Source organism: Vombatus ursinus, unplaced genomic scaffold (genome assembly GCF_900497805.2).
Source record: "Vombatus ursinus unplaced genomic scaffold, bare-nosed wombat genome assembly UNPS02014808.1, whole genome shotgun sequence".
NCBI lineage: Eukaryota > Metazoa > Chordata > Mammalia > Diprotodontia > Vombatidae > Vombatus > Vombatus ursinus.
The window spans coordinates 5,230,418-5,369,489 of record NW_020954586.1 but is presented as its reverse complement, the minus strand read 5'-3'; the positions used below and the strand labels follow the sequence as shown (position 1 = coordinate 5,369,489).

Here is a 139,072-nt window from a genome sequence, read left to right as displayed (position 1 = left end):
GCGGGGCCGGGCCGGGCCTGGCCCGGCGGCGGCGGAGTCGGGCGGGCGGCCCCGGCCCGGATGGCGGCGGATGCCGGGGGGAGGGGGCCCGGCTCGGGCCCGGACATGGCGCCGTTACCTTCAGTCTCCTTCAGTCCGCGCGGCCGAGCCCCACGCAGCCGCACAGGCGCCGTCCACGACCATTTCCGGCTCCCGCACACCGCTCCGGCTCCGCCGCCGCCTCTTCCCCGAGGCGCAGGCGCAGGCGCAGGCGCAGGCGCGGCCCGGCCCGCCACGTGACTGCCGCGGCGCAGGGGGCTGGGTGGCGCCGGCCGGGGCTGGGGCCGCCTGCGGCGTGTGTCGTCATCGCCGTCACGCCGGCGTCCCCAGCTGCCGCAGCGGAAAGTCCTCCCCCGCCCGCATCCGCTGGGGGGTGGGGAGCCCCTTTACGATCACGTGGAGCCTGCCGGGCGCCTAGAACTTGCTCTGTCGCCGTCCCGCGTTCCCCAGGCCCGGCGGCGTTCTGAGCCCGCGAGCCCGGATCGAGCCTCTCCTGGGGTGCCGGGGGAAGACGATCCCGGGCCTCTCCGCCTAGGGGCTCCTGGGCCGGGACCGTGCTCTCCACCGCCCACCCCGGTAGAGCAAACCTGGAGCCGCTCTGGGCTTTCGTCCCCCATGCGTCCAAGGAGGGGGTTGGACCAGAAGACCCCGAGGGCCCTAGTGAGCCCCTCTGGGCGGCCCCTGGCCGGTGCTTTGGTGCATTAAGGCCCAGTTACAGGGGGAGGGTCTTGGGCACGGTGATTCCTCCCCCTCCCCCCAGGTCACGAGGTCAGGCGATCGTGTCTGGGAATGAGAACAAAGGGCTCGCGGGGAGACCTTTCACGGGGCTGGGGAGGTGAAGGAGGAGGGAGAGCACCCCTCTAAGAAGTCCTTGGGCCGCAGGACAGTCTTTCATCCATCGTGTAACAAACGCTGCTGCCGGCTGCGCGCTGAGCTGGGGGAGCTAGGTGATGTAAAGCGCGGCCCTCGCCCCCCGGAGGGCAGCAAACCGCGCGCAACTACAATAAGCCAAGTTTAGACGGCCCTTCCAGGTCTGCCGCGGTGCCCTGCAGAGATCCAGTGGGTAACGTGTTAGGGGCTTCGTCATCCAGTTTACAAGTGAGGGCACGGGGGTTCAGAGATTTGTTTCCAGGAGCAGTCGGTCCTCCTACTGCGCCCCCGCCTGCCTCTCAGAAGGTCGGTGCCTGTAGAGCGCAAACTTCTCGAGGGTTATTATTTCTGTCAGTTCTTACCGCTGAAATGCTCGGCGCTGTCAAAGGGCTGAACAGCAGAAGCTGGCCGGATTTTATCAGTGGAGATGACATGAAAGAGAAGGCGCTGTTCACCCGTCCTTTTGAAAGACGAGCAGTGTCAGCAGCGGGTGCTGCACCCTTTCCTTTCCGTCTGTTGGCAGCTGAGACTTTCCACTCGGGCGCACTCCACCATTAGAACGGAAACTTCTTGAGAACAGGGACTGCACTTAGCTCGGTGTTCTGTACACAGTAAGCACTAAATAAGTGCGTCTATTCATAGACTTATTCGTGTACTTTGCCTACAGTAGGTTGCTGATTGTTTGTTGGATAGGAAGGGTTGCAAATGAGTGCTAAGGTGGGAGGAGGGAGGATAATAGCAGAGATGAAGGGAAGGGATCAGGGAAGGGCAAGGGGCAGTGAACAGAGAAGCACCCAGCCCGGAGTTAGGAAGACGCTTGTCAGATGAGTACGAGCTGTGTGACCCTGAGCAAGTCACGTCACCCTGTTTGCCTCAGTTTCCTCATCTGTAAACTGAGCCGGAGAAGGAAATGGCAGACTGCTCCAGGATCTCTGCCAAGAAAATGGAAGAGCGGGCCACAGCTTAACAGACTCAACCACAAGGAAGACCAGCTTCTGGGAAAAGAGGCCGATAAGGTTGTCTAGGGCACAAACCCCAGAGGCTTACTTTTCTGGCGGTAGGCTTGGACTGAAATGGGGCTTTAAGGCCACACTGTCCAACAGTGATCAACAGAAATGAAAAAGGGGCCAACAAGCCAAGCTCGCTATCGGCCTGGTCTCACTCTCTTGTCATCCAGAAATAAAAGTCAGTATTAATGTTCCCATCACTTGACCTATACAGAACAGCAGGGAACCACAAACTCAGCAGAAAGGGCTTGGAGGTGGGGGACCATGGATATAGAATGTAGCATAGTGACAAATCCATGTGTCAGACGATTTCGCTGAGCTCACACCTAATCTGCTACAGGGCAAGGCCACCTTGCACCACCAGGAACAGAAGCGAAAGGCAGCAAGCAATCAAACTCTTCTTGGAGAGCTTTATAAAAACATGAAATTACAGTGAAGGAAAAGGCCTCTGTGCAGCCCCATCTGTCCTGATAGGCTAAGTGAGAGCTCCTAAGCACCAGTGGGCTTCTTACTCTCCAGCACACACTCCTGACAAATGTGGTTATCTAGCTTCTAAGCCTGCCGTATTAGGGAGAGCAGCTGCTCCAGACAGAGAGACACGCTGATGGGTGGCACCCCACTGGAGCTGAGCAACCCTGAGAGTGACCGGCTCACAAGAAACCTAAAGGTACAGACAGACTCTGGGCCATCAACGTGGACATCGGTGGCAACGGCCAGCCGGCCCAAGTCTTAAGAAAATAGGAAGTTCTGTTCGGCACATAAACTGCGTGAGCTTGGGATGTAGCCTCCATTTCCATCCAAAATGGTGAAAATAAAGGATCCCTGCTCCCCTGAGAGCTTGTGCACAGAAGCTGCATTTACTTCTACGCACACACATTGTTCCTGGTAGAAAGTAAGCTCTTTGGGGCGAGGTAGGAAGGTTTCATTTTTCTTTGTATGACCAGAGCTGACCAACACCTGGCACACAGTAAAGGAATAAACCCTGAACTGTAGAAAAACTCGGCGAGCCAGACAGGATACTCCTTCCAGCCTGTACCTAGATGCCCTCGCCCCCCGCTGGCACACCCCAGGAAAAAAGACATTAACGAAACAGAGGGCAAAAAGGGTCTTTAATTCAACAGTCATCTCATTCTGTAACAAAAAAAGCAAGGAAACAGCTTCCCCCAAAGGGCTGTTGGAGAGCCACCCCTGGAACAGGGGGTATTGCCCAGTCCCCCAAACTCAAGTCAAAGTTCAGGGCCCCTCAGAGATCATAGTTGGGGTTCTTCCTCAAGATTACGAAGCCCTCCAGGATGGGAGTGACAGGCAAAAACTCCTCGGTGGCGAGCTCTGCCCGTTCCCCATGAGCCAGCAACACGGGGGTGGTGTGTGTCTGGAACCCTGTGATGGTCTTGGGCTTCCCGGCCTGGCCCACCACATCCACTGCCTAAAGAGTGAAAAAGGAGAGATCAGGAGGGTGGTGAGTCCAGTAACCCTCCCGCCCCTAACAGTTCCAGAGCGATGGTTGCCGTGTGCCAGCCCCCAAAGGTCTCCTCTCACCTGGCCCACACGGACAGACACTGGCAATGGCCGGAGTTCCTCATCAAAGGTGACCAGCATTCGGGGCTGCATGGCAGCCACCAATCCATACAGCACATAGTGGGACTTGCCCAGAATGACTAAAAGAAAGCGAGCAGCACAGAGAGAGGCAGGTGACCAGCTTGTCCCCACTCCCTCCTGAGCCCCCCTCAGTGGCTCTAACTCATCACCCCCAGCTTTCCCCAACCCACCTCCTCAGTCTCGACGCTCCTCACTCCCCATACTGCCTTATGCTCCCCAGAGCTGCCATTCTTTCATTCTGCCCACACTCTGCTTGCTCCCCTAACCCTGGTGCCACTCTGCCTGATTCTCGAGAGGTGGGGAAAAGTTACCTAAAACACCAAATACAATGGAATTAATGGCCAGTCCCACTGTAGCCCAGCTAAAGGACGAGTCTGGCCTGGGCATAAAGGGTCCAAGAGCAGCCCTAGAAAAGCCCAGCTGTGGCCCACCTCCAACCCAACAGTCAGAACCTAGGGGCCTCCAGAAGAGCCCTGGCACTGACTCAGCCTTTCCAGCATTTCCGAGGCGGACTCACTGTTGCGGACATCCAGGAAGGAGACGAGCACGGTGAGTAGCCCGGCCACAGCAACCTGACTCATAAGCTGCCGATCACTGTGGTAGGGGCACAGGGTGAGAGTGCCCTTCCCCAAATGTGTCAAGCCCTGTGCAAAACACAGGGAGGGTCAGGACTGCAGAAGCGTGCTGCCCAAGCCCAGCCAGGTAAGAAAGCCTGATGCTCCAGGCCCAGCTCATACAGCTCCCCCACCCTACCCCGACCACCACCAATCTCCAGGCCTCTTAAGACAAGAACATCCCCCTCACCTGGGCCAAGCGCACCATGAAGAGGTTGTTTGGGTCTTTGGCATGGTACTGGGCTAGCTGGCGCAGCATGGCAGCCAGGCGAGCATTGTTGGTACCTGGGAAGATGAAGCAGCAGAGGGACTCCTGGGGGCAGGAATGCTGCACAGGGTCAGTCACTGCCCAAACCTGGCCCAGATGTCCCCTTGTGCCCGATACCTGCCTGTCTGATACTCACCACTGCCCACCATGCCCATGGCAAATATGGAGTTATAGGACACCTCTGGGTCAGCATCATGGGAGAATTTGCTCAAGGTGTCCAAGATGTTGAGCCTCGGGTTGGAGACTGAGATCAAAGCCAGTGCCAGAGGTACAGCCCGGCGCAAGGTGGGCTCCCCATACCTAAGCTGTCAGGGGAGGAGGGTGTCAAAAAAAAAAAAAAAAAAGGCCTCATAGAGAGAGCTCCCAACCCAGGCACAGCCACAGGCTCTACCAGTCTCTGATCCAATCTATGAGGGCCCCTGGGGGCCAATAGGGTGGAGTCAAAATCATTCAAGCCTGTGAAACCAAGTTCCCTCCTCTGTAAAATGAGGGAGTTGGAATGACTGGTACACAGTGCTAAGTGAATGGAATGGACATGAGTGAGATGAAAAGCTCAAGGAAAGGTGGGAAGAGGCAGGAAGTAATTTAGAAAGAGGATCTGAAAGCCTGTGCAAAAACCCAAACCATAGGGGCCCTGCTGAGCACAACCATGTAAGTAACAACACCAAAATCTGAAAATCGACTGGGGAGAGGAGGAGCTCAAAGCAATGAGGAACAACCCTTCAGGGTCCAACCACCAGGCCCACCAAAGAGGTCTGGGCTTCGATACAGCCTTGCACTCTGTTCCTGGCTGTGCATGTGAAAAAGGGTTGGCTGACTCACTAAGTTTACAAGATTTTATTATAAACCGAAGCTAAATCCCAAAGCAGTGGTCTAACTCAGGGCTTCTTAGACTTTTCACCTTTGCTTGGCACTGGTGGCCTGAGGGCGTGCACAATGCCAAGAGCACACGCTTTGTGTTCAGAACCAAGGCTGTGCTGAGGCTGCCCAGGAAACATGGGCAAGCGCTGCCACAAACACCTGGGATTCACTACTCGTTTGATTTTGATTTAATTTTTGGTCATTGCACTTTCAGAAACCTTTTACTGTTGCCTAACCCAGTTTAAAAAGCGGTGGTCTAAACGGCTGCTACAGGTCTCTTCCTGCCCTCTACCTCCTGGCCTGCAACTCACCAAGTGACCGAAGGTCCGCAGAGCCATCTCTGCCCCGATTTCCTCCCCCATGGCAATAAGGGCAATGCCCAAGACAGCCACTCCCTGCCAGAGAAAGGAAGGCACAAAACAGTGAGTCCCGGGGGGGCCAGCTCCGCCCCTGGCCCAGCGCCCTCCCCCCCAAGGCGCCTCTCCAAGTGCCACCTGGTGTGCCCCCATGTCGGCAGGGGCCTCTTTCTTGTCTTTGTCCTTCTTCTCCTTCTTGTCTTTGTCCTCCTCCTTGTCCTTGGTGTCAAAGTGCTCACTGCAGATGTGAAGCAGCTGCTGAACTTTCAGCACATTCCCCGAGCCTGGAGGACCCCAGAGAGAAAAGTGAGACAGAGGAGAGAGACAGTCCCAGCAGGGGAAGGCAATAGTGATCAGGCAATCAGGATGACTTTCCCCTAGGGACCGAAGGCTGGTGAAGCTCACCTGATCCTCACAAGTGCTAGCATCAGCCTCATTTTATAGATGAGGAAACTGAGGCAGGAAAAGGTTGAGTGACTTGCCCAGGGTCATACAGCTTGTGTGTATCTGACTCCAAGTACAGTACTCTATCCCCTCTGCCAGAGAGAGAAAGGATCCTCTCTGGGAGAAACTGGGAGAAACTCCCAAAGAAGGCACACTCCACTTACTGAGAAGTGACTGAGCCAGGCCTAAACCAGCACAGACCTGCATAAGCACACACGTCCACCAGGGTGTTGGCGAAACTCCGGAAGGGTTCAGACACAACCTCCAGAGCCGCGAGGATGGCTTCGATGGCCTCACCCTTGCCTAAGAGAAACAGGTGTTCAGGGCTCCCCACCTGCCCGGTCACCCCAGCCTCCACCCTCTCCACGTGACCCTTAGGACTGCTGGGCACACCACTGGGCAGCCCAGCTCACCAAGGTGGTTGAGGCCCAGTCCAAGGGGAAGCCAACGGGCATAAGTATCCTTGAGTTCAGTCTCGGACTTTTCCATGATGGTCTGCAAGATGGTGGACGTAACATCTCCATTGCAGGAACCCACAGCAATCATGCCACAGGCCAGAGCTGTGACACCTGCCACCTGGCAGAGAAGAGGGATGCTCAGGACGGGCTTCACAGTAAAATCCTCACTCACTATTTGGTGATTTGACTCAAGGAGCCAGATTTCTTTCTTCCACTTTGGGGGAAATCCTTCCTATCCAAACCAGGCAGCTTCTGACCTTTATAGAGCAGTCAAAAGGCACTTTCCTTCTCCTGGAGCCTCAGTGTCCTGCTCTCACCCTAGGATGAATTATGACTTCTTCCAAGGAACACTGAGGCTTCAGGCGTGTCAAAGCTGATCCAAGGGCGAGAAACTAGGAACATGCAAACCTGAACAAGGCCTGCAATCCAGCCAGGCTCTTATCTGCCTGTGCTTCCTTCCCACATCCCCGCCCCACCACCATTCCCGGGACAGTCCCAGGGCTCAAAGTCGATTCCACAAGGGAGCAACCCTCCACACACACCTCCATACTGGACTTGGAGTCTCCCATCACCGGCAACAGCAGAGTTAGGACATCCTCACGATTTGAGCCAGCATAGGCCAGGCCGAGCCTAAGAAAGCCAGAAGGGAGGCATCAACCAAGGACCGGGGAGAAAGGGCGGCCAGAGAGACAAGTGATCAGGCGCCAAGGAGCTTACCCAAAGATAGCGCCAAGCCGCATGGTATTGCTGTTATGTAGAACATAGTCCGAGAGCAGTGCTAAGGCTGGATCACACTCATTTCGGACTCCTGAGTTCACGATGCCACAGGCTAGAAGTGCTCCTGACTATGAAGAGAAGAGACTCCACTCTCTCACACATGATCCCCACCAAATCCCACACTCCCTTGGGTTGGGGGGAGGGGGGAAGAGTTCATAGAATGCACTAAGCCACGCAGGCCTCATCAGTCAGAGGCAGGAATGACACCCCCACATACAAAAGGGAAGGGACGTCTCACCTTGATGTAGTCCTCGGAGGAGTAGAGGTACTTGTCAATCTGGGTGAGGCCCCCATCCACATCCCAAAGGAGGACCATCCCCAGGGAGGCAGCCGCACTCAACATCCCTGTGGCAGGAAAAAAGTGTCACCCCACACCGGACCAGTGTCAGAGGCCCTGGAGCGATGACGAGAGGGCCCGAGGAGCCTGTGATCATACCGTGATCCTTGTTCTTGTACAGCCACTTGTTACCGTCGTCTGTGAGCAGTTTATCCTGGCCAAAGGCCGCGTTGACAAAGCCGTTCACAAAGGAGGCCGCCAGATTCATGCGAGCTGAGTCCACCTGGGAGCCGCTGCCCCCGAACCCTGTACCAAGGAGGGGAGAGAAGTGAGGACTGACTCCAGCTGCTGGGCCTTGGTCTGAGCCCGCCCGTGCCCTGGCGAGGACACGGCACAGAGCTGCATTACGCTAACAGGGCAGGTCACTCTAAGCTGCACTACTGTGAGGATGATGGTGGCGCGGTTCCATAACCAAGATGCCCTCTTCTAAAATCACCTCTCTGGCCAGACTATGACTCGATGCCCCCAAACGCTGCTGTGGCTACTCACGGTTGTTTTCGAGATGGGTTTTATAAATGTCATCAGGCACCTTGGGCTCCATGATGTCGAGCTGGAGAGCAAACATCCCAGAATTAAGTTAAAATCACACTCAAAACAAAGCAAAGAGCGCTTCCCTTTAGTTTTTCCACCAAAGGGTAACTGGGCCAAAAATAACTGGACAGGCAGGACTGAAGCTGCCGTCCCTGCCCAGAAGACAAGCAGGGAGCCTCACCTCCCTCGCCAAGGCCAAGAAGTTGCTATTGAGCTGCACGTTGGACATGATCTCAGTCAGATCCTCGTACTCCTCGACATCTTCACTCAGTTCCAGGAAAACCCCGTGCCGGCCCAGCATAAAGGCCATTTGCTTCTGAACCACGCTGGGGGAGAAAGCCATCGTATTCTACTCACTTCCCAAGAAGAAATGGTCCTGGAAGTCCCCACCCTCAGCCGCCCCCAACATACACGTCCTTGCAGGAGGTGAAAATGTCTTCCACCAGTTCCATGTCATTGAGCATCAGGGCGAGGCGAAGGGCCTCGGGGAAGCGGCTGAACTTTCGGAAGACCCCCAGCGCACAGCGTAGCAGGGCCGAGTTCTCAGGCTCTGGCACGTAACTCACACAGCTAGAAAAGAGAAAGCCTGTGGGCCTCCCTGAACCCAGAGCTCCCGGCTGGGGTGCCCCCCACGCTCCTCACAGCCCTTCCCCTCACCTACCTGGTGAGATAGAGACAGACTTTGGCATAGGCGTTGTCATCGATGTCCTTCTCCAGCATGTCCATCTGCTCGATCTCCATGAGCAGGTCGCAGGCCTCATGCTCTGCATTGTGGGCCATGTTGTAAGGGACAATTTCCTTCACCAGGGTAAGCAGGGGCTCCCGCTGAGACTTCTCGGCTTCATCGAGCTCCTGCCATTCCTTGGCGACTTCGCCTGCCAGATGCCTGGGGGAGGTCTGGGTGTCAGCGGGGGTGCGGGGCGAGGCCATCCCTCGGAGACTCCCCTCAGTGCTCACCAACCCCAGACTTGCTCTTACCGAACATATTCGTGGCCCCACGAGGCCAGCTCTTCCTGAGAACCTACTAGTCGGTACTTTAGACATTCACGCTCCCCACTCATGGTCATGGCCAGGACAGAGATGATGTCGGCTGCAAAGCGCTGCAAAAAGACCGAGCCGTGCTGAGCAGGGGAAGGCAGGTGAAACAAGGCCAGCACAAAGGGGGAAGAGCCTCAGTGATGCCACATCCATGCGGTGGCACACCGAGTGACAGACACGGTACCCAAAAAAGTAAACACTCATGCGCTGCCAACATGGACTCAGACAAGAGATCCCAACTCTGAACCGGGTAAAAACAATAGCAACAAGATGCAAAGTGAGCAGACAGAAGCCGGGGGAACATGGAACAAATGCCATTGTCTTTGTTCCAGCTCGTATGTGTTTATATGATCGTCCTTTCAGATCTGGGGTTCTTAACTTGGGATCTGTGAACCCCAAAGAGGTCCAAGGGGGAGAGATTTTAGGGCATCTGTGAACCATTTTTATTTTCACCACCCTCCAGAGGAAATTCAGCATTTCCTTCAATTATCTGAAAATACGATTCTGAAAAGGACTGGTCTGTCTCTTGGCTTTCCCAGACATTGCCCAAGGTGGCCAACAACACAGACAGAGCAAGAATTCCAGTTTTACATGGACAGATCTAAGAATTTATTTCCTGCCATTATGATGACCATGTGCCCTCCCTGCCAGCCCCGTGAGCAGGAGGTCTCACCTTATTCTCCCCAGGCTTCATGTTCTCATAGATCTCCTTCAGCTTGCCATAGTGTGGGCGCAAAAATTTAAGAGGCTTCGGCACTGAGGTCATGGAGGTCGTCGAAGAGCGAATCTGCCGCCGCAGCTCCTCCAGGGCTGGTCTGTACAGGGATGTGTCCTTCTCCTGGTTGGAAAGAAGAGATATGCAGGAAAGGGTTTGGGTGAAAAGGAGCGACACTTCCTCCAAGATTTAACAAGAAATCAGAGGATAAAGAGACTTTCATGTAGCCCCACAGCCCTCTCCTCAGGAGAAATCAATAGTGACAAATTGAATAATGGAAATATGGGACTATTTATATGTGACAAAGCAAAAACAGTAGTGAAACCATGTGCAGTGACTACAAATATATTAAGAAGAACCACAGAAGAACCACAGCCACAAAAGCAGGTTGAAGTTTGTAGACAGAAAATCAATTGGAAGGGAACCCAGAAAAAAACTTTTAGTTCTGGGTAAAGCTCATATGTGTGTTTGTATTTTTTTCCTTCGTGTGGCCAGGTTTGACACTTGACGACTTTATTCCATATTTCATACAATTATCGCTTGCACCCAAACAGCAAAGGCAGCACAGCCACAGGCGGGGGAGGGGCAGGATCCCGCCTGACTCACCCCAAGTCGCTCCACCAGCATCTCCAGCTCATCCTGAAGCTGTTTGTCTTCCTCAGACTGTAGCGGGAGAGACGCTGTCAGCAAACTCCAACCCCTCAAGCCCCCCTGCCGGAGTGTGGCACCAACACTTGCACATGGGAGTGCAGGGGGCCCACCCCCGGCCCCCCACCAGCCTCTCACAACTCCAATCACTGAGTTCTTTAAACTAAGGGGGGAGGGGGCAGAGAAAGAAACTGAGGAGGGAAGGGAGAAGAGAAGGAAGAGGAAGGGATGGAGAGCAGGCATAGGACCTGAAATCAGGAAGACCTGAATTCAAATCCAACTCAAACACGACCAGCTGTGTGACTGGATCCTGCCCAAATCATTTAATTTATGTCTGCCTCAGTTTCTCCATCTGTAAAACGGGGACAATACCAGCACCTGTCTCCCAGGGTGGTTGTCCCCCAGCTCCTGACTCATGGGGGGGTGGGGTGGGTCCTCACCCGGCCAGGGCTGTTACCCCCCCCCATGCCTCAGTCTCTCTCTCACGCCCCAAGTCAACGACCCCAGCGCTATCCAGGTCGCCGGTGACTACTTAGGGGGTGGCCTGAAAAGTGACCAGCATGGGAGGGGCCCGGGTGCTCGCCTTTCCCCTGCACTCTTTCCTGGGAGACACAACAAAGGCCTGGGTTCCAATTCTGCTTGTCACCCAGTCCCTGGGGAACCTTGGCCCGGCTGCTTCTCTCTAGGCCTCAGTTTCCTCTTCTGTAAAAGGAGGAAGGCGGCCTGAGGAGGGCCCCCAAGATCCCCTCCAGGGCAAATAGGACCCTAGACACGGGGCTCTTCCCCGGGAGCCGAGGCAGGCACTGCGGGGCAAAGGCGCGGAGGCTGGGGATGGGCAAGCCGGCTCGTTTGCGGGCGGCCTGGGGAGAGAGCGGGGGAAGAAGGGTCTTAAACGCCGCGTGCAGCCGGGCTGGGCCGCGGGGCCTGGAGGCCGCTGGGCGCTGGCCGGGCCCGAGGCCTGCGCCGGCCATGACTCAGCCCCGAGGCCGGCCCAGGCCCGGCCCCGCGCTCACCAGCTCCTGCTCCTTCTCCTTGTCGCTGAGCTCCCGACGCTCCTTGCCGCCGGCCTTGTCGTCCGTGGCACCGGTGCCGCCCGCAGGGGGCTGCGACTGAGGCGGCGGCGGCGGCGGCGGCAACACTGCCTTGTTGCGGCCGCCCGGCTCCATGGCGCGCTCCGCTCCGCTCCAACCCCCCCCGCCGCCGCCGACCGCGCATGCGCACGCACGCGCCTACGCCGTCTCGTCAGTACGCACGCACACGCGCCGCGCACGGCCAGACTACAAGTCCCACAAGGCAGCGCGCCTACCACGCTCAGACTACGGGTCGCGATACGAATGGGCAGGCTGGAGTTCTTGCTTCAGTCACCTCGCTGCGCATGCGAAAGATATTTGGCTTGGAATGCATGCATGCATGCATTCATTCATGAAATCCGCAATTGTTAAGTGGCTCCCACGTGCTAGACACTCTGCTAACACGGGAGGTACTGAGACGGAAATTTAACAGATCCTGCCTTTAGGAAGCTTACATTCTACAGAGAGAATGCAGCAGGAACATGTAGAAAAGTGAATCTAAAAGATATCTGACTAATAGCTAGCATTTATATAGATAGCCCTTTAAGGTTTGCAAAGTGCTTGACAAGTGTTATCTCATTTGATTCTGGCAACAACCCTGAGAGGTAGGTGCAGTTATTATCCCCATTCTACAGATGAGGAAACTGACGAAAACAAAGGTTAAGTGACATGCACAGCTCATAAGTTACTGCTTGCTCTCTGTCTCTTCAAATAGTCCAGCACACCTTGTATCCATCTCTCCCCTCCCCCCTACCATAAAAATGAAAGCTCTGCAAAGGCATATCAGTTTAATTTTTCTGTCCCCCAAAATCGTTCATATCCTGTGTTTACTTACAGGTAAACAGGCCTTATCCTCCCAGTAGAATATAAACTCCTTGAGGGTAGGTATGGTCTCATTTTCCCCCCAGCACAGTGCAGGCATAGACTAGGCGCTTAATAAATTTGGGCTTTTATTAATTGACATGGGGACATTCTCCCTACCACCTAGCACCTAGCCCTGCACCTTCTACATATGATGTATTTAGCTGAAGAGGCAACTGGGCTGGACTTTTCATCTGGAAGCCTTGGGTTCCTTGTTCTACTTGTGACATCCTACCTGTGTGACTCTGGGCTGGGCCAGTCACTTGCACTCGGAACCTCAGTTCCCTCGTCTCTAAAATAGAAGAGTCCCTCTAGAAACTGTTAACTCATAATGTAGCTGAAGGGTCCAGTGAGATGATATCTGTGAAGTGGTTTGCAAACCATATTAAATGGAGGCAATTATTGTTCAATTCACTTCAATGACCTGGAATTTCAATGTGTCAAATGTTGAACAAATGAGTTTTTACTTTGGGCCTGGGAATATTTTCATCCTAAGCAAATCTTACAGTATCTTATGCAGTATTATTCAATCAGCCAATCAATGAGCATTTATCAAGCATGTCTTCTGTCCCCTTCATTGAACAGTCCCTCTCCTGAAGGATTTGACATTCTAATAGGAAAGACAATAGGTACAAGTGTGGGTATGTTAACCTTAAATAAAGCAATAGAAGTCAATGGCGTTTATTGGGTGAGAGGGTGATGTGATGTGATGAGCCTCATGCTTGAGGAAAATCACTGTGGTGATATATAAAGGCTGGAAGGGAAAGGGGAAGGGGCTGAGCACTTATTTCATGCCTGCTGCATGCCAGGCACTGTGCTGAGTGCTTTATAAATACATGCTCATCTGACAGGAGAGAGAAGAGGCTTGAAGCAGGAGCCAGCTCACAGGTAGTCACGGGAGTCCAAGAGAAAGGCGAGGGCAGCCTGAGCTGTAGTGTTAGAGGAGAGGAAGGTGCCTGTAAGAGGCCTGTTGTGAAGATCAAAAGCAGATTTGGCGACTGATTGGGTAAATGACGTGAGGGAAAGTGAGGAACTGAAGCTATCCTGGTGGTTATAAACAAGGGACACTGGCCCAGTCTGGTAGTGCTCCAGTGCATCATTATAGGAAAGTTCAGAAGACAGGAGTGGTGGCGGTGGGAGTGGGAGAACGGGAATGAATTTGAGATGCCGATGGCAATCAGGCTCAAAATTTCTAATAGGCAGTTGGTGATGCGGGAGAGGCCAAGGAGAGAGACGTTAGGGCTAGATACACAGATGTGGAAGTCATAGAATAGAGATGATCATTGAACTCATGGGAGATGATGAAATCACAAAGGGAGAGAGTAGACAGCAGGGGTTCTTAAGCTTTGGGGGGTGGGGTCATGGGTCCCCTTGGGCAGACTGCTGGACCCCTTCTTAGAATAATGTTTTTAAATAATAGAAGGGCGTGCAAATTGCAATGAGAGATCAGTGAAAATAAAGATATCATTTGTTTGTTTTTTTTCTTTCCAAGTTCCTTTAGGGGTCCATGGACCCTGGGTGAAAAAGATCCAGTACATAGAGAAAAAAAGAAAAGGACATATTGGTCAGAGTTGGCAAATCAGGTTAGTTTCCTACACATTATCGTGATCATCATGTAAGTTTATTTCTCCCTGTTCTGCTGATTTCATTGGCATCTGTTAGTGCCACGGTTTCAGATGCTACCAGGGCAAGGGCCTCTGGGATAGTATCCGAGCTGTTATGAGTTAGTGTTTTATGTGCTAAATATTAATACATATGTATATGTTAATATAAATATGAAAAACAAACAGATATATGAAGGGGCACTTGGTGGTCTTCTGAATTTTACCCATTTCTTTTGTGGGAGAGAAAATAAATAACTGTCCCAAACCTGATATCTACTTTGTACATTAAGTACCTCTTCAAAAAAGGATGCTGTTAGTCCTTTTTAGAGAAGTCTCTAGATATGACCAGTCTAAAAGATTTTTTTTCTAGTCCTTTAGGGTAGGGAAACAGAAAGGCAGAGAAAAGCCTGAAGCTCCTCCTGGGTGTCAGACTGGGCCCAAGACAAATCTGGGCTCTGAGTGAGGCCAAAGCCAGAGGCCCTTTTCTGCATCTCCACTCCTCCCACTGGTCATGGATCACAGACAAAAACAGAGCCCTTCTTTCCCTCAAGGGATTTACTGGTATTTAGAACCTTTACACAGATAATCAACAAAGGGTAATTGGGGGGAGGGAGTCCCAAGTAACTGGGAAGAGCAGGAAAGGCCTCCCATAACAGATATCATTTGAGTTACAGAACTTTCACAGAAGGAGGGCATCCATCCTAAGAGGTGAAGGTGAAAAGGGATGGCATTCCAGGCAGAGAGGACAGCCCAGGCAAAGGCCCAGAGGTGGGAGCTAGATTATTGGTCGGTCAACAAGCATTTATTAATCACCTACCATGTGTGAGGCACAATGCCAAGTACTGGGGCTACAGAGAAAGGCAAAAGATAGTCCTTGCTCTCAAGGAACTCAGTTAATAAAGGAAGACAACATAACTGTGTACAACCAAATGATAGACAGGATAAATTGGAGTTAATCAATAGTATTAAGAGGAATCAAGAAAGACTTCCTTGTAGAAGTTGGGATTTTAGATGGGACTTGAAGGAAGCCAGGAAGTGGAGAGGAGGAGTGAGAGAATTCCAGGCATGAGATGAAAGTGTCTGGAGCCAGGAGATGGAGTGTCTCGTGTGGGGAACAGGAAGGAGAAAGCCAGTGAAATAGAAAGCAGAGAGAATATGTGGGGCAGAGAGAGAAAGCTGTAAGAAGCCTGGAAAAGTAGGAAGGGGCTGGTCACGAAGGGCTTGAGTGCTAAGAGATTTTATGTTTGATTGGGTAGGTGATAGGGAGCCATTATAGTTTATGGAGGGTGGGAGGGAGGTGACATGGTCAGACTTGAATTTAAGGATGATCATTGATGACTGAGTGGAAGATGGACAGGAGTGAGGAGAGACATGAGGCAGGCAGACCATCAGCAATTATTGCAGTAATCCAGGTGTAAGGTGATGAGGGCCTGCTCCAGCAGAGGAGAGAAGAGGGAAACTCAACGCATTTGGTGACAGATTGGAAATAGGGAAGTGACAGTGTGAGGAGTTCAAGGATGACCCCTAGGTTGGGACTCACAACTGGGAGGGTGAGTGGTGACTGGACCGAGGAGGGGAACTTCAACAGTAATCAGAAAGTTTGGTAAAGGGGAAGGTTTGGGGGGTGAGTAGGAGGGATGAGTTGAGTCTTGGACATGTTGAGTCTAAGACATCTGCAGGACATCCAGTTTGAGATGTTCACCAGGCAGTTGGAGATGCAAGATTGGAGGATAAGAGAGAGGTTAGGGCTGGATAAGTAGACTTGAGAATCATTTGCATAACAATGATAATTTTATCCAAGTGAAATGGTATAGAGGGAGATGAGAAGAGGACCCAAGGCAGAGCCCTGTGGAACACCCAAGGTTATCAGACTTGGATGAAGATTTAGCAAAGGTGATAGAGGAGGAGTGGTCAGAGTGGGAGGAGGAGAACCAGAGAGATTGATGTCCTGAAGACCTAGAGGGAAGAGAGCATCACAGAGAAGAGGGTGATCGACAGTGTCAAAGGCTGCAAAGACGTCAGGAAGGATGAGGATTGAGAAAAGGCCATTGGATTTGGTAGTTAAGAGACCAGTGATAACTTTGAAAGGACAGTTTCAGTTGAATGATAAAGTCAGAAGCTAGACAGTAGAGAGTGAGAGGAGGGCACCTATCATAAATGGCCTTCTCAAAGACTTTGGCCACAAAAGAGAGGAAATGTGGGGTAATAGCCCAAAGAAAGATCCATCAAGGGATGGCTTTTGGAGGAGAGGGGAGATGGGAGTGTGTTTGTAGACAGTAGGGAAGTAGCCAGGGAGATACTGAAGGTCAGGAGAGAGTGGAGATCTGCTGGAAAACACAGGATGAATTGAACTCACTTGTGTAGGTAGAGAGCTTGCCTTGGCAAGGGAAGGTCCCCCTCAATGTGTGAGACAGGGCCAAAGGAGGAAATGGTGGCCAAAGGCATCTGAGGGAGATAAGACAGAGGGGAGAAAGGGGAGCTCTCTTTGAATGGCCTCCATTTTTTCAGTGAAATGTGAGGCCAGATTGTTGGTATAACCATTTTGGAAAGCAATTTGGAGTTATGTAAACAAAGTGATGAAAATGTCAGTACCCTTTGACTCAGAGACTCTATTCCTAGGCTTATACTCCAAGGAGGCCATTAATAAGAAGAAATATTTATAGCAGCACTTGTCATGTTGGAAACAGAGTAGATGCCCATCAACTGGGGAAAGATTAAACAAACTGTGGTCCATGGATGTAATGGAATATTACCTGTGCTATAAGAAATGATGTATGTGATGAATACAGAGAAGCATGGCAGAGCTACATGAACTGATCCAGAATGAGGTCAGCAGAGCCAAGAAAATAATATACTCAGTAACTACAACAGTGTGTAAATGGAAACAATCAGGCACACACACAAAATCATAAGTGAATGTGGCCAAATTATAAAGAATAAGCATGACTCTAATGAAGAAACAAGAGAGGTCACCCGCCACCTGCCACAAGAGCTGCACATTGTACATTTTTCTGACTTTTTCAATGTATTGATCAATTGTGCTGATTTTTTTTCTCTCTCTTTTTTTTTTTTTGCCTTTAAAAATGCTACTTGTATATGGTATGGTTCACTGGGAGGAGAGGGATGCTGGCAAAAAATATGGGAATGTAAAAAAAAAACCTACCAAAATACATCGATAAAGATTTATTTAAAAAGATTTTCAGCTGAGAGGGTGAGGAAAGGGGAAGTTACCAGAGGTTTGAAGAGGGATAAAAAAGGTCTGAAAGAACCATTGTGGAGAGGGGGAGAGTGAATCAATTAGGGCTTTACAGGGCAATATTGGAGATGGGATTAGGGGACAAGAGAGTGGAGAGAAGAAGACGCAATTCACTAAGGGGTCAAGACTGGGAAGGAAAGAGAGTGAGGCCAGTGTGTGATGATGGCCCAGGAAACAAAGGAGGGGATTGGAGGTCATGGTGAGATCCGAGAACAGGGTTTGGGATTACAAGGCAGAAGGAGAGGTGGAAAGACAAGCTGTGATCAGATGAGGGCATTTCAGAATTAATCAATGAAGAAGTGGTACATTTGTGGGTGATGACAAGATCAAGTGTACGACCATCTCTGTAGTGGGAGGAATAGGTCAAGGGAAGGAATTTAAATGTCTAGAGAAGGGCCTAGTCCAGGGGTGCAGAACCTGGGGCCTCAAGGCCACATGTGGCCCTCTAGGTCCTCAGGTATAGCCCTTTGACTGACTCCAAACCTCGAGGCCACAAGTTCCCCACCCCTGGCCTGGTCTATAGCAGGAGCTTGCTGCTGTTTGCTGCTGCTTGCTGGGCAGGGTGATGGGAAGGGACAGATGTCACTGGAGAAACCTGGGCTGATGACAGCAACAAAGAAGGAGGAAGCAGTCTGGCTGATTTATATCTGTTTATTGGCATAGCATCATTGTAGGACAGAGACCACCTTCTTCCCCTCCCACCATCTGTGTAAAAATAAACTCTGCCCCCAACCCCCCACCCCCTTATTCCCTGTCCTCCCTGATTTCCGGGGGACACCCCAAGCCTGGAGCCATAAGACACTGTGGTTGTCTACATTCCCTCCTATCCCCTTCCTCAGCACAGCTTGAATCGGGGTGCAGTGGGCAAAAGCTTCTGGGTGGAGGCTCCAACTGAAAGCTGACCCCAGGGGAGGGGGGTCTAGGTGGGGTCTAAGGACCTGAGACAGGGACTGAATGGGGACCCAGCCAAGGTTTGTCTGGGTTCCTGAGTAGGGGCAGTGCGTTTTCCAAGGATGCCAGAATGCCCAGGGACTACTTTTCTAGGTTTCTTCAAACCTCTGAAATGTCATTACCTTGTAGCTACCAATGCCCAGTCTCTGCTGGATCAGACTGGACCAGAAAATCAGTACCTCAGTGCCCAGCTAATCACTCAGACCACCAGGGCAAGGGTCCCTCCAGTGGGTTAATGTGGGAGGGAGGGGGCCTAGATCCTTTTCCAGACAGATCCCATCAATCCCTGTATTCTTTGCTGAGCTCCCCACTGGGTGGGCTTTGCACCCACCCTAGGATATCTGGTTAGCATCCAGGCCGGAAAAGAGCCCACCTCAGAAAGAGGGGGCTGTCACAGTGAATGACGGAGGGATTCAGCTCAAGTCAGAGGAGCCACCTCCAACCAGTGGCACATCATGGTGGTTGAGGACAATGGGGAAGGATGAGGGACCTCCAGATATGGCATCACAGTCAGCAGACAGAAGCAAGGCCTGGGGTCTCACTCGGCTTTAGCTGCATCCTAATCTCAGGGGAGAGGACAGCCCAGCACAGCCACCCCTAGCATCTGGCTCCCTGGCAGAAAGGTCCAGGGCCCCTGGGGAGGGGAAAGGTACTTGGGTGCAGGGAAGGGCTGTTCGAGGGCACCGTCTGCTCCGGGCTCCTACCACACTTCGCAGAGTTGCCCAGGATTCATGGGAGAGCCAACAGGACAGTTGAAGTGTTGAAGGAAATCCCGAGAATTGGAGAGGGTTCCCAGCACTCGGAAGCGGGCAGGGCTATGGGGGTCGGTCACCAAGCCCTCGTGTGAGCTCTCAGGGGTGCGCACCGAGCACCACACCTGCAGGTCAGGCCAGACAAAGGTGCCCATCTGAAACTCTTTTCTTCGTCTTCCACTCGATGACCCTACAAACGGTGTCCTCCCCTCTTCTCTCTGATCCTGTTCAGCTCCCATTCAAGACCCTTCCCCACTATTCCCCCCTTCTCAGTACTTGACCTTGAAATTCTTAAAATCTCAGCCTTGGTCTCCCCTGTGTGGCATAATGCAAAAAGAGCCAGATTTAGGGTTGGAGAACCCAAGTTCCAAACCTGCTTCTTCCACTTGCTCCCACTAAGGCTTCAGGCAAATCCCTTCATCTCTCTGGGCCTCAGTTTCCACTTTTATAAAATGAAGTGTTTAGATGTCTGTTCTGATTTCAAATCTGTGATCCTGTGACCCAGCCTAATCCCATTTCCTTCCCTCAGGGTGAGGCAGGCCGCTGCCCAGGTCAGAGCTGAGGAATTGCAGTCCCAGGTGTGGGAGGTAGTCCTGGGAGTTAAGATATTTGCAGGGTGCTGAAGGTACTGGGCTTGTAGAGAGAGAGGAGGGAGAGGAACCTGAAGGTCCGTCAGTGGCAGCTGCTGAGTGATTGGGGGATGGAGAAAGGTCTGAGAGGGACAGTGGACGGGCATGTATGAGGAGGGGTGAGTGGGGGGAATAAGCATGCATAGAGTGCCCACTCTGTGTGGGGCCCTGAACTAAGCACTTTACAAATATTATCTCATTTACTCCTCACAACCCTGAGAGGTGGGTGCTGTTATTATCTCCATTTTACAGAGGTGAAGTGACTTGCCCAGGGTCACACAGCTAATAAGTGTCTGAGGCCAGATTTGAACTCAGGTCTTCCTGACTCCAAGCCCAACCCTCTCTATTACTTTGCCGCCTAGCTGCCTCAGTGGGGCTAAAGGAGTAGGCTAGCTCCTACTCCTGGACCCACGGTCGGGGAGCATTGGAGGAGCAGCCAGCCCTGGAGAGGAGGCCAAGAGATAAAGTCCCTTCAGGAAGAAGCCATGGTCTATTGAGCACTAGAAGATGGGGAGTGAGATGAAAGAAAGAGAGCATGGATCCCAGATTTAGAGCCAAGAAGAACCTTAACGAGGTCATCTGGTTTATTCCCTTCATCTTACATGTGAGGAAACGGGCAGCTAGGTGCCGCAGTGAATAGAGCACCAGCCCTGGGGTCAGAGGACCTGAGTTCAAATCTGGCCTCACACACTTAGCTGTGTGACCCTGGGGAGGTCACTTAACTCCTATTGCCTCCAAAACAAACAAAACAAGTGAGGAAACTGAGGCCCAGAGTAAGAAAGTAAGTTGCTGAGGTCAGAGAGCTCAGTGGAAATGGAAACAGAGGAGAATGGGGACTTGGAGCACCTAGGTCAGAGGCTCCTGCTGCTTGGGAGACAAAGGAGCCAGGGCAAGGCAAGATACTGAGGAAGAAATTCTAGCTTTGGAGTCAGAAGACCTGGGTTCAAATCCTGCTTCTGTTACTTACGGCAAGGCACTTAACTCCGCTGCACTTCAGTTTCCTTATTTATAAAATGAGGTCAGACTAGATGACCTAAGCAACTGGGCTGATCAAAGTCAAGATCTCTGATCCCCCATCAGATCCCCATCCTCCAACGTCAGGCATCAAATGAGGGGGAGGGGAGTCTGCTCTACCCACCGAGGCCACCTGGGTCCGGGACTGTGGAGGCATGCACAATACCCGGGGAAGGGGATGGAAGGTCATTGTCCTGGTCTCTTCTTTCCTCTGAGACCCAGCTAGAAATCCATCAATGAGCATTTATGAAGCACTACTTTGGGTGAGGCATCCAGCATCATTATATAGTGCTTAGAGAGCCCCTGGAAGCCAAGAAGACGCGTTCCCTTCCCTAGATATCGCAGTGCTCTGGGCTGGGAGGGGCAGACCTGTTTGGAGTTTCACAAACAAGAAATTCCCAATGCCTGGCCATCACAGGTTCGGCCCCTGGCCCTTCTAGGTGTTAACAATCCGCTTCTTTCCAACCCTGATCCAGAGTAAGGGTAAGGTCTGTGGTTCTCCTCCCAGTAAAAACTAGTGGTCATTATAACCTAATCATATCTGTGTATTCTGGAGAACTAATGAATGATTGGCCCCACCCATGCCTTCACACACCCACCCCCGCCAACCCTGTCCATTAGGTTTAACTACAAAGGGACCTGGGAGGTGGCCCCACCCAAGCCTTCTCCCCAGCCCCTGCCCATTAGGTTTAACCACTTGACTCCTGCCCCCTAAATTTCAAAGATATGAGAATTCAGATCTTGACTTTTGCCTGAAATGCCATCCCAGGCTCAGCTTGGCTAGGTTAGAGCTCAGCTCCCCATTAGTGAGGGTTAGTCTGAGCACAGTGGGAGTAGTACTTGAAGAGTCAGCTGCCCTGTAGAGAGCTCTTTTCCAATCTCTTTATTTCTCTCAAAAACTCTGAGAGACAGGGAGAGAATTATCCCCGTTTGACAGATAAGGAAGCTAAAGAAAGGAGCTAGTCTAGCAGAGAAAATGTTTTTAGAAAGGTAGCATATTTGTGAGGAATAAACTTCTTCACAAGCTACCCTGTGAGTTAGCCTGGAAGAAATGTAAGCCCCTGGTAGTCGGGGACTTTTTGTCTTTGTATTTCCAGTCTCCAACACGGTACCTGTCTGGTAGGTACTTGTAAATGCTCATGGATTCATAGCTGCCATTGTCTCCGTTTCATAGATGAGGAAAATAATAGGAGAAATTACTTATTCAAGGTTGACACAGCTAACTAGTAAGTATCTAAGTGGGACTTAAACCCAGGACAGGGGATCATAAAGATAGATTTAGAGTGTAAAGAGACTTTCAGAAGTCATCCAGTTCAATCCTCTTATTTTTCAGATGAAGAAACTGAGGCCCAGAGATCATATCATTGCTCAGGGCCACAGTGCCTCGGTACCTTCACTATATCCACAATTCCCATGCTGTGTGTGTGTGGCAGCCCCGTGATGGTCACCACAGAATAGTCAAGCTTTCAATCTAACTACTTAATAAAGGAATCATTAGATATTTCTTTTGGCCTCAGGCATGAAAAGAATGACCGATTTACTAAGGACACCTTGAGCCAGGAGGGTTCGGGGACCTCTGCACAGGCCCTTGTTGACTCAGGTCTGGTTAAAGGAGGGGGAGGAATGGAAAGGGGGTTGGGGAGTGGAATGACCTGGATTCAAATCCTGACCTCGAGACAGTTATTTTTCTTCTCTGGGCCTGTTTCCTTATCTAGCAAATGACCAGGTTGGATATACTCATCTCTTCCCTAGACCTTGCTTGCTGCACTCCTGGGGCTGGTAGGAGAAGCCAAGAGAGCTGGTAGGAGAATAAAGGGGCTGGGGGCTGGGTTTGCTTTCCATTTCCAGGCCAAAGTTTGCATGATCTGGTGGAGCTCTGGCTCCCAACCCTCCCTGTCTCCTTTCCACCACACTCCCAGCACAGCAGGAGAGGACCTGGGGTGAAATGCAGCCGTACCTGGGCAAATCCCACAAAGAAGAGCTGGTGGTTGGTGAAACCCACTGCCGGGAGGTGCTGCTCCTCCCCGTGCTTCCTCAGCCACGTCTTGTACGCCTAGGACCAAGCACAGCACAACCCCTCCTGGCATGATGTTTACATCTCCGTCACCTGGGGGGGGATGTGCCTGGCTCCACAGGGGAGACCGCTCACTCACATTATAGGCAGCCTTGAGACCCCCGTTGTCAGCGATGTTCTCGCCTAGCGTCTGCCGTCCATTGAGCCGCTCGCCATTGACTTGGTACCGGCCATACTGCTCCTCCATACAAGCTGTGTGGTTCTGAAATGCGGCCAGGGATTCATTCTGCCACCAGGGTCGGAGGTTCCCCTCTTTGTCATACTCCCGTCCTGACCCAGGAGAAATAGATACATGTTCATTGTTGGTAGAATTGCAAATTTGCAGAGTCTTATGGAGAATGAGCTGGCTATACACAGTAAGAATCACAAAAATCATCATACCCCTTGACCAATAATTCCACTACTGGGAAATTAACATAAGAGGATTTTTTAAATAAAAAAAGAAGAGTTATCTGTTCAGATTTTCATAGAAACATCTTAGTAATTAAAAAAAAACAAACCCTAGAAGCAACTTTTAAATGCTCAACAATAGGAGAAAATTGTAACATATTAACTGAAAGTCACTAAGTCAGTTGCTATTTATCAGTTACTTACTATGTGCCAAGTACTATGCTGAACTAGTGGGTTGTATCGTGTTTAGCATTCTAAAGTTTCTAAGATTTTAAAATTGGATTTGAAACTCCTCCTACCAGTACAACTCAGCACTAGCTTTGCAGTTTAATAGTCTGAGAGGTGCTTGGGGCACATGAAGCGTTATACCTACTATGTGTTAGAGGGGGGATCAGAACCTATGTCTTTGCCCTACTCATTGTCATACCTACTGTGTGTTAGAGAGGGGATCAGAACCTATATCTTTGTCATACCTGCTGTGTGTTAGAGGGGAGATTAGAACCTATGCCTTTCTGACTCCCAATCCAACTCTCTGTCCATTATGGCAAGACATTTAATTCAAAAGAGAAGGAAAGGAACCTGACCCACAGGGTTGCTCTACTGTCAGATCCAGATCTCAACTGCCCTGGGAAATGAGAGATGCAAAGCAGGAGTGTCCACACTAGCCTTTGCCTCATGCCCATGAAAGCGGAGGGATGCTAGGCCAGCCAGTGACATGCTTGGGTCCCTACCTTGGTCATCAAAGGCATGCGTCAGCTCGTGACCCATCACCACACCGATGCCTCCAAAGTTCAAGGCCCTGAATAAGATCGATATGTGATCCGTGAGGACCCTTGGGTCCTGGGACTTCAGGGTGCCTTGCCCCAAGTCCTCCCCCCTGGGCCCAGAGGCCCGGCTTCTGAGCTCCTCTCCTCTGTGCCCCCCTCCCGTGTCTCCCTCTCATCCATCCTCTCCCATGTCATCATCCAGTGCACCCAGCACCACCCCCAGTCTCACTTAGGGTGGCTCCGGGCATAGAAGGGAGCCTGCAGGATGCCAGCTGGGAAGACAATCTCATTCTTGGTTGGAAGATAGTAGGCATTCACTGTCTGGGGAGTCATGCTCCATCTGGACGGGGAGGTATAGGAGGATATGTGTCATTTGGGCAGAACCGTAATGATCTGGGCCCACCAGGTCATTCCCACCCCCGGATTTGTAGGTTGATCCCCTCTGCCCTCAAACAGTCCCACTCCTAGCCCCACACCCAAGCCCTTCTCCATCTTCCCAGAGCCCAAAGGTTCACTCTCACTGGTCCCGATTGGGAGGCTTGCGAAGCTGGTCAGCCATCACCTTGGCAGAAAAGTTGTACAAATTCAACATATTCTGGAAGAAGGAATCTTCTGAAACTTCATACTAGGAGATAAGGAAGAAAAAGAGCCCTGGACTTGACCCACAATCTTCCACTTCCTTGCCCGTGCCATGCTGAGATGCCCTCCTCCTCCCCTACGCCTCTCAGAGTGCCCAGCTCCCTCCAAGGCTCCTACAGGAGGCCCTTCCTGAGCCTCACAAGGGCTGTTACTTTGTACTTTCTCATCTGTGCCCCCTTGGTTGACCATAAGCTTCTAGACGGCAGGCTTTTGAATCTCTCCAGCACTTCCACTTTTTATGCTTTGCCTTCCCTATTAGAATGTAAACTTCCGGATACTAGGGATTATCTTATTTTCTTGTCTTTGCATCTCCAGGGCCTAGCCTAGTACCTGGCATACAGCAGGTGCCTAATAAATACTCTATCTATGGTCTCCACGTCCTGGCCATGACAGATGTGGTGGGTCCCTTCCCCGGCTAATATGAAGCTTTTCCTCAGGGAATGGAGTGTGTGGAGGACCCCGACTCAGCCTCAGGGCAAGATGACTATTGGGCAGGGGGAGGCAAGGGGTACTCACACCATCATAAACATCATCCAGTTCTTTGGGGTCGAGGATGAAGTCAGGGAAGCCGATCATGTCGTAGATGGCATCAGCCTGGAGAGAAGAGAATTCTAAGGGCTCTGAATTCCTGAGACCATTCACTTAGTCATCCATGCACTCAACAAACATTTATTCATTAAGCACCCTACTATGTGTCAGGCCCTGTCATTTGTGCTGAGGACAAACAGACAAGATTGAAACTGTCCTGGCCTCACAGAGAATCTGTTCCACTGAGGAGGGATCCAATATGTTGAGAGAAATTTATTTAATAATGTCTCTCAAACTTTTTAAAATTACAATGTACACAAACACATAAAAATAAATACAAAGGTATAACTGGAGGCATCAACAAAGATCTTGAGTAAGAATTAGCATTGCCGTCCTGTCCTCTTGGGGTTCTAGCCTTGAGATCAGCCTGGAAGGGAGCCGAACATTCCAGGAGGGACGCTGAGGAGAGACAGTGTGCAAAAGGAACAGGAGGCAGGAGTAGAAGGTTTGCAAGTCAGTCAGGATGGAACAGAGAATTTTTGAAAAGCAACGTGTCCCAGCAGACAGAATAGATCAGCTGGAGAAAGACCCCGAAAGGGCTTTCGATGCCAGATGGAGGATTGTGTATTTTGGCCAAGGGGCCATTGGGAGCCACAGAAGCAACTTGAGGAGAGCGGCACAACCAGACAGAAGCGCAAATAGCAATGTGGTAGCTGTTGGGGAGTGGATGGGAGAGGGCAGTGATGGGAGATAGGGAGGCTGCTTAGGAGGCTACTGGAATCATCCCCAGGAATGAGGACTTAAAATAGGGGGGTAGAGAGGAGATGAATGAGGGATGTTTGTTTAGAAGGTAGAACTGATGAGAGTTGGAAGCTGACTGGATGTGGGCAGTGAGGGAGAAGGTAGGCTTTAAAATGACTGAATTTGGAACCTAGGCTCCTGGGAGTATGGGAGTGACCTCTACAGAAAGAGGGAAGTTTGGAGGAGGAGCTGATTTTGAGGAAAATAATGAGTAGTCTTTTGGACAGTTTGAGCTGCCTCAGCGATGTCCAATTAGACTGCGCTGAGCCCTGCTCCCTCCCCTCTCCAGAGGCTCCTCCACCTCGGGCTTCCTCCCCATCCCCAGCTGCCCCTTACTTTCTCCTTGGCCGCCTGCCTTGTCTTTTCATCCATCCAAACCAGGTGGCCCAGGGCCTCTTCAAAGGCTGACCTTATCTCACTGATCATCCCCTCTGCCTAGGGAGGGGAGGGAGAAAAGGAAACAAGCCTGAATCCAGGTCTCTGTGTTTCTATCCTTTCCCACCTTTACCCCAGCTAGGCTGACCGGAGCCCACTCCATTCCTGAGGAAGTGGATGGGCCAAAGGGCTGGACACTCACAATCTCTTTGCTCTCTCTGTCAAACATTGCTTTCACAAAAAGGGATCCCAAGGCAAAGCCGAGGGCATCATCAGTGTTGGAGATGCAGGTCTGCCACCGAGGTGTACAAGACTACAGGAAAAAAAAAACAACAGTCCTTCCCCAGCCTCATTCCTTCAGGCTGAAGACTTCCACCTCTATCTCTGGGGCAGAGTGCCTGCCTTCTATGGGCGACTTAGATAACTTCCGCTTCTCTGAATCTGGCACCCAGTGAGAAGACGTACTCCTAGACCCCTCCCCCAAGGCCATAGGATGGCAGAGCTGTTAAAAAAAACACAACCCAGAGACCATCTAGTCTGCCCCTTCACTTTACGGATGAGGAAATGGAGGCCCAGAGAAAGAAATTTACCTGGAAGTTTGAGTAAGTCAATGACAAATCCAGAAGTCCCAAAATGAGTCTGGGATTGTGTCACTAGATGGTGCCACGGAGAGCAATGGCATGAGGCCCACCACCCTGATCAGGCTTCAGGAAGTATCCTTAGCCTTATCCACAGACCTCTCCTGCTCAGACTTCCTGGGAGCCCACTGGCTCCCCAAATGTCTTTGCTTGGCCCCATATCAGGGAAGGAAGAGCCATGACCCTAGAGGTCAGGAGCAAGTAGGAGACCCAAACTATCACCTTCTTAGTGCCATAGAGAGTTTCCATCAGCTTCTCCTGAGCTGACTCAAAGCGCCGGTCCAGGCTGGAGGAGGTCTTCTGAACAAGGTTCCAAACCAAGTAATTGTTCAGAATGCTGGCAGACAAGAAAGGGGAGGGAGAGAAAAGGAGAGACAACAAGGGGCTGGACTGGGAGGCAGGAAGACCTGAGTTCAGATCCCCCATCAAAACCTACTAGATCGGTGACCCTGGGCAAGTCACTTAACCCTTGTCTGCCTCAGTTTCCTTGTCTGTGAAAAGGATTCCTCTGGTATCTCCAGAAAGGGTTGGGAGGGTCAAGTTAGATAGCCTATGTAAATCCCTCTATACAGGTCAGCTCTTAGGGTTAGCACATGACTCCAGCCTGCAGAGAGGAATGTGACTGCACCCGTGCACAATGATGCTGCAAAGTTCATCCATGAACAGATATAGGAGGACGAGTCCTCAAGGCTGGGGGTGGCTACCAGCACAGGAGAGTAACAGTCAGCACAAACGCCAGCTCTGTCTGACCTTGATTCTAGGCTGCCGGCATTGGGAGGAGGAAGGGGGAGGGAGCACTGTGTGCTGGGACAGCTCAGGCTGTGTTTACCTACATCATCTAGGGTTTCTCTGAATTCCAAATCGAGTAGCTTCTGCACTAAGCTCAGGGACTGCCCCCCCCAATACCCTGCAGAGAGAGAGAGACACAGAGACACACACACACACACACACACACACACACACACACACACACACACGCTGAATCCCTGCTCCTGGCAGTCTGCCCTCTGAGGGCCACCCCGTTCCCCCACCTTCTCTCTGTGCGATTGATGAGCTCGGACACCTGCTGCAAATAGTCGGTCCCATATACCACCACAGGCTCTCCATCTCCTAGCTCCAGGGGCGACAGGGCGAAAGACAGGAAATCCAGCCACTCCACTGAGGGCGCCAAGGCCTAGGAGCAAGGAGCCGTGGGAGAATGAGGTCAAGGAGCTTTTCCATCTGCCCTAAGCTCTGGCCAAGTCCTTCACCCAGGCCCTTCAGTTTCTGATGCAGGCCCTGAGAGCCAGTCTTGTTGCCATGACAACAGCATCTGGTTGCTTAGGAATTGCAGAAGGGGGGCAGGGGAGGGACGGGAACAGCTCGGACATCCTCCCCCTCCCCCATCGCTGCCTCAGGGCACAGCCACAGCTGCTCCTCCTCCCCCAGTGTCCCCTCTGAGCACTGACTAGGCCCAGACAGCAGCCAGGGCAGAAGGGACTGGTTTGATTTCCTTGGTGATGGTTGGGAAGGTAAGCAGCTGATGGGAGGAGAGACTGAGAAAATGAGGACAATGACCGAGGCCCTTAAATCTCGTGCCCCAGTTTCAGGGCAATGCCCGTTTTACTGGGCTCACCCAGAGCCCAGAGATTCTGTTGGTGTCTCTGGGAGAGCCCCACAGTGTGGTGTAGAAGCCTTGTCACGTCAGGGGGGGAGGATATAACTGGGGAGCCCCTCTGAGCCCTCTCCCAGGCCCTGCCTGCCTGCCCTTCCTCCTGGCTTGCCTACCTGCAGCTCAGCGATGCTCATCTTGTTATAGATCTTCTCCTCGTCCCGCCGCTGATCCTGGGGTACCGTGATGTTGGCCAGCTCGATTTCGAGCTCTATCACCTGCTGCATCTGCTCCCTTGTGGAGTCGGGGTGCCCACCCAGCAGAGTGCCTAGTTCCACCATGTAGTCCAGGTATGCATCGAGCACCTGCCATGGCCCCCCAAGCATGTGAGAGGAGGCCCTGGGGACACCCTCCTGGCCTCTTTCCTGCTGTGCGCGCCCCTAGATGCTGAAGCTGTTCCCAGTCCCCAGGTGGATAACAGCTTGTCTCAGCGGGAAGTGCTTTTTATTTGGAGTCAAAGGACCTAGGTTTGAACCTTAGCTCTTTGACTTTCTAGCCGTGTGACCTTAGGCAAGTCCCCTGACTTCTCTGGGGGAAAGAGCACAGGTTCCTGGGTCAGGTCCCTGCTCTACCTGTGTAACCTTGAGCAAAGTCAAAACTTCCCTGGGCCTTAGTGTCCTCAGCCACAAAATGAAGTGGGTAACAGAGGCGGCCCACAATTTCCTTACAGCTCTAGAGTTAGGCTCTGATGATCTCTAGATGTCTCTCCGCTCTTCTCACCTCTCAGTCCTCTTCTAATCGCCCAGGCTTCCTGAGCCAGCCCAAATCCACAGGGTCAGATAATTATTGCAACCTTGCCTTCTCTAGCACTTTCAAGTCCCCGGCTCACTTGATCTTTTAAAAATTTTTGTCCTTTAGAGGCGATCGAGGTTAAGTGACTTGTCCAGAGTCACACAGCTACTAAGTGTCTGAGTCCAGATTTGAACTCAGGTCCTCCTGACTGCAGGCCTAGTGCTCTACCCACTGCGCCACCCAGCTGCTCCAGGCTCACTTGATCTTTTGCCACATCTGCCTTGCCAGTCTCTGATCCTGGGGCAACTCAGCCTGGAGTCAACCTTACCATCTATCCATTTGATCCCTTCCTACGATTTTGAAGCCTTTATGAAGGCTCTCTGTTCCCCAGATCTGGAATGTTCTCTTTACTCATCCAGCTCCCTTTAAAAGCTAGCTCAGACACATGAGACCTACAGGAGACCATTTCTGAGTCTCTCAGTAGCTAATACCTCCATGGGAGTTACCTTATAGTCCCCTTTATGTGGGTGTGTGTGTGTGTGTGGTCTCTTTTCCTACCATAGAATGTAAGCTCATTTTGGGTAGGGACTTGTTTTTTCCTCTAGGTATCCCCAACGTAGGACCCAGTGCCTGGAACAAAGTGGGAACTTGAGAAATGCTCACTGATTGATTGATGGTTGGGTAAAGGGGAGCATTGAATTCAGGTGGGGGTACAATTTGGAGAAATGATCAGATTGTAAAAAATATAATAACATCAATAAAAAAATTTTAAGGGCACACTGATAACTACCTTATAAAGTACCTTTACAAGTCTTTAAGGGTCTGCAAAAGGATATAGACAGACAGGTAGATATATGGATGGATGGATGGATAGATAAGATAGACAGACAAACAGATACATATATACATACATAGATATGTTATGCTCACATCACAGACAACTATGTGTCCTCTAAGTATTAAATGACCCTGGCTTTTTGCTTTAGCTCCTGACACCAGTTGAAAGTTCTCCCCTATTTTTCCCAAGAATGACTGCATGAGTAAAGTGTCCACCTGGGCTCTGATGTCCTCTTAGAGACTAGCATCACAAAGATGCTCACATATGCCTCGTTAGCCAAAATTGAGTAAATAAAAACACATTCCATGCTTAGCAATCAAAGATCCCAAAGAGTCAATACGGGAGCAGTCAGCAGAGAACACCCTGCTCCCCAGCAATCACCATCCTGACACCCCTGAAAGGGAGGGAGTCTCTCAAACACATGCCAGAGATGGGACTTTTCCTAGACAGAAAAGGGAAAGATAGGAAGCCATCCTTTGACCTGCCACCACCCCCCATCTTGATTCCAACACCAACGAGGAGCTGTCAATATCCCATTCTCATCTCTAGCCCTGCTGAGGTCTCAGTGAGCTCTACAGAATATCCTTCAACAAATTTTGGGTTGGACATCTAGATCCTGTGGGTCTTCCTTTTCCTTCTCCCCTGAGAGACCATGTAATTATTCATTTGGAGAGGCCTTGGTGACCAAATGTAGAAGTTCACACAGCTGAAATTGCAAAGCCCTCATTTTCTAACAGTGCGACCATGGGTAGATCATGTCACCCGTCTGGGCCTCAGTTTCCTCATTTGTAAGACCATCGGGCCAGCTCAACGATTACAGCTGGAAGGAGCCTTGAGGCCTCCTCATTTTACAGATGAAGGAACTGAGGCCCACAAAGGCTAAATGGCTCCCAGGTCTTCCCAACCACAGGTCTGCCTAGATGACCTCCAGGATGAGCCCCAATGCCTCTTCAAGACCTACATCTTGTGATTTTCAGCAAACCTCTCATTCGCTGCACTCTGACTTTCCATGTCAACCACCTTCCTCAAGTTCTCCCGCCTATCTCTGCCCCCTCTTTGTTCATACAAGTCACTTAATTGAGAAGGTTGAGGCCATTCGTTAAGAGCTCTCTTCTTTCCTTTCTGAAAACATGTCTGTTGGCTCTCATCCCTTCACTGTACCCTTCCCCACGAACTCCTCTCCTGCCTCAAATCCTGCCACAAACACTTCTCTCCCTTCTTTGCCAAGACTGACTTGTCCATCCCATCCCCTCCTGAACCTTGCTGCACTGACCATCCACTGCCATGGAGCTACTCCTCTACTCCATAAAATTCAATGCCTCCCTATTGCCTTTGGGACCAAATATAAACTTCTATTTAGCATCTAAAGTCCTTCCCAACTTGGCCCCATTCCACCTTTCCAACCTCATCATACATCCCTCCTACCTGCACTCTATGGTCCAGTCAAACCAGCCTACCTTACACAGGGCATTCCACTTTCCATCACAGGACCTTTTTACTGGCTGTCCTCCATGCCTAGGACATGCCCCCATCTCACTTTTGCATCTTAGACTCCCTTGTTTCCTTCAAAACTCAGCTCAAGAACAAGCCTTCCTAGTGACTTGCCTAGGGTCACACAGCTATTAGTTGTCAGAAGCTGGATTTGAACTTGGGAAGATGAGTCTTTCTGGACTCCAGGTCACTGAGCCACCTAGCTGACCTACTTTGTATATGTTTTGCATATATTCACATACAGACCTGCTATCTCCCTCATAGAATGTAAGCTTCTTTAGGAAAGGAATGCTTTCTTTTGTTTTGGTTGGGCCTAGTATTTTGTTGTTGTTCAGTTGTGATCAACTCTTCAAGACCCTATTTGGAATTTTTTAGGCAAAGATCCTGGAATCATTTGCCATTTTCTTCTCCAGCTCATTTTACAGATAAGGAAATAGGCAAACAGGGTTAAGTGACTTGCCCAGGGTAGTACAGCTAGGAAGTGTCTGAAGCTGGATTTGAACTCTGGAAGAGGAGTGTTCCAGTGACTTCAGACTGGCACCACCTAACTGCCCCGGGGCCTAGTATTAGGGCTTAACAAATGCATATGAAGAATGATTGATTGATTGGATATTCATTATTCAATCCAACAAACATTTATTTAGCACTTTCTTGTGCTAAGGCTGTGCTAGGCTGGAGAAACAAAGGCCAAAATTCAATCAGGCCCTACCCTCCATGATGGGGAATCATATTAGGATAAACTTGTCTAGCTTGACCAGATTCTAAAGAACTTTTCCATAAACTCAGCTACCTCATCAAGCTACAAATCTGACCTCTCCCTTTCCTTTCATCACCATAAAGTGGACTGGCCTTCCCACTACTCCAATCCTCCTTAATCCCTTATTATCCCCTTATCTCTTTGCCTGTCAAAAACCCTTCTGTGTGTGGGGACCAAGTTTAGATGACCCGGAGAAGAGTTACCATGAATGGAGAAGAGAAATCAAGACACCCCAAGTTTACTGGAGAAAAACCGAAAGAAAGCAACCAGAAATAAAAGCCATTCCCTCCAACGTCTGGGCAACAAGCCAGAGATACCAGAGGCCCAAATACAAAGAAGCCAAAGTGATCTCCTAGGGGTCAGATGAAATCCAGGACTGGAATAAGGATGGTGCTACTTCATTCAACAGGATTAGGACAGGCAATTGTCGCATTGGCTATTAAAAAGATATAAGGATGTGAGGAAATTCAGAAACTTGGATGATTATCAAGGGAAGGAGATTTAGAAGAAATGTTGTTGTTAGAGACCACCTGGACAGAAGGAGAAAATGAATAAAGACTTGATCATAAACTTAGCACGTATGCTAAGCATACATAGGCATGAACATAATAGCTAACATTTATATAGTGCCTACTATATGTGAGACACTGTGCCTTTCAAATGTTGTCTCATTTGACCAACACAGCAACCCTGCAAGGTAGATGCTACTATGATCCTCATTTTACAGTTAAGGAAACAGTCAAACAAGGGTTAAGAGACCTTTTCCAAGGTCATACAACTAATATGTGTCTGAAGCTGAATTTGAATTCAGGTCTTCCCGGACTCCAGGCCCAGCACTTTATCCACTGCTCCATCTAGTGATGAGGGCTTCAGTTATTCCGATAATGGAACTTTCAGCTTAAAGCAGAACAGTTAACTTCTTGACTTCAAAGAAGAATGAAACAATAATTTTATCCTTCAAAAGTGAAGGGACCAATGTGGGGGAGAAAATTCTATTTTATATCTGATTCTCAACAACAGAAAGTAACTATTTACTGGCCACTTTGCTGGGGTGAAAAATGGGAGAACTTTGGGTGGGGAAGGGGGAGAAATGAATGCTAACCCCTTGGAAGTTTGTAATATAAAAGATGGTGAACCATCTCAGTATCTTTGCCTAGAAAATTCCAAATAGGGTCTTGAAGAGTTGATAACAACTGCAGAACAACTGAACAACAACACAATACTGGGCCCAACCAAAACAAAAAAAGCATTCCTTTCCTGAAGAAGCTCACATTCTATGAGGGAGTTGGGTATCACCTGACATGTGCCCAAGATTGGAGGAAACCAGGTTTCAAAGGGTTCAGGGGAAAGATAGGATCTCATGAACTAAAGTTCTCCAGAGTAAGTTAGCTTAGAAAGTCTAGAAACTCCCAACAATGAAATTCTAGAAACACATATGGAAATCATTCTGACAAAGAAGGGGATAAAAGGGTAGTTGTCCAAAGAGGTGGATACACAGGGAACTCTTCAAGCAATTTAGATTTTAAAAAATAAAGTTACATTGATACCTTTTATTTTTACATCACCTGCATTTTCCAAGGTGCTGTTTCCCCTTCCACTCCCAGAGAACCATCCTCCATGGGAAAGAATCAAAAGAAGGGAGAACAGTCCAGCAAAAATACCCAACATATAGAAAAAAGTCCAACATGGCACACAGTGTTCCCCCCCACACACACACACCATCCACCACCTTTTTAAAAGATCTGTACAGAAGGTAGAAGCAAGAACAGGAAAATGGGAATGAACACAAAAGCATGACTCAGTTCTGTAACTTGAGTTAGTTCTGTAGCTTGAGTCCTAATGCTCAGAATAAAGGAAGGCTGGCAAAGAAAGCTGAAGACAACGAAAGGGTATTTATTTGTTTTAAAACAATGTTTGGGGAAAGAAGAGGATGAAGGAAGAGGTAGGACCCCAGCCTGGGCTGGGGGGGATGATGGCAATTGACAACAGAAAGAATTCAGAGATGTTTTGCCTTTGTTTTCTCTGCTAAGAAGAATGGCTTTTGGATTAGATTTACATAGGATTAAGGAAATGAGAAAACAAAAATGGCTACTAGGGAATCAAGACCCAATATAATTGAGAGAGACTACCTACTGGTCATTAACGAATTCTTGCCCAGGTGAAATATATTGTGGTATTCTGAAAGGACTGTAGATATGATTACTGAGCCACCCTCAGTGACACTTGAAAAAAAAATTAGGTTGGTCATTTATTGGAGACCAAAATGTTAGGGTGAATATGGACCTACTTTGTTCCTTACCCTTTAAAAATGCCTATTATAGCACTCACTGTGCCCATCTTAGAATGTAATTTCCACGAAGATATGAATGGGTCTTTCATTTCATTAATTACTATAGCCAAGTAAAAAGGACAGTTCCATGTACCTGTTGAATATCTCAGTGATAGATAAAAGATCTGAGAGGTTCAGGGAAGCAATAATAGACTGAAGAAGTATAAATATTGTTTTCAGTTTTGAAGAAAGGAAAAAAGAATAGTCTTTAAACTCTAGATGAGTGAGTTAGACTTCGATTTCTGGCAAAATTCTAGCACATATTAAAGGGATGGTTGGTGAACATCTAGAAAGGGAAGCAGTGATCAGAAGGTACCAGCTTGGCTTCATCAAAAATAGGTTATGGCAGACTAATCTCATTTTTTTTTTTTGACAATGATGCTAAACTGCTAGAGATAAGAGTTTATTTAGGTTTTAGTAAAACATTCAATGAAGTATTTCTAGTTATTCTTGTGGAAGAGAGATAGAGAGATGATTGGATAATTAGATGGAATGGATGGATTCAGACCTGATTGAAAGAAGAGTCATTCATCATCCAATGTTAAGTGGGAAGGCACTCTAGTGGAGTGCCCCAAGGACCTGTGTTGTCCTGTGCTGCTTAACATTTTACCAGTGACTCAGATAAAGGCAAGGATGGACTGCTCATAAGATCTACAAGTGACACAAAGCTAAAGAATAGCTAAAGGGTCTATAGCTTAGGGTGGGGATAATGCTAATATCTAAAGGATCTCAGTAGGCTGGGACATTGGGCTGATTTTTACAAGATGAAATTCAACAGGGATAAATGTCAACTCTTACACTTGGGATCCAAAAATCAACATATTAAGTGTAGGATAAGGAGGCATGATGAGACAGAAGGCTTCCTGAAAAAGATCTGGATGTTTCTTTTTGTTTGTTTGTTTTTTGCTAGGCAATGGGGTTAAGTGACTTGCCCAGGATCACACAACTAGTAAGTGTCAAATGTCTGAAGCTGGATTTGAACTCAGGTCTTCCTTACTCCAGGGCCCGTGCTCTATTCTCTGCACCACTTAGCTGCCCCAAGATCTGGGCATTTCAATGAACTCCAAGCACCATATGAGTCAGTGGCCAAAAAAGTATGGTGATTACAGGCCACATTGAGAGGCATCATCTCCAAGAGTAAGGAGGTTATAGTCCTTGAGTGCTGGTTAGACCACTTCTGGGGGTGCTTTATTCAGTTCTGGGTGTCAGGGTTTAGGGAGGACATTGATAAGATAGAACGTTTGCAGAAGAAGGCAGTCAAGAGCATAAAGGGCCTTGAGTTCAAGTTATTTAAGGACTGATTGAAGGAACTTCATTTAGACTGGAGAAGAGGAGACTTGGGCTGGCAGATGGGGAGAAGGGCGATAGAGAGGGTAGACATGAAACAATAGCTGTCTTAGAGTAGTTGAAGGAATGTCTCATAGTAAATGGGTTGGATTCGGTCTCTTTGGCCCTAGAAAGAGAAATGCGTGGAAGTTTCAGAGGCAGAGTTAGGCTTGGTGTCATAAAAACCGTGCCATTAATCGGCACCATCCAGAAGTGGGATAAGCTGCTTTAGATTCTAATGCTCAATCAGGATTAGGCTTATCCGGGGTCTTTAGACAAAGGCTGCATGACCACTTCTCAGGTATGTAGTTGTGAGAATTTTTTTTCAGCTATGATACGGACAACAGCGGCTGGGTGGCCCATTGGATAGAGCACTGGGCTTGGAATCAGGAAGACTCATCTTCATGAGTTCAAATCTGGCCTCAGATGCTTGCTGGATTTGTGACCCTGGGCAAGTCACTTGACCCGGTTTGCCTCAGTTTCCTCATCTGCAAAAATAAACAAGATTGCGCATGCGGTCCCTTCTAACAGAGGGTCCTGCAAAAGAATGGAAGTTCCTTGACAGCAAAGACCATTTTTACTTGGTAACTCCAGCACCTGGCACACAGTAGATAATAAATGCTCATTGATGAACTCTCACTCACAGAATTCTATGGTTGTGTTAGCTCTGCTCCTTTTAAATTCCTACAGTACTAGACCATTTAAACTGCATTACTCAACCGCTCCTTTATATCTTTTCCTCCCTTCTCCCAACTAGACTGTAAACTCATTAAGATAGAGGATAGTGGACTTCATATTAGGAAAAGCTGGGTTCAAATCTTGCCTCAGATACTTACCAGGTATGTGACTTTGGGCAAGTCACCGCCCCTTTCAAAGCCTCTCTGTAAAATGAGGGGGTTAGGCTCACTGGCCTTCATGGTCCCTTCAAGCTCTCTATATATAATATTACACATCTTGGCACCACTCAGAGTACCTAGGCTAGTGTCCTAAACAAAGTGGGGGCTCAGCAAATGTTAGTTGATTGAATGAATGACAATAACCTAAGGTACTGCTAGGTGGGATTGCCCAGGTCACCCAAGAACAGAGGAAACAAGAGGACAGGGAAGGCTGCAGGGAGGCTCCTTACTTTCTCATTGGCTGTCCTGTTCAGGTAGTAATCCCTGGAAGGCAGAAAGAGACCAGACTGATCCACCTATAGTAGAAGGAAAAAGGGTCATCTTGGATGCCGGGGAGGTGGGGAGGAGTTTTCCTCCAACAACTCATTGATCCAGGAATCCAAGGGCATGCTTTGTACAAGGAGGGCTCCTCCCAGCCCATCTCTGGTACCTGGCCAGCCTCTCACCTGAATAACATTGCTGTTGGAGCTTTTGGCATCAGCGCCGACATAGACCGTGAAGAATGGGCTGGCCCGGTAGGTCCCAGACACCATCTTTAAAACGTCCATGAAGTTGTCCTGAGCCCAGGGTCCTGTGATGTTCCAGCCACCAATCTAAAAGAGAGAAAACCCAAGAGGGTCTCTGGCTCCTGAACTCTCTTTTTCCTCTGGCCCTGGGTAGGAGGAAGGCCCTGCCAGGAAGGTCCTTCTGACCCCCTCTTTCTCCTCCATTTCTCCCATGAGCAATCCCCATGTCCTCATTCCTGAACTGGGTCCAGTCCCACCTTGTCAATGAGGTCTCGGAGGGGCTGGGCCCCCAGCTCTTCAATTCGTTGCTCCCGGAGGCAGGAGAGATAGTAACGTTGGGTCTTGCGCTCTGCCTCGCTGGTGGAATTGAAGGTCTCATTCTCTGTGTGTGGGAGAGGGCACCAAGTCATGATTCCCAGCTTCAAATCATGCCTCAGGCACTGACTAGCCTTGTCACCCTGGGTCAGTTACTTACCCTCTCAGTTTTCTAGGGTCCCTTCTGGCTGTAGATCTGGGACCCCATGATCCCTTGTTTGCAAATATGTCAGGAGGGAGGGAGGGGGAGTAACCCTGCCAATAACCAGGTGTCTGGGTGAAGAAGCCTTGCTGCTGCTGCTCTTGGCCTCACCAGGCCATCAGCCACATGGAGCTCTGGAGGGAAGGCAAGCCCTGGCTTCTTAAGCTCCATCCATGGAAGCCCTACAGAGTACTTGGATCCTACAAGATCTCTGGATACCCACTTCTCCATGACTGCCCATTCTTTCATCCATTCAGCATTTACTAAGTCCCTGACTTGTGTAAGGCTGTTGAGGAAGCCAGTGAGGTGTAGAGAGAGGGGTTGGTGTCCAGAAGATCTGGGTTCAAATGCTGCCTGATACTAACTGGACAAGCCACTGTGGACCCTCCTCTATGTGTCTCAGATGACTTGAGCTCAAAAAGCTAAGTACCTACTATACACCAGGCATTCTGCTATTGCTGGACTCCCAAAGACAAAAGGCCTCAAACAGCTTAAGGTCAGTCTATCAGGAAGATAACATATATGGGCCACATGCTTGATCCATTAGCATGATAGATATATAGAAGGTGTGTGCGTATGTGTGTGTCTGTGTGCGCTCCTGCATGCACGTGGTACACACACACACACACACACACACAATTGGGGTTAAGTGACTTGCCCAGGGTCACACAGCTAGCAAGTGTCCGAGGTTGGATTTGAACTCAGGTCCTCCTGCCTCCAGGGTCAGTGTTCTATGGATAGAAAAGATTAAGGAAAGTAGTCCTCCAGGGGAAAATGAAGAGAGATATCTTCATCACGTCCCCCAACACACACCTAAGCTCAAGACTTCTTATTGGTGCAACCCTAGGCAAGTCACTGAATGTCTCTGGATCTCAGTTTCCCCATTTGCAAAAGAAGGGGTTGGACTAGCTTCCCTCTAAGGTCACATTTAACTCTAGCTCTATCTACAGAACAAGTGGAAAGAAGACACCCTTACAGCTGGGAGCACTGGGAAAGGCCTCAAGGTAGCCCTGGAGCCACGTTCTGCAGGCAGCAGAGGGTTCTAAGAGGAACACAGGATCAGAGACTCTAGAGCTGGAAGCTGAACCCCCTCATTTTACAGAGGAGGAAACCGAGGAAGAGGGAGGAGAAAGCAATTCACCTCAGGTCATCCAGAGCTGGGATTTGAACCCGGGACTTCTCACTCTTCCCACTACACCACATTTCACAGTATTTATCTACTAAGTGATGAATGGGTTGCAATCTGCACAGAAGGCACCACTCAGGGCTCTGGGAATACAAGGATAGAAGGGGCAAATTAGCCCTTGAACTCAAGGAGCTTAATTGTATCAGCATAGTTAAACAGGTAAATAAATACAATAAATAAAAATGAAACAGATAGATAAATGCAACAAGTATTTAGCCAGACAAATATACAGTATTATTTGAGGAGGAAGGAAGCCCAAATAGCCAGGAGATTGGGAAAGCCTTCCCATAGCAGGTGGCATCTGCATGGATCTTTAAGGATTCTGAGAAGAAGAGGTGAGAAGGAGCGGATTCCAGGCAAAGGGATGGAGATGGCACAGGAAATGCCAAGTCCAGAGAACAGTAAGTGGGCCAGTTTTCCTGGATGGTAGAACGTTGTGAAGGAAAACAATGAACAACAGAGGTGGAAAGATAGGCTAGAGAAAGCCTAGAAAAGACTTTACAGACAAAGAAAAGGACACTAGGGAACCACTGAGGGTTCTTTACCAGGTGAGTAACCTGGCAAAGACACAGGGTGTGTGGAACAACAAGAAGGCTAGTTTGGCTAAAATATAAAATAAACGGAGAAGAGTACTGTGATCGAAGTTTCAAAAAGTGTTAGGAACTCTTGCTGACCTCCAAAAGGAGAATCAATACAGACCTCTCCACCACCAGCATCCTGTCAATTTCATCCCCTTCCTAGAATCCTAGAGACAATGTGCTTTGGTGGAAAGAGCCTTGGATCTACAGTTGGGGAAAAAATAATAGCCAACATTTATATGACACTGTGTGGCAGGTGCTGTGCTAATCACTACAATTATTATCCCATTTAATCCTCACAACAACCCTGGGAGGCAGGTGCTATTATTCCCATTTTATAGATGAGGGAATTGAGGCAGACAGAGGTTAATTAACTTGCCCAGGGCCACATCCTAGTAAATGTCTGAAGCTGAATTTGAACTTAGGTCTTCCTGGCTCCAGGCCTAATGCTCTGTGCATTCTGGTGCCACCAACTGCCTCCATTCAAATCCTGGCTCCAATGTCTCTGAGCTGTATGACCTTGGACAAATTACTTTGCCTTTCTGAGCCTCAGTTTATTTTATCTGGAAAATGGACAACAATATAAGATGCAGTATGGCATAGTGGATAGAGAACCGGGCCTCAAAGTTAAGAAGACCTAGGTTCAAGTCCCACCTCTGGTATGTACTCATTGTGTGACCCTCTCAGTGCCCTTAAGTGGCTGGGTCTCTAAGACTATTTTGAATTGCAGAACAATTTGGTCCCAAATCTTTACTAGAGATGTCTTTCAGATATGAGGCCCATTGGATACATTTGGCCCACAACACTCCCAAGCACTGCCCAAACCAGAATCAAAGATAATTGGGAAATAGCTGATGAAATAAAAATACAGCAAAACATAGATAACGTTCATACGTTGTTTTCTAAATCAAAATGCACCTGCAGGGATCCAGTTTGAGACCGCTTGGCTACACTAAAGAAATCATAGTGAAATTAAAAAAAAAAATAGAGATGACAATCCTTGACCTGTACACTGCAGAGGATACTAATGAGGAAAGGGTTTTGTAATCCTTACAGCACTCTAGAGACAGAACAATTCGTTTTTATAATTATAGAATGTTAACTCATGTCAGTACCTTGGACAGTACTCAACCCACTCTCAAGTTGACAGCGAGAACAGGCCCAGAGAGGAAAGGAACTTGCCCCTTTAGTAAATTAAGAGCAGAGGCCTCTAGAGCTCCTCTCTCTTGCTTCCCAAGCCAAGGCTTTCTCCATTGCTCTGCCCAGCCACTCTGGGCAGCACACATCACAGATCTAGAATTGGAAGGGACCTTAGAAACCGTCTAGTCCAAGCCTTTTATTTTAGAGAGGAGGAAACTGAGGCTGGCTAAGATAAAGTGTCTTATCCAAAGCAGGTAGTAATTGTGAGGTGAGATTTGATAACATGCCGAAGTCTGTGCTGGCTACTGTGCCATTAGGCCTCCAGCTGTGGGTTTTCCCTGGTTGGGTGGCTCTCCCTGTGTCTCTGTCATCACTAGGGTCCCCACCTACCTTTCCCTCCTTGAGGAGACCCTGGCCTCTGGTATGACCCTCCCCCAGGAGTTCTCTAGAGTACCCAGGTGGCTTACCAAGCAAATGTTTCAACACAGCCTGATTCTGGTCCCAGAGACTGTTGAAGGTATTCCACCTGGAACGCCCATCAGGCAGTGGGTTTCGCCGCATCCAGCCACCACAGGAGAATTGGTAAAAGTCTTCACAGGGGCTCACCTCACGGTCCAGGGATTCCAGGATCTTGCCAGCCACTCGAATGCAGGCTTCTGTCAGGCAGGTATTATTTAACGAGACTGTGGCTGAGAAAAGGTAAGGGAGAAAGATCCTCCTTCAACAAAGAATCAAAGAAATCTCCTTTGATGCCCAAAGAAGAGATCAAGCAATCAATCAAGAAACATTTATTAAGTACCCACTTTGTGCTAGGATCTAGCCAAGGTCCTGGGAATACAAAGACTTAAGTGCTACACCTCCTGCCCTCAAAAAGCTCCTGTTCTTTCCATGATGTATGTATCATTCCACAATATGCACATGGAAAGGTCAACAGCAAATAGATAGTCACTTCTGGGGGAAGGCACTAATAACTGTGTGGGGTGGGATGGGGGGCGTACTCAGAATAGAATTCCTGCAGGAGGTGGCCCTTAAGCTGAGCTTGAAAGGAATCCAGGATTCTGTCAAACAAGCATTTATAAAGCACCCATATGTGCAAGATGCTGAGGAGAGAAAAAGGGACACTCAGGAGACACCCTCAGCTCTGTCCTTTCCCTGTTTCCAAGATCCTATATCCAATCAGTAGCCAAGCCTTGCTGATTCCACCTCCTTGTCATCTACACTCTCACCACAGCTAGGCAGGAAAGGCCCTCAGGCATCTCTCACCCTGACTCTCATTGGTCTCCCTGCTTCCAGTCTCTCTGCCCTGGCTCCCCCTCCCCTGCCCCAAACCATCCTGAACACAGCTGTCAAATTGATACTCCTTTTTTTTAAAAAAATCTAATTTTATTTTATTTTCAGTTCTGAATTCTCTCCCTCCCTCTACCCATCAAGAAGGCAAGAAATACAATACCCATTACACATATGAAGTCATGAAGAAAACATTTTTCTGTATTAGCAATGTTCAAAAAGAAAAAGAAAGAGAAAAATTCTTCAGTCTGCCCTCTGAGCCCATCAGTTATCCATCTATACATGGATAGCATGTTTCATCATGAGTCCTTTGGAATTGTGGCGGATCAATGTATTGATTAGAGTAGCTAGGTCTTTCATGGTTGATCATTGTTAAAATATTGCTGTTACTGTGTAGATTGTTATCTTGGCTCTGTTCACTTCACTTTGCATCAGTTTATATAGGTCTTCCCAAGTTTTTCTGAAATTATCTTCTTCATTATTTCTTACCGCACAACAGTATTCCTTCACATTAAGTACCATAGCTTGTTGAGTTTTCTTTTTGGAGATAATTAGGGTTAAGTGACTTGCCCAGGGTCACACAGCTAGTAAGTGTCTCAGTTTGGATTTGAACTCAGGTCTTTCTGACTCCAGGTCTGGTGCTCTATCCAGCTGCCCCAAATACCATACCTTGTTCAGTCATTCCCTAATTAATGGGCATCACCTCAGTTTTCAGTTCTCTGCCACCACAAAAAAAGAGCTGCTATAAATATTTTTGTACATATGGGTCTTTTTCCTTTTCCTTTGATCTCTTTGGGATATAGGCCTCATAACAGTATTGCTGAGTCAAAGGCTATTCACAATTTTATGGCTTTGGGGGCATTGTTCCAAATTGCTCCTCAGAATGGTTGGATTAGATTACAGTCCCACCACAGTGCATTAGGGAACCTATTTTTCCCCCATGCCTTCCAGCATTTGTCATTTTCCTTTTCTGTCTTCTTAGTCAATCTGATATATGTAAGGTGGTATCTCAGGGTTCTTTGCATTTCCCTAATTATTAGTGATTTAGAGCATTTTTTTCATGAGTTTGATTTCTTCCTCTGAAAACTGCCTGTTATTATCCCTTGTCTGTTTATCGATTGGGAAATGGCTCTTATTCTTATAAATTTGGCTCAGTTCCCTGTATATTTGAGAAATGAGACCTTTATCAGAAAAACTTGTTGCAAGGATTCTCCCCCTCTCTCCCCATCCCTGTTTCTCGCTTTTCTTCTAATTTTGGCTGTACTGGTTTTGTTTGTGCTAAAACTTTTTAATTTTATGTAATCAAAATTACCTCTCATGAGCCTTCCCCCCCCCCGCCACTAGTTATGAATTCTTTCCCTGTTCACAGATCTGACAGGTAATTTCTTTCATGCTTTGCTAATTGGCTTATGATATCACCCTTTGTGTCTAAATCAGGTACTCATTTTGAGCTTATCTTGGCAAAAGGTGTGAGATGTTGGTCTATGCCTACTTTCTGCCAGGCTATTTCCCAGTTTTCCCAGCAGTTTTGTCAAATAGTACTTGCCCCATTATTTGGGCTTATCAAACACTAGGTTACTTCTGTATATTGTGTGTGTACCTTATCTAGTCTATTGATCAACCACTCTATTTCTTAACCAGTACCAGATTGTTTTGATGATTGCCACTTTGTAGTATAGTTTGAGATCTGGTACTGCTACTCCCCCTTCCTTCACATTTTTTTTTAAATTGTTTCCCTTGATATGCTTGAACTTTTGCTCCTCTGGATGAATTTTGTTACTGTTTTTTCTAGCTCTATAAAGTAATTCTTTGGTAGTTTGATTAGTATGGCACTGAATAAGTAAATTAATTTGGGCAATATTGTCATTTTTATTACATTGGCTCAGCCTACCCATGAACAATTGATATTTCTCCAGTGATTTAGATCTGTATTTGTTTAAAGTTTTTTTGTAATTGTGTCCATATAGTTCCTATGTATGTCTTGGCAGGTAGATTCCCAAGTATTCTATATTGTCTGCAGTTACTTGGAATGGAATTTCTCTATCTCTTCTTGTTGGGTTCTCTTGGTAAGATATAGAAATGCTGATGATTTGTGCGGGTTTATTTTATATTCTGCAACTTTGCTGATGCTGTTAATTGTTTCAATTAGTTTTTTTAGTTGACTCTCTAGGTTTCTCTAAGAAAACCATCAAATCATCTGCAGAAAGTGATAGTTCTGTTTCCTCATTGCCTGCACGTATTCCTTCCATTTCTTTTTCTTATCTTATTGCTACAGCTAGCATTTCAAGTACAATATTGAATAACAATGGTGATAATGGATATTCTGCTTCACCTCTGATCTTATTGGGAATGCTTCTAGTTTATCCCCATTACAGATAATGCTGTACATATTACTTATCATTTTAAGGAAAGCTGCATTTATTACTATGCTTGCAAATTGATATGTCTAAAACTCAAATCTGAGAGAGAGAATTTTTTTTTTTTAGGTAATTGGGGTTAAGTGATGTGCCCAGGGTCACACAGCTAGTAAGTGTCAAGTGTTTGGTCTGAGGCCAGATTTGAACTCAGGTCCTCTTGACGTCAGGGCCGGTGTTCTATCCACTGTGCCACCCAGCTGCCGCTAAAACTCAGATCTGACTACATCACTGTAATGCTCAAGAATTTTTATTGGTTTTGTTTGGCTTCTAAAACCCCCATAATCTGTTTTTAGCCTATTTGTCCACAATGATTACACCTTAATTTCTCTCACTTACTTTAAGTACCAGACAAACTGGAGTATTTGAAGTTTTCATTTCATAACATTTCATCTCCTGCCTCCATGCCTTTGCCCAGGCAGTTTCCTATGCCTGGCATTTTCTCCCTCCTCACCTTTGGAACCCCAGGCTTGCTTCAAGGCTAAACTCAAGTGCTATCTCCTTCAAGAGGCCTTTCCTGAATCTCCCACTTATTAGTCTCACCTTTCAAAATCATTGCGAATTTATTTTGTATATATTCTCTATTCACCTCTAGAGGTAGCCCATTCCACATCGGAACATTTCTAATTATTCATTCATCCAACAAACATTTATAGAGTACCTACTGAATGACAGGTCCTGTTCTGGGCACTAGGCATTGCTACAAAGAGGAAGAATAAAACAATTGCTGCTGCCCTCAAGAACGCCCTTACCTTCTCCTCGGGAAGTTTTCCTTGGCACCAAAGCTGAAGATCATGAAGCTAGTAAGTACTGTACTGGGATTTGATGCAGGCCATTTTCTATGCTGGCCCCCAAAGGTGGGGGAGGAGCCTGGGACTCACCTACCTTGGCTGTACTGGACCCCCAGGGTAATAGAACAGCCCAGGAGCAAGATGCCCAGCAGCAGAGAGATGCCCATTAAACTCAGTTCTAGCTGTGTTCGGGAGCCCAAGAGATGTCCTGACCTTTTTCGGAAGCCCACCTAGGGGGACAAAGTGAAGAAAGAGAGGGAGGAGCTATAAACTAGAATAAGAAGAAGAAGAATAGCTAGTACTTATATAGCACCTACTATGTGTCAGGCACTATGCTAAGGACTTTATAAACAGGATATCGTTTTATCCTCACCACAACCCTGGGAGCTAGGTGCTATTGTTATCCTATTTTCCAGGGGTGGAAACTGAGGCAGACAGAGGCTGAGTGACTTGCCCAGGGTCACATTGCTAGTAAATGGCTAAGGCAGGATTTGAACTCAGGTCTCCGTGACTCCAGGCCCATTGCACAACCCAACTAAGTGACACTCTCAGAGTTGTGGTGCTCTAAGGGGAATGGAGAACATGAAATCACAGGATCATTGGACGAGAGCTAGAAGGCACTTCAGAGGTCATTTCATCTAACTCTTTCATTTTACATATGAGGAAACTGAGCCCAGGGAGGTAGATCTAAGGCTAGAAGGGATCCCAGAGGTCATTCAGTCCCCCCCCCCCATTTTACAGAGAAGGAAGCTGACGCTCAGGGAAGCTAAGTAGTGACTTGTTCAAGGTCATAAAAGTTGTGAGCATCAGACATGGGATTTGAACCCAGGCCCTCTAACTTTATAGTAATCACCCTTTCCTCTGAATAATGCTGATGGTAGCCTAGAAAGGAAAGGAAAGGAAAGTCAAGAGGCAGATACATCCAGTAATCGGAATTCTAACCCCTCTCATTTGTATAGTGCCTTGAGCTTTGCAAAGCCCTTTATATAATTGATCTCAATCTTTGAAGTGACTGCAGGAGGTGGGCTGGGGTTTTTTTTTGGTCCACACATGTGACTTCATGAGTGTAGAGTACTCCCAGTGTGGGAAACTTCCTTCACCGATGAAGCTCAGCCACTATTTTATAACTTTTAGTCTAATAGAATTGCTGGGGCCCAGAAAGGTGGCCGGGTGCTACACAGCCAAAATGTAGCAGGGGGCAGGATTAGAACTGAGGTCCCGATGCCAATGTTGTGCCACAGTGCCTCATGTGGGATGCACCAAAGGGAATATTACAAACTCTTATCTTACTATATACTGCTCTGTTTGCAAAACACTCCTTCTGTTCTGTGTGACTACAAACATGACAGCAAAAAGTCAGCACAGTATCTTGGGGACAGGGCCGGCCTCGGAGTCAGGAAGACCTGAGCTCAGCTCTAATCTAGACCAGGTGCGTGACCCTGGGCAGTTACATCATAGCAGAATGAAGCATTATAAGCCATATCCCCATTCTATAGAGAAGCAAACCAAGACCTAGAGAACTTCAGTGATTTGCCTAAGGTCATACCGCTCACATCAGAGAGGAGCTGCTGTGCTCTTCTCACCATACCCAGCTTCCCCTCTGAAAGAGGAATGTAAGCTGAATCTGTAATTCTTCCTTTTTTGTAGGTGGGGTGGAGGAAAGTCCTGATCTGGGATTTCACCCAAGTAGAAACTCCACCAATACGGATTTGTAGCTTCTCTGTATTTATCACTTAGCATAAATGACTGGCACATAGCAGGAGCTTAACCAACGTTGACTGATTAGAGTCTTAGAGCTTGCCTCAGGCACTGAGATGGCCAGTCACTTGCTCAGGGTGGCACAGCTGGTATGTATCAGAGTCCAGACTTGAACCCAGGACTTTCTAAATTCAAGGCTGGCCCTCTCCCCACTATACTTGAATATAGTCAAATGAGAAGGTGTGGAAAAGGCTTTGTAAACAGGGCTGTATGGGAACACCAACTCAATATTACCAATCAGTTGGGTTAACTCTGATCAGGGGGCTACAAATGACTCCTCCAGCCCATTTATGAATCCTCAGCCTGCTGGGTTCTCACCATGAGTCTCATGTTCAGGGACAGTAGACACCAACAAGGCAGGGAGGGGTCAGGCCAGCCTGGTAAGAAGGGTTAGGACATGTGGAATCGAAGGCACTTTGGAGGTCCTGGGGGTCAACACCCCTCATGTTACAGATGGGGAAACTGAGGCCCAAGAAGTCACAGAATAAAAGTTCTGGAGCTAGATCATCTGGTCCATCCCCCCTCATTTTACACACAAATAAACAGACCCAAGGAGTGAAAGTGTGTGCCAAAGGTCACATAGCTAGTAAATGTGTGAACTGGGATTCCAGTTCAGGTCCACTGCACCTTCTTGCTTCCCATAACTAAAAGGTGGTAAAGGGAGCAGACTGCAGGGAGGCCCCCTCTTCCCTACCCCCATCCCCCAATAGATCATGCAGACCTCCATGGTGTCTGGAGAAGCAATGCCATCTGGTGAAGGCTCGGGGGCCTCATCATCTCGAAGGGTAGCCCGCTTATACTCCAACATCTGCCGGGATGTAGGTAGAGAAACACAGGTGTCAGAGGGAGAGAGACTGTTTGCCTCCTCTAGGCCCCCCTCTCTCTCCCATCCCTTTCGTGTGGATCCCTAGAACGCCTGAGTCTGTAGCACTTTCTGGTCAACCAAAGTCATTCATTTATTATCTATGGGGAATGGGGGGGGGGGTCTGGAAAAGGATCCGCCCTCAGAGAACTTCTGGTATGGTAGTTCTCTAGACGAACAGGACAAGTGTACAGGGGAGGGGTCTACAATTCTGTCAGCCTTTTCTCCTCCCCCAGCTCTCCAACTCCTTCTCCTCAGATTCCCCGTTTCACAGTACAAGGAAAAGAGACCCCTCCATTTCTCTGCCCCTCCCTTCCATTTCAAGTGAAACAATCCCCCAGGACAGCTCTCTAGGGGACCTGGGCCAGGTCACGGACTAGGGGTGAGGCAAAGGTTCGGAGGTGGGAAAGGCAGGTCCCCTTCCTGCCCCCTCTCCCCCCCTCCCCCATTGCACAGCAATTTGTTTGTTTGTTTTTGCTAAGGCTGCAGCCAGCTCCCCTACTGGGCTCCCCTCGCATGACGCTCCCAAGACTGCCTACTGGTTGACCTGGAGCAGGGCACAGCCTACGGATGAGGTAAGGGTGTGGAAGTGGGATATACACTGTGTATTCACTGAAACTCCAGGCAGGAGGTGGTGAGGGCAGCTCCCCACCCCCAACCCATCGGTGTTTCTTTGCTTTTCCCTCCCAGGACATCGCTCCCTCAATTGTCTCTTCTGGACGCACTGGGGCTGGGGCCAGACTGGGGTGGAATAAGGGTGGAGGTGGAAAGGTAGAGAGTCGGGATCTGGAGCGCACCTCCTGCCCCCCACCCGCCCAGAGATGCTTCTCTACGTTCTGCTCTGCTCCCCTCGTCCCAAGCCTCTGGCCAACTCCCTCATCCCATACTACCCCAGAGCCAGGGGCTCAGCCTCCCGCCTCCCACCCTCCTGCCTCCGTGTTTCTGGCTCCCAGTCCCACACTCACGCCTCCGCCCAGATCCTGCAAGGCCAAGCTCATGATGGGCTGGGAATGGGCACCTCCCCGGGCTAGGCTAGGCTAGGTTTGGCGGCCCCCTTGCTGGAACTGCCCGGCCTGGGCCCCCAGCGCCTCCTCCTCCTCCACCCGCCATGGCCAAGGCCAACTCCAGGGGTGGTGGCGGCGGCGGCAGTGGCAGCAGCGGCGGCAGCAGCAGCAATAGCAGCAGCAGCAGTCGCCACAGCCCCCGCCCTCCCAGGTTCTCCCCCCTCCCTGAGCGCCGGACCTGGGGGAGGGGAGGGGACGTGGGAGGCGGAGCCCAGGCGGCTGGGGAGCACCCCAGGCGGGGGCGGGGGGATGATTTGGGGAAAAGAGGAGGGCCCTGGACGCAGACCGCTACTCCGGGGCTCGGCTAGTCCCACTCCTGTGCCCACCAATCCAGCAGAGCCCACCCCTGTCCGTGCCATCTGAACTCCACTTCTCTTCTCACCCCTTACATCCCCTAAGAAAGCCACCTCTTCGTTCTTCCCTCCCTTGAACCTCCGGACCCCTCTCCCCTTCTGGGTGCACCCACTCACCCTGAAGAATCGTCCCAGGAGCTCAAGGTCCGCTGGTCACCACCCCGCCTCCCCCACCCCCGCCCCCGCCCCCGAGTTCTATTGCCTGTTTACAGACGTCTGTCAGACTGGCAGATCCTCCCACCGCAGACCTCACAATGCCACCACCACCAAAACAAACAAACAAAACCACCGAGGTCTTCAGGCCAGTCCCAGAAGCGCCCACTCACCAAGCTGCCCCTCGTCTGCAGCACTGGGTGGCCCATTCTCGACCCACCGACCCAGCTTACACACAAGAGGCTTGCACTCGGCACGCTTGCCCAGTTCACCCATCCTTCTCTGCAGAAACAGCCCCGACAGCTTTTCGTTTCCGAGCCCCTCGAGAATGGCCACCGCCTTGGAAAAGGGTCTTGCAGGCGGTGTTAACACACAGACACATTGTCCCATCTTTTCATTTCAATCAGCTCGAACTTCTTAAGGACCTATTGTGTGCTAGGCACTACTTTTTGAAAATAGAGAACCATTGACATTTCTTTTGGGGGGAAAGCAAAGCATTTTATTTTTGCCTCCTGAAAGGTTTTTTTTTAACATTAAATTTAAACTCAGTATTCTGATATCTATATGAGCTCCATGGAAAGCTGGGACTTTCACTTTTTATTTGTATCCCCAGATCTCAGCACAGAGTATGGAATATATCATAAAGGCTTAATAAACGTTTTTCTTTCATTCATTCAATATTTTGAACACCTGAGAATACTTGAAGTAGATAAAACAATAAATAAACAGATCTTGCCCTCCTAAGAGAATCTATTGAGTCAGAAGGCACCAAGGAGGTCATCCTATGGAGGATGCCTGGCCATGAAGCCCCCTTCCCCCATCACTGGCACGTAGTTATCCAGTCCCTTCCTAACAACCTCCAGTAAGGGAGACACCATGAGCTCTTCAAGCAGTCCCTTTCATGTTGGACTCACTGTAATTATTAGGAATGTTCCCTTCCCATCAAATCTAAATCGACCCCCTCTGCAACGTCTCTGTTTGTTCCTGGTCCTAAGGGGCAAGCAAAACAAATCTAATCAGGGCAGCCTTGCACATACTTCAAGACAGTTGTCACAGCCCCTCTCTGTCCACTTCTCTTCTACAGCTAAACATTCCTGTTTCCATCACCTGATCCTTTCATTCAATGCATAATCTCCAGGGCACCTCCCCCCACATGGGATTCACACCGGTCTGTCATTCCTAAAATGCCATGCCCAGAACTAGAAACAACACTCCAGACGTGATTTGACCTAGCCCAAGAACAGGAGGACTAGGTTCTCCCTCACTCTGGATGTTATGCACCCTGAATACTGTTGCGGAAGACCTAGATCTGAGGTCAAATCCTGTTTCAGTAGGTATTAGCTATGTAACACTAGGCCAGTTATGTAATGGATAAGACAGTGGACTTGGGTTCAAATCCCTCCCTTAGACACTCACTAGAAGTGTGATTCTGAGTAAATCACTTCACCTCTGTCTCAGTTTTCTTATCTGTAAAATGAATGGGATTGGACTAGCTGAGTTCTAAGTTTCCTTTCATCTCTAAATCAATGATTTTATTACCCTAAATCACACAATCTCTTTCAAGCTCAGTCTTCCCATCTTTAAGATGGAGATAATAATCTACCTTCCAGGGCTGTTATGAGGCTCAATTGAGGTAATATCTGTAAAAAATTTTTGGTGTTGCAAACCTTACAGCCTTACATAATATTTGCCACGATTACTGCTCCTGACAGATGAACTTTGTGCCTTGGACAGTTCACCTAGTTTAGCTGTGCCCCAGACAACTAGAACTACAGAAGAATTGCAGATCCTTGTTGCTAGAAAGATCTGTCATGTTCCCCTCCATATGTTGAAGCCACAAGGTCTACACTGGAACTTCCCCACTCTAGTGAAATTTCTCTTCTGTCATTCCTTAAATAAGCTGATTTTGTTTTGTTCTAATGCATTAACTTCATCTTTTCTTTTCTTTTTTTTTTAACAAGGTACAATAATTTGGCAAGGGAAGTCCAGGAGTTTGAATAATGACCCAATTTATGTCCCCTTTCCCAGCTATTCTACTGTTCCCATCTTTTCACAAATTGTTCCTGGCACAGAACACTTAGATGACGAAGGAATGACAATGGTGGATTCAGTCTTTGTGGAAGAGAATGTTTTGTTTTTACTTCTCCTGGTCATTATTGACCATCTGGATGATTTCCAAATACTTAAATAGAATTACAGACTTAGAAATCGGCAAGGAATCCCCAGAGTTTCTCAGGTTTTCCCATAAGTCCAGATCAGCCCCCCAATACCTCATAGGCACATGATTTTCTGTGCTATTCATGAAGATCTCTGACAAAGACATGCACAAAAGGATGAAGAGCCCCTGTTCTGCAGGTAGGCAGAGCAGCAAAACGGGGAGAAATGATGGCTTTGGAATCAGAAGACCTGTGTTTGAATCCTGGTTCCACCATTTACTATCCCAGTGACCCTAGGCAAATCCCCAAACCTCTCTGGTCCTCACCTTCCTGATCTATAAAATGAGGGACCGCTGGCCTTTCTCTTCAGTCTTCTGACCAGCTTATATCAGCCATTCATCATCCACAACACTCCATCTCTTTCCCATGCTGTCCCTAGGAGGAAGGATGCTTTCTCTCCTTATCTCCACCTCTTAAAATCCCTGGTCCCCTTTGCACTTCTGCTCAATTGTTACTTCCTCCGGGAGGCTTTCCTCAACCCTCCAGCCTTCTCCTCTAAGGTTACCTTCCTATATGTGGTCTCCCCTATTAGAATGTAAGTTCCTTGAGGGCAAGAGATGCCTGCAGTTTTTCTTTGTGATTATTGCAATGTATAGTAAGCCATTAATAAATGCTTATTGATTGCCCCTACGAGAGCATCCCTAGAGCCTATAACAGTACCTAGCACTCGGAGGCACTTAATAATGTCTTTTAATTGAATGAAGCATGTGCTATTATCCCAGTTTTATAGATAAGGAAATTGAGACTCAGAGGTTCAATAACTTGTCTGGGGTTACACAGCTAGTAAGTCAGGATTCAACAATGTTTTCCTGGCTCAAAGTCCAGCCCACTAGCCGCTATGCCATGTTGACTGGTTGCTATTAGCAAACCCCTGGCAACACAAATTCTGACAGATCTCTTTTCAAAATCACCTTTTATTAATATCTTTTGCTTGTTCATTTCTTCCATTTCCCAATATTTCCCTCCCCATGTCCCCTCTCAAAGAGACATCCTTTATAACAAAGGATGAAAAAGAAAAAAGTTTGGCAAAACTAACCAGCATATCAACCAAGTCCAACATTATATGCCCAGTTCCCTCAGGTCCAGACCCTTTGAACCTCTTGACTCTTGGACCTTTCCCACCCTAACCTTCATCCCAACATTATTTCTACATCTGCCCTCTCCACTCATCTCAAGGGACCAGATGCTGCTGAAGGAAATTCCTGGCTGGGTCCTGGGCAAAATTTTGCCTTCGATTCCCTCAGATCAGCTGCAGGACAATCAATCTTTTCTTCCAGGTCTGACTTATTCTCTCTCACATTCTTCAGGGTAGCTCTTCTAAATCTTCTCTTCTGCCTTCAACCCAACAACCCTCAACAGACATCATTCTCTATCCTACAGAAAAGACTGAGGCCATCATCTGTCATGAGATCCCTTAGTCCCCTTGTCCATATGTTTAAGCTTCATTGACCTTCACTGACCTCACCCATATTCTACTTCTTCCATCCTCTCTCAAAATTGGTCTTTGGAGGCCTCCACCTCTTTTCATAATGAAAAATTACTCTCCCTTTTTGTTTTTAAAAAAAAGTTTTATTCATGCTTTGAGAGTTTCATCAATTATTCCTCAATACACTTTGCCCCCCATCCATAAACCTCTTACATAACAAAAACATAGTTCAAACAAGCCCACACCATGACTGTTTTTTAGTCATCACCCTCTCTGACCACTCCAAAGCCCATCTGCCCACTCTCTCCTCCTGGATACTATCTGCAGTTGGTTTTTTTCTGACACCAGTCTCCCTTGGTTTTCCTGCTAAACGTCTGACTGTTCTTCCTCAGGCAATTTTGCATGGTCATCATCCATGTCTACTAATGATCATTCACATTAACTTTAACTCAAGTATTGTTCCTTCTTTGGCTACTGCACCATAGATTTAGGGCAGGAAGTCATTTGGAGATCATTTCATCCAACCTCCCCCAACCCCTCTGAGATGAGCAAACACACCAATAAAGGATGTGTGACTCTCAGGGTCACATAGCAATGCAAATAGTAAAGTTGGACTGGTATTCTGGTGAAATACAGTCTGTCCCTGGGTCTGGACCTATATGTATTTAGATAGTTTATATATTCTCTATAGAAGGAATCCAGCACTGGTCATTCTGTAGCAGCAAAGGAATGCTGGGATGTTTCTTTTGAAGAGATACATGCTTTCCAAGAGCTCTGGCCACAAACGAAGGAACAGGCTCAGAAATTGGCCACAGGGACTGAAGGGGGTGGGGCAGGGCATGACCAAATGAATGATGAACTAAGCAGTGAATTGACAAGCATTTACAAGGTGCTTACTAAATGCTGGTGCTGTGCTAAATACTGCAAATGCAAAAGAAAATAAGGGGCCACAAAGCCTCTAGGGGATCGGTGGCTAGAGTAAAGAGTTTGGGTCTGAGAAGCCTCACGGGTGGTGAGCAGATTCACAGAGCAGTCAGTCTGCCCTGTCCCGAGTGATCAGGAAAATACGCTAAAGGCATTTGCATTCAACTATCTTCATGCCTTCATGTCTCCTGTTTTGGTAGAGAGGTGGTGACTACAGACACAGAATAAGGCATGCATTTTCAGACTTGCCTTGTACTTGTTACACAAAGGGGAGAGCCATGGGAAAATGAGATTGAGATTAGAAGAGAGAGAAGAATGACAATAAAAACTTTTTTTATAAAGACCTGGGTCAGTCTTCAGTAGACTCTTCATAAATGTCACTGCCTGACTTCAAGTCAGAGCCAGCCACCAGCAGAATCGTAATGTCCCAAAGTAACCAGCTTCCTTTACTCCAGCTGTGTCCTCTAGCTGATGGTGATGGCGAAGCCCTTTTCACCCTGACCCAGATTTCTAGAAGGGGGCTGAATTAGAGGCTGTGCTGGAGGACTTGGCCTCAGAGGGGCACCAGGCTCTAGAAAAGCCTTCCCTCTGTACCTGGGGGCATAAAGGGTGACCAGTGGTGGCCCAGAGGCTCCGTGGGAGGGGCAGAATTAGAGAGAGCTAGCCTAACTTTGGCTCAAAGAAATGAAGAGAGCCCCAGCTCAGGAAGCTTCAGAGTCAGGACTGGAGCCCATGGCTTCAAGCCTTCCACAGATTGGGGGAACCATAGAAAGGTTACACAGGTGCGGAGAGTCCCGGCTTTGGGGTCATAAGACTTGGGTTCAAATCCAGACTCTACCTAGATGAGCTAAATGACCCAGGCAGCTTCTCTGAACACCTTAGTTTCTTGATCCGTAAAAGGAAACGGTTGGATTAACTAGTAACTAAGGAACCATCGGCTCTAATTCTATGACCCTCCGATCAATGATTGGGTTTCCTCCAGACTCAGTTTCTGCACGTGTGAAATAGGGATCATAATGCCAGTCTTTGCCCTCCTCCAACCCAACCTGGGCTGGCAGCTGAAGATGAAAACAGAGAGTGCAGAGAGGAAGCACTTTAGAGGTTCCCTGAAGTGGGTTCTGGTTGTCTTCATCATTTGTAGTAACAGCAGACCTGTGTCTGGGACATGGTGTATCTGCGTGTCCTAGGCATCGGGACGCTAGGCGTGACGCTGGTAGGGAGGAGAAAGGTGGGCAGAGGAAGCCGGAGGCCTAGCCCCACGTGCACATCTGCGTGTCACGCATGGTAAGCGGTTCCGGTGACGGTGACTGTGACAGCTATTTAGACTAGGGGGAAAGGGCTGGGGGGGGGGGAGGGACAGCCGGGGTGGGGGGGAGAGGCAAGGGAAGGGTGGAAGCCGCCTCTAGTGATGCGCGCTCCTCGCCACTCCCCACCCCTCCCCCACCCCTAGCTCAATGAAACAGTGGCTTGGCGTCTGTGTGAGTCCTGGTGCACCGCCATTGAGAGGAATCCTCCCGGATCGGAGGGACAGGAGAGGATGGCTGGAGTTCAGCAACGCCGAAGGTGGGAAGAGCTAATAGACGCTCCCCCTCCCAGTTTCTTGCCCCCACGTGGCCCCTGGGGAGAAGAGAAGAGGAAGCACTCTGGATAGGGAGACAGCAAAGGGAGAAGAGGAACATCAGGATGCCGCGTGCCCCCAGCCCTGCCCTGACCCCGATTACGCCCCCGTCCCACTTCGTCCCAGCCAGGCCCTCTCTGTAGGCTCCACGCCAGGGTTATTCTGTCTGGACTTCAGCCGGCGGGGAGGGGGCAGAGGTGTTTCGGGGTCCGAGCTGCGGCTGCTGCGGTGACTGTGGAGTCAACGCGGCTCCCAGGCGACCCCCCCACCCCCACCCCTCTTAGCCAACTGTTGTGGGGCTTGTACCAGGGCTAGACCATCCGGGGCTCCGGCCTCACCGTGTCCTTTCCCTTTCCGTGCTTCCGCGATCCCGGTCTTCGGATCTCCCTATCTCCGCTTCCCCCTCTACCCCCCCCAGGACTGTCACCGGCCTTCCCTATCCGGCCCGGCCCCGCCCCGCCGAGCTCTGCCGCAGTCCGGCCTCTCATTGTCATTCCAGTCGCTCACACGCCGCCCCCTCCGCCTCCGCCTCCTGGGCTCCGCCGCGCCGTGCCCCCCACCTGCCTGCCCGCCCGCCCGCCAGCTTCTCAGTCGGTTCAGATAGCCCAGCGGCCCGGGGAGATTGAGGGCTACGAGGGGAGGGCACGGTAGCCCCCTGCCCATTGCAGGCCCGGGTGCTGCATGACTTCATGACTTCATTCTTCCGCCGGTTTTCCTTATGATGTAGGGCTCCCTCGGCCCCGGACTCACTCTGGACTGGAAGAAGGAGGAGGAGGAGGAAGAGGAGGAGGGCTGGCGAGCAGGCGCTGCTCCCAGCTAGACGGCAGGCTACCTGCCCCCTCCCCCCGCCCCCCCCACAGCTTCGCGTTGCGCGCGCGCACACACACACACACGCACACACACACACACACGCACACACACAGAAGCGCGCGCACACACACGCGCACATACATACGCACACACACGTAGATACACACACACACACAGACACACACGCAACACACCCCACAGTGGTCCTCGCTCAGTCCTCCTGACAGCCAGACTGCACCATGTCGGAAATTCTCCCTTACAGCGAGGACAAGATGGGCCGCTTCGGCGCCGACCCGGAGGGCTCAGATCTCTCCTTCAGCTGCCGCCTCCAGGATACCAACTCCTTCTTTGCGGGCAACCAAGCCAAACGGCCCCCTAAGCTGGGCCAGATCGGCAGGGCCAAGAGAGGTAGGGAGGCCTGGGACCCACCCGCCTGACCCAGAAACCAGCCTCCAGCGACGCCCCCCCCCCCTCATCGCCCCACCAGTCGGCTCCCCATCCCATCCAACCCTACTCCATCCCCTGGCTGGGCTGCTCCTGCCGCAGCCCCAGGCTCTCTCAGGGTTCGGATTCTGGATCTGGGCAAGGGAAGCGGGGCGCGCGAAGGGGTCCCCCAGCAGCAGCAGCAGCTGCTGCTCTGCGCCCTTCACCATCTCCCCGGTGCCCCCATTCTCTGGGACTCCTGGAGCCCGCCTTGCCTAACTAGAGAGCTGCAGCGATGGGAGGGACAGCGAGCTGAGCCGGGAGGTTGGAAGCCGAGCTGGGGGGGCGGGGAGAAGCAGGGTCGGATGCGTTCGGGTCGGAAAAGACAGCGCAGCCTGGGATGCTAGGGACCTTGGGTCGGAAGCGGGATGCGGAGGGGGCTGGTGCAGACTGGCTGACAGGCAGCTGAAGAGAGCGTCTGTGGCTGCAGAGACCGAGAGGGAGGGAGGGAAAGAGGGCTCCAAGGCCGCAGAGCCCGCGCGGGACTGAGGTGCCGTTTGTTCTGCAGTGGTGATCGAGGATGACCGGATAGATGACGTGCTGAAGGGAATGGGGGAGAAGCCGCCGTCGGGAGTGTAGACGCGCCGGCTCGGTCCGCGGGCTCCTGTTCCCGCCTCGGAACGGCCCGGAGCGCAGGACGGCGATGAAGCTGCCGGCGCCCCCGGCCCGGGCTCCCGGCCCAGCCTCAGCCCCAGCGGGCCGGGGCCTCAGGACCCAGCGGCTCCGCCCGGGCCGCCGCCGCTGCTCGCTGCTCCGGAGCTGTCCGCTTCAGCACCAAGGTGGCGGCGCGGCCCGGTCAGGAGCCCCTGTAGCGCCCGGCCCCCGGCCCGCCCCGCTCATGCACTTTAGGACTCGGGCCGTGGCCCCACCCCGCACACAGAAACGGACACAGAAACGCGTGGCACCCGGTGCCACGGACATGTCATTGTCGCTGCTCATTCCCTGCGCCCTGTCCCGCACGGCCCCTTCCCTCCAGCCGGTTCGCAAGCTAAGCAGCTAGCTGGACACGGGTCCCTCCGTGCCGCCCTCCCCAGGGACGTCTGGCTGCATCTTGCATGCATGAGCTTCCCCTCCGGAGCCCTGCCCCTGCGTCTGGCGGGTCCCCCATCCGCAGCCTCTTTCTAAGGTGTCTGTCTGCCTTAGCACATTTGTATTTTTATATCCGACTCTTTGTTTACTGGATCTTCTCCTAGAGCCCCTTTGGTCTGGGCCACAGATAGTCCGCGCCTGGCGGATGGTCTCAGCCTTAAGGCTTAAGCCCCTTAACCTCGGTACCCACACGGCCAATCTCTCCAGATCCTCTAGATGAGTTCTGGAAGCCCCGCCCCCTCCTCAGGAGGGTTCCCATTGTTTTCCACTTTGGACCCCATTTCTCCCTGTCCCAGGGGAATGCACTGCCTCTGGGAGGATGCCAAAGGGGCCCCAAGGATGCACCACTGTAAATGTCCCCCATCCCCGTCTCCCCCGCCTCCCCATCTTCACTGTACCAGGAGTTCGTGAATAAACACAGACCTGTGCATAGCCTGGCTGCTGCCTCTGACCGGCTTTCGGCAACCCAGCTCTAGGCTCTAGCTTAGATAGGCACCTGCCCTTACAGAGCTCAGGCAGGTCAAAGGGTGGGGGATTGCTTGGTCAGTGCGGAGGATGCCTCACCATAATGCCTACCCTGTTTTCAGCCTCCAGGTCTGGTAGGCTCTGAAAGCCACTGCCTTCAAGGCCCCAGTGTCTGAGTCATAGTGAGTCACACCAAGCCATCTCAGCCTGAGAACACTGGTTTGACTTTCCAGCCTGTAGCACTCAGAGGTTCCCAACCAACCTCATAATAACAGACATCCCCAGTTCTTTCTTTAAAAGTTTGCTGAACGATTTCGAGACATGATCTTAATTTGAGGCTCACAACAACCCTGTGGAGTAGGGGCTATAGGATCCCCATCCTCATCTTACAGATGAGCACACTGAGGATCGGCAGCCAGGAGGTGCCAAAGAGCAGATTTCGGCGACTCCACGTCTCCTGAGCTCTGCTCCCTAAGTCACTCTGGAGAGGGCAGAGTCTAAGGAACAACTTGTGAGCCAGGTCGCCATCCCCAGGGCCTTCACTCTGCTTTCTTCCATGCTGAGGATGCAGAAGTCTGACTGGAGCTAGAAGGGATACGGTATGCAGTGGCCCAGCTTGAGAAAGCTGAGAGGCAAGCCCGAGAGACCACAGGGAAGACCCCTGATGGCTTGATGGGCCCCCCTGGGTTGGTCAGACCCTAATTCAGTCAGGATTCTCAGCTCCCGAGACAGCTCGGTTTGGGAGGCCTCACAGTCGCCCTGGACCAGAATCAGCCCTCAGAGCTCGATGGCACTGAGGAAGTCTTCCTTGTCAGAGTCCTGAAGGAAGCACGGTGAAGGTGGGGGACTTGGGGGGGCATGCAGCCGGGCCCCCAAGGCTTGCTGTGCTGGACTCAGCTCACGCCCCTTGTGCATGACGTAGAAATGGAAGTGGAAGCCGCTGCCGTAGGATGCATGGCGAAGAGACCAACCGTAGTCGGGCTGGGCGTAGTGCCGGACACGAAAGTGGGGGGCTGCTGCCGTCAGGGAGATGAAACGGCCCTGAGGGGTCAGCACGCGGCTCACCTGGAAGGGGTGGATGGATGAGCGCTCAGTGGACCCTCACCATTCCTTCCTCTTCTCTCTCCACTGACCTTCACGATTTCCCATTACCCTGCCTCTCCCCGAAGAGTTTCTCTGGGGGAAGAACAGCTGGGTGGAAGGAATGACGGTGATGGGCTTGACTCCCAAGTTAGCCACTCACCAGCCCCAAACTGTTCTGGCCATCAGGACGAATGAGGCCCCTGTGGGTCTGATTTTCACAGAGCCGACCTGTTTGGCTTCAACCTTTCTCCAATCCTCTTTTTTTTTTTTCCTGCCGTGGGATGCTGAGGGACCTCCAAGGTCATCACGTCCTACTTTCCCATTGTACAGATGAGGACGCTGAGACCCAGAAAAGGGAAGGGACTGGCCTAAGGTTTCCCAGCTGTTCAACAGGAGGGTGAACCTGGAATCCAGGCAAGCTGGTTCCTTAGCCAGTGTTCTTTTCCCCTTCATGGTCTTATTCTATTCCCCTGCCCACTCTACCCCAATCCCTGTTAGACCAGCACTCACTACCTCTACCTGATCTCACCTCACTGAGAACTTCATCCAGAGTCTGAATACCCTCAGGGGACACCGTCCAGGGGTCTCGTTCCCCAGCCAGCACAGCATCCAGGGTACCCTTCTCTAGAACCACGTCAAAGGTGCTATTGGGGAAACTGAGAGCTCGGGCATCCATTGTTTCCCAGCGCAACACGGGTACGTGGGCATAGCGGTCCCGCATAGCGGCCACCACCACTGGAGAGTAATCCACACTGACCACATTGGGGAAGCCCCCACACAAAAGCTCATAGCTCAGTGCACTGTTCCCACAGCCTACAGGGAAGGAGGAAAAAAAAAAAGGAGGGGAGAGGAAATGATTACCAAGTCCTGCTCAGACCCTGGGTCCCTCTCGGCTCCAAGCCTGATCCTCAGGAGGTGGGAGACTGGCCCCCCAAAGGCAGGGGCTTGGCTTTCTCCCTGTCTCTTAGGGATCAGGTTTCCTTTAATCAGCATTAACCTCAGTAACAGGATCAAGGGATCAGCTCTGGGGATCTCCCTAATCCTCTGGAGGCCTCCCCAGCCAGCACTGATGGACAGCTTGCAGGGACTCAGGAAGAAAGGGAGTTATTTGGTCCAAGAACTCCCTCAGCCTTCCTGGAGAAAGGAAGCCCTAGATAGGGGTAGGGAACCTGTGGCCTCTAGGTCCTCAAGTAGGGTCCTTTGACTGAATTTGGATTCAAAGGGCTGCACCTGAGGACCTAGACAGAGGGCCACGTGTGGCCTGGAAGCTGCAGGTTCCCTATCCCTGCCCTAGGGGAAGCATGACAGCTACCTTCCATCTTCAAGTACTAGAGTGAGAGGGGTATGCTCTCTATTACGTGCTCACTATACAAAAAGCACTGAGCTAGGTGCCAGGGATAGAATGATACAGTTCTTGTCCTCAAGGAGCTTACAATCTACCATATACAAAGCTAAGTAAATACAAGGTATGGGGGAGGGAAGAGTAGTAAGAAATGGGGGGATGAAGGGAGAGGCTTCACCAGGATCACGGAATCTTGGGTTGGAAGGGATCTCAGAAGTTTTCCATCCCGCTTCCCCCCGAAAACACGATCACGCTCTCCACAACATCCCTGGCCTCCTGGGGCAGCTCTGATAGTTCCAGAAGTTTCTCCTAAGTCTCTGCCTCTCTAGAACATTCTATTCTAGAACATATACTCAGGTGGAAAAAATCCAGGAACACAAGGGGCCATAGAAAATGGTAGAGTTACGGGAGGCAGCTAAGACTTCATGTCGGAAAGACCCAAGTGGGAATCCTGATTCAGCCACTTCCTGGCTGGATGGTCCTGACAAGTCACTTACCTTCTGGTGTCTCAGTTTCCTCATCTGTAGAATGGGGGTTATAACAGCACCTTCCTCTCAAGGCTATTGTGGGGATGAAATGATGTATGTAAAGTGCTTGTAAGCCTTAAAGTGCTATATGGTGTTGATGATGATGATGATGATGATGTTGGTAAGGATGGGCCCAGGAAGGAAGAGGAGACATAATGTTTGAGTATACGAGAATATGCCTGGACAGAAGGAAATCATGAAACTGGTCCAGAGGCATGATGGGGGAGGGGGGAGGGGGCTTCAGCTGATGAGCACGAGCTCCAGCTCACTCTCGCAACACCCGCACGCTCGAACTCTCACTCTCACTCTCTCTCTCTCACACACACACACACACACACACACACACACACACACACACACTCACAAAAGCAGGATGGAGGGCAAATTCTTTGCTCAAAGTAATGATAACCATGTGTTTCAAAAGGTGGAAGAAATGATGAAGGGGCCAGCTATTCTGGACCCGTTTCTGACCAACAAGGAGAAGCAGCAAGGCTGGGCCCGGCCTGCCATGGCCCAGCACCTTGGGAGGAGCAGGTTCCAAAAGACTGGGAAGAAAGTGGGGTCGGCTCTAAAGGCCTCCAGTGCTGCAAGGGTCATTGGCCCATGAGGGAGGTAAGTGTTTAAAAGGGAAACTCTGAAAACACAATCAGAAATCATTTGGATGAGGAGGCCAAGGAAGCCGCTAGAAAAGAGTGCTGGGGCTACTCAGAAGACTCATCGCAAAGTCAGATGTTCTAGGCATCCACAGACAGACGCAAGAATAGAAAAAGAGAAGAGAACGGAAGCTAGGACAGGCAGTGGAGGAGGGACACCTGAAGAGTCCGGACGTAGGACAGTCCTCTAGGAATAAATAGTCCCAGAAGCACTAAAGCCTAGAGTGAGTCAGGCCTGGCAGTCCACGGACACTTGAAAAAACTCTTCTAAAGTGATGTTGGAGGCACAAGGAAGATAAAGAAGGGACAAGGAGATGAGGTGCTAAGGAAAGCTGAGGATAAGAAGGCAGAACTACTCAACCTTCATTTTTCCTCTGATTTCTCTGCCAAGGATAACGAACTTCTGACTAAAATGAATGAAAAAGTAATTAGTCAATAGGTAACCTCAGAGTCAAGAAGAACTGAGTTCACATCCCATCTCTAACACACGTTAATAGTACTAGCTAGGGTTTATGTGGACTTTTAGGATTGGCAAAGCACTTTACTTATGTTCCCTCACTAGACAATCTCATAAAGTAACTGCTATTATTATCCCAATTTTGCAAATAAGGAAACACGCATAGAGAGGGGAAGTAATTTGTCCAGAGTCTCCCAGCTTATCTACCTACCTCAGATGCTTACTAGCTGGGTGACCCTGGGCAAATCACTTCACCTCTCTGTGCCAAGGACAGCAATTCTATAGACCTAGTTGCTTCATATAGTCCAAGTGCCTCTGAGTAATCATTTCATTCCTTCCTGCTCTGGCTAGTGGGCCTGTATAGCAGAAGAACTGCTGATCTGCATTGGTAGACAGAGTTTCTTGACCTGTTATAAGGAAGGAAACCTGTTATAAGGTCCAAACCAAAGAGAATGGCTAATAAACAATCCAAACTTAAGATACGCGAGGCTATGACGAAGAAGTAGCATGAGCTCCAGTGATCAGGCAGGCCTAGACAAAATACACAAGAGGGTACTTGATGACCCGGGGGGTGTGGGCTGAGCCACTGAGCCTTCAAATGGCACAGGAGACAGGGCCCCAGACTGGAGAAGAACAAACTTGTTCCAGTTTTCAAAGGTCCAAGAGTCTGGGTGTGAATGATCTGGGGATATTATGAAAGGGACGTACTGGTCATGCAGGACTAGTCCAATTTCCCTCCCTGTCTCCTTTCCGTCCTTGATGCTGTTACTAAGTTGGTATATCAGGGAGGTGTTATAAACATCTTTTCAGGAAAAACTAGCCTCACTTGAAAGGGGGTGAGGAGTTATGCTGCTCCTCCCAAGCCTAGCTTTCAGCATGCAGTTCACCCAATCCACTAAGCTACACTCGAGAAGGCAGGGTGAAGGAAAACACTTGTGGGGCACACACACTAGGGAGCGGAACTTCTACCGCTGGGGGCCTGGAGAGAAGTCTAGCAATTTTTAGAAATGACAAAGTACGGTGGGTGAGAACAGATAGGGAAACAGAGGCCTGGAAAGGCTGTTGTCCACGGAGGTGCAAAGGAACATAAATTCAGAACCAGAAAGGACCTCGGGGCAATCCAGCCCAACCCCCCCACTTTACAGATAAGAAAACAGAGGCCCTAATCATCAGAGGTCAGAGCTGAACTCAGATTCCATGGCATCATGCTACCTCTCCTAAACGCTATTCCCATTGTGTTGCTATTCAGTCGTGTCCAACTCTTCGTGACCTCATTTGGGGTTTTCTTGACAAAGATAGTGAAGTGGTTTGCCATTTCCTTCTCCAGTTCCTTTTACAGAAGAGGAAACTAAGGCAAATAGGGTTAAGTGACTGGCCCAGGGTCACATAGCTAGTAAGTGTCTGAGACCGGATTTGAAATTTAGGAAAGTTTTCCTGACTCCAGGCATGGCACACTATCCACTGTACTACGTAGCTTTCTTATTTCATAGATGAGGAAACTGAGGCTCAGTGAGGTTGTGACTTGCCCAGGGTCACTCAGCCAGGAAGCATCTGAGGTAAGACTCATACCCAGTCCATGATAGAGAACTTCTCTACTCCAAGACCAAGTCACTACACCAAACTGCCTCCATAAGTGAAAAATAGGCTGTTTCATGAGGTAGTGATTTCCCTGTCACTGAGGGTATTCCAGTCAAAGTTGGATGACCTCTTTTCAAGAATCCTGTAGTGGGGATAGCTATTCAGACACAGTTTGAACCAGATGACCTCTGACTTTCCTTTCAAGTGGTTGGGCCTCCGGATTAAACATCACCCCTGCTTTCAACAGATCTTCCTTTGGCCTGATCTAGACTTTGGCCCTTACCATGCTGGTCCCGCTCTTCAGGACAGTCTCTAGCTCGTCCACATCCTTCCTACACTGGGAGGCCCACAACTGAATGTAGCTAGTTCTCCAGCTGAGGCCTGGCAGAAGGGCTCTCATTTCCCTTAAAGAGACTGGGACAGTGGGGATGGCCTCCCCTGCTTGGGGTAGGGTCCAACGGGTGTCTGCTTCTGCCAGTGGAGCTCCCTAGGGCCTGACCTGAGGTAGATGACAAGTTTGTTTTTTTACTGCCAGTACTTGGGGAGGTTCAGCCCAATACCCTCAGCTTCCCTCCCCACCCCCACCCCACCCCAAACAAGCCCCTTAGATAGAACTGTGCCCCTTCCTTCCAGACCACTTCTTAGTCCTTCTCACTTCCCTGACTCCCCCGAGCACCCTTCCTCTCTGACCTCAATCTCCTCCCTCACCTACCTCCTATAACCCCTCTTCCTCCCTGACCCCCCAAAACTTCCCCTATTACCTGACCCCTCAGTCCCCCTGTTTGTGGTTGTTCAGCTGTTTTCAGTCTATCTGACTCTCTGTAACCCCATTTGGGGTTTTCTTGGCAAAGATACTAGAGTGATTCCACATTTCCTTCTCCAGCTTCTTTTACAGATGAGGAAACTGAGACATCAGGGTTAAATGACTTGCCCAGGGTCACAGAGTTAGTGTCTGAGGCCAAATTTGAACTCAGGTCTTCCTGACTCCAGGTCTACTGGCTACCTAGCTGAACCCCTCAAACCTCCCTTACTCCCTTGATCCCTGTTCCCTTCTTATCCCCCTACCCTCTTCAACTCCACCCCTTAGCCTCCAAGCGACCCCCATCTAATTTAGCCCTCCCTTAGCCCCTTATCCCCACACATCACCCCAGATTTAACTTAGCCCTGCCCCGTCTGATCCACTTGCCAATCTTAATTCTCTCAGCCCCGCCCTCCACTCTTTCGAGCCCCCTAGTCATTTTCACTTAACTCACACCGTTATTTTCCTTAGCCCCGCCCCAACTCTGCTTGGCCCCGCCCCTTCAGAGAACGTGGTTCCATTAATCCCGCCCCCTAGTTTACATAGTCACCGCCCACTCCCCCCGCCCCCGCCCGCCAGCCTGGGAGCCCCGCGGGGACTTACCCAGCACTAGGATCCGGTCCTCCCGCTGCAGCTCGGGCTCCAAGAGGTCCCGGAAGGCCTCGAAGTCGCCGAACCACTCGTAGGGGGCGGTGTCCAGCGCGTGCCGGTAGCGCTCGTCCCAGTACTGGGCCTCCTGGTACTCGGAGTTCTTCTTGGGGAGCGGCGGCGAAGAAGCCATGCTACGGCTGGGGTGCGGTCAGGGCACTTGGAGTGGGCAGTGGCCAATTGGAGTGGATAGGAGGCGGGGCCTAGGCCGAGCCTCAGTCAATTGGAGTCAGAGATGGCCTCTGATTGGGGCGGAGCCTCAGCCGAAGGCTGTCTATTGGAGCTTGGGGCCTAGAGTCGCCGCCTCCAGCTTCCGCCTACCTCCGACGCTTATTCATCAGAAACACGTGGAACTTCCGTGCTGGAAAAGGTGCTACGAGCACAACCTGCCGGCTTGGAAACCGCTTTCCTTGTCGCCTGTTACCGCTTCCAGCCGAGCACCGCCCTTCCCTAGAAAGTGACACGTACTTAAAACCAGGGAAATGCAGGTGTTGGCATTGCAGCCCACCGCAGCCTCCAGAGTTAGTCAGCCAGCGCTGCTTTAGACTTTAGATTTTTTTCTATTATAAAAATGAGCAGAAACAGCCCTTGCCCTCCAGAAACTCACATTCTAATCGAAGGAGAAATATGCAGGGACTGTATACAAACAAGATCTAGCATTACCTCTGCTACTTACTAGCTGTATGACCCTGGTAAAGTTCCTTTCTCTGCGCTTCAGTTTTCTTCTATGTAAACTGAAGTTCATTTATTCAGCAAAGCATCTATTAAGCACTTTTGCCCGGCACTTAGTAAGTGCTTAATACATGATCTCTTTGTGTTATCTACCTACTGACTTAACCTATGTACCTAATGATTTAGATCTATCATTATTTATCTAATCTGTCTTTTGTCTACCTACCTATTTTTCTACTCACCTATCTAGTCTAGCTATCTGTATTATCTATCTAGTCAGTCTGTATTACCCACCCATCTCATCTATCTATCCACCATATCCATCAATATGTTTCGGTTTAGGGTACTGAGAACCCCAAAATGTAAGGTTACAGGGAGAGTCTGCCTGGAAAGAATTCAACCACTCAAGCCTTCTTTCAATCAAAGTAGCAAGCTTTATTATAATGCCAATAGGAGTGGGCAGGGACTCCTAGTGAGTCTTTGACTTAATAGGAGTGAGATTGGTACTTATATACAAAAAAGACTGTAAGAAGATCTGGTTGGGATTAAGGAGTGGTAAGTAGCCTGGGCCAGGTACAGACAATGAAAGGGACTAGATGAGGTTTAAGGAGTATCAAGTAAACTAATTAAGTAGTTACGGTGGACCATATGCCTGAGGTGAGGTGCCAGTGATCGGGGCTGCTTTCAAAGACATGGTCTTTTCCTTTTAGGGTCCAGGCCTCATCACCCCATCACATCTATCCATCTATCTGTCTCATGCCAGGCCCTTCACTAAACACTAGGGATACAAAGCAGTTCGATCCTTAAAAAAAGCTCCTAAGACACCCAGGAGACTGCAGAATCCCATTGCTGCTTCCCTATGGGAATGACCCTATGGCCTGGGCCACCTGTGTTCAGGATTGTGACTACAGTTCCCAGTGTATCCATATCTTTTGCTTTGTCACTTACCCATCATCACAGGACTTTGAGGTAGGTAAAAATGGTAAAGTGGTATGGATGATGTGTTTTGACTGGTGGGTAAATTAGGTTTAATGGAGACAGTTACACAAAGGTTGGCCTCACTCTCACTTCCAGAATCATCACTGTCCAGTGGCAGGACTCACACAGGGTGTGACACTCACATGGTGGTCAGAAGAATTGATCCAAGGACACTCTCAAGGTCTCTCTGAAGAACTTTGGAATTGATTGTGTGACATGGGAGACACTGGCACAGGACCACCCAGCATGGTGTGCCCTCATCAGAGAGGGTACTGTGCTCTATGAGCAAAGCAGAATTGAAGTAGCTCAAAAGAAATGCAAGATTCACAAATTTAGAGAATCTACCCCAAATATTCACATGGAATATTTGTGCCTGAGCTGTGGTAGAGCATTCTGCATTGGTCTGATCAGCCACAGTCAGAGGCATTATAACTTGACTCTAACATAGTGATGTCATTTTCGTCTTCCAGAAGGGATACAAAGTAAAAGCAAAAACCTTCCCAGTCCTCAAGGAACTTGCATTCTAATGGAGCTAGGCAAACCCAAGATGCTCAAAGATGGACTGTAATCTCAGGTGTCCAAACGAAAAAGACAGCCTCTGCCCTCCAGTAGTTTACTTTCTCCTAAGAGAAACACCAAGGTAGCCAGGTGCTGCCAGATAGATAACTGATGCCCTTCAGACAGCTGGAACTGGTCCAGGTGGATGGGAGGGATGTACTAAATAGTGAACAGAAGGGTCTTTGCACGTCATTCTGTCCAAGGACTGGTCTGTGGTTTCTTTGTTTGTTTGTTGTTTTTTTAATTCTTGTTTTTGCTAGGCAATGGAGTTAAGTGACTTGCCCAGGGTCACACTGCTAGTGTTAGGTGTCTGAGGTCGCATTTGAACTCAGGTCCTCCCGAATCCAGGGCCAGTGCTCCATCCACTGCGCCACCTAGCTGCCCCCCGTTTGTTTTTTAAACAAATGAGGAACCCAGGGGTCTGAGAGACTGGAGGGTCGCCCAAGGTCACAGAGCTAGCCCAGGGAAGGCAGAGTCTGCCCTTGAACCCACGACCAGGGAACTTGGTGAAAGGCAGTGCAGGGAATGAGACCAGCCGGCATCAGGGCTGGGCTAAGGTTCAGTGGGCGGGGCTCGGCCGGCGGCGCAGGCGCACTCGAGGGCGCTCCGGAACCTCGAAGCTGTGGGCTCTGGTTTCCGGCGGCAGGGGAGGACCGGCTTAGGCGGCGCGCCGCGAAGATGGCGGCAGGGCTACGGAAGCGGGGGCCGGCCGGGACCGGGGCCGGCTCTGGCGCGCGCTGGGGCCTGGGCCTGGGGCCGGCGCCGCTGAAGCGGGCGTGGCAGGAGCGGCGGCTGCTGCTGCTGGAGCCACGCTACACGCCTCTCGTGGCCGCCTGCCTCTGCCTGGCGGAGGTGGGCATCAACCACTGGGTCATACGCAGGGTGGCCTGTGAGTGACGGGCGGCGGGGGGCGGGGCCTGGGCGGAGGGGCGGGGCCTGAAGCTAGGCTGAAGCCTAAGATTGGAGAGGGCAGGGGCTTGCGGGGCGTGGCCTGGGATGGAGGGGCGGGGCTGAAGCCTAAGATTGAGGAGGGCATGGGCTTGGGGCGGAGCATGAGGCGATGGGGGCAGGGCCTGGAGCTGGGCTGAAGGCTAGGATTGGGGGGCAGGGGCTCAAGGGGTGGGGCCTGAAATTGATGGGGGAGGGGCGGGGCCAAGGACTGGTGGAGGATTCTTAGGCTCTCTAGGAATTTAGAGCCAGGGGATCCAGGAGAGATCGAGGTTCAAATTTTGGCTCTAACACTATCCGTGTAACCCTAAACAAACCCCCTAATCTCTCTGAGCCTCAGTTTCCCACATCTTCAAAATGGGGTCAGTCATGGTCTCACAACCTCCATGCGGGTAGCTTGTTTTGTCAGCTCTAAAGGGCTGACAAATGAATCTTATTGAAAGACAGATGAGGAAACTGAAGCTGTGGAGGATAAGCGGTTTGCTTGAGGTCGAAGAGGAGCTAAGTAGCAGAGCCCAGGCCCTCTCGCCGGGGTGGGGGGAATTCTCAGGCTCCTCAGGAGGAAAATAGGGGGCTGGGGATCCCAGGAGGGAGATGCAGTCAGGCTCTGACAGAGCAGGAGGATGGTGGGGAGAGGTCTCGGTTGCCTCCAGGCAGGACGCACTCTCCTGGTTCGCTCTAGGTCTTTCCAAAGGAAGAATGGTCTAGTGTGGCACACTAGTTTCTGAAACACATTTGCCTTTTTCCCATCACTATGTACTTCGGGCAGTTTAGACCAGGAGTCAGAGTCCCTTCCCCTGCCTCAGTTTCTTACCTGTAAAATGGAAGGGGTTGTGCCGAACTCCAGCCCCTGTCGCCTGCAGATCTGATTTCATGAGCTTCCCACCTCCCCTGTTCTCCAGACACAGAGATCGACTGGAAAGCCTACATGTCTGAGGTGGAAGGAGTCATCAATGGCACCTACGACTACACTCAGCTCAGAGGCGACACCGGGCCCCTCGTGTGAGTCTGGGGCCGGCAGGGGCTGGGGCGGAGAGAGGTAGGGGCCAGGCGGCCACAGCCGACACTCACTGGACGGGCCCCTCTCCCCAGCTACCCCGCAGGCTTCGTCTACATCTTCATGGGGCTGTACTATGTCACGAGCCGTGGCACCGACATCCGCCTGGCCCAGCACATCTTCCTGGGCCTCTACCTTGCTACGCTGCTGCTGGTCTTCCGAATCTACAGCCAGACGAGGAGGGTGAGACCCCCTCCCCGATCTGAGATGGCTGAGGATTCTCAAGGGAGGCTTGGGGAGTTCCTCCTTTGCCAGGAAAGTGGCTGAGCTGGTGCCGTCTTCCCAATGTGTCTACCCACTCACACACTCACACGCTCACACATTCACACGCTCACGCGCACGTGTCATTGGCTTCTGACGGCAGTCCTCTGAGAAGGGGCAGTGCTGGGGGGCCCTTATGTTCTAGAGGGCAGGCACCTGCCCTGAGGTCGCCCAGCTGATGCGTGCTGGGCAGGACTCTGGGGTCCTGACCCTCTTCCTGTCCCCCCTCCAGGTTCCTCCATTTGTTTTCCTCTTCATGTGCTGCGCCTCGTACCGGGTCCACTCCATCTTCGTGCTGCGGCTGTTCAATGACCCAGTGGCCATGGCGCTGCTCTTCCTCAGTATTAACCTCCTGCTGTCCCAGCGCTGGGGCTGGGCGTGTGGCTGTTTCAGGTCCAAGTTTTCTATGCTGGCCGAGCCCTGCCCGCCTTCCCAGTCCCTCTCCAGCCTCCCCGTCCTCCTTCAGCCGCTTGGGGCACTTGGAGCCAGCAGAGCATACCTCCGAGGCAGCGTTACGCTTGCTGGACACCTCCCCTCCTTCTCCCTGCCCTTCCTGCCATCTCTTTCCCATCGTCTCCCATGGGCCGCGGGTTGGGTAGGGGATTAAGCTTCCTTCTAGCCCTTTCCCTGTGTGTGCGGGGTGGTGGGCTCTGTAACCGTCCATGCGAGTTTGTAGGGGAAGGGGCCTCAGCCAGCGGTCCACGTGGGAGGCCTCGGGCCCTGTCTCTGACTTCGATCTCTTCTCCTTCAAACGGGCCCAGCCTGGCCGTGTCGGTGAAGATGAACGTGCTGCTGTTCGCCCCAGGGCTACTCTTTCTCCTTCTTTCTCAGTTTGGCCTCCGTGGGGCCCTTCCCAAGTTGGGCATCTGTGCCGTCCTGCAGGTACACCACCCATTCTCCTCTCCATGACAATAGCGCCTCCCTCTGTTCCCTCCCTTCCGCCTCTTGGCCTCCTCTAGACCAGCTCCCATCCCGCTCCGTGCCTAACGATGGGTGATCCCCCGCTGTCCCTCAGGTGGCCACATCAGCACTCTGTCTGTCCCCAGGTCGTCCTGGGCTTGCCATTCCTCCTGGAGAACCCGGCCGGCTACCTGTCCCGTTCTTTTGACCTGGGCCGGCAATTCCTCTTCCGCTGGACGGTGAACTGGAGATTCCTGCCCGAGGCGCTCTTCCTGAATCGGGCCTTCCATCTGGCACTGCTGGCCGCTCATCTGAGTCTGCTCACGCTCTTTGCCTTCTGCAGGTGGCCCAGGTGTGCAGGGTGTCAGGGCTGGAGCCCCCAGGCTTCCCTTTGGGGGCGGGATCACCATTGGGGATAACAGAGGAGGGGGATGGTCAAGTCAATCTTCCCTCCCCAGGTCAGGAGAAAGCCTCCTGTCCCTCCTGAAGGACCCCTCGAAGAGGAAACCCCCTGCCCGGCCCCTCACCGCTAATCATATCCTTTGCCCTGTGGGCAGCCAGGGTGGGCCATGGGGGAAGGGGCAGGTGTGGCATCCCTCGCGCCTTTGGCCTTGACTGCCCGCACAGATCGTCTCGGTGCTCTTCACCTCCAACTTCATCGGCATCTGCTTCAGCCGCTCGCTCCACTACCAGTTCTACGTCTGGTATTTCCACACGCTGCCCTACCTCCTGTGGGCGACGCCCTCCCGCTGGCTCACGCACCTGCTCAGGTAGGCCCCCACCCAACGTGGCAGGGCTGGTGGGGGTGGCCCAGGAGGCCACCTGCCTCCCTCTGCTTCTCTTCCTCCCCAGGTTACTGGTGCTTGGCCTCATCGAGCTCTCCTGGAACACCTACCCCTCCACACCCTGCAGCTCTGTGGCCCTGCACCTGTGCCACGCCGTCATTTTACTGCAGCTGTGGCTGGGCTCCAGGGCCCTCCCCGAGGCCTCCCATCCCCTTCAGCCCAGCAAGAAGGCCCCGTGAGCTCCTGCCACCAAAGGTTCCTGTGACCTCTGCCTCGTGGCCCCTACCTCAGACCCTGGGGGTCCCTGTGAAGCCATCTTCCCAATAAACCTGGCTGAGCCGCAGCCCCGTGCCGCCTTCCTTCTACTCTGTCAGCCTCCCCTCGGACACCCAATCCCTGGCCGAGGCCAGACCCTCCAAAGGGCAGCGGGCCAGCCATCGAGGAGACGTGCGCGTGTGGTCCTCAGAGGCACTTTATTGTAGCTGCCATAGAGGGTGGAGGCCTGTTGTCTCCTCTGGCCGCCCTCTGTGAACAGCCCCCCAGGCCTTGGCCCGGGCCCCAAGGGGTGGCTTCTGTCTCAGGGGAGGAGAGCAGGCACTTTCTGGAGCGGAGGAGGTGGGGGAGGCGAGAGAGGCCAGGGCCGGGCCGGGCAGGCAGCCCCTCAGAGGGCCGCTGACGCTTGGAGGACCCTGGCCCAGGCCCGGCCCTCACACGTTGGCAGGGCTGTAGCAGAGCAGGCGTAGTTGGAGGTTCTGGTCCCAGTGGCGGAGGAGCAGGAAGAGGCCTCGGGCAGCGGCCTTGAGGGCGGCCAGGTCCAGCCCATCGGGCAGGCGCTGGGCCCTCAGCCAGCCGTCAGCCTTGGCCGCCACCAGCTCCCACTCCCCGAAGGTGCCCGTGCAGCGGTGCTCCAGCCAGGCCAAGGCGACGGCCGTGGCCCAGCTCCGGCCCCGCAGGTCAGGGCCCCCCGAGCCCTCGGCGCCCTCCGAGGCTTCCGTGTCAGACCCGTGCCCGCTGTCCCCCTGGCCTGGTCCCTCCGAGCCTGTGCTGGGGGATTGACTGCCCGAAGCCGTCACCCCGTCCCCAGAGCCCGGGCCCAGGAGAGCCCACGGTGAGGAGGCAGAGGCCGGGCTGAGGGTGGCCCGGTGCGCCGGGAAGGGCGAGGCCCTGCACAGCCTCTCACGGGGGATCTGCACTGCCACACAGAAGGGGCTGTCCAGGCGGAAGGAGCCAGCAGCCTCCTGCAGCCGCACCTGCGAGGGGGGAGGGCAGGCTCAGGTGACGGGGCGGCCCGGCTCTGCTCCGCCCCACCACATTCTCACCATCCCCCACCGTGCCCTCACCAAGGGGAGGTAGTCATGGTCACCGCTGCTCCTTTCGCCATCCCCAGCCAGGCCCCGGTCAGGGTCTGGGTTATAGAGTCTCAGGCCAGAACCGAGCCGCCTCCAGCTGAGCCTGGGGGAAGGAAAGGCAGTGGTCCCCACCTACACTCCTGCTGTTGGGGGGGCCCCCAGCTCCGGCTTCACCCTGGCTTATACCTGGAACCAGAGTTCTCAGAGTCCCTGGAGCTGGCCGAGGAATTGTCCGCAAGCCCTGTAATGGACCAACAGATAAACCACCAGGCCCCCGAGACCCCCGGTGGCTGTCCCGCTCAGCCAGGGCATTACCCTCAGGATGACGGGGGGCCTCGGGACAGTCTGTGGAGGAGGCAGGCCTTGGGGCTGGCAGCACCGACCCTGTAGAGACACAACACGCCACGAGAGCCCTGTAGCATGGGCCAGGCTGGTCCGGCCCCAGTGAAAACGAGCTTGTGGAGGGCCTACCCGATGGGTGAATCTGGAGCACCGCAGGGAGGGTCTCGCCGGTGACGGCGTCCACGGCCACGGGGTAGGTGAACAGGGAGGCGGCCGCGCTGGCTTTGCTTGTCTGGAGGGCCCGCAGCCGGAAGCGGCGGATGGGAGCTATGGGCACAGAACCAGGAGGTCGGAGGGGCTGGAGGCCCGGCCCCGGCTGCCTCTCTGCCTTCCCCGACAACCCGGCCGGCCCTCCCGTACTCACCCGGCTCTGCCCCCTGCAGGGCCAGCTGCTCATTGTCCCGGACCACGGAGGCTGCCGTCAGCCGGTGCAGGGTTTGGTCCCAGGCGTCTCCCCTCTCGGGAGGTGCCGCCAGAGGGTCGTCCGCGCTCCCTAGGAATGGCTCCAAGCCAGCACCCACCTCCCAGCACACGGGCTGCCCGTCCTGCAGTGCTCGGACTGCCACGTGGCACCGTGGGGGTTGGGGCAGGGGTGGAGGGGGGGGGGCTGTGGGGGAGGGGGCGGCCTCTTCTGCAGATGGTGAGGGGGCAAACATGAAGGGGGGCTCCACCAACATGTCCCAATCCAGGGGTGTTGGGGAGAGCAGGTTTCCTACATGGGGGATGAAGGAAGGAGAGGAGAGATCATGACATTTAGAGCTGGGAGATGTTTAAAATCCCCAAGCCAACCGAGGCTTGGCAAGGTGATGAAAAGACTTCCCCAGGCCCCGCCAGTAGCGTGGTGGGGTCTTTGTGTTCTGTCTCAGGCTCTATTCCAGCCTGGTCAGTCTTCCTCTTATTGGATCCCCTTTCCAGGGGTTTGGGTGAGTCCCCACACATCCCATTTCTTACCTGAGTCATCCAGACTTCTTCGAAGCTGTTGCCTTTGCTCTGGGCTTGGTTTATCTAACTGTCCACCCAGGGACTGGTTCCTTCGGGGGTGGAGAACAGAGTCCTTTCCACCGTGGGGGGTGGAGAGGCTGCGCCCTGTGAAAGCCGCTTTGGGAAGCCGGCCTGGCGTCTCTGGGGCTAGGGGTGGAGCCTGCAAAAGACGAGGGGACTGCTTGGCACCAATCCAGGGGGCGCCTTCCCTGCCTCCGTCCTACCCTGCCCTGGCTCTCGCCTCACCGTGAACGGGGCTGACAGAGGCAGGGGGCAGGAGTGACTGGTGGTGGCGGCAGCAGCAGTGTCTCCCCAAGCCAGGCTTCGGTGGCCCTGCTGAGAAGGGAGAACTGGGGGGGCACTGTTCTCCGGGGAGCCAAGGCCCCAGGATCCTGGGGACTCACTGCTGCCCGGGGAGCCAGGGCCTGGCTCTGGGCTAGTGGAACATCGTGTTAGGACATACTGCTCACGGATGTAGGAAGAATGAAAGATCCGCCGCCAGATTGCTGCGTCTGAGGGAGGGTCTGGGCCAGGATCAGTGATGGGATCTGTAGGGGGATCAGCACCTGCTGGGAGTATGGAAGAGTAGGCCCCCGGCTTCTCCTTCCCTATCCCCTGTGGGCCTTCCCACCCGCACTCACTCCTCTCTGAGTCCCCAGGACCATCGTGGCTGGAGTGCCAGGCAGATGCCGTGCCGGTCTCCAGGGGGTCTGTGGCCCCAGTTGGCTCAGTGCCGTGGCTGGTGGCCGATGGCTCCTCGGGAGACGGGAAGACGGAACCACCTGCGCTCCTCCATCCATGCCCTTGACCCTGAGAAAGGAGCAAGTATCTGCAGCTTCCACATCGTGAGCCTTGAATGCCTTGTTAGGGAGGTCAAGGCCGGCAATCCAGGAGCTAAGGGTCCCTTTTATGTTTGGACTTACACACTAGATTATAAGCACTTTCACCAGCAGAGGCTGCTTTCTTTGTAGCTCAACCTAGCACAGTACCAAGGAACGCTCATCCATTGATCGGGATAAGGGAAGGCTTCCACTGAGATTGAGGCACAAGAAGAGGCTGATGGGGATGCTGGGGGACAGCTAGCCAGTGTCGTACCCTTCACCCAGCCCAGTACTTATGGCTCTTTTGCTCCCTTGGTAGAGTGTAAGCTCCTCGAGGGCATAGAGTAGGTGCTTAATAAATGCTGGTTACCTGAGATGGGCACTTCAATCAGATCCTGGCACCTGCCCCCTGGTTTAGCAGAGTATGGTCCGGTTCCCCCTTCTTTCCTCTGCCCCCAGGGCTTGTGATTACCACAGGTGGCCGAGGCCGGAAGCTTTCCATGCGGAAGAGGGAACAGTAGCCGATCAGTCGGTCTCCGGGGTAGAGCGTGGGGATCTCCCGGGGAGTCAGCATTGCCTCTACAGTATCGGGCATAAACCAGTCCACTGAAATGTCACTCAGAGCTGGCTCCAATGCAGTCCGCAGTGCCCTCACTAGCTGCAGGGATCCAGGGAGGAAGATGTATCGCTGAACCAGGGTGGATCATGGCCCTCCACTCATCCAGGGCCCTTGGGGGAAAGCCAGCCACCAAATGCTAGGTTCACAGGGGTAAAGGTGAACAGAGCGGTGGCTGAGGCAGGAAAGTAGAGTGCCCAAGTGAAAGGTGGGCTCCCCCCCCATCAAGCTCACCGTGGGCTGCAACCTCTCTCCAGGGTCCAGAAAGTAAGCATGACCCCGACTGAGGGCAGACAGGCCCCGGAGCAGCTGGCGGCAGGCAGGGTACAGCCCAAAGGAGAAGCACCTGCAGGTTGGACAGGAGAAGGGCTGGCCCAAGTGACCCCAGCCCAGCCAGCTGCTCGGGAACCCTCTGTCCAAGACTTACCTGGCCATGCCCCCATGGTGTCTCACAAACTCAAGAGTGTGGTGGGTGGTGGCAGCAGCAGGAGCTGCCGCAGTGAGCAGGAACAGCTGTCGGGGATGGCCTCGTTGCCCCGGCTGCTCCAGGGCCCAGCGAAGCCCCGCCAGCACGTCCGGCTTTTCCCATCCTGCCTGCAGCGCCTCGATGCCCTCACAGGCCAGCTGCACAGTGTGCTAGGAGAGAGAAGGGAGGAGGGCTGGGCCAGTGTCTCTGCGAGCTGAAGCCCTGGGTTCACATCCCATCCCAAGTATGAGTTTGGCCAGTCACTGCAAAGGTATCGGGGTGAGCTGGAAGGGACCTCCCAGGCCACCCAGGTAACCCAACCTCATCTTACAGGATGAGGAAACAGAGGACAGGGGAGGGTTTGCTGCTCAAGGTCTCCAAGCGTCAATTACTCAGCCCTGGGAAGAGCTGACCAAAGGCCCCCCCCGGGATTCCCTGCGTGGAGGATTCAGGCAGTGAATCCAGTTCTGACCAGGAGGGTGGGACTCACGTCGTTGCAGGGTTGGCTGCCTGGGAAGATGGGATGCACGGAGGAGCCAAACGTAGCGATGTTGAGGAGCGTCTGAGGTGGGAGAGACTTCACTGCAAGGAGCAGGGCATCCTGGGGAGCGATTGGGGGACGTGAGGGCCCTGCAGGCCACCCGACGTGGTGGTGGTGGTCTGGGGAGCAGGGGGCATCGCGCTGCCTTGGCTGGGGTGGGCGGGTAGGACACAGCCCGTCATGCCCCCTCCCCATCCCCACCCCCAGCCCCACTGGCCTTGTAAGGGACTCCTTGGCTGTCCACTAGGAAGAGAAACTCTCTCGTAGCTGAGCCAAGGTCCAGAGACCCTGAGCTCAGGTCTGGGCAGAAGCTCAGCACCAGCACTGGGTTCAGGAGGATGTCCTTGTGAAAGCGACGCTGCAGGAACCACACCTAGACACCAGACAGCCTCACTGAGTCACACCCAAGGAAGCCTGGCCAGGGCGCCTCAGGGATGGGGCTACCACGGAGCTGCCCAGGGACCTTCTAGGAGTTCCCAGAAGGCTTTGCATATTCTTGTCCTTTTCCTGGGTCTCGTTTCAGCCTGTCAAGCGGCACCCCCACTTAGCTCTTCCAGAACGACTGCTTTTTGTGACCTTCTGAGAGTGAGAAGGAAGGAAAGAGCTAGTTCTGGTACTGGAATACCAATGGATGGAGCTGTGAATTTGGGGCCAGAAGGAGCAGGGTTCAAATCCCACTTCAGACACTGATTAGCTGACTGACCCGAGGCAAGTCCTCAGTTTCCTCTTTTGTAAATGAGGTTTGACCTGAGGACCTCTGTGATCCCTCCCATTCCTCAATTTACGATCCCTGGAGTTAGGGGCAATCCATCTCTGATTCTGTGTCATTGGCAGGAAAAACCTGGGTGGGACCATGGGCCAAGTCATTGCCCCCCTCTCTGAGCTCAGTTTCCTCATCTGTAAAGTGGGGATTTCCTTACTGTGTTGCAGACAAAAATGAGATGATGTTTCTAATGTGCTCCCGGGATCTGCACGCTGTATATATAATGTGATCTATTTCCCTACCCTTCCAGGGATTTGGCCAGTAATGACATGTTCCATATTATCTTTCTCCCCTTTATGATTATTATTATTATTATTATTATTATTATTTTTTGGAGTAGTAGGTTTCACGTGTTAGGTTTGGAGACCCAGCTTACTAGTCTCTGAAGAATGAAAGGAGCCAGGGTGTCTGATCCGCCCACCCCCACCTCCCCAGGATGCCTGATCTCCCCGACTTTCCTCCCTCAGGGTGTCTGATCCGCCCACCCCCACCCCCATACCTGTCGGTCCCCATCACTGTCTTTTCGGAGGAGACGCTGGAAGTCCCTGCGGCTTCTCACTCGGGCCTCATACTCTGCTGCACTCAGACCACCTGCCTCCAGCATCAGGTGCGGCTGGTGAGGCTCTAGTGGGGATGGAGTTTAGGAAGGTGCCACATCAGGAGAGCTGTTGGTCTCCTCCTGCCCAGCTTCATACTGAAAGAAGAGCCCCCCCCCTCCCCCGCCCAGGAACTCTCTCCCAGCCCAGCTCTGCACATAGGAGGGCAAGTTGTACAGTAGGCAGCTATCCTCCCCTCCCAGCCCTCACCACTGGGGTGCAGCAGGATTTCCAGGGCCCGGTCACAAGGGTGCCCTTCAGCCAGGGTGATGCAGATAGTGGCTGCAGAACTGGCATGAGGTGGGGCATCTGCTCGGAGGGCATGGGAGGGACTCTCCAGGCCTGAGGGACAGAAGGGGAAAAAGGAGGGGAGGGGTGGAGGCTGGAGAGGGGGAATCACAGCATCCCCCTTTCTGCTGCCTCAGTGCACAACAGATAACCCCCTGTGAGTCAGTGAGGGATGCAAAGAACCTGAAGGTTCAGAATAAAGGATATTCACATCACCCACTCAGGCTGCCAAACTGTAAACTCACTGAGGGCAGGTACCATGTGTTACTTTGCTTTCAATATTTACTTCTGGAATCTACAATCTTATTACTGTTGGAAGTCCTATGTGTCTCCCTCCACTGATTCAAACTGAAGCCCTTTGGTGCTGGGACTAAAAATAGTTCATCTTCCTTTGAATGGTTGCAGTGATGAGCTGTCCCACCAATACTGGGGCAGAGGCTTGGATAGAAAGCTACACAGTCCAGCAAGAAACACACACACAAAGCCCTTCCCCTGGCTGGGACCTGCCCCACTTTGTGCTCACCTGGCAGAGCCTTTGAGAACCCTAGGCCATCCTGAAGCTACGATGAGGTGTTGGGAAATAGCAAACGACACTTTTTCAAAGCCCTTTATGTACATTATCTTCTTTGATTCTTCTAACAGTGCTAGGGAGTCAATACTAATATTTTTATTATTAGCCCCATTTGACAAATGGGGAAACTGAGGCTCAATGGTAAGGTGGCTAGTAAGTGTCCAGAGCTGGATTTGAACCCATATCCTCCTGACTCATTAGGCATTCAGATTCAACCCCATTTTCTCATGCACCTCCTCTATCGGAGCCTCTGTTGGGGTTATAAAGATAAAAAGTGATTCGAGGCCCTGCTCCCAAGGAGCTGACATTCAGCAAATGTTTGGACAACAGATGGTGAGTTCTTAGGTTCACAGATGGAGAACTGGAAGGAACTTCAGAAGCCAAATGTTTCTCCGAAGCCCTCATTTCACTGGTTAAGTGACTTGCCCAGCATCATATAGGAGACACAGGTCGGAGAAATAGGCGGGCCCGGCAAGTTTCTCAAACTTACTGCAAAACCTCATTGTGGCTATTAGCATGGGGAAAGGATTCTACAGAGAGCAGCGGGTGAGGGAATAGTGCCCGCCTCAGGTCTCAGCCTCTCATCTCCGGCCACCCCGCCCCCCTCCCAAGAATCTTGCAACGCTTAAAACGTTCAGTTCTGTCCGTTTGTCAACTACTTTCATGGCCCCTCCATTCATACTTTCATCCCTTCATGCATGTGCATCCATTCATACATCAGTCCATCCTTCTGCCCACCCACCCACTCATCTGCAGCTCTGACCATGACATTCCCCACTCACGAACTCTCTGTTACCTTAAAGGGTCAAGTAGAAATAGACTCCTCTGGCATTTCAAACCCTTTGAAACCTGGCCTCAGCCCACCTTTTGGTCTTCTTATATATTCCTTCCCTTTCCAGACTCTCTGGTGCAGACAATCTGGCCCCTTCCTCACACAATGGCTGCCTCATCTGCCATTTCTATGTTGCTGCTTTCCCTCCTCGCCTCCATCTGTCAGAATTTCTTGTTGTCTTCAAGACCCAGCTCACATACCTCATCCTACCCCTTTCCTTATCCTTCCCAACTTGGGCAGCTAGATAGTGAAGCAGACAGAATATAAGGAGCCCAGAGTTCAAATCTATCCTCAGACACTTACGAGCTGTAAGACCCTAGGCAAGTCACTTAATCCCCATCTTTTTCAGTTTCCTCGACTGTAAAATGGAGACGATAACAGTATCTAATGAGAAGATATTTGTAAAGTGCTTAGTGCAATGCCTGCCACATAGTAGGTGCTTATTAAATACTAAGCACTTTACAAATTATATTTATGTGTGTATGCACACACATACATAGCAAATATACTTCTGTACCTGCTTGTCTCTCCGGATAGAATGGAAGGTCCTTGAGGGCAGGGACTTTTATTTTGGGTTTTGTATCCCCAGTGCCTGGCACAACTGTGTGCCAGTAGGTCCTTAATAAATACTCACTCCCTTTTCGAGGGCTTTTCTCCTGCTTTTCTTACTTCTTCCTGCAGTCTAGTGCCTTTCCACAGCGCAGAGCTGGCTGGCTGGCAGGCTGCCTGACCCCTGGGACATCACGGAGGCGGAACAGATGCCTAGGCAGCCCCCTGCTCCCGACTAGCTATGCCCAGTGAGAAGCACTCACCTGCCAGCAGGCATGGTCCAGTCACCAGCATCTCAAAGGAAAAGGTGTAGGGACCTGGGCACCGGGCAGGGCCACAGAACACATCCCTGGGGGCTGGTGAGTCTTGCAGGGCAGGCCCCTCATCCTCAGGAGTGCCCACCCCAAAGCAGCTGGTGGGACTGGAAGGGATGGAGGGGCCGTATCACTCTTAACCCTGCGTGACTCCCTCCCCGCCCTCCTCCATTGTCCCAGCCCCAAGGAGTCACCAGGCCTTCCCTCGGCTTCTCTAGAGCCTCACCCACAGTGCATCGCCTTCCCGCCCCCCTCCTGTGCTTCTCTGCTCCCTCTGGCTGTGCCCACTACGATGGGCTGCGATGCCTGCCCTCTCTCAGCTGCCTGCTCCTCCCCCCGGGGAGCCCCAGAGAAGCCCAGGCAAGGAGGGAGGGAGAATCACCATAGGCCCAACCTGTCGTCACAGAGGCCAGGGAATCTGGCTGGGCTGAACTGGGCCAGGGGGGTGAGGATGGAGGGCAAGGCCACACGTATCGCCCCGTCTGGCCTCGTGGGAAGCTCTCGGCTGCTCCTCAGCGACACGGTGACGGTCCCTTCGGGGGCTATGAGGCCTGTGGGCAGCACCAGTGTGGAACGAGCCTGGGCTGGATCCAGAACCAAATGACCTGGGGTGGTGGGGTCAGAGATAAGAGTGGTCCCGATGGGGAAGGTGAACCTGGGCTCGGTCAGCGGTGGGTAGAGGCTGGGGAATGCCAGGCTCAGGGATAACTGAGGGATGCCCAGGGACTGTGGGCTGGTAATGGGTAGCCCTTAAAGGAAGTGGTGGAGCTTGGAAGGGAATGCTTGGGGAAGCTGATGAGAGAAGCTGAAGAGAGAGGGTGCTGGACCCAGTGGGCCACAGCTGCCCCAGAACCTCTGGCCCTTGACCTTGCCTGAACAGACACCTCAGTCATGTTTCCTGTCGGGCTCCTTTACCATTCTCCCCCATCTTCCTCACAGGAACAGTGGCAGAGCTGGGCTTGGACCCTAAATCCCCCAACTACACCACACTGTCCCTACTCTGGCCCACAGCCTTATTCCTTTAGAAAAGAAATTCAGTACCACGCTCCAGCTGACTGGTAGGGAGGGGCAGAGCCACAGGGGCTGACCGTGGACCCGTTGGGAAGGGGTGTCAAGAGATCTGTTGGGAGGTGCCCAGCTAGGTGCCCGTGTTCCTGGAGGCCTCAGGGCACAGGATTCAGAAGTGATTAATCTAACCACGTTATTTTACCGATGAGGAAAGTAGGCACATCCACTACATCCCAGTGTTCTCTGGGGCCTCTGAACTGCGATCTTGTGGTCTCTGTGCCCATCTATGGCACTGTGTGTTTCTCTCTATACGTGTATCTGATCTGTGAGTCTCTGGCTCTGTGTGTGTGCAGCTGTATTTGTTCGCATCTGTGTGTATGCACCTGTCTCTGACCCTCTCCCTTTTCCCCCTCACCCTGGGCACAACGACGGGGCAGGCCAGCCTCTGGACGCAGCTCCCTGCAGCAGGGCTCGCTGGGGCTTCTGTGGCGGCTTTGCAACTGGAAGGAGACCCGCCTTCCGGCTGCTTCTGCCTCGAAGCCAGACACTACTTCGGCCTCTGCCTCAGCCAGTGGATATACAAACACCCCTGTAGCGGTTGGAAGACTGCAAATGGAGGGCTGACCCATACCCATTTGCCCTGCTCCCCAGACTCTCACAAGTCCATCGTATTTCCCAAGCCCACTTGTCTGAGGCTTCTGGCCACCACACCTTTGTCTCACCTTCCACAGGCTCTGGTGCTGGGTTGTGGTAAGTGAGGCGGGCATTGAGGCCCAAGCAAGGGCCATTGGCACAGGCCCGGACCCAGGAGTCCTTGAGGGGCAGAGGAGTCCAGGTCGATGGGCAATACAGGCCAGGCATGGTGGCTCTCCCCGCCTCTTGGCCTGGTCTGGCTCAGCTGTGGGGGGAGGGAGGAGGGAGGAGAAGCAGTGATGAGGGATGTACTCCAGAGATAGGGAGAGACTAGAGTTCCAGTGGAGTTTATAGTGGGGAAGCTGTCCCCGGAGTTTCTTGGGAGCCAGACCCTAGAAGTTGCCCGACTGTGTGAGACTCGGGCGTTTCCTTGATCCCAATGGCTTGGAGGGACCCAGACAACAGCCAGCAGGTGAGAAACATCTGCTTACCTGTTCTCCCCACCATTACCTTGGGAACTGTGAGAGGCCAGGAGACATCTCCTGGTAACCAGGGACCACAGGGTTAATGATTAGCTAGAGGGAGCCGGGGAGGGAAGGCCAGATGGGCGCTGGGGGCCGGGGGGAGGGGGGGTCCCCTACAATACCCTCAGGTCTCCAACCCCGCCCTGCCCCGCACCTGCCCGGGTCCCTCAGGGCTCCCAAGCGGCCGCCAGCTGTTGGAAGGGGAAGTAGGGGGCCGTTTAAAGGGGAGGGAAGGAGGGACTGGAGTCCTGAAACAGATGCTCTGTCTCTGGGGCTCTTCTGGTCTCTCCAGCGGAGGGTGTCAGCCCCGGAAGGGAAGGGGAAGCGGGGAAGAAGGAAGGGAGGGGCTGGTCCATTCACTGTTGCCTCGGGGGTGGCCAGAGCTGGAAAGCGGGGCTGGGGTGCCAATCGGGTCTAGGATTCCAGGAGAACGATGGCCCCGGCCATGCCCCTGCCGCACAGCACAGCAGAGCTGACCGGGGCGGACGTCCAAGGATGGGACGTAATGTGGGCGCCCTCCCTCTCTCAACAGCCAGGAGACCCAAGAGCTGAGAAGCCCCCGGGTGCGGGGTGCGGGGTGCGGCGGGGGAGTCCTGGGGCTCGCCGTGCCTCTCTCCAGGCTTGCCCCTGCTGCCTCCACATCTCCCCAGCACCCCCCGAGCCCCCCCCAACGCTGTCCCGCTTCCATTCCCATCTCCGTCCCCATCCGCGTCCCCATCACCTGGTGCTCTGCCCACCCGCCCGCTCACTCTCCAGGGCTGCGGCTGCTCTCCCGCTGGGCCGGCTCCGACTCCCTCGCCCCTCTCCCTCTCCCTCTCCCTCTCCCTCTGTCTCTGTCTTTCTCTGTCCCCGCAGAGCTCACGCTCGCCCTCTCTCCTCCCTCTCCCGGGATGATGGCTGGCCACGCCTCTGCCCCCATTCTCCGGGGAGACCCCAGCCGAGAGGCAGGCGTGGCTCGCTGCCCCTCCCCCTTCCTCTCCCGGACCCTCCCCTCCCCCTCCCAGCTCCTCCTGCCGCAGCGCAGCCGGGAGGTTGGCCAGCCCGAGGGCTCCCCGGGCCCAGCTCGCCTCCTCCCTCCCCCTCTCCCTCCCCCTCCCCCCCCCCCCCCCCCCCCCCTCCCCCTCCCCCTGTCCCTCTCCCTCCCCCTCTCCCTCTGCTTTTGAGGCCCCAGGGACCTTGTACCCTAGGAGGCTGGATCCCCACCCACCCCTGAACCCTGAGGTGAGACGCGGACGCACCACACCCTTCCCATCCTTGCAGCGATCGCTCACGGTCCCATCCCTGGAGATACCCTTCTCATCGCCCGAGCCTTTGCCTTCCCCGGGATGCATCACCAGCTCCCCCACTCTCCCGGAGCTGGCCTACTCAGCCTCTCAGTTGGAATCCCGTTCGCCTGACCCACCTCCTGGGGCCAAGCCTTCCACAGCAGGAGCCCTCCAGGGCAGAGCTCACGGTGGCCAAGCCCCTCATCTTACCAGTGAGGATGCCCAGCGCCTTGTGGCAAAGCCAGGCCCAAGACTCAGGCCCCAGTGCTTCTGCCTCGGAGTCCAAGACTTTTTATCGACAGTGGCTGTAGTGAGCCTGGTGAGGGCTCCCGGTCCTTGCTGCAAGAATCTTGCCAGCGCCACAGAGGACCCCTACCACCACCACTACCACTCACACGCCCCACATGGTCATCAGAGGATGGAGCTGGGGAAGGGCTTGCATTCTCCTGGGAAAGATCACAGGTGTACCTCTAAACATAAGGCAGTTCTGGGGGTGGGGAGGGAGTGGTGAGAAGGCAAGGCCTCATGCAGAAAGTGGTGTGTGAGTGGAATCTTAAAGCCCAATATGTCCCCACCCCATTTCACAGATAGGAAAACTGAGGCTTAGAAAGATGAAATGACTTGGCAGGCAGGGTGGTACAGTAGAACTCTTGCTGGAGCCAGCATTAGAGAACCTGATTTCAAAAACTGTCTCTGCCACTTAACTGTTAAATGAGGGGTCTGGACTCATGGTCTCTGAAATCCTGTGTACATAGATCTCTATTTACCCCAATGTTACAGAGACAGCAGAACAAAAAAAGGTCACTAGAGCTGAGCTGCCAGTACCCTCCACCTTTCTTCGTATTTGAGACCCAGAACTGGAAGGGCCCTCAGAGGCCTTGGGGTCCACCCTTCTCATTTTAGAGAGGAAGAAACTGAGGCCCATGGAGCTTAAATTACAATATCCAGGGAACATAGATGGTGAAATGGAGGGGCCCCCAGAGGCTCCCCATTTTACAGATGGGGAAACTGAGGCCCACAAGAGGGAAGGGGCTTGTCCAAGGTGCCCAGGTGATCAGCAGAAGGGGTACCAAATGAAATAGTATACACTTATAAAGGGCTTTGCGAATCTCCAAATACAATTTCAAGGCCACTATCATCATCCTGGTGATGACTCCAGGGTCACTTCTCTTTCTACTGTGCCACGCTGCCTACTTTCCCAAATTCACTCAATTTTCTCAGCGTTCTCTTCCTTTGGGTTCTTGGTTCTGAGTCCCTAGAAGAAACAGGGCTGATGAACTCATTCAAACCCTTTTCTCCTGGATGTTCCCTCCTCTCTGGGTTTTCACGCCACCACTTTTTCCTGGTTCTCCTCTGGCCCTGTGAGATAAGTAGTACAAGGATTATTATCCCTATTCAACAGGTAAAGAAACTGAGGCTCACAATGACCTAGGGTCACACAGCTACATGGTCATCAGTTATTATTATTGTCATTATGTATCTGTCCCGTCTTCCCAGCGAGGCAGTAAAGCCCTGATGGCGACTGAATCTCAGACCTTTGTCTAAATCCCCCAGGAACAGAACAGGTTCTGTCTATTAATAATGATGATGACAGTCCTTGTTCAATGCTGAATATTCCCATTTTACTAAAGATCAGGAGACTGAGGCAGAGAGAACCAGAGATTCCCAGCCTAAAGTCAAAGGCAGTGATCTCTCCACCAGCCACTTGGTTCAAGCCAACAAACACTGATGTAGCTCCTACTATGTGTCAAGCCCTGTGACAATCGCTGAGGAAAAGAAGACAAAAGCACAACTGTTCCTGCCCTCAGGGAGGTTATTTTCCACAGAGGGATACCACAGGTACACATGCAAGCAGAGTTGACTGGGGAGTCCCTGACCAATTTCACAGGTTCCCTTAGCTAATGATGACCTTTGTTTGTTGACATCTGATGTCCCCAAGGACCGTGGGCATGCTCTGGTGAGTCTTCCATAGGACCCAGAGAATTCCTGGCTGACAACACTTAAGGGGATAAACTCTTTTAGGAAGAATAATCTGCTGTCCTCTCCTTTCCTCTCCATCCCGGCCTCATTTTTTATCTCCTCTCCCCTCTGTTTCTCTCCTCTCCATATCTGTTTTTTGTCACTATCTGTCCCTTTCTGTGTCTGTCTATCTGCCTTCTTTCTCTCTTACTTTGAGGAGACAGATCATTAAGCAGCAGAGCAGACCTGCATGGGGGAGGGGCGCATGTGAGGAAAAAGCATTGTGTATTGTGTGAACAAGTTTCCTCCCCCCAGGAACAGCTGGTGCCAACTTCTTGCAAAAGCATGTGGCATTAGATAGAGCTCCAGCCTTTGAGTCAGGAAGACCTGAGTTCAAATCCGGCCTTAGACACTTGACACTTACTAGCTGTGTGACCCTGGGCAAGTCACTTTACCCTGATTGCCTCACCAAAAACAAAAACAAAAACAAACCAATAGTATGCGGCAGAAGTAGAGTTGTATCCGTAAAGTCTGAGAGTGTAGTTCATGAATAACATTCATACATTCCAAACACTATGAGAAGGAGCAGGGATTTTGAATTCACTAGCAGCAACATCCAGGAGAGGGAAGATTTCCTGGGTACTCACTTTGGGGAGACAGGCAGCCAAGTGGTGCCATAGGATAGAGTTTGGAGCCTGGAATCAGGAGGACTCATGTTCTGGAGTTCAAATCTGGCCTCAGACACTTACTAGCTGGGTGGCCCTGGGCAAGTCATTTAGCCCTATCTGCTTCAGTTTCCTCATCTGTGAAATGAGCTGGAGAAGGAAATGGCGAACCGCTGTAGTATCTTTGCCAAGAAAACCCCAAATGAGGTCATGAAGAGTTAGACACGACTGAAAAATGACTTAATAACAACAAGTTATAACAACCCAGCTAACCAAGGCTAAGGGCAGGGCCAAAGAAAGAGTGAGTGGCCTTCACGCAAGCCTTGCAAAAATACCCATGACTAATAGAGATTCCCCACTGGGCACCATGAGCCAAGAAAGGGGCCTGGAAGATTGAGAAAAGAGCCAAACAGGGATCAGGGAGCAAGGCCTTCTTACAGGTGCTCTTAGTCTAAACTGGGTGGCTCAGACTACAGAGGTTTCAGTTTTATTTAGGCAGAGATTAGCAGTCTTGAGGTTGTCAAGCAACTGCCATCACTCACAAGCTCCCCCTGGTGGTTAGACCTGCAAAACAACACCCCAAAATCTGTGGCTACTGGTCAGTCCCTGCAACTCTTCGTGACCCCATGGACCATAGCTTGCCAATACCGTCCATGGGATTTTCATGGCAAAAACACTAGAGTGGTTTGCCATTCCTTCTGCAGTGGATTAACTGAGGTTAAGTGACTTGCCCAGGGTCACCCAGCTGGTAAGTATCTGAGAGTGGATTTGAACTCGAGAAGATGTGAATCTTCCTCATTCCAGGCCCAACACCCTAACCACTGAGCCACCTAGCTGCTTCAGCAGGGATCCTCGGGCTCCTTCTGTATTGGAAGGAAGATGTGTTGCCCCTTACCCAGGGTCAAGGTGCTCAGTTCTGTGCTAAAAGCTGCCTACGTTATGCCTCACCCCAGAATAAAGAGGGAAAGTGGCAATGAGAGCATTCCATTTGAACTAGTTGGTTTTGTTGACATGCAGGCCACTGGGCTCTGGAATTTTCCCCCAGTTACACGTAAAAACAATTTTAAACATTCGTTTTTGAAACTTTGAGTTCCAAATTCTCTCCCTTCCCACCCACCCTCCTCATTGAGAAGGCAAGCAATTTGGTATTTATACATGTATAGTCATGAAAACATTTCCATAATAGCCATGTTGTAAAAGAAAACACAGACTAGGAAAAAAAAACTCAAAAAATGAATAAAGAAAAAAAAGTCTGCTTCAGTCTATATTCAGACACCGTCAGTTCTTTCTTCTCGTATGGATAGCATTTTCAATCATAAGTCCTTCAGAGTTGTCTTGGATCATTGTATTGCTGAGAATAGCTAAGTCATTTCACTTTGTGGCAGCCCATGCAAGTCTTTTCAGATTTTTCTGAGAGCATCCTGCTCATCATTTCTTATCGCATAATAGTATTTCATCATAATCACATACCACAACTCATTCAGCCATTCCCCAATTGATGGGCATCCCCTCAATTTCCAATTCTTTGCCCCCAGAAAAGAGCTACTATAAATATTTTTGTACATATGGGTCCTTTCCCTTTTTGCTTTTTATCTCTTTTGGGATACAGACCTAGTAGCAAACACCTAAGTTATCTAGAGACAAATGGGAGTTTTCCTGTCTTGCCAATCTTTGGTCTGAGTGAGTGAGTGAATGAGTGAGTGAATGAGTGGTTGGCTGCTTACTCTAATTCTAGTTTCCCTTTCCAGCCCATGCTTGGGCCTGAGTGGAACATCTTTCTCATTTTGCAGCTTTCTTGATGTCCTGGCCTTATTGGGGATCCTAGAAGAGATTGAAGTTATGAGAAAGATCCTAAGTCTATTTGGCCACAGCCCACATAGGGATGCAGGATTCATCCACCTCATCTTGTAAAAGGGAACTTTAAGACATTGGCACCTTCTGCCTGAGCCTTGAATGTGTCTTCTTGGCTTAAATGCAACCCTAGCTGCAAGCAAGATCAGTGTCTATGTGGGAGGTAAGGCTAGCTCCCTCCTCCTCTCACATCATCTGAATCTGGGCGGACGGGCCCTCCTGGCTTTATTTGATTTTCTGGATGCTATACTTGGGCCTGCTCTTCCTGAAGCTGTTTGCTACCTGTTGGTTTTTTTTTTTTTTTCCAGACTAAAAGTTACTCCTTGGAATGACAGGCCATGATTTTTACCTGCCTTTCTCCTACTAAAGACCCTTTTCATCTCTGAATCCATACAAACATAGACCAGGTACAGTCCTGGGGGAGTCTGGCCCCTAAAGAGAAAGATCAGGATCTTTGTCTTGTATTCTCTGACTCTTTACCCCTCCAGCCCACAGAAAATCACTTAATGATTAGATTTGGCTCACATCTAGGGTCTCCTAAAAAAGGGAATGCAAAAAGGTACTCACGTACAATATAAGTCAAACATAGGACAGCTATTTATTTCCTCCATACCAAACAAATGCTAACACACACGTCCACATGGATTCTCAAGCATGTGCAGCGAGGGGCCATGTATGATAAGGACAGTCCCCCAGATATAGCACGGGGGTGTCATTGAGGGGCTCAAAGGGAGACCTAATAGATGTCTCTAACCTCTTCTCCCCCGCCCACCCACCCTTCTCCAAGGGAGACTTTAATGCCTGCCAGGAGAGAAAACAGGAGGTTGGGACCAGAGACTGCTCTGCTCTGCTCTCCTCAGAAAGAGAGGGTGCTGGACTAGAATAGATATCTATCTATCCCCTTACAAATGATTATACTAGAGGATATGACCAGGTTCAAGATAACTTCTGATCACTTTTGTGAAGGAAGCAGGAGAACCCCTACCCTTCCATCCAAGGCTTGACCCCTTTCCCTCCAAATACCAGTTCCATAATGGAGATATAACAATTATTAAAGAAAATTCATTTATGCACATTGGTAGCAAAACAGAAACCAGAAAAGGTATAAATAGGAGAAAATATACCAGACACTACAGAGCAAAGGAGCTCTCCCATTGGGAGTGAGATAACCCAGCCCCACCAAGAGAGAAAGTCCTAGAACACCCCCAAGGGGGAATTTCCCAAAGTCTCTAGTGCGGCAACCTGGGGATAGGAACACCATGTGGGATTTGGGACTGCCAGCTCCTCTCATGTCTTCCTGGAGTCATTTCCTTCAGCAGCCTGAAGTGGGGTTGGCTTGTCCATCTTGCCCTCTTGAAGCCGGGAGCCAGAAGCACCTGAATCAATAGCGGGGCCTGAAACTACTAAAAGCTTGAAGACAGCTCAAGAGGCCAAAGAGCTCTCCCCTCTCCAGCTCCGACCAAGCCCACCCGGCCCCTCCCACAGGCCAGGGCAGGGCCTTCATCTCCACCAATCAGGAGAGAGCCTCATACCTCTGGGCCTGGGGTTGCACACATATTAGAAAAGGAACAAAACCCCCTTAAATGTGACTAACTTAGAACTATTATTATTCTCTCCTGGTAAGGTTAAAACATCAGAACATGAGAAATTTGGTGAGATAGCTGCATTTTACCTTCACCTCAGCTCTGCACTGTCCAAACAAGTTCCTCTAAGTCATTGCCCTCTGGGAAGCCGGGTGAGGAGCTGAACTGGTCCTCCTGCCAGTGGACATCCCTCAAAAAAGTATTGTAGCAGCTACGCTGACTGAGGGACTGGCGGGGGGGGGCTTTACTTCTTGAACAGGGCTTGAGTGCTTACATTCAATCCATCAAAGTCACTTCAGTCAAATATGCTCAAATAAAGAAACACAAAGCAGAAAAGGCAGCCAGAGGCCCAAAGTACAAGTCTGGGCCCACCTAGGATAACCCTGCTAGCTAGCTAGTGGGGGAGTAGTGGCCATGTCTACTAGGGCGATGGAGCGGCGTGTCCTCTCCTGTTCGTTTCCCCCTCAAGGGAAATCAGAGGTAGACAGACAGAGAGAGAAAAAGAGAGAGAGAAGAGTTGAGGAGGGGAGAGGAGAAGAGGGGAAAGGAGAGGGGGGGAGGAGAGAAGAGAAGAGAGGAGGAGAAGGGAGAGGAGAAAAAGAAGAGAATTGTCCCCTGTTCTGGAGGGTAGAAGAGTAGGAGGGAAAGCCAGAGAGGGTCCAGTCTCTTGCTTTTAAATCCCCTGAGTTGATGGTGGTGCTTCTGCAGCCTTCCAACCCTACTATAACCATCAAGGGGAGAGGAGCAAAGGACTGGCCAAAGTGTGATGCCCTTCGGTATGGAGCCCTGCTAGACGAGCTCCACACAGGTTCCTTGGAGTGAGGTGGGGGGCTCCAATCTGGCTCCTATTACATCCACAGGAGTGTACTTAATACACAACCCTATCCCCCTCTCCCCTCCCCCCGATCCCTTGCTTCTCACATATTCTTTCGAATAAGACACCACCTTCCAGAGTCATTTTTCAGGCATCGTTCTTACCCCAGCAAAAGTCAGGGTCAACTTTACTTCCTTGCCTAAACTTCGCCTCTTCTTCCTCCTCTTCCTCTTTCCCCTCCTCCTCCTCCCCTCTTCTCCTCCTCCTTCTCCTCCCTCTTCCTCTTTTGCTTCCTCTTCTTTTTCTATTTTTTTAATTATATGGAAAGACAATTTTTAGTATTCATTTTTACAGATTTTTGAGTTCCAAATTTTTCTCCCTCCCTTCCCTCCCCTCTTCCTAAAACAGTAAACAATTTGATATAGATTATACATGTGCAATGATGTAAAACACATTTCCATATTAATCATAGTTGTAAAAGAAGAAACAGACCAAAAGAGAAAAAAAAACCACACACAAAAAATAAAGTGAAAACAGTATGCTTCAATCTGCATTCAAATTCTTTCTCTGGATGTGATAGCAATTTCCACCACGAATCTTTTAGAATTGTTTTGAATCATTGTATTGCTGAGATGAGCTAAGTCTGTCATAATTGATCATCGCACAACGTGGCTGTTACTGTGTACAACGTTCTCCTGGTTCTGCTCATTTCACTCAGCATCAGTTCATGCAAGTCTTTCCAGGTTTTTCTAAAGTCCACCCGCTCATCATTTCTTATGGAACAATAGTATTTCATTACATTCATATACCACAACTTGTTCAGCCGTTCCCTAGTGGATGGGCAACCCCTCAATTTCCATTCTTTGCCGCCACAAAAAGAGCTGCTATAAATATTTTTGTACATGTGGGTCCTTTCCCTTTTCTTTGATTTCTTTGGGATGCAGGTTGTCTGTACTTCTGTTTGTATATTTGGTGGACTTTCTAGGTTTTTCTTACTAGTTACTTTTTTTTAATATACTATCTCCCCTGAATTTCTCTCTGTGTATTTGTCTTTGTATGTGCCTCAACTTCCTACATTATAGCCACTCCTCATAGATCTAGTTTGGTGGATACCTCTCAACTCTCCTTTTTGATTTGAGGCCCTTTTGGTTAGAGTTGCAAAGCATTGGACAAATATAATATTACCATTCCTTGTTGAAGTATGTTCTATTGAGACCAGGAGTCTACCATTCCTACATTTTAAGCTGTGGTCTAGAAGTCATTCCCAAACACCATCATAACCCATGATTCATTTCCCAAATTAGCTTTTCTCCTTTACATCCCTTGCCTGCTATGGGCAGCTGTGATAAAAATACCACTTGTGCCCATATGGTCTTCCGTTTGCCCAAGACTTGGTAATTTCTGGTGATGTTTTTCAGGCATCGCCTGGAAGTATCTTTTGTGACCACAAGAATCATCTGAAGATGATTCTTCAGTGGTTGTGCCTTTGGACAAGGCCTGGACGAGGCCCGGGAGCTTCTCTGTCACATCTTGGATACGTGCCCCAGGCAAACAAGAGACATCTCTCTATCATCGTGATCACTGGGCTACTCTCAAACACTAAGCTCCATCTGTGCCCACTCAACAGGGAGTCCTAGACCCACTATTCTCCTCTTCCTTTGACCCTGCCTGGGTGTTCTCTCAGCTGAGAGAACTGGTAGATTGATAGATATACTTCCTCAGGGACTGCTTCTTCCTTGGGGCATCCACCTCTTTCTGCCTCAGGAAAAACCTCAAGGTTGGCACCGGGCATCCAGTGGCTCTTCACCTCCTTCCTTCCTTCCGCTGTGTGGCATTTATTCATTCTCCAAATTCCTGCCACCAGTCACAATTCCCTTTTGCCACTTGAACACCTTTCTTTCTCTTTTCACCGTGAAGCCACTATCCACTTTTTTTCTTTTTCTTTCTTTTTTTTTTTTTTAGGCAATTGGGGTTAAGTGACTTGCCCGGGTCACTTAAGTGTCAAGTGTTTGGTCTGAGGCTGGATTTGAACTCAGGTCCTCCTGACTTCAGAGCCAGTGCTCTATCCACTGTGCCCCCTAGCTGCCCCCATCATCCACTTTTAAAGCAACCTTTCATTGCCCTTCATACCTAGAGTATGGAGAGGCATTCTTCAAGTTCCTGCACTTTCCCTTCCAAGAGGGACGTCAGCCTGCTCTTTGGGTGGATGGCAGTCACTTGGTGATGGCATCAATAAAAACATCACACACTCAGTGCAAGCCGTGACAAAATATGCAGTCTTCATCATGCACACTGTATTGAAAAGTGGCATGGTAGGGGGCAGCTAGGTGGCGCAGTGGATAGAGCAGCAGCCCTGAAGTCAGGAGGACCTAAGTTCAAATCTGGCCTCAGACCAAACACCTGACACTTACTAACTGTGTGACCCTGGACAAGTCACTTAACCCCGATTGCCTCACCAAAAAAAAAAAAAAAAAGTGGCATGGCCATTGTGGATAGAGTCCTGAATGTGGAGTCGGGAGGACTTGGGTGCAAATTCCACTTCTTATACTTTGAAGCTGTGGCCATTGGCAAATTACACAACCTCTCTGGGCCCCAGATTCTTTCTATGGGCTCTTTGGAACCAATAGATATGAGCTGCTGGCCTTGGATGGTGGTTGTCCTTCATGCTGGCAGAGGACCAAAATGACTTCACTATGTTGGGGTCAAGGCACAGCGTGTCTGACCGTGGCTGATCAGAGCAACATGAGCGCAGAGCACTCTACTACAGGTCGGGCACAAATAGCCCACACGAGCATTCGGAGAGGGCACGGCTCTAAATCTGTGCAGCTCATGTTTCTTTTCGAGCTACCGCAATTTTGCTTTGCTCATAGAGCACAGCACCTTCTCTGATGTGGGCATCATGCCGGGCCATGCTGGGCAGTCCTTGCCAGTGACTCCCACGTCCCATAATTGATTCAAAAATTCTTCAGAGAGACCTTGAGAGTGTCCTTGTATTACTTCTTCTCACCTCTAGGTGAGTACTTGCTTTGTGTGCGTTCTCTGTAAAACAGTCTTTTAGGCAAACATACATTTGGCATTCCAACCACATGGCCAGCCCGTCAGAGTTGTACTCTCTGCAGCAGAGTCTGAATGCTTGGCAGTTTAGCTCAAGAAAGGACCTCAGTGTCCAGTGATCTTACCAGGTCATCTTCAGAATCTTCCTAAGACAATACAAATGAAAGTGACTCCATTTCCCGGCATGGTGCTGGTAGACTGTTCAGGTGTCGCAGTCATACAACAATGAGGTCAGCACAACAGCTCTGTAGACCTTCAGTATGGTATGTAGCCTAATACTTCTTCTCTTACATTTTCTTTCTGAGCCTTCCAAACACTGAGCTGGCTCTGGCAATGCGTGTGTCAACCTCATCATCTGTGTACATCCCTAGAAAGGTAAGTGAACTGGTCCACAGGATTCAAAATTTCTCCATTTGCTGTAATTGGTGGTTCCATGTATGATGGTGTGGTGCTGGCTGGTGAAGAACCTGTTTTCTTGGTGTTAATTGTCAGGCCAAGATAAACATAAACAGAAGAGAATCGATCCATATTCTATCGTATCTCAGTGTAAAAGGCTGCATTGAATGCACAAACATCTGAGAATAAAAAGTCATGCACCAACTCTCCCTCCACTTTAGTCTTGGCTTTTAGCCTTTTCGAGTTAAATAATTTACTGTCAGCGTGGTAGCTGACGCTGATGTCGTTTTCATTCTTGTTGAAAGCATCCAACAATATCACTGAAAACATCATGCTAAAAAGCCTTGGAGCAAGCACACCGCCCTGCTTGACTCCATTGGTGACTGGGAAAGCATGAGAGCATCATCCATTATCCTGAACTTGTGTGAGCACGCTGTCACAGAACTAGTGTACAATACTGATGAGCTTCTCTGCACAACCAAATTTTGGCATGATCTTTCACAAGTCCTCACAACTGACAGTATCAAAGGCTTTGGTCAGATAGATGAACTTGGTGTACAGACTTCTATTCTGCTCTTGAAATTTATTTCTCCTGGAGTTGTTGAGCAGCAAACACCCTTTCAACCCTTTCTGAAGCCACACTGGTTCTCAGGCACATGACCATCCACCAAGTGAAAGATCAGCCTATTTAGGAGGACCATGGCAAGAATCTTACCAATAGTGACTAAGAGAGAGACGCCCTAGTGATTTTCACAGGACAACCTATTTCATTCTCCTTTATAGAGATGGACAATGGAGGCATCCTTGAATGCTTGGGGCATAACCTCCTCTTCCATAGAACCTGGAGGATTTACATCAGCCTTTGTATGAACAGTAAACCCCCTGTCTTGTAAATCTCAGCGGGAGTAGAATCCGAATCAGGTGCTTTGCCACACAAGAGGAGCCTGATGGTATTTTAATATCTCTTCTTCAGTTGTAAGTTCAGCTAGAAAGGGATTGATTTCGGTCTGAAGTATACGGTCAATGTCTTCAGCGTGATGATCTATTGAGAATGCTATTGAAATGTTCAGCCCATCTCTCCAGGATCATACATGTCTTTATCACTGATCAGTGTGGCTCCATCAGTACTGAGTAGTTGAAATGCACCATAGTTCTTTGGCTCATAAATAGTTGTTGGGGCATCATAAAAGTGTTTTAGATTGTTACTATCGGTGTAAAATTGAATTTCATCTGCCTTCTCACTGAGCCAAGAATTCTGCATCTTTCTAAGCTTCATTTGCACTTTATTTATGATGGAGTTATATGTTGCCTTCTGGCCCAGATGAGTAAATATGGTGCTTGTACACCAAAGCTCTGAAAGCTGCCCACTCTGTTTTTCCTCTACTTTTGCTAACTGTATGTTTCTGGGGTACCCAGCTCATGGTTACTGGTAGTATCCAGAGAGTAAGCTTGCAGTGTGACTTCATGGGACCTCAGGTCATTGGGTAGGACCAAAGAATGCTGATGGGACTTTAGGGACCTTTCGAGTCTGGAGACTTTCTGGTGTCAGGTTGTCTGGTTGTCAGAGTGGGAGTGTGGCTACACCTCAGGCTGTGGGGTAAGCCTTTTATCCTTCCTATAACCATGACTTTGGAGGGAAGACTAGATGTTAGTCTTCATTTCCCAATAGCTTCTGGGACCCTTGGTTCCTCTAGGAGGAATCCAGACTGCTACCCTAGCAGCTTCCTTGAGAAGAGTAAATGTGTGAACTCAGCCACTCACATAACCCCTGCCGCTGGGCTAGCAGATGCTTGCTGCTTTCACTCACACAGCTAGAACAGTATACACAGCTTGGAGTATATGTATGGGGGCAGTAGTTGGGGGGGAAGACAGAGTAGGTTTGATGTCTTAATACTGTGCTCCTATTATTAAAAAATTGTTGTTACAAAAAATCTACCTAAACAGTGAAGTGAATGTGTTTTTCTTTTTGAGTCAAACAAAGCTAGGACAAATGTGAGAACCTTAACTAAACATGAGGTATGAGCTATATCTGGAGATTCCCCCAGACTGTAATCTGGGGTATAAGTGAGGCCCCAACCAACATTGGAATATATTTATAAAATATGCATGTTAATTAGTGTCTCCCTTTCTCATGTGGACATTTTAATTACTGAAAGGGGCAGAAAAATGACATTGTGTGTGTGTGTGTGTGTGTGTGTGTGTGTGTGTGAAATACAGAGACCAACTTCTTGAGGAGAAACACAGATGGTTCTGAAACAACCTGAGAGACAAATGGCTTCTCAAATAAAAGTGCCAAGGAAAGACAGACAGTTCTGAGAGGTCCTGAGGGAAAGCAGCCCCTCAGAGAGGAAATTACTCACTGATGGCAAAGTTGGCTGCAGTATATTATCACTCAGAAGCCAATTTACATATTATTGTCTAGGACTTGGAAATTTATTGCTGGAAAACTATGAATCAAAGAACTATGTGGGGTCTGTGAGACAATTATATATTGACTACTTTTGTCATTTCTGACAGAAATGCAGATTTGGAGTTTCTCAACCTAAGATAGAGGTCCTTATTTGAGGGAACTGAGTCATTAAGAAGCCAGAGAATTCAATAATGAAGAAAAGTTAATAAGAAATCCTGTTTCAGAAGCTGAGACACCATCAGAACACAGAAGTTGATGGAGCTGAGAAATCAGCAGAAGGAGAGCCTAGTTGAGACCAGCTGACTAGAGACAGATAGGCTCAGTAGTTGATTTGGGGAGATGATCTGATTGGAGTAAAACTCTGATAATGGGAACTGATTGGGGAAGCAGAATCTTTTTCTGTTTGAAGAGCTGTCTGAAGAAAGAAAGGCTGCCTTGAACTGGATCTGTATCAAGAAGACAGCCTCAGACACTTCCTAGCTGCATGACCCCAGACAAGTCATTTAACCTCTCCGAAGCCTCAGTTTCTTCACCTGTAAAATAGAATGATAGCACCTATCCCTTAGGGTTGTTGTGAGGATAAAATGAGATGATATTTGCAAAGCATTTTGTAAACCTTGAAGTGGCATATAAAAGCTATTATTATTATTGCCCTCAAGTGCCATCTTCAGCTTGAGACAGGCAACACTTCCCTGCATCGCCCTTTATTGCCTTCTGTGGTTCACTCAATGTCCAGAGAGCCAATCTGAATAGCATTTTAGATCCCAGGCTTAAGGGAACTACTTTTCACTGAAAAAGTCTGGGACTTCCTCTTAGCATCCAGCCAAAGGACTAGACCTTGTAAGCTCTGCAGATCCCAGGCTTAGGACTATCACTGAAGCGTTCTTCAGGACATGCTTTCTCCCGGGTTCCCCTCCATACGTCAATGGCAACTGTTGATGCAGGGTAAAGAGGCCATTGTGGTCTCGGCAGGCATTAGGATTCAGGCTCACTGGCTCATTGTCACACATATCTAAGACGGCCAGAAGTATGATCATCATCTCTCTATGGATCTGGGGTCTTACTGATGTGGGCACCTCTTATTCCAGTGTGGCACATGTTACACCTTACCAGTGTGAATCAGGCCCCCACCCCACTCCCCATAAATTCCAGAAAACCTCCCTTACTGATATTACAGAGGATCTCTGAGGAGAAAGCAGATCAGAAGCTTGGAAGAGAGTCTGGGCACCTCCAGCGCTTTCAGTGGGAAGCCGTTGGCCGGAGGCGGCTCTGTTACGCGGGCGGCTGTAGCATCAACAGCCATAACCTGGTTCGCACCCTCGGAGGCCGGAGCTGCAGCAGGGACGGTGGCTGTAGTATTAATGCAGCGCGCTCCCACCGAAGCGCATCAGCAGCCTCATTCGTTCCTTCCTTCCTCTCTCCCCTATCGCACACAGTGGCTGATCAGGTAACTGAGGAACAGATCGCTGAATTCAAGGAAGCTTTCTCCCTATTTGCCAAAGAGAGCGATGGCACCATCACGACAAAAGAACTTGGAACTGTGATGAGGTCATTGGATCAGAATCCAGCAGAAGCAGAATTACAGGATATGATCAATGAGGTGGATGCCGATGGTAATGGCACTATTGACTTTCCGGAATTTTTGACCATGATGGCTAGAAAAATGGAAGATACAGACGGTGAAGAAAAAATCCGTGAGGCATTCAGAGTCTTTGACAAGTGCCGCAGAGCTACTTCCTGTAACGACCAACTTAGGAGAAAAACTAACAGATGAAGAAGTAGATGAAATGATCAGAGAAGCAGATATTGATGGAGATGGATGAGTCAACTAAGAAGAATGCCTACAGATGATGGTTGCAAAATGAAGACCTCCTCTCACCTCTTCCCCCTCTCTAGATGAATCAAATTGAATCTTTCACTTACCTCTTGCAGAAAAAAAAGTTCATTTATTCTGTTTCTGCATAGCAAAACTGAACATCAAAAGTACCTTCCGTCCACAAAAAAAAAAAAAAATTGGTTGGTGGTCCTGTCCCCAAAAGATCAAGTTACACATCAGTTTTACAATATAAGTACTTGTACTACTACCTTAAATGATAAGGAAGCACTTAGTAGACCCCTTAAGTTCCATTTGCTAATGATTATTACACTGTTTGGGCTGGCCAGTTTCTCATGCATGCAGCTTGACAATTGAACACAGTCAGACATTTGTATTAAATTTGTATTAAAAAATGTAAAAAAAAAAAAAAGAAAAGAAAAACAACAAAGAAAAACCCAAAATTAAAAAACGTGCCCATGTGGATTATCTAGTTCAATTTGTTAGTATAAATTGTCATAGCTGGGTTGACTTTAAAAAAAACCAAAACAATAAAGTAAAATTGGTTTACCTCAGGATGGTATGCAGCAAAATGGTTGAAGGATGCAGAATTTCAAGATGTAGCCCTGATGGTGGTTCTTCTGCACTTAAGTGTGCTCCAAACCCTAACGGTGATCTCAAACTCTGGATGGCACGTCTGTGTTTCTATTGGTTTAACGTTGTCTGCATTGAGCTATCATGAAGCGGATGTCAGGCTGTTAGCATTCACATAGAATTTTTTAAAAGAAACCTTCACCAAGGGAGCATCTTTGGACTCTATTTTTATAACCTTCTGTACCATGACCTGGAACCGGCACAGTAAGCTGTGGACTTCAGCACAACTCTCAACATCGCTGTTCAAGGTGTTACAATTTATGTCCCCTCCAAGTTGTAAACGCTAGTCTTTTTTTTCCTATAAAAGACCATTAACTTAAAAAAAAAAAGAGAGAGTCCAGCTTCCTAAGATGCACCTCAAAAGAAAGCAACGGCAATTCTCCAAAGTGGCACAACTGCCAGAAAACCTCAAAAATTGGTTTAAAAAAAAAAACAAAAACCCCTGCTCAAAAAAATTGAAAAAAAAAAGAAATGCTCTCTGACACAATTAAAAAGCATCATGGATGAAAAGAAGCAGATGGAAGTGATAGAAGAAAAATTACTTAAATAACACCAACAGAAGCACCAGACACAAATCTAGCATTTTCTCAGGAGATGGTGAGATGGATAAGAACCAAAATAAAGGAATTAGAGAAAGAAAATTGCCCAAAGATTGTGAGATGAGATGAAGAAGGAACTGAGTGTGACTAAGGAACAAGACAATTATGAATCATTCCTTTAGAAACATTCATGGACAATTTAACAGTTAATATCATCAATGAAAAATGTAATTATTTCATTGGAAGAGAAAACGATGCAAGCAACAGTAAATGAAGAGAAACTTGCCCAGAAAACTATACACAGAACACACAAGTTTTCTCAGTTTTCACAAAGTGAATTGCATACAATTATTTTCAAAAATAATAAGAATCTGGAAAGATTTACTAAAGATTATAATTTGGAAAAAGAAACTAAAACCTTAGGGAGCCAGGTAATGTTTTCATCATTGATACTAATTGAAGAAAAAGGCTTTGGAAGATTTGGGCATATTTGGGAAGTCAGTCAGTCAATAAATATTTACTAAGTGCCTACTATGTGCCATGCACTGTGCTAAGTGTTGGGGATATAAAGAAAGGTAAATGATAGTTCCTGCTCTCCAGGTGCTCACACAATCTAAGTAGGGACACAGCATGCAAACAACTATGTACAAACGAGGTACAGACAAGAGAAACTGGAAATAATCAACAGAGAAAGGTACTACAATGAAGAAAATGGCCAGGTAAGAAAATGGCGCTTAAGAATATGTTTGGGATCTCTGGACTGTGGATTAAATTATAGGACTGACAGGCTCTTGGCCAGGAATAGAATGTACCTAACAAAGGCTAATAAGAATGTCTTTCCCTGAAGTTTTGCACATTTAATCATCAACTAACACCAGTTTATTAAAGCACCTCCTATGTGCCAGGCACTATTCTAGATGTTATGGATACTAATAAAAAGTGAGATATTTCTTCCCTCAGGAAGCTCACATTCTCTTGGAGAGAGGAAATATAATAAGTTCACTGATTAAATAGATATAGAGGATATGTACAAAATAATTTGGAAGGACACTAAAACTGGGGGAAATAGAAAGGCCTCTTGAAGGAGATAGGGAGCCTTGGAGGGAGCCAGGGCTTCCACTAATGGTAGTGAGGGTCTGAACTAGGGCAGTGCTTCAGTGAGTACAGAAAAGGGGGCAGGCAGGTGAGGTATTATGGACGGAGAATTGACAAGACTTGGCAGCTCAGTGAGGATAAAGTCACATTTTACAAATATCATCTCCACCCTCATCCTTTGAAGAGGGCTGAGATCCGTAGTCATGGGACACTGGATCTAGTTCAGACATTTCCAATGTATTGATCAGTCTTGCTGATCATGTTCTCTCTTTAAAAATATTATTTGTTGGGGCAGCTAGGTGGTGCAGTGGATAGAGCACCGGCACTGGATTCAGGTAGGACCTGAGTTCAAATCCAGCCTCAGACACATAACACTTACTAGCTGTATGACCTTGGGCAAGTCACTTAACCCCATTACCTAGCCCCTCCCCCCAAAATATATATATATATTATTTTTTATATAGAATGGTTCTCTGGAAGGGATGCTAAGGGATTTTTAGTGACATTAAAAAACAAACAAACCACAGCCCTATTCAGAACACCCATTGTGAGTTCTGAACAACTGAACACTTGTTATAAGGCTGAACACAGCCTCACAGTACCCAGGACTGAACTAACCTGTCTCGCTCTACCTCTTCTAAGTCTGTAGGACCAACAGAGCCCCATTGTGCCTAGGAGGAGCTAGGCCACTGGACTTTGCACTCCACAAGATCATGTGTCCTCCTGCCCCCCCCATATTTATATTATCTTTCTGTCCCCACCCCTTCCACTTTCTCGATGAAGTACAATCAACTTCCTACCACTGCCTCTGGGAAGGGCATATGAATGTACTGTTCCATTCTTCCTCTCACCATTTTTTTTTCCTCTGGAGTGACCACTCCCCTGTGTATATTCTCTCCTCAGAATATAGCTCTTTGAAATGCAAATTAAAACAACCTCAAGCCCATCAGATTGGCTAAGATAACCAAAAAAAAAAAAAAATCACAAATTCGTGAAAGATATAGTGAAATAGGTGTACTAATGCACTGTTGATGGAGCTATTCTGGAAAACACTTTCAATCTTGACCCAAAAGGCTATTAAACTGTGCACACTATTTGACCCAGCCATAGCACTACTAGCTTTGTACCCTAAAGAGATCAAAGAAAGAAGAAACGGGCCCATATGTACAATATTTATAGCAACTCTTTTTGTGGTAATAAAGAATTTGGAAACTGAGGGGATGTCCATCAATTGGGGGATGGCTGAACAAGTTATGGTATATGAATGTGAATGAATACTACTGTACTGTGAGAAATGATGAAGGGGATGGTTTCAGAGAAACCTAGGAAGACTGTATGAACAAATATATGATGCAAAGTAAAATAAGCAGAACCAGAACAATCTACATAGCAAAGGCAAAATTGTAAAGGCAACCAACTGTGAAAGCCATAAGAACTTTGATCAGCAGGATGACCAACCCCAGCTCCAAAGGACTCAGGATGAAACATGTTATTCGCCTCCAGACCACAACTGCTGGACTCAGAGAGCAGATTGAAGCGGATTTTCTTTTATTTATTTCCATTTCTTGCTTTTTGTTTGGGGCAGGGAGAACATAGTTAACACCGAAATTTGTTTTGTATGACTATATATTTGTAATGGGTTTTGTTTTTCTTGCTTTCTCAATGGGTTGAGGAGGGAAGGAGAGAATTTGGACCTGAAAAGAAAATAAATTTGAATAGAAAAAAGAATATAAACTCCTTGAGAGGAGGGACTACCTTGCCTTCACGTTTCCATTTCCAGTGCTTGATAAATATTTATTAATTTATCCATCTGTTATGGTTTGGGGTGCTGTGAGCCCCCAAATGCAAGGGTACAAGGGGTCTGCCTCAAAAGAGTTCCACCACTAAGCTTGCTTTCAAAGTGGCAAGGTTTATTTGTGACACCAAGAGAAGCAGGGCTAGATTCTAAGTGAATCCGCAACTTGATGGGGGTGAGATTGATACATATATACAAAAAAGGACCTTGAAAGGATCTGGATGGGATTGAGTGGTAAATAGTCTGGGGTAAACCAGGTGCAAGCAGTGAGAGGACTATATAGTGGGCTAATTAGGTGATCTAGATAGGATGTAGGAGTGGTTGGGTACCGGCAAATAGTCTGGGGTGGGCCAGGAGAGATAGTGAAAGGAATGTCAAGTAATCTAATTAAGTGACCTAGAATAGCCTGGGGTGGGCCAGATGCCTTGGGTAGAGGTGTCAAGGAGCTGGGCTACTGAAATGTATGGGAAAATTCAGGGACTGGATTGCTTTCAAAGACATGATCTTTTCCTTTTTAGGTGTTCAGGTTCCATCACTCCATCACATTCATTCATTCATTCATTCATTCACTCATTCATTCACAGTTAAATCAAGCTGCCCTTAGGCCTTCCAGAGAGGAAAATTTCATCATAGTCAAGAGGAAAATCCCTAAATGCAGATAGCAGCTGCTAAGGGACTATACCCTATACATACATATTGGAGGATAATGGCTGAGCTGAGGAAAGTATCTTGGGCTAGAGTGAATAATATCTGCTTATCCCCCTCCCCAACCCACTCTTTTTGATTTTCCTTATTCTGACTGAGAACATCACCATTCCTTCAATAACCCATGCTACTCCCTTCAGAGTACTTCTCCATGATCTTTACTCTCTCTTGTTTTCCATATCCAATCAATGGCCATGTCTCGTCTATCAGACCACTACAAAATCTTTGGCATTGTTCCCTTTTCTTCACTCACAATACCAACCCCTTCCCACCAATTTTCTGCTCCCAGTTGAGGTTCTTATCACTTCTCACCTATTGCTATTGTAGTAGCGTCCCAATTGGTCTCCACGTCTTGTCTAGCTCTTTTCCAATCTGTCCTCCCGGCAGGTGATGTATTGATTTTTTTTTTAGATGTATTGATATTCTTAAAGTGCACATCAGACCCCCATGTCATTACTCAGCTCAAGAAGCTCTAGAGACTCCCTGTTGCTTCTTGAATAAAATACAAATTTCGATGGTTGACATTCAATACCCTACCTGGGATTTTCTTGGCAAAGATGTTGGAGCAGTTTGCCATTTCCTTCTCCAGCTCATTTTACAGATAATAGAGGCAAACAGGGTAAAGTGACTTGTTCAGGGTCACACAGGGTCAGCAAGTGTCTGAAGCTAGATTTCAACTCAGGAAGATGAGTCATTCCTGACTTCAGGCCCTGTGCTCTATCCACTCTGCCACCTAGCATAGCAAATACATACATACATACATACATACATATATACATACACATACATACATACATACATACACACTTGTTGATTGATTGATCGCCCAAGATCATACATGTAGTAAGTGGCAAAGCCAGAATTCAAATCCAGGTCTTCTGATTCAACATTAAGACCCTTAATTATGCCATAAGAAATGACAAATATAAGGAATTCAGACAAACCTAGGAAGATGTGCATAACTGATGCTGAGAAAAAAAAGCAAAAGTAAAGACTTCTATACCTAATGACTACAATAGGACATTAAATGAGAATGCCCCTAACAGGCGGCCTCACTCAGATGGACTGACATGGGCAATATCAATCCCAGAGACCAGATGATGTCACATCCTTCCCTACTCCAAGTCTCTACTTCTTTAGGTGGAGGATTATGAGAGTAGAATGAAGCGTATACTATTAGACATGGTCTTTTATGATTGTTTTTCTTTGCTATAAGAGAGGGTTTGGTGACACATTGGAAAAGTAAATAAAAGGAAGACCATGAAAATATGTGCCAAATCACAGCTATTCCTAACACTGTACATTAAAATAACTCTGAGATTTCAACACACTCCCAAAATTGGCAAAGATAACAAAAATGGGAATGGCCAATGTGGCAGAATTATGAGAAGACAAGCACACACTGTTGGTGGAGTTGTGAAGTGGTCCATCCATGTGGGATATCAAGTTAGGATTATGCAAGAAAAATGATTAAACTGTCCATACCCTTTGATTCAGCTGCGTTTATACTGACCACCATGGAGGTCAAAGACAAACAGCCAGTATAGTACATAACAAAGTGTTCACAGTGATGCTCTTCGTGGTAGCAAAAAACCTTGAACCAAAGTGGGCCCCTGTGATTAGGGAATAAACTAATAAAGGTGAATCTAATGGAATACTATCATGCAACAAAAATGATCAACATGAGGAATTGAGAGAAACATGGGTAGATTGCATGAACTGATGCAGAGATACAGCAATCCACATAATGACTGCAACAATGTAAACAAAAAGATTTGACAAAAAGGAAGTGGAATTCTTATGAAATTGAAAAGCATTGAAGCTTATGGAGAACAAATAATGAAATAGAGCTCCCCCATTAAGGGAGCAAAAGGTCAGAGTATCGCATACATTTCCAGACCATATCAGGTGTTTGGCTTAATGGTGTCTCTTTGTCAAAAGGGAAAGTTCAGTCTGGAAGGAGGTGGGTGGAAATGATGTCCACGTAGAGACAAAAGGCATCAACAAAATGCATTTTTTAAAGGACATTAATGCAATTAAAAAAAAAAAAAAGAATGTTCAACTGACATTGCTAATGTCCGTAATCAGGGACTGGAAAGCCCTGGAAAGATGAGAAATTGAGAAAACAGAAATAGTGAGATTAAATCACAACAAAGCAAATGCAAAAGGGAGTGTTAGAAGAGATTCCTTCCCTGGCGGCCAAAATTGACTGCATCTTGTCGCATATCTCCAGACTTGCATCTCTCTACGTTCTACCTAAGATGATTAGTGGAGATGTGCCCTCAATGACCTTCACACTGGCGCCATCACCAGTCATCACTAATGTGTCTGGGGATAGATAGCATTTCTTCTCTCCTTAGCCTGAGCTGAAAAAGTCATGGGAAAGCAGAAAATGCCACTGTCTACATTTGCACCTCTACTTTCTCACCCCTCCACTTTCTCACCCCTCCTCAGCCTCTCATATTTGGTTCTGACCTAATCACTCTTGAGACTGCTTTCTCCAAGGTCACCAGTTACCTCTCTTCACTGTCTTTTCTCAGTCCTCATACTCTTTGATGTACCATTAACCACCCCTTCCTCCTGGATACTCCCCTTTCCCTTGGCTTCCACTAATACTGCCCTCTTCTCAGCTGGCTTTGCTGGCTCATCGCTCCTACACACACACCCCTTCTGCTGAGGGAAAAACAGCCTTCCCCTACCCCCTTTAAATGCATCTTCTTTGCTGGCTCATTGTCCTCATCCAATCCTCAAAGTGCAGAAGCCCTCCCAAGATGCTTTCCAAGGCCCTCTTTTCTTCTCTCTCTCCTTTTTTCCCCCTTCATCCATCTCATGGATCTCATTATTGCCTCTGTGTTGATGACTTCCAAAGCTCTACTAGCAAAATAGTTGAGTGAGGGCAGATGTCATTGACACCCCTTCCCCCAACACTAAGAACTTCAGACACAGATAGACCTTGCAGAGCTCCTGCTTTCCCAGGTGGATCTCTCCAGCTCAGCTCAATGACACCATGTCTTCACTCTAGGGCTGGGCTGGTCTGTCAGGGAGCCATTTGGGAAGTTTGCTTGGCTTCATAGCACTGTTTTATGACTCTTTATATTTACAAAAGGGTCTAAGGTTGAAACCAGACTCATGCAATCTGCAGCAGGGTTATTAAAATCTCAGACTTTCTATTTGGCTCACCCCTCCCCTACACACACACACACACACACACACACACACACACCAACCCACACCACACCATGACATACACCTTCTGCTGAGGGAAAAACAGCCTTCCTCTGTCCCCTTTAAACAGATGAGGTCGATGGATAAATGTTAAGTGATAAGAACAAGCAGTTTTTGAGGAAAAAAATCCAAGCTATCAACAGCCATAAGAAAAGATGATCCAAATAACTAATAATTAGAGAAACACAAATTAAAGCAACTCTGAGGTTGCACCTCACATACATTAGATTGACAAAAATGTTGGAAGTCTTCAGGAAATCTATTGTTGGTAGAGTTGTGAATTGATCTAGTCATTCTGGAAAACAATTTGGAACTATGCTCTCAAAGTCACTAAACTATGCATATACCCTTTGACCCCATTCAGACATCAGCATTAGGCTTATACTCCCAACAGATCAAACAAATAAGAAAAGGACCCATGTGCCCAAAATCATTTATGGTGGTTCTTTCTGTTGTAGCAAAGAACTGGAAACAAAGGGAGTGTCCATCAGCTGGAAAATGGCTGGACACATCATGAATATGGATAGAATAGAATATTATTTCACCATAAGAAATGGAAGAATTGCATGAACTGATGCAGAGTGAAGGGAGAAATAATTTATATTTTATTATATTATTATAACAGGAAAATAATTTATACAGTAACAACACCATTGTGATGAAAAATAACTTTGAAAGACTTCAGAATTTGGATCCATAAATACAGTGACCGGCTCTATTTTCAGAGGACCAATGATGAGGCATGCCATACTTCCTACAGAGAGGGGTTACACTTGGGGTGCAGAATGAGACTTATGTTTTTGAGATGGCCAATGCAGGAATTTGGTTTTTTTGATTGCATATTTGTGCAAAGGGCACTTTTTTCCCTAATGGGGAGAGGAATGTGGAAAGGAGACAGGGACTATGGAAAAAAAGACAGAAAGAGAGAGAGGAAGGAAAGAAGGAAGGAAGGAGAAAGGGGAGAAAAGAAGGAAAAAGGAAGGAAGGAAGGAAGGAAAAAGAAATGGGGAAAGGAAGGAAGGAAAGAAAGAAGAAAAAAATCACTGAAGCATTTTTAAATGCACAGAAGAGAACAGAAGGAAGGCCAGAAAGAATTAAAGATAAGGACAGCTTTGCAAGTTCCATGTTGAATTTATTACATATTCAAAAAAGAAAAGTAAGCTGTATTTTACAAATTTATGGTTTCATGTATAATACTCTCTGCTCTGCCATGTATATGGAAATTCTCGTTTTATTTGGTGTTTAAGTTCAAATTTAAAAAAAAAATCTTTAAAAAAAAATAAGGGGATGGGATTTTTCTTCTCTCTGTCCCTCTCTATGCAATTCAATAATGAAGAACATAGTGGGTTTTTTGTTTTATTTGGGCTTGTTTTTTTTTGTTTTGTTTTGGCTAGCAGGTTAGTTTTTTGTTTGCTTTTTCACTGGAACAGGAGTTCAGGATCTGGCCTTTCTATGTGTAGCCCACCGGGTGGGCTCCTCTCTCTTACTTGGTATGAGATAATTCTCCTTACTTATTCTCATTCTAGGTTCTAAGACAATCAAAGGATATGTTCTGATGTTTCCATATTAGCTACTGAAATTGCAAACTATTTCTCACTAGTCATTTAGCTCTGAACCTCAATCCCAGTTCATTAAATTTTATTTATTTTATTAACTACACTCTATTTTCCATAAACTTTTGTTCGTCTCTCTCTGTCTCTGTCTCTGTGTCTCTTTCTCATTTCTTAGGCTTACAGATCAAAGTTAATGTCTCTGCTATTTTATTAAGGGTTTATCAATGATAAGACAGAGACATGAATGATAATTCACAGTGAATCCTCTATGAAAAAAAGCACAGGCGAATTCATCTTTAACCACCTCTACTGCTGCTGACTTCCCCCCAAGTATAGAAACAGAACCACCGTTTGGTTTTCTTAGGATACCACTTAATGCCTCTCCTCAAGAATTCTCTGGATGTCTTTTTGCAAGATAAAAACAGTCATCTTAGCAAAGAAACTCCTTCATCCTCTTTCTTTTTGTGCCTCACTCTGTCCGTCTTTGGCCATGGGAGGTAAGTCATCACAACCACAGTGAAACGTTCCCACATTCCTCATCAAATGCCAGACTGTAAGTCTTCCAGATTCCCAAGCCTCTTCAGGATACAACAGTATCATTTGTCTCTGTGGGAAGGTGATTGAAGCTGATATTACTTATAATAACTAATTAAATAGCAGCAACATAAAATGCAATGGGGTAGGGAAATGAAAACTTGGAATACCAATTGATGCATCTAAGAAAGGATGATAGAGAACAGTGAAAAGCCAAACTGCCAGCTGTAGACACTAGTCTTCTCTCTGGCAGGAGGAAGAGTGGAGGAGAGAGTCACTGGCTGGGCTTCCCTGCTCAGACCTGGTCAGCAACCCAAGTCTCCACTTGTCTTCAGCTCCTGAACCAATCACCTCTGTGGGACACCTTGCCCACCTTCTCACTGGAGTTGGAATGAGAGCTCCTACTGGGTAGGGACTGTCTTTTGCCTTCCTTTGCATCTCCAGAGCTTAGCATAGTGCCTGGCACATAGTAGGCACTTAATAAATGCTTATTGACTGACTGACTACTCTGTTTTGCCCCTCAACCAATTCCACATGGTGACTCCCCCAAAGTTGCCTATTGTGCCATTCCCCTTCTTCCCAGAATTCCATTTAAAGGGTCAAGAATACAGGAACCTCAGGAACTCTGGGCAATCTGGACAAAAATAATCAATAGCAATCCTACTACCTCAATTTCCATGACACCACTGGTGGGTGTGGTAAGAATAGATTATGCTAGAATAAGTATCCTGGAGTTAACTTAAAGAATCACTATGACCAAAATATGCCTGAAGCCTTTTGAGCTTAGTAAGACTTTTAAGTCCTAGCTTCTTGCAGGCAGAGCTTTCGAGAACCCAGGATCACCTCCATGCCATGATAGGACTTTGGGGTAGGATTTTACTGGAATATGTTCAATTAAACAACTGAAATCAGTATTTTAAAATAAGGCTGAGGGACATCATTACAGAATAAGTTCAGTAAGTCATGAGTTATGGGAAACGTCTATCAAGGGATTTCAGTTATTTTCATCTCCTTCTTGTGTCTGTTAAGAGCTAATGAGAGGATGTATAATGGAACCCCCAAGCATGTAGGACCTTAAAGGTCATTTAGTCCAGCTCTTCTTAAACTGTGGGCTGCGACCCCATATGAGCTCACGTAACTGAAGAGGGGGGTTGCAAAAAATCTGGCAACAGTAAAAGTTTCTGAATGTGCAATGACCGAAAATTAATTAAAAATCAGGTGTGTCATGAAGCTAAGGTGTTTTGGGCTGAGCTTGCCCATGTTAAATCGTGCAACTTCACTGTAGTCTTGGTTCAGAACACAGAACATGTGCCGCACATGCCATCATGCCATGCAACGCCAATGAACGCTACCAGAAACGCCTCGGCTCAAATTTGAGACTACTGTTTGTTATGAATTGCAGCATTTTTACTGTACATACAAAATCGTTAAATGAATTTTGGCTTGGGATTAAGAAAGAATTTCCAACAATTTCTGAAATGGCCCTAAACATACTTCTGCCATTTGGTACTACGCATTTATGCAAAGCATTATCTCAGCGCTGATATTCCTACAGTGTCAAATATTCCACCAAGATTTAATTCTTTATGTAAAAATAAACATTCACATCCATCTCATTAACATACAAAATTGTTTTCATTTTTTATAACTGGTAAAATTACATGGATACCAAAGAATTGTTTTAAAATACATTTCTTTATGCTTTATTATCAGTAAATGTTTGATTTGAATACCTATCTTACATGTTTATATACCCAGGATTGTGTAAAAATTTCTCGGGCGAAAAAAGGTCACAAATGGAAAAAGTTTAAGAAGCTTTGGTTTAGTCCAACTCCTATCTGAAGCACAAGGCCCACTGACTTCTTTCAGTAAAACTTGAAAATCCTGGAGAAAAAGAATTTCTGGCTGTTAACAACCTTATGGAACATTGCTCTAAACCAGTAATAATAAAAGAAATGCAAATCATGTGAACTCTGAGGTTTCACTAGCAAATTGGAGAAGACAGTAATAGCTGATGCTGAAAGGGTATGGGAAGACAAAGACATTAATACCTTGTTGGTGGAGCTGTGAATTGGCCCAACCATTGTGCGAAGCAATTCAGAATTATGTTCGAAAGCATAATTTAAACGTCCATGGTGGTGACACAGAAATGCCCTTGCTCAGCACATACCTCAAGAAAGTCAAAGATAAAAAACAAGGTCTTGTATAAGCCAAAATATTCATAGCAACACTATTTATAGTAGCAAAGAATTGGAAAGGAAGTATGTACCTATGAATATAATGGAACATTATTATGCCATTAAGAAAGGACAAATATGAGAGACTTATATGAACTTCTGCAGAGTGAAGTGAGCAGAACACAAAGACTTCAAAAACATAAATAAAAAAACAAAAAAGAGAGACAAAACCTCAGTAATTATGATGATGTAGCTTGGCCCAAGGAGAGAATTGAGAAAATGCACCTCTTCCCCATCATCACATAGGTAAGGGACTATGGTTGTAAAATATTGAATATGCTATTAGCCATGGTCAACATGTTGGTTAGTTTTGATGAATGCCTTTTTTTTTTTTAAAGTTTTGTTACAAGAGATGGCTTGCTGGGAAGGGGAATTGGGAAGGATGTATTTAGAAATCAATGTATTGTAAAAACATAAGTCATCAGTAAAAATAAAATACGTGTTTTTTAAAATCCTAGAGAGCAGTGTAATTAGCAAAGGATTACAGATGAGCTAACGTCCTGATTTTCAGAAGTGTGAGGAAGTTGGTATCAATAAATCATGTAACTCTCACAGCTATGGGTAGGAGATATATTCTTAACTAAATAAGAGATAGGCTATTACAGAATATAAAATAGTTAATTTTGATTATTGAAACTGAAAAACTTCTGCAAAACAACTTTCTTTTTGATAATTAATTTATTTTTCGTTTTCAACATTCACTTCCATAAGATTTTGAGTTTTAAATTTTCTCCTCCCCCACCCAGAGGGCATACAATCTGATATAGGCTCTACATATACATTTACGTTGAGCATATTTTCTCATTAGTCATGATGTAAAGAACAATTAGAACTAATGGGAGGAACCACAAGAATGAAGCAATAAAACAAAACAACAAAGGAAAAGGAGAGCAAATAGTATGCTTCCATCTGCATTCAGACTCCATATTTCTTTCTCTGGGTGTGGATAACATTTTCCATCATGAGTCTTTTGGAGTTGTCTTAGATTCTTGCATTGCTGTAAAGAGCCAAGTCTATCAAAGTCAATTATCCCATAATGTGGCTGTTACTGTGTACGATGTTCTCCTGGTTCTGCTCATTTCACTCTGCATCAGTTCATGTAAGTCTTTCCAAATTTTTTTGAAGTCTGCCTACTCATCATTTCTTATAGCACAATGGTATTGAATTATATTCATATACCACAACTTGTTCAGCCATTCCCTAATTGATGGGCATCCTCTCAATTTCCAATTCTTTGCCACTACTAAAAGAGCTGCTATAAATATTTTTATACATGTGGGTCCTTTCCCCATTTTTATGATCTCTTTGGGATACAGCCCTAGAAGTGCTATATTGCTGGATCAAAGGGTATGCACAATTTTATAGCCCTTTGGGCATAGTTCCAAATTACTCTCCAAAATGTTTGGATCATTTCACAACTCCACCAACAATGTATTAGTGTTTCAATTTTCCCATATCTTCTTCAACATTTATCATTGTCCTATTTTGTCATGTTAGCCAATCTGATAGGTGTGATGTGGTACCTCAGAGTCGTTTCGATTTGCATTTCTCTAATCAGTAATGATTTAGAATATTTTTTCATATAACTGTAGATAGCTTTAGTTTCTTCCTCTGAAAACTGCCTGTTCATATTCTTTGACCATTTATCAATAGGGGAATGACTTACATTCTTATAAATTTAATTCAGTTCTCTATACATTTTAGAAATGAGGTCTGTATCAGAGACATTGGTTGTAAAAATTCTTTCCCAGTTTTCTGCTTCCCTCCTAATCTTGAATGCATTGGCTTTATTTGTGCAAAAACCTTTCAACTCAATGTAATCAAAATTGTCCATTTTGCATTTCACAATGTTCTCTATCTCTTGTTTGGTCATAAATTCTTCCCTTCTCCATACATCTGAAAGATAAACTATTCCTTGCTCTTCTAGTTTGCTTATAGTATCAGTCTTCATATCTAAATTGTGTATCCATTTTGACTTCATCTTGGTATAGGGTGTAAGATGTTGGTCTATGCCCAATTTCTACTATACATTTCTGTAAAACAAAATTAATACCTCTAGAATAAGGAGGGAAGCGGTTGAATGTGGGGGAAAAACTCTTTGTATCAAATTTCCCTGGTTAAGGTTTGGTATCAAAGATATATTCCCTCCTGCCTAGATCACTGCCTTGCTATGGCAGAAGGACTTGTGTAGCTCAATGAAACTATAAGCTATCAAGGTAGGTAGGTGACGCAGTGGATAGAGCACCAGCCCTGGAGTCAGGAGGACCTGAGTTCAAATCCAGCCTCAGACACTTGACACGTACTAGTTGTGTGACCCTTGGCAAGTCCCTTAACCCCATTGCCTAGCCACAAAAAAACAAAAAACAAAAAAAAAACCCTCAAAACTATGAGCTATATCATGCAGGGTTATCCAATAGTGGAAAGTTCTGACAACAGGTGATCCACTAGAGAAGGAAATGGCAAACCCCTCCAGCATCTTTGCCAAGAAAACTCCACCACGGACAGCCAGTCGAAGAGGACAAAAGATGACATTGGAAGATGAGCCCCTCGGGCCAGAAGGTATCTAATAGACTATCGGCGAAGAACACAGGACAACTATAAGTAGCCCCTTACTGATGAATGGGTGGGGCCAAAGCTGAAGGAAGCTCAGCTTTGGATGCGTCTGGTGATGAAAGGAAAGTCCAATGCGTCCAGATCAATATTGCATAGGAACCTGGAACGTAAGCGCTACGAACCAAGGTAAGCGGGAAAGATGTAGTCAAACAGGAGATGGAAAGATTAAACATCAGTGCCAGTGAACTTTAATGGATGGGGATGGGTGGATTTAATTCAGGTGATCGTTACTTATACTACTGCGGGCAAGAATCCCTTAGAAGAAACGTAGAAGCCCTCATAGTCAACAAAAGGGTGAGAAAAGGAGTACAGGGCAATAATCTCAGAGTGATAGAACGATCTCTATTTGAATTTAAGGCAAACAGTTCAACATCACAGTAATACAAGTCTGCGCTCCAACGACCGATGCTGAAGAGGCCAAAGCTGACCAATTCGATGAAGACCTATGTCTTCTAGAAATGATACTAAAAAAGATGTCACAGTAGTCATAGGGGATTGGAATGCTAGAGTCGGAAATCAAATGATGATTGCAATAAGAGGTGAGTTTGGTCTTGGAGTACAAAATGAAGCAGGGCGGAGACCAATAGAATTTTGTCAAGACAAGTCCCTGGTCATAACAAACATCCCTTTTCAACAACCCACACGGACGTCACCAGATGGCCAATATAGAAATTCGATCAATTATATACTTTGCAGCCAAAGGTGGAGAAGCTACGTACAGTCAGTTAAACCAAGACCTGGAGCTGACTGTGGCTCAGATCATGAGCTTCTTATTGAAAAATTGACTCAAATTGAAGAAAGTGGGGAAAACCATCAGACCATAGAGATAGGACCTAAATAACATCCCTTATGAATATGAAGCAGAAGTGGAAAATAGATTTAAGGGATTAGATCTGGGAAAATGCCCAAAGAACTATAGACAGAGGTTCACAACATTGGACAGGAGGCAACAGCAAAAAGCATTCCAAAAAAAAAGAAAAGAAAGCAAAATGGCTGCCTGATGACACTTTACAAATAGCTGAGGAAAAGGGAAAGTGAAAGGTAAAGGAGATGGCCCCTATACAAAAACTGACCATGTATTAAGGCATAAAAACCTCACAACAGGGGCAGCTATGTGGCACACTGAATAGAGCACTGACCCTGGAGTACAGAGGACCTGAGTTCAAATCCAGCCTCAGACACTTGACATTAGCTGTGTGACTCTGGGGAAGTCACTTAACCCCAATCGCCTCACCAAAAAAATAAAAATAAAAAAACCCCTCACAACGAAAAGCAGAAAGGCAGAAATATTAAATGCATCTTTTTCAGATCATAACGCAATGAAAATTACATTCAATAAAGGGCAGATTAAAAGTTAATTTGAAACTAAATCCTAGAGAATAAGTGGGTCAAAGAACAAATCATAGAAATAATCAATAATTTCATTAAAGAGAATGACAAAAATGAGACAATATACTAAAATTTATGAAATGCAGCCAAAGCAGTACTTAGGGGAAATTTTATATCTCTAAACACTTACCTCAATAAAATAGAAAAAGAGCAGATCAATGAATTGGGCACACAACTAAAAACAAAAAAAAAAGAAAAAAGAAAAAAATTAAAAATTCCAAATTAAACACCAAATTGGAAATCCTGAAAACCAAAGGAGAGATTAATAAAATGTTAAGTAAGAAAACCATTGAAGTAATAAATAAAACTAGAAGCTGGTTTTATGAAAAAAAAAACAATAAAATAGATAAAACATTGGTTAATTTGATTTTAAAAAGGAAAGAAGAAAACCAAATTACCTGTATCAGAAATGAAAGGGGTAAATTCACCACCAATGAAGAGGTAACTAAAGCAATTATTAGGAGCTATTTTGCCCAATTATGTGCTGATAAATCTGACAATTTAAGTGAAATGAATAAATATTTACAAAAATATAAATTGTTCAGATTAACAGAAATGGAAGTGGAATGTTTAAATAACCCCATCTTAGAAAAAGAAATTGAACAAGCCATCAATGAACTCCCTAAAAAAAAAATCCCCAGGGGCAGATGCATTCACAAGTGAATTCTACCAAACATTTAAAGAACAACAAATTCCAATACTATATAAACTATTTGTAAAAATAGATAAAGAAGGAGTCCTACCAAATTTCTGTCATGACACAAACATGGTGCTGATATCTAAACTAGGAAGTGTGAAAACAGAGAGAGGAAACCATAGACCAATTTCCCTAATGAATATTGATACAAAAATTTAAATAAAATACTAACAAGGAAATTACAGCACTATCTGACAAGAATCATACACTGTGACCAAACGGAAACCCTAGAGAATCAACTAAAAAACCACTTGAAATATTTAAGAACTTTAGCAAAGTTGCAGGATATAAAATAAGCCCACATAAATCATCAACATTTTTGTATGTTACCAATAAAATCCAGCAGCAAGAGATAGAAAGAGAAATTCCATTTCAAATAACTCTAGATAATATAAAATACTTGGGAGTCTCCCTGACAAGACAAACCCAGCCACTACATAGACACAACTACAAAACACTTTTCACACAAATAAAGTTAGGTCTAAATAACTGGGAAAATATCAATTGCTCATGGGTAGGCCAAGCCAATGTAATAAAAATAACAGTTCTACCTAAATTAATCTACTTATTCACTGTCATATCAAACTACCAAAAATTCTTTTATATAGCTAGAAAAAATAACAAAATTCATCTGAAAGAACAAAGGGTCAAGAATACAAGAATACCAAAGGAATTAATAAAAACAAATGTGAAGGGAGGTGGTCTAGCTGTAGCAGATCTCAAACTGTATTAGAAAGTGATGATCATTGAAATGATCTGGTACTGGCTAAGAAATAGAGTGGTAGATCAAGGTACACAATACATTGTAGTACATTACTATAGTAATTTAGTGTTTGATGAACCTAAAGATTCAAGTTTTGGGGACAAAAATTCACTATTTGACAAAAACTGCTGGGAAAACTGGAAAATAGTACGGTAGAAGCTAGGTATAGACCAACATCTCACACCATATACCAAGATAAGGTCAAAATGGATACACGATTTAGACATAAAGGGTGATACCATAAACAAATTAAAGGAGCATGGAATAGTTTATCTGTCAGATCCATAGAGAAGGGAAGAATTTAGGACCAAACAAGAAATGGAGAGCACTATAAAATGTAAAATGGATTTTTGATTATATAAAATTAAAAAGGGTTTACACAAACAAAACCAATGCAACCAAAATTAGAAGGAAAGCAGAAAACTGGGGGAAATTTTTTTATAGCAAGTATTTCTGATAAAGGCCTCATTTCCAAATATATAGAGAAATGAGTCAAATTTATAAGAACATGAGTCATTTCCCAATTGATAAATGGTCAAATGATATGAACAGGCAGTTTTCAGAAGAAGAAATCAAAGCTATCTATTGAAGGCAGCTAGGTGGCGCAGTAGCTAGAGCACCAGCCCTGAAGTCAGGAAGACCTGAGTTCAAATCTGACCTCTGACCAAACACTTGACACGTACTAGCCGTGTGACCTTGGGCAAGTCACTTAACCCTGATTGCCTCACTAAAAAAAAAAAAAAAAGCTATCTATAGTCATATGAAAAAAAATACTCTAAAGCACTATTGATTTGAGAAATGCAAATTAAAACAACTCTGAGGTACCACCTCATACCTATCAAATATGCTAATATGACAGAGAAGGAAAATTATAAATGTTGGATAATGCACTGATTGGTAGAGTTATGAACTGATCCAACTATTCTGGAGAACAGTTTGAAACTATGTCCAAAGGGTTATAAAACTGTGCATGCCCTTTGATCCAGCAACACCACTACTAGGTCTATATCCCAAAGAGATAAAAGGGGGGGGGCAGGGAGGACTTTTTTGTACAAAAATATTTATAGCAGCTCTTTTTGTGGTAGCAAAGAATTGGAAATTGAGGAGATGCTTATCAATTGGAGAATGGCTGAACAAGTTGTGGTATATGATTGTAATGGAATATCACTATGCTATAAAAAATGACAGGCAGGATGATTTCAGAAAAACTTGAAAAGACTTAGATGAACTGATTCAGAGTGAAGTGAGAAGAACCAGAACACTGTACACAGTAACAGCAACATTGTGCAGTGATCAACTGTGAATGACTTAGCTATTCTCAGCAATGCAATGATCCAAGACAATCCCAAAGGACTCATGATGAAAAATGCTATCTGTCTCTAGAGAAAGAACTGATGGTATCTGAATACAGACTGAAGCATACCATTTGTCACTTTCTTTCCTTCTTTCTTCTTTTTTTTGCTTGAGTTTTCTTCCACAAAATAACTAATATGGAAATATATTTTATATGATTGCACGTGTATAACCCATATCAGATTGCTTACCACCTCAGGGAGAGAGTAGGGGAGGGAAAGATAGACTTTGGAACTCAAAACTTAAAAAAAATAAAGAATGTTAAAAATTGTTTTTAACATGTAATTAGGGGAAAATAAAATATTATTTAAAAAGAGAAAGGGAAAGATATGCCCAACCATGTGCAGAATTCCAGAGAATAGCAAGGAAAGATAAGAAGGTTTTCTTAAATGGGCAATGCAAATAAATAGGAAAAGCAGTAGAATGGGAAAGACAAGAGATCTCTTCAAGAAAATAAAAGATATCAAGAAAATGTTTCATGCAAAAATGGGCATAATAAAAAATTTTTAAATGGTAAGGATTTAACAGAAGTAGAAGAGATTAAGAGGTGGCAAGAATACACAGAACTATACGAGAAAGATCTTAACATCACCAATAACCACCATAGCATGATTACTGATCTAGAGCCAGACATCCTAGAGAATGAAGTCAATTGGGCCTTAGGAAGCTTTGCTAACAATAAGGCCGGTGGAGGTGACGGAATTCCAGCTGGACTATTTAAAATGCTAAAAGTTGATGCTGTTAAAGTGCTGCACTCGATATGCCTGCAAATTTGGAAAACACAGTAACCACCGAACTGGAAAAGATGAGTTTGCCTCTTAATCCTAAAGAAGGACAATACCAAAGTACCAAACAATTGCACTCATCTCACAGGCCAGCAAGGTTTTGGTTAAGATTCTGCAAGCTAGGCTTCAGCAAACACGGCAACCGAGAATTTTCAGAAGAGCAGGCTGGTTTTTGAAGAGGAGGAGGAACTACAGACCAAATGGCCAACATTCTCTGGATTATGGAGAAAGTAAGGCAGTTCCAGAAAAACATTGACTTGTGCTTCATTGACTGAGCTAAAGCCTTTGACTATGTGGATCACAACAAAATGGGGCAAGTCCTCAAAGAGATGGGAGGACCAGATCATCTTGTCTTCTGAGGAACCTCCATGTGGGCCAAGAAGCAACAGTTAGAACCAAACATGGAACAATCAATTGGTTTACGACTGGGAAAACAGTATGACAAGGCTGTATGTTGTCACCTTATTCATTTAACTTACATGCAGAGTGCATCATGTGAAATGCCAGGCTGGGTGGCATCCACCAGCTGGGTGAAATGCTTGAATTAAGGTTGCTGGGAGAAATACCAACCACCTCAGCTATGCAGACGATGCCACTCCGACGGCAGAAAGTGAAGAGGAATTAAGGAGCTTCTCGATGAGGGTGAAAGAGGAGAATGCAATGAGGAGAAAGCTGGCTTGAAGCTTAACATTAAAAACACTAAAACCATGGCAGCTGGTCCCATCACTTCCTGGCAAATAGAGGGAGAGGAAAGGGAAGCAATGTCAAATTTTATGCTCAGATTCAAAGATCACTGAGGACAGGGACTGCAGCCGTGAAATTAAAAGACGTTTGCTCCTTGGAAGGAAAACTATGGCAAATCTGGACAGCAGACTAAAAAGCAGAGACATCACCTTACCAACAAAGGTCTCTACAGTCAAACTATGGTTTTTCCAAGAGCAATGGATGGCTCTGAGAATTGGATTATAGGGAAAGCTGAGTGCTGCAGAATCAACACTTTCAAATTGTGGTGCTGGAGAAGATTTTTGAGAGTCTCTTGGACAGCAAGGAGATCAAAACAGTCAATACTTTAAATTCTTTTTTTTCCCTTTTTTTTTTTTTGTTAGGCAATGGGGTTAAATGACTTGCCCAGGGTCACATAGCTAATAAGTGTCAAGTGTCTGAGGCCGGATTTGAACTCAAGTCTTCTTGAATCCAGGGCCAGTGCTCTAACCACTGCATCACCTACCTACCCCTAATACTTAAATTCTTAATTAAAATACTTAATACTCAAATACTTAATTCATGCCGTTCACTGGAAGGTCAAATACCGAAGCTGAAGCTTAAATACTTTGGCCACATAATGAGAAGACAATACTCATTGGAAAAGACCCTGATGTTGGGAAAAGATTGAAGGCAAAAGGAGAAAGGGCTGGCAAAGGATGCGATGAATAGTGTCATAGAGGCAGTGAACACGAACTTGGACAGACTTCAAGAGAGAGTGGAAGACGGAAGGTGTGCTATGGCCATGGGATCATAAACATGGGGTCAGATAGGGTTGAACGATGGAACAAGAACAACAATCCAAGACATGGGAGTCATCGATAAATATACGTAAGACTAATAACCATTCCCCAATAGATAAATGGCCAAAGAATATGAACAAACAGTTCTCAAAAGAACTGCAAAGTTATTACAACAACATGAAGGAACACTCCAAATCACTAATAATACGAGAAATGCACATCGACACAACCCTGAGGTTTCACCTTATACCATACCAACTGGCAAAAATGACAAAAAATAACAACAGCCAATGTTGGAGGGATTGTGAAGGGTCATGGAATGATAGCCATATTAATACATTGTTGGTGGAGCTGTGAAATGGCACAATTTTGTTGAAAGCAATTTGGAAATATGAAAATAAAGTGACTAAAATGTCCATATCCTTTGAACTCCTTTACTGGTCCTATACCTCAAGGAAACCATTGATTTAAAAAAAAAAAAAGCCCCCCTATACTCCAAAATATTTATAGCAACATTAAGAATCAGAAACAAAGTAGATGTCAATCAGTTAGGGAATGATTAAATAAATGTTGGTATATCAATGTAATGAAATATTATTGTGCTGTAAGAAATAATGTGTGTGATAAAAACAGAGAAGCATGGAAAGATCTATATGAACTGATGCACAGAGAAGTAAGCAGAGTAAAGAAAACAATATACGTAGTAACTACAATAATGTAAATGGAAAGACCAGCAACACATAAGTAAAAATCATAAGTAAATGTAAAAAAAAAATATAAAGATCAAATGAAGGGATACGAGAGGACACTTCCAGTCCACCCCTCTATGGACGTGAAAAGTCCACTAGTGTTACAATTGTACATTGACAATGTGTTGATCAGTTGTACCGACTTTTTTTTCTCTCTCTAAAAAAATACTATTTGTCCTATGGGATGGTTCTTTGGGAAGGGGAGGAGAAGCAGGAGGAATATATGGGATACTATGATGCATGAAACAGAAGATAACAATAAAAACTTACTTTAAAAAAAGAAGTTGGTGTCTTCAAATTATAGGTGAGTGATTTTGACTTCTCTTCCCAGCAATACTCTACACGGGTGGAGAACCTGCAGCCTTGAGGCCACATGTGGCCTTCTAGGTCCTTGGGTGTGGCCTTTTAACTGAGTCCAAGTTTTACGGAACAAATCCTTTTATCAAGGGAATTTGTTCTGTGAAGTTTGGATTCAGTCAAAAGGCCCCACTTGAGGACCTAGAGGGCCACATGTGGCCTCAAGGCTGCAGGTTCCCTACTCCTGCTAGACGACAATATTAAAGGGATCCTTAGAAAGGAATACAGTGATCTCTAAAAGCCAGACCAGATCATGCCACACTATTTTCATTTTCTTTTTTTTAAGATAAGGTTAATAGGTGTACGAGCTACCAAATCTGCAGTTTTGCCATGGTCTGACAAGGGGAGCAGACTCCATTTGCTCGCATAGGTTTTATTTAAGGATACACACACATAGCAAAGTTCACTTTCTCAAAATGGCCAGCAGCAGCAGCAGCTGCTTTCCCCACCCAAAAATTTCTGGAATTCCAAGGATGCAACTGCTGCTGCCAGTCGTTAACTAACCATAGGTTAAGGTTCCCTTTAGGGCTGAGTACTCTGCCCCCTTGTGGGGATTTGTGGCTTTATTCTCGGCCAATGCTCATTTATAAGAAACGTTTGACTGGAGCAACGGGTGCTAGGAGCCGTTTACCTGAGTATTTGTCTACCGTGTGTTCAAGAACCAGGTCTGATCCCTGGCTTAAGAGATACGCACAGGCAAAGGGAAGCTGCTGTGGCTCCTAGGCTGCACCTGCCTCCAGAAGGATACGTTTTTAGATCAAAAGACTAGACAGAAGACAGCACTAGATTTCTGCAAAGAATTTGACAGCGTTCCTCATGGTATCTTATGGACTAAATAGAAAGATGTGGGCTAGATAATAGAACAGTCAAGTGGATTCCCACGTGGCTGAATGATTGGCCCCAAAAAGTAATGATGGTGTTTCATTTGGATCATTTTATCAAGGGCTTCAGAGAATTTCTCTGCCTTCTCATCCTTTGCAGCAAAGGTTCCAGCTTAAGCTGCAGTTACTTTTTTTTAAATTTTTTATTAATTTATGTTGATTTATCAAGAATCACTTCCATATGCTTCTGAGTTTAAAATTTTTCTCCCCCTTCCTCCCTACCACCCTCCCCAAGACTGCGCACAATCTGATCTAGGCTATACATTCACATTCCTATTAAACATATTTTCACATTAATGATGTTGTAAGTAAAAATTAGAACCAATAGGAGGGACCACCAGAAAGAGGAAACAAAACTCAACAGAAGAGAAAAAAAAATAGCAATTCAAATTCCCTAATTCTTTCTTTGATGTGGATAGCATTTTCCATCACGAGGCCTTTGGAGATGTCTTAGATCTTTGTAATGCTGGTAAGGGTTAAGTTTATCAATATTAGTCATTGCACAATGTGACTGTTTGCAGTTATTTTCATGGTGGTCTTTTTGCAGATGCTTATCATGAGTCCCAAAATGTGAGATGACCAAATGGCCCCAGAAAATAATTTCTTGCTGACCTGGGATGCATGATCAAAACCAACTCCGATAACTCCTTTATTTGCCTTTGAGCCATCCATTTATTGAGCTCAACTGCCTTTCTTTCTGTTGGCTTCATACATAGTAAGAATACTCAAACTGAGACCTTTCTCTTCCTCGAGTCTTTAGGATGGCCATGCATTAGGCACTTGATCTTTAAAATACCCCAAACAATCAAGCTAATGCTTAGGAAAGGACTTAAAAATCTGACTCTTCATCTCTGTCCCCTTTTCCACCTCGATAACACAGACACTGCAAAGATGTTTTGTACTTCTGTTTCCTGAGTTGCAATGGCCAAATATTTCAACACCTGGTGAGGATACCATCCACTCTTCGAGTAGGCTGGTCTTTGGAAAGCAGATTTAGTCTGTTGCTGAGGACACACCCAAAGCCCTTCCACTTGTTCTTTCCTGTGTGGATGGTCACATCAACCTCTTCTAACAGGTTTAAATCTAAGAGATTCTGCAACATTGTAAGGCTTAATGCCAATAGTACTGAAAACAAGAACATCTGGAGGTCGTTATCATCCACAGGGAATCCCTCATCAACTTAGACTCATCATTGGATCTCATCCATTAAAGTTGTGAGGAGCTTGGAACATATATGCCACCCTATTTTATGCCTCGCCTGATGTTATGGTTATTAAACAGATTGTATCCGTCGTTATAATCTGTCAAGGACTCTTGAATGACATTGATCTATGGATGGTAAACAGAGAGTCTTTAAGGGTACATTTTGTTTGACTGAATCAACTATTATTTCAACAAACAAGCATTTATTAAGCACCTGTTATGTGCCAGGAACTATGCTGTATTTTTATTTATTTTTTAATACTTACATTTTAAAATTATCTCATTTGATCCTCACAATGCCCTGTTGGTGCTATTATCATCATCTTCATTTTACAATTGAAGAGACCGAGGCAAACAGAGGTAACTTGCCGAGGTTCTGACAGCTAGGAAATGTCTGAGGCCACATTTGAATTTGGGTCTTCCTGACTCCAGGCACGATATTCTATCCACTGCTCCCTCACCATCTTGTATCCTCTAAATCTTTCAGTCAATTGGGAGACAGTAATGATATAGTCCATTGTAGACCATCACCCATGAAAGCCTGCCTATTCCCCATTGAGGATGCCCTTAATAGGAGAACAGATGATTCTCAACACAATTACGTATAAATGCGAAAGCAATTGTAGTACTGTCTGACTCTCTGGATCCTATTTGGGATTTTCTTGGCAAAGATATTGGAGTGATTTACCATTTCTTTCTCCAGCTCATTTTACAGATAAGGAAGCTGAGGCAAAGAGGGTTAAGTGACTTGCCTGGGGTCACACAGCTAATAATTGTCTGAGGCTGAATTTGAACTCAGGTCCTCCTGGCTGATTTTTGTTTACCTTAGTGCTATTTTTTATCTTTACTTAAATGATATAAACATTATAATTATATAAAATAATATGATATGAATTATATATTCTAATTCTCTTTACTTAAATTATATAATATTTTGCATTTGCTTTTGAATAGACAAAATAAATTCAGCTAAGATAAGAGGAAATAGGCTCTGAGAATAGGTGTTGCATAAAATACTTCCAATAAAATATATCTTATAACCAAAATCCATAGGAAATCATTGCAAGTGTCTAAGGTTATGATTCATTCCCTAATAGATGGTCAAAGAATAAGTACTTCTCATAAAAAGAAATGCAAACTACCAACAGCTATCTAAAAATGTATTAAAAATCACAATTAAACAGAAAAATATAAATTAAAGTAACTGTAATCATCACTTTATATTCATAGATTGGAAAAGATGGCAAAAATCCCTTGTTGGTAGGAATGTGAGAAAACAGGCACATTAATTCGCCATTTTAGAACTGTGAATAGATTCAAATATTCTGAAAAATTGCAGTTATACACAAAAAGTTACTAACAAGTACATGCCTTTTGATATAGCTATACCAATGCTAGGCCTATACCTCAAAGAGTTCAAAGAAAATACAGAGGTCTTGCATATACAAACATATTAATAACCACTTTTTTGTGATGGAAACAACTGAAAACCAAGGAGATGCCCATTAATGAGCGCTGAACAAACTGTGGTACATGAATGCAAAGGAAAACTATTGTAAAGTAAGAAATTATGAAATGGATAGTTTCAGAGAAACTTGGGAAAACTTGAGTGAACTGATGCAGAAGGAAGCTACTAGACCAGAACAATTTTTACTTTAACATCAATATTTTTTTAAATGAGCAGTTTTGAAGACTTATATAAGCTGATGAATGAAATGTACAGATGTATGAGCCAATGATGGCACAGTGAAACTGTTGTCAAAACTTTGATAACTTTTCTTGGATCCGAACCACCAAACTATTACCCCAAATGCTGAGGCTGACTAACAGCTCTAATTAATGGCTTTATCAAGAATAGGCCATGCCAGACTAACTTTATTTTCTTTTGGGACAGGTTTATCAAACTGGGGGGAAAGGAAAGGGAAAGGGAACAAGTAATTATATAGAGCCTACTATGTGCTAGGCACTGAGCTAAGTGGTTTACAAATATTATCTCATTTGATCCTCACAACCACCCTGGAAGGTAGGTGTTATGATTATGCCCATTTTACAATTGAGGAAACTGAGGCAGATAGAGGTTAAATGACTTGCCCAGAGTCACACTGCTAGTAATTATCTGAGGCAGGATTTGAACTCAAGTCTTCCTGACTCCAGCCCCAACACTTTATCTACTGTACCACCTAAGTACAATAAGAATAGTCTTATACTTTGGTGCCCCAAAAATCAATTTCACAAATACAAGATAGGAGAGGCATGATTTGAAAAAGATCTGGAGGTTTTAGGGGACTACAGACTTCATATGATTTAAGGATATAATGTGGCAACCAAAAAAAAACTAATGAAATCTTGGGTGGTATTAAGAGGCAAGGACTTCAGGAATAGGGAGGTCATAATCCAATGCTTCCCTGCCCTGGTTAGACTCATCTAAAATACTGGGTTCCATTGTAGATAACTATGGTCTAAGAAGTTCTCAAAGAGGACCCAAATGACATTCACAATGCTAGAGTCAAGTTAGAGAGTGTCCAACCGTGGCTGATCAGACCAATACGAGCTCGGAATGCTCTAGCACAAATAGTCCGTGTGAACGTTTGGGGTGGATTCTCTAGATTTGTGCATCTTGCTCTCTTTTGAGCTATTAATTCTGCTTTGCTCACGGACACCTTCTCTGATGAACATGACATAAAGACACTCACTCTATCCCTGCTCTTCATATTTTCTAGAAGCAAGATCCTCAGTCCTCTGTGATTCTCGTTCATAGAGCGAGCTGTTTGGAAGAAGTGCTGTGATGATCTTTGAATGCTGTCACATTCCCTGGTTTAGGCACTAATGATAATTGTACACAAAAAGTAATGTTAACAAAAAAAAAAAAAAGGAAATGAGCTGGTCATATAGTGAAAGCAGAGAATAACAGATGGAAAGGCAGATTGCCCATGAAATATTAAAAGACCTAGAGTAACCAAAACATCCATACCCTTTAACACAAAGATCCTGCTGCTAGTCAAACACCCTCAGGAGGTCCCTGACAAAAAATAAAGGCTGTGTGTGCATATGTGTGTGTGTGTGTGTGTGTGTGTGTGTGTGTGTGCGAACAAAGAACTGGAAACACAATAGATGCCCATCAGTTGGGGAATGACTAAACAGACTGGGGCACATGAATATACTGGAACACTATGGGACAGACAGAAAAAGAAAGCATAATAAATGTGGAGAAACACGGACTCACATGAACTGAAACAAAATGAAGTCAGCCAAGCCAAGAAAACAATATGCACAATGACCACACCAACGTGAATGAAAAGAAAAAGTCACAAAACAATCAAAACTGGATTTTTTAGAGTTATAAAGCTTGTTCAGTCATGTCTGACTCTCCATGACCCCATTTGGGGTTTTCTTGGCAAAGATACTGGAGTGGTTTGCCATTTCCTTCTCCAGCTCATTTTACAGATGAGGAAACTGAGGTAGACAGGATGAAATGACTTGCCCAGGGTCACACAGTTAGTGTCTGAGGCTGGATTTGAATTCAGGAAGATGAGCCTTCCTGATTCCAGACCTGGTATTCTATCCACTTTGCCACCTGGCTGCCCCAAGAATAAGCTTAGCCCCAAAGAAGAGACAGAAGGCCTCTCCTGCTCCTTTACAGAGGTCAGTGTTAATGGGTATAGAACAATCCACATAATGTCAGATTTTTTTTTGATATCTTGATCAGTTTTGCTGAATTAATTTTTTTTTATATCTTGAAAATGAGATACTTTTTAGAGAAACTTCCTGAAAGTTTAATTCAGCATAACTGATCAAGATAGCTGCTCAGGCAAAGGATATGAATTGGAAGCTGTCAAAGGAATAATCCAAGCTATCAATATCAATAATAAAAAATTCCAAATCAATAATAATTAGGGAAAGTAAAATTAAAGCATCTCTGAGGTACTATCACACACATCAGATTGGCAAAGTTGATGAAAATGGAAAATAGCAAATGCTGAAGTGGGTATGGGAAAGCAGGTACATTAGTGTACTATTTGGTGAAGCGGTGAAAAGGTCCATTCATTTGGGAAAGCAATATGGAACTATGCCCCCAAAAGATACTAAAATATGTATAACCTTTGACCCAGCAATACCACTACAAGTTCTATACCCTGCCCCCAAGAGAGATCAAAGAGGAAAAGGACCCATAGGTACAAAAATATTTACAACAACTTTTTTTTTTTTGAGGTGATAAAGAACAGGAAACTAAGGGGATGTCTATCAGTTGGAGAATGGCTGAACAAATTATGGTATATAAATGTAATTTAATATTACTGTGTAGTAAAAAAAAAGATAATGAAGGGGATAGTTTCAGGGAAAACTGGAAAAAATTTAAATGAACTGATTCAGAGTGAAGTGAGCATGATCAGAACAATTCAATATAATAATAACATAAAGATAAACAACTTTGAAAGACTTAAAGAATTCTGATCAGTGTGAGTAACCACGACTCCAGAGGACTCACAATGACACACTACCCTCCTCCTGACAGAAAGGCAATGGATGGACTCAGGGGGCACACTGAGACACAGATTTTTTGGACATGGCCATTGTGGGAATTTGTTTTGCTTGACTATACATATTTGTTACAAGGGTTTGTTTTTCTTTCTTTTTTCAATGGGGAGGGAGAGGTTGGAGAGAAAATAGTTTTGCTAAAATCTTAATTTTTAAAAAGCTCAGGGATTTCATTCCCCAACTGAAAAATGGTCAAAGGATATGAACAGCAAGCTTTCAGATGAAGAAATTAAGGCTATCTATAGTCATATTAAAAAAATGCTCTAAATCACTATTGATTAGAGAAATGCAAATTAAAAGTTTTGAGGTAACACCTCACACCTATCAGATTGGCTAATGTGGCAGAAAAGGAAAATGATGGATGTTGGAAAAGATGTAAGAAAATTGGACACTAATGCATTATTGGTGGAGTTGTGAGCTGATCCAACCATTTTGGAGAACAATTTGGAACTATGCCTAAAGAGCTATAAAATTGTGCATACCCTTTGATCCAGCAACACCACTACTAGGTCTGTATACTAAAGAGATCATAAAAAAGGGAAAAGGACCCAGGTGTACAAAAATATTTATAGCAGCTCTTTGTAGTGGCAAAGAATTGGAAATTGAGGGGATGCCTAACAACTGGGGAATGGCTAAACAAGTTGTGGTATATGAATGTAATGGATTACTATTGTGCTATAAGGAATGATAAGCAGGCAGATTTCAGAAAAACTACAAAGACTTGTACGGTCTGATGCCAAGTGAAGCAAGCAGAACCAGAATGTGTACCATTGTACACAATAACACCAACACTGTGTGATAACTGACTTTGATAGACATGGCTCTTCTCAGCAATGCAATGATCTAAGACAATTCCAAAAGACTCATGATGGAAAATGCTATTCACATCCAGAGAAAGAACTATGGAGACTGAATGCAGATTGAAGCACGCTATTTTCACATTTTTTTCTTTCTCTTGGGTTTTTCCCTTTTGTTTTGATTCTTCTTTCACAACATAACTAATGTGGAAATGTTTAATGTGATTGTACATATATAACCTGTATCAGATTGCACACTGTCTTGAGGAAAGGAGAAGGGGAGAGAGGAAGAAAAAAATATGGAACTTTAAAAAAAAAAAAGGTCTGGCCATTTTAGGGGGAAAAAAGATGGGTCTTTCCTGAGCAGTGTTCCTCATGGGAAAAGATCCATACAATTCTTGCAGCTGAGGATTAGTGAAGGAATAAGTATGAGATGCAGTGATGAACTACTTTGACCCTCTGTCAGTGGCTTGGACTGTGCAATTTCAGTGGGAAGGGGGTTGCTTTTCTAGGAGTACCTAAGTGTGCTGGCCTTCCATGGAGACCAGAGGGTGAAACTATGAGCCTGAGGTCTGTGTATTACCACAAGTGAGAACTACATATTCACCAGAATATCAAACCATTACTCTGCAGCAACTCCAAGTTGGATTTCCTTCTAAAGGAGCTTCTAAGTTGCTGCAAATGCTTTATGTGTTTCCTGTATCTATGTATGGATTCCTACAAGTCCTTTGTACTGCATGAATTTTTTATGACAGGAAACAGGCTGCCCTCTTCCCAATATGTATGTTTCTTTGAATGTTTTATATGGGAGTTGGTGACCTGATCACCCATGTTTGTCAAAACAGACACAATCACATTTGGAGTTCAGAGAGTAAAATAACGTGCCCAAGAGAATATAACCTTTTAAGATGTCAGCCGCCAGCCCGTTAAGGTTGGATCTGGTCTATGTGAAAACAGAGCCATAGATTACATAAACAAAGTGCGTTTGTTTCCTTTGTTAATGTCTCACCACCCCAAACCAATCCCTCCTTCACGACCTATTTCATTGTTAATCACCTTGGCTCTCAACTTAGTTATCTAGGGGTCCTGGGAGAGGTTAAGGGACTTTTCCAGTCACAATCCAATATGTGGAAGAGGCAGGGCCTGAACCCAGATCTTCATGACTCTGACACAGGATACATGGAAGGGTGTATCCATTGAGATGGCAGCACAACCACACAAGAAAATAGTTCACCTGAGCCTTCTGACAACTCACATGAAGGAATTGAGGTGCCCTTGATATCTCACTTTACCCATCTTGGATTTGTCTCCTATTGGCCATTTTTGCTCAAATCCTTTGCAGCACGAAGAACACTATCATTACTACTGAGCACAAAAGCTCAACATGGCCAAAATTAATTTATCTTTCTTTCTAAACCCGCTTCCCTATTTCCCAAGTGGGAGACTGTCATGAGAAACAAATTAGATCATGCACCCAGAAAGTGCCTGGCACGTAGTTAAGTGCTACATAAACGTTAACTATTGTTACAATCTCTCCCTTCAAAGTCTAACTTGTCTTTCCTTTACCCTTCATACCACCATTTAATTAACTCACTCTTGGGTGCCAACAGAAAAATCGTATGGATTTCTGCCTTCCCAAGTGCTGTCCCTGGGAGCTCAGGTTTATGACACAAGGTAGAGTGTGACCAAGGTAAAGGAGAAATCTCAACGCTTTGAGGCAGAGGTTCTCAAACTTGGTTTCAGGACCCTCTTAAAAAGCGAGGATCCCCCAAAGCTTTTATTCAGCTTGTGTGTATTGAAGTTTACCAAATTAGACAGCAAAACATCCTAGAAGTATGGAAAGTTTTGACTGCGCCAATTCCCTGGCAAGGTCTTAGGAATCCCCAGACCACAAAAGCTGATCTGAGAAAACTTCAGAACAGAGATTGCTTTTGGTGAATTAAAATAAGAACAGGCCAGTAATGATTCTGGATCTTCCTTACCTCTGACATCACTGAAGGAAACTAGATGTTCTCCCTACCTCCAATTCAAACTAGGCAGCACGACCAGATGCACCTACCTTGAAACAAGGAGCTGACAGTTGCTATTGCCCTAGCTACATAAGCTCCGATTCCGTTGTATTTAGGACCAACTCTCAATTCTGCCAGGCTTTCAAGCCCTTCGTAACAGGGCTTCAATGGTGTTAAACAAATGGCTTCCTTCCTGTCCTGTGATCCAGCCAGACTGGCCTGGCTGCTTCTCAGACACCACTCCAGCCCTTTATCCTCCACAGGCCATCCCCCTCTCTCATCTCTGCCTTCCTTACTTGGATATGCCACTCACACCCCTGTAGGAAGCCCGTCCTGATTTCTCCCCACCTGTGCGTCCTCCCCAAATTACTTTGTATCTATTGCACACCTTTTTATATGTACTGTCTCCAAAATAAATTCCTTGAGTAATGACTGCTACATTGTTGCCTTTTCATTTGCCCAGAGCTCACATACACCAAGTGGTCAGCATTGCTCATACTCTATCTGCACGTTCTGTGGCATCTACTCAAGGCAAGCAGGCAGGCATCTGTCCGACCTGACCCTGTGCAGGGCAGGTTTGTTGAATGAAAACGGAGATTAACTACCCCTGGCTCTCTGAGGCCCAATCCCTAAAGTGGCCATGCCAGTCACCAGGTTTGTGGACCATAATTAACCACTAGCAAGACACCTTCCATAGAGCTCCTTGACAAAAGGCAGATGCCCACGGTGCATCAGGTCCCCACCAGAGCCCAGGAGTTCAACCTGCTCTGAAGCCACACGGGTGAGGGGAGGCCCAAAGGTCACCCAATCATGTGGCAGGCTCGGGAAGGGCTCGCGCAGCAGGTAAAGAGGACTACGAGAGGTGCACGGAAGCCCAATTCTACAAAGGATTCCAATTCCTCCTGAGGGAGATGGGGACAAAAGGAGGCCTGGCATGGCGCTGGGGCCCGTGGGGGGGGGGGGGGGGGGGGGGGGGCAGGCCAGAGTTCCCCAGGCTGGAGAAACACTGGGTCAGATGCCTTCATTGACTCTGAGTTTCCTAAAGCGACCACTCCCCCCGCCCCCTTCAGCGGCAGCTCAGCTCAGGGAGTCCCCAGGGGCCTCCTCTGGTTTCTAAGCTTCCACAGCACCAGGGCTGATTAACTGTCGACTCAAGGTGAAGGTGGCCCAAGCAGTCCACCCTCCCCTTTGGTGAAGGCAGGTGCGGAGGTAGAACTAGCCACCCAAGGAGAGCCCAGGGAGGCCGCACCTGAGGCCCCGGCCCAGGTCTTCAAAGTGTGCGGGTGGAATGGGAGTGGCTGAACGGACGGGCAGTGGGCAGGGACCAGAGCACTAGCTGAGGGTCCTGGCCAAGACGGGAGGCCTCGCCCATGCCTTCTATCTCAGCCAAGGCCTCGGTGGCTGCCGGGCCCGGGCTCACTGAGGCCACAGTCTCCTATGGTGACTTTGCTTCCAGAAATCTCTGCACGGGCTGGGATCCATCGGCTGCTGTTGCCCTAATCTGTGCCAAAGGCATTGGGAAAATCCAGAGCCCAAGAGCAGACATTACACAGGGCCTCAGCTCCCTCTCAAGGCAAGAGACATAGGAGTCCACCTTAGGGGGCAGAGACAAGTCTGGGGGGACAGACGGGGGGCAGGTTTAATTTACATGATGGCCCCGCTGGACCTAGGCAGAGAGAGGGGAGAGGGCTGGAGCCCCAGGAGTCTTCTCCACCCCATGGAGAACAAGCCTCAGAGCCCCTTCCACGGAGCCCCCCAGGATGGAGAAGGGGAACTCTGGTCTGGGGCAAGGGATGGAGAAGAGAAGTTGGAATAAGGCTGTCCCCATGTTTGGGGGAAGTCCGTGGCCCAGGCCTAAGAAGTGAGTCTGCTGCCCGGGGAGCCTGCGGGTGCCAGTCTGTGCCCCAGATCAGGCCTTCCGGCAGGAAGGTCTTAGAGGAAACCCTCACGCCGGAACTGCTCCTGGAGAAGGTCCCGATACTGGTCAAAGCCCCCTTCGATCCGGGTGACGCCACCGCCTTCACACACCCACAGCTCCTGGCAGACCAGGCGGATGAAGCGCTCGTTGTGGGAGACAAGGATCACCCCGCCCTGCAGAAAACGAGAAAACGTCAGCAGGGTCAGCGGCAGCTCGGAGAGAGGAAAGGCATCCAAAGGGGTAAGCCGCTGGGCGGGGCACTGGGCCTCACCCTGAAACTGTTGAGGGCCCGGCCTAAGGCTTCGATGGTTTCCATGTCCAGGTGGTTGGTTGGCTCGTCCAGGATGTAGAAGTTGGGGCTGCAAGACAGAATCCCAAGAGGTTCCTCCCACCCTGGGAGACCGCCCTCATCCCAGGCAGGGGAGGCATAAAGGAGGGGACGTCTGGAAAGCCTCCCGTTCCAGGGACAGACAGGGGGAGGCTCAGAAAGGAGTCTGCAGCAGCAATGCTGTCTCACCAGGGCATGGTCATCTGGGCAAAGGCCACTCGGCTTTTCTGCCCTCCGGACAGGCTAGCAACAGGGCGGACAGCCAGCTCCCCAGAGATGCCATAGCGTCCCAACTGGTGGCGATATTCCTCCTCGGGCCGCCCTAGAACACGTCCCTGCCCGTCACATCATGCAGATCCCTGGCCGGGCTCGGCCTCTCTCAGGCATCCACCACACCTGCTTCCACCCTTCCTCTTCCCCCTCCTCTTCCCCCTCCCCCTCCTCCTCCCCCTCCTCCACCCTTCCTCCCCCTCCGCCCCCCACACACACCAGGGAACTTGCGAGCCAGTAGCTCCACAGCGCTGACATTCAGGTCAAGCTGCTCCACGTGGTGCTGGCTGAAGTAGCCAATCTTCAGGTTTCTACAGGGGAGCAGTGAGGGGGGAGTGAGGACGGTGGGCATGCCGCCCTTCCCCTGCGATGGGCACAGAGGAGTCGGGGGGGGGTAGCTACCTGTGGGCATGTCTGATCCCCCGCACGGGTGCCAGGTCTCCCATCAACAGCTTCAGCATGGTCGACTTCCCTGCTCCATTCTCCCCCACCTACGAGACACAACCCTCAGTGGGGGACGGGGCCCGAGGCCTAGCACCCTCCTTCACGATTCTCACGAGGAGGCCTCAGCTTCCTGGGTCAGCAGAGGCTGCGGGCCTGTGGCCGGAGGGGGGAGGAGGAGACGGGGGACGATGGCGGGGCCCAGGCCAGAAATGGGGGCGGCGGCGGCAGCGACGCTCATACCACACAGATCCGAGACTCGAGGTCTGCCGAGACGGAAAGACGACTGAAAACGGGGTGCTGAGCGTCATAGTGGAAGTCCACTTCATCGAGCTGCAGAACTGGGGGTGAGAACTTTTCAAACCCATCAGGAAACCTGTCAGAGCAGAGGTGAGGTGAGGTGATGAGGCCCCCACCGACTTCTCCCGCAGACCCAGGCACCGTGAACGAGGCACTTACTTTATCACCACCTCCACCTCCTTGTCCACAGGCTTCAGCTCTGGCCTGAGGAAGAGAGAGGGGGCAGCTCAGTGGGGGCAGGAAGAGCCGGGGTCCAAGCAAGAGGACACAGGACGTGGGCCCGGGGCTCAGCAGGGGATCCAGACTACTCACAGCTTCTCCAGCAATTTGAGTTTACTCTGCACCTGGGATGCTCTGTTGGCGTTATAGCGAAAGCGGTCAATGAACACCTGGCGGGGGGGAGAACAAGAGGGGTGAGGCTCCCGCCGCCACGGCCTCCTGGGTCCCGGACGCCACTGAGTGCGCACCCCCGCACCTGGATGTGCTGGCGGTACTGCTGCTGGGCCTCATACTCGCGCTGCTGGCTCTTCAGCCGCTCTTGTTTGCTCTTGATGAAGGTTTCAAAGTCCCCACGGTAGCTGTCCAGCCGCTGGCTATGCAGGTGGATAATATCTGTGGCCACCGCGTTCAAGAAGTTTCGGTCGTGGGAAACAACCAAGATCGTTGAGGGCCAAGTCTGAGGGGTCACGTGGAAGGCGGGCACGAGTTGGGGGGAGGGGCGTCGCCAGAAGCATGAGACCAGAAACCCCCCCCTTCTCCTCACCCATCCCCCCCAGCCCCACCCACCTGCAGGTAATTCTCCAGCCACAAGATAGCGCGCACGTCCAGCATGTTGGTGGGCTCTGAGAGGACGAAGAAAGAAGCGGTGTGGTTGAAGGCAGAGCCCGTGGCACATGGCTGCCCCCTCTCCCCCCACCCCCGTCTGAGCCATCAGAATCTCAGGGCCACTCCTGCCTCTCTCATGCCAAGGCTCCCCAAGGACTCACCATCCAACAGCAGTAGATCTGGCCTAAAGAAAAGAGGAGGGACACCATGACACAGTCTCTCAGCTGCCCCATTTCCTTCCCGTTCCCCCTCACGGGCCCTGTGGACTCACCGGGCAAAGAGGGCCCTAGCCAGGGCCAGTCGCATCCTCCAGCCACCAGAGAACTCCCTGCAGAGAGAGAGAGACACCCAGACTCAAGGGCGGTGTGGGCCACGCTCAACAGGCAGAGCCAGCAGGAAGAGGGGCCACGAGGGCTGGCGGGGTGGGGACACTCACCGCGTGGGCTGCTGCTGCATCTTTACATTGAAACCAAGTCCAGCAAGGATAACAGATGCCCTGGACAGAGGGAGAAAGAAGGCCCCTGAAAGAGGAGGCACAGGGAGATGGGGAAACAGGAGCAAAGGCACAGCGAGGGGGGTCAGAGTACCTGGCAGGGGCTTTGTCAGCCTCAATCTCCTCGAGCTTGGCATAGATCTCAGCAAGCTGTGCAGCCTCTGGGCCCTCCGCTCTGGGGGAAGACGCAATTAGTCGGGAGCAAATGGACCCCGGGGGCCCCTCCTCCACATGCCATCGGGCGGCCTGCTGGGCAGCTTGTTGCCTCTGGGGCTGGGGGGGGGGGGTTGAGACTGGGGAGACTCTGCCTCTGCTGGGGGCCGCCGCACATGCTCACCGGCCTGCCGCGATCTGGGCGCTGAGCTGGCGCTCTCGCTGCAGCAGCCCTTCTCGGAAGGTGTCACTCTCCAGCACACTCTGCAGGGCCATGGTATCATCCCCTGCCACCTCCTGCTCCACATGGAGGAGGGAGATGTGGGCCGGGATCCGGAGACTGCGCGTCGCCAACATCTTCAGTAACGTCGTCTTGCCCAGCCCATTCCGTCCAACTAGTCCGTAGCGACGGCCCCACGCTAGGTTCACATCTGCGCCCGTCAACAGAACCCTGGTGGAGGAGAGGAAACGAGGATCCTCAAGGACCAGGAGGAAGGGGAAAACGGGCCGAGCCTGCAGAGAGTGCCCGGCATTTGCCCCCCGGTCCCGGCCGTCCAGCACGAGCCCCTCACCGCTCGCCAAAAGAGACATCAAAGTTCTCGATCCGCACGTCATAGGATTTGTTCTTGCCCGACGACTCCAGCCGGCTCTCCTTCTTGCTCCCTGCCTGGCTGGCCGAAGCCTCTTCCAAGACTCTGTGAGGGGGGAACAGAAGTCACTCCCAGTGACCCTGGCTGCCTCACCCCCTCGGCCAGCCCGCCGCTGTCCCCGGGCTTACGGAGGACCGGCTGTCCTGAGAGTGTCCTTCTCGGTTCGCTTCTCCTGCTTGGCCTTGAGCCGGGCTTCGGCCTTCTCCAGCTTCTTAGCGTTCACTGTCTGTGGCCAAGAGACAGAAACTTGGTCACGCCTTCAGGTGCCCACCGGAGCAAGGGAACCCAGGGCACCCTTCAGGTCAAGCCTCACACCAGTATGAGCAACACACAGTGGGGCCAAGGGAGGCTCCCAAGTGCTACTTTGGGGGATAGAGGTCATCCCCACACCCCTGAAGGGACAAAAATTATCCTCCGCCACTCTCTGCCCTGCTCACCGAAGACTGGTCCCTCTTTATCAGTCCTGGAACCTTATCGCCATAATCTAGAAATAAGGCAGAAAAGAAATAAGACTTCACTCTTAAAAAAGTGTCTAACTACCATGTTTGCCAACTCTAACCTATCCTGGCTCCACTCCAGCCCCCAGGAAATATCAATTACCTTCAAGGAAGGGAGAGAGGAAGGATACACCAGAGGGAGGCAATGAGAGAAAATAGGAGAGCAGAACTAGAGACAAAAGAGCACCGGTGAGAGCAGAAATGATCGTGGCCCACAGAACAGACTAGGAGCAGGCAGACAGCTAGCTCCCCAAAAACCGGTAAGGTTTTTAGACTGGCAAAGAATATGAACAATGAACAGGATTGACTAAGGGTCTGAGGAAGGAAAGAGCTGAGTTCAAGGCACTCTCTGAACTCACCATAACTTTCAGTCATCTTAGACAACTGGATGGGGGCATCCAGTAACACCTGGCTATGTCCTTGGCTCTGTGGTTCTGCCCTGTGGAGAAGGAAAGAGATGTCGTGTAATTGGCACCAGATGGCCAATGCTGTTGGACCTTGCCCCGATACCCAACAGCCATGGCGCGGTTGTTTGACTGGCTCTGATGAAGGAGTGTGCTTTCTAAGGCCTTTGTGGCCTATGAACAGCTTCTAAGATTTATTAAGAAGCTGTCAGGCACGATGCACTAGGATTGTAAAGATGAAGAAACAAGAAATTACCTGCAAGTAGCTTAGACTCCAACAGAAAAGGGGGTGTATACCCAGAGAAAATGAGCATGATCTTTCAGGGGAGGACATGGATATTCAACAAAATAGGGGATTTCCAAACCTTCCTGATAAAAAGACCAGAGTTCAACAGAAAATTTGATCTTCAAATACAAGACTCAAGAGAGACATAAAAAGGTAAAAGGGACAGAAAGAAACATGTTATTAATGAGGGCAAACCGTTTACATCCCTACAAAGAAAGAGGACACTTATAACCTTTGAGAACCATATTATTATTATACCACGTTACATGAGTATACATAAGAGGAGTGGGTATAAGTTGACTTCGATGTAATGATAAAAAAAAATCTAATCAAGTGGATTAAATGTATCCAAGTAAGCGGATTAATCTGATTTAAGAAAATGTACTGAGAGAAAAGGAAAGAAGGAGGCAGACAAGGGTAAATTACATTACAGGAAAATGCACAAAAACCTAAAAACCTATTACAGCAGAGGGAAAGAAGGGAGGGAGATGAACATAGTTTGAACCTTACTCTCATCAGATTTGGCTAAAGAAAGGAATAACACAATCAATTAGGCACTAATAGACTTAACCCTTCTCAGCAATACAAAGACCTAAGACATCTCCAAAGGCCTCATGATGGAAAACGCTATCCATATCCAAAGAAAGAACTTTGGAGTTTGAATGCAGACTGAAGCATACTATTCGGTATTTTTTTCTTCTGTTGTGTTTTGTTTCCTCTTTCTGGTGGTTCCTCCTACTGGTTCTAATTCTTACTTACAACGTCACTAAGGTGAAAATATATTTAATAGGAATGTGCATGTATAGCCCATATCAGATGGTGCACCATCTTGGGGAACAAGAGGGAGAAAAATTTAAAACTCAAAAGCTTATGGAAGTGATTGTTGATAAATCAAAATAAATTAATTAAAAACAAAAGGGGATATAGGAGAAGGTTCTATCTGGGCATAGGCAAGATTTCAAGTGCTCTTTTGGGGGGGGGGGTTTCCTAAAGCAGGTACTTGAAGGAAAAGGGGTCACCTCAAGAGTCAGAGATAAGGCCACAGATTTGGAGGCAAAGAACCTGGGCCCACATCCCACTTTTGCCACTTTTTACTACCTGTATGGCTATGAACTAATCTCCTGAACTTCTGAGCCTCGATTTACCCACATGTGAAATGAGGGAATTGGACTAGATGGCTGACCAGTTCCTTGCTGGTGCTAAACCCCATGATCTAAATGTTGCTTCTCCTCTCTGGGCCTGTGAAAGGGGAGGAGGGGGAATGAAAACGAGATGATCTCAGGGCTCCCCTTCAGTTCCCAAGTCACACCTCTAGGTCTGAACTTCTTCAAGAGTAGACTGAGGTCAAGCTAGCTTGGATGGCGTCCAATTTCCCTCCCAGCCTTAAATCCAATAAACATTTATGAAGCTCCTATGTGCCAGGCACATAGCTAGGTATATAGGAAAAAGACAGACGTCACCTCCCCACTCTCTGGACCTCAACTTCTTTCGCCACATAACGGGGTGGCTGAAGTACACATGGACCCAATGTTCTCTACGCTCTCTGCCTCTGACTTTCTATGTCTTTTCTCCTCCCTGGGGTTCAGTCAAATGGAGAGTGAAGTTATCCACAGACTAGCTTGTCAAGCTCCTTCCCTCTAAATCTTCAGACCTCAGTCACTACCTTCCCTCGAGCTCCATTTCCTCCGTTCCCTGAGCTGTACAATGTGGAG

General features: G+C 48.2%; 7 protein-coding genes across 12 annotated transcripts in view; 2 read left to right on the top strand and 5 right to left on the bottom strand.

Annotated features, from left to right (window-relative positions):
• The window catches only part of EIF4G1 (eukaryotic translation initiation factor 4 gamma 1), a 21,353-nt gene extending 21,151 nt beyond the window's left edge, over nt 1–202 (bottom strand). For both annotated transcript variants that reach the window (XM_027875321.1, XM_027875323.1), the window contains exon 1: nt 119–202. The gene's annotated coding sequence lies outside the window, so the exon portion shown is untranslated. The remainder of the gene's footprint in view (nt 1–118) is intronic.
• A 2,804-nt stretch (nt 203–3,006) lies between these two features.
• PSMD2 (proteasome 26S subunit, non-ATPase 2) lies at nt 3,007–11,742 on the bottom strand. The gene is made up of 21 exons (XM_027875325.1): nt 11,576–11,742; nt 10,521–10,577; nt 9,873–10,037; nt 9,140–9,261; nt 8,823–9,047; nt 8,573–8,731; nt 8,343–8,487; nt 8,120–8,180; nt 7,730–7,876; nt 7,532–7,638; nt 7,234–7,361; nt 7,059–7,146; nt 6,472–6,634; nt 6,260–6,361; nt 5,753–5,898; nt 5,570–5,653; nt 4,534–4,702; nt 4,320–4,414; nt 4,033–4,159; nt 3,456–3,574; nt 3,007–3,342 (listed from the first exon to the last, which is right to left on the bottom strand). Exons 1-21 carry the CDS (start codon nt 11,726–11,728, stop codon nt 3,160–3,162), a joined length of 2,745 nt encoding a protein of 914 aa, XP_027731126.1. The 5' UTR covers nt 11,729–11,742; the 3' UTR covers nt 3,007–3,159.
• A 6,331-nt stretch (nt 11,743–18,073) lies between these two features.
• LOC114052631 (endothelin-converting enzyme 2) lies at nt 18,074–65,803 on the bottom strand. 4 transcript variants are annotated; one of them, XM_027875329.1, is made up of 20 exons: nt 65,614–65,803; nt 60,184–60,467; nt 47,830–47,916; nt 45,445–45,580; nt 41,326–41,547; nt 37,695–37,819; nt 37,378–37,524; nt 37,162–37,227; nt 28,679–28,867; nt 27,943–28,085; nt 27,134–27,248; nt 26,476–26,586; nt 26,235–26,333; nt 25,086–25,163; nt 24,452–24,555; nt 24,160–24,270; nt 23,895–23,962; nt 22,853–23,043; nt 22,657–22,752; nt 18,074–19,181 (listed from the first exon to the last, which is right to left on the bottom strand). In XM_027875329.1, exons 1-20 carry the CDS (start codon nt 65,789–65,791, stop codon nt 19,005–19,007), a joined length of 2,727 nt encoding a protein of 908 aa, XP_027731130.1. In that variant the 5' UTR covers nt 65,792–65,803; the 3' UTR covers nt 18,074–19,004. The 4 variants fall into 4 exon arrangements, with proteins under 4 accessions (XP_027731130.1, XP_027731127.1, XP_027731128.1 ...); XM_027875326.1 differs by lacking the exons at nt 60,184–60,467; nt 65,614–65,803 and adding an exon at nt 48,936–49,068 and having other exon boundaries at nt 18,075–19,181; XM_027875327.1 differs by lacking the exons at nt 18,074–19,181; nt 60,184–60,467; nt 65,614–65,803 and adding exons at nt 20,666–21,068; nt 48,936–49,068.
• CAMK2N2 (calcium/calmodulin dependent protein kinase II inhibitor 2) lies at nt 56,759–57,610 on the top strand. The gene is made up of 2 exons (XM_027875331.1): nt 56,759–56,942; nt 57,526–57,610. Exons 1-2 carry the CDS (start codon nt 56,774–56,776, stop codon nt 57,594–57,596), a joined length of 240 nt encoding a protein of 79 aa, XP_027731132.1. The 5' UTR covers nt 56,759–56,773; the 3' UTR covers nt 57,597–57,610.
• Nucleotides 65,804–68,544: 2,741 nt separating the features above from the next.
• On the top strand, nt 68,545–72,150 carry ALG3 (ALG3 alpha-1,3- mannosyltransferase). The gene is made up of 9 exons (XM_027875330.1): nt 68,545–68,755; nt 69,717–69,816; nt 69,907–70,054; nt 70,365–70,525; nt 70,894–71,014; nt 71,179–71,384; nt 71,491–71,567; nt 71,658–71,802; nt 71,885–72,150. Exons 1-9 carry the CDS (start codon nt 68,545–68,547, stop codon nt 72,054–72,056), a joined length of 1,341 nt encoding a protein of 446 aa, XP_027731131.1. The 3' UTR covers nt 72,057–72,150.
• A 374-nt stretch (nt 72,151–72,524) lies between these two features.
• VWA5B2 (von Willebrand factor A domain containing 5B2) lies at nt 72,525–82,715 on the bottom strand. The gene is made up of 20 exons (XM_027875324.1): nt 82,577–82,715; nt 82,270–82,443; nt 81,241–81,451; nt 80,796–80,953; nt 78,503–78,634; nt 78,196–78,320; nt 77,151–77,306; nt 76,883–76,993; nt 76,354–76,562; nt 76,161–76,272; nt 75,783–75,968; nt 75,131–75,299; nt 74,736–75,058; nt 74,460–74,649; nt 73,873–74,220; nt 73,638–73,775; nt 73,482–73,550; nt 73,353–73,407; nt 73,158–73,269; nt 72,525–73,067 (listed from the first exon to the last, which is right to left on the bottom strand). Exons 1-20 carry the CDS (start codon nt 82,713–82,715, stop codon nt 72,525–72,527), a joined length of 3,660 nt encoding a protein of 1,219 aa, XP_027731125.1.
• Nucleotides 82,716–132,410: 49,695 nt separating this feature from the next.
• ABCF3 (ATP binding cassette subfamily F member 3) overlaps nt 132,411–139,072 on the bottom strand; it is a 7,575-nt gene continuing 913 nt past the window's right edge. Inside the window, exons 3-21 of one of the 2 annotated variants that reach the window (XM_027875350.1) lie at nt 137,030–137,109; nt 136,611–136,657; nt 136,302–136,399; nt 136,096–136,218; nt 135,708–135,974; nt 135,465–135,545; nt 135,314–135,373; nt 135,149–135,205; nt 135,039–135,061; nt 134,839–134,894; nt 134,528–134,728; nt 134,365–134,441; nt 134,212–134,256; nt 133,996–134,128; nt 133,714–133,802; nt 133,531–133,622; nt 133,231–133,363; nt 132,985–133,072; nt 132,411–132,886 (exon numbers count right to left, since the gene is read on the bottom strand). In XM_027875350.1, the coding sequence (XP_027731151.1) occupies nt 132,728–132,886; nt 132,985–133,072; nt 133,231–133,363; nt 133,531–133,622; nt 133,714–133,802; nt 133,996–134,128; nt 134,212–134,256; nt 134,365–134,441; nt 134,528–134,728; nt 134,839–134,894; nt 135,039–135,061; nt 135,149–135,205; nt 135,314–135,373; nt 135,465–135,545; nt 135,708–135,974; nt 136,096–136,218; nt 136,302–136,399; nt 136,611–136,657; nt 137,030–137,109 (1,909 nt within the window). In that variant the 3' untranslated portion in view covers nt 132,411–132,727. Of the gene's footprint in view, nt 132,887–132,984; nt 133,073–133,230; nt 133,364–133,530; nt 133,623–133,713; nt 133,803–133,995; nt 134,129–134,211; nt 134,257–134,364; nt 134,442–134,527; nt 134,729–134,838; nt 134,895–135,038; nt 135,062–135,148; nt 135,206–135,313; nt 135,374–135,464; nt 135,571–135,707; nt 135,975–136,095; nt 136,219–136,301; nt 136,400–136,610; nt 136,658–137,029; nt 137,110–139,072 lie in introns of those variants that run through there. The other variant, XM_027875351.1, reaches the window with a different exon arrangement.

What these genes read in the sequence shown, in the direction of transcription:
- PSMD2 (XM_027875325.1), bottom strand. Translation starts at nt 11,728, where the DNA reads ATGGAGCCGGGCGGCCGCAACAAGGCAGTGTTGCCGCCGCCGCCGCCG. An exon ending in AGGAGAAGGAGCAGGAGCTG is followed by an intron (nt 10,578 to 11,575) that starts GTGAGCGCGGGG and finishes CTCCCGCTACAG; the next exon opens with TCTGAGGAAGACAAACAGCT. An exon ending in GTCTGTCTCTATCTCACCAG is followed by an intron (nt 8,732 to 8,822) that starts GTAGGTGAGGGG and finishes TCTCTTTTCTAG; the next exon opens with CTGTGTGAGTTACGTGCCAG.
- CAMK2N2 (XM_027875331.1), top strand. Translation starts at nt 56,774, where the DNA reads ATGTCGGAAATTCTCCCTTACAGCGAGGACAAGATGGGCCGCTTCGGC. An exon ending in GATCGGCAGGGCCAAGAGAG is followed by an intron (nt 56,943 to 57,525) that starts GTAGGGAGGCCT and finishes TTTGTTCTGCAG; the next exon opens with TGGTGATCGAGGATGACCGG.
- LOC114052631 (XM_027875329.1), bottom strand. Translation starts at nt 65,791, where the DNA reads ATGGCTTCTTCGCCGCCGCTCCCCAAGAAGAACTCCGAGTACCAGGAG. An exon ending in CTCTCTATGGCACTAAGAAG is followed by an intron (nt 26,587 to 27,133) that starts GTGATAGTTTGG and finishes TTTTTCCTGTAG; the next exon opens with TCTTGTACACCTCGGTGGCA. An exon ending in GGCAGGCGGCCAAGGAGAAA is followed by an intron (nt 25,164 to 26,234) that starts GTAAGGGGCAGC and finishes TCTTCTCTCCAG; the next exon opens with GCTGATGCCATCTACGACAT.
- ALG3 (XM_027875330.1), top strand. Translation starts at nt 68,545, where the DNA reads ATGGCGGCAGGGCTACGGAAGCGGGGGCCGGCCGGGACCGGGGCCGGC. An exon ending in GGTCATACGCAGGGTGGCCT is followed by an intron (nt 68,756 to 69,716) that starts GTGAGTGACGGG and finishes CCTGTTCTCCAG; the next exon opens with ACACAGAGATCGACTGGAAA. An exon ending in TGGGCGTGTGGCTGTTTCAG is followed by an intron (nt 70,526 to 70,893) that starts GTCCAAGTTTTC and finishes AAACGGGCCCAG; the next exon opens with CCTGGCCGTGTCGGTGAAGA.
- VWA5B2 (XM_027875324.1), bottom strand. Translation starts at nt 82,715, where the DNA reads ATGCCTGGCCTGTATTGCCCATCGACCTGGACTCCTCTGCCCCTCAAG. An exon ending in GCCCCGTCGTTGTGCCCAGG is followed by an intron (nt 81,452 to 82,269) that starts GTGAGGGGGAAA and finishes CCACCACCCCAG; the next exon opens with GTCATTTGGTTCTGGATCCA. An exon ending in GGCCCCCCGTCATCCTGAGG is followed by an intron (nt 73,408 to 73,481) that starts GTAATGCCCTGG and finishes GGTCCATTACAG; the next exon opens with GGCTTGCGGACAATTCCTCG.